At 42.0% G+C, this 144,179-nt stretch overlaps 1 protein-coding gene across 1 annotated transcript; it reads right to left on the bottom strand.

Moving 5' to 3' along the window:
- Window positions 1-34,450: 34,450 nt before the first annotated feature.
- Window positions 34,451-102,478, bottom strand: CDYL2 (chromodomain Y like 2). Its single transcript, XM_053399583.1, has 7 exons — window positions 102,271-102,478; window positions 58,824-59,418; window positions 48,821-49,038; window positions 44,606-44,778; window positions 40,691-40,901; window positions 40,057-40,200; window positions 34,451-35,965 (listed from the first exon to the last, which is right to left on the bottom strand). Exons 1-7 carry the CDS (start codon window positions 102,292-102,294, stop codon window positions 35,807-35,809), a joined length of 1,524 nt encoding a protein of 507 aa, XP_053255558.1. The 5' UTR covers window positions 102,295-102,478; the 3' UTR covers window positions 34,451-35,806.
- Window positions 102,479-144,179: the final 41,701 nt, after the last annotated feature.

Raw genomic sequence — 144,179 nt, forward strand, 5'->3', positions numbered from 1 at the left:
GACAACTCTTTTGGAATAAATCTGGGTAGCTGATAGGATGCCTTCCAGGTGTTGATGGACTACAACTCCCATCACCCCCATCCAGCATGGCCAAGGTCAGGGATGTTAGGATTTGTAGTCCAACATCATCTGGAGGGCACCATCAATTGTCTGCAAAGCCATGTTTCCCTGTCAGTGAAGCCTTACACATCTTGGAACCTTTTTTTTAAATGAATATTTTGTACTGTTTTAAGTGTGTTTTATTCTATATATAATGTTGTTGTGAACTGCCCTGATCATTTTTGATATTGTGGTATATAAATACTTTTATAAATAGATGAATGTAAGGAGTATTATGTGGAGATAAAAAATAAACCCCAAACAGGCAAAGTTGTTCTTAGACGATGCTTTAAATGTGCAAGAATTTAATGTGGTATAGTAACTGCACCTGACAGTTTCAACTTGCAAAGTTACTTGCCTGAACTGTGCCCATAGCCTTTATAAAGCTTGTGTGTTGGGCAGGAGAGACCAACTTGCTCGCTGATGTGTATGTGTGACACATAAGGATAGGTTTTCAGATGGGCAGGCTTTCAGACAAGCAAACTGACTAACGTCTTTGGTTCTGACAGCAAGAGCTGTTCAACACTGGAAAAGACTCCTATGAGAGGTGGTGGACTCTCCTTTCTCATAAGATTTTAAGTAGAGGTTAGATGGTCATCTGTCCTGTATGATCTACTCCTTGCCTTGCAAAGTTGGACTAAATGACCCTCAAATCCTTCCAACTCTATAGTTCTATGATTCTAAGTCTCTCTCTCTCTCTCTCTCTCTCTCTCTCTCTCTCTCTCTCTCTCTCTCTCTGTGTGTGTGTGTGTACACACACATACACATACATAGATGCATGCAAGGCTGGTTTCCATATTGTATTTATTTACAAAGAAGCAGTGGTTGGCACACTTCACATTGTTGCGAGGGAGCCTGGTATTGAGTTTGTCATTCCTGGGCCAGCAGCCAGTAGCTGGCAGAGTTATGAATTAAAAATAAAATGGATATTTATAGATATGCTACATAATACTCCTTTTATGTGAGCTACTTATGTAGGATTCAGCTTGTGCGTAGCCTTGTCCAGTCCAGTAAAGTAATGAGGTGAAGTGCACCTATTGATATAAACAGCTGGTCGCTTTCCCTTGATTCACTGCATTCCTTGTGAAGAAAAACATAAAATATTGGACCGAGGATCATTGGCTCAGTGGTAGAGCAAACACTTTGCCTGCAAAAGGTCCCAAGTACCATCTCTGAGTAGAGCTGTGGAAGATTCCCATCTGAAACTCTGGAGACTCACTGCCAGTAAGTGTATGTAGAAAATACTGAGTGAAAGAGACCCCTTCAGAATTTAAGATTCACCTGCTTAGGAGCCAGACAAAACAGAGACATTCTGTTAAATGAAAGTATAGAGTTTGGATCAAAGGAAGTAATAGTAATAATACGATTCTATTCTGCCTTGGTCAGACCACTCCTGGACTACTGTGTCTGGTTTGGGGCATCTCATTTTGAGAAGGATATTGATAAGATGATAAAGGGTCTGGAAACAAAACTTTATGTGGAACAGTTGAAGGAATTGGGAAAAGAGGAGGCTGAGAGGATATATGATAGCCATCTTCAAATATCTAAAGGGCTGTCACATGAAAGATGGAGCAAGCTTGTTTTCTCCTCCAGAGGGTAGGACCCAAACCAGTGGATTCAAATTACAAGAAAGGAGATTCCAGCTAAACCTTAGGAAGAACTTTGTGACAATTGTTACAATGCATAGTACGTACTTTGCCAAACCTTTATTAGGCATTACAAAGGCCATCATGTCAGGTGGTTATTTATCGTTTTGACATCTGATGGGAGGGCGTTCCACAGGGCGGGTGCCACTGCCGAGAAGGCCCTCTGCCTGGTTCCCTGTAGCTTTGCTTCTCGCAATGAGGGAACCGCCAGAAGGCCCTCGGCGCTGGACCTCAGCGTCCGGGCAGAACAATGGGGGTGGAGACGCTCCTTCAGGTATACTGGGCCGAGGCCGTTTAGGGCTTTAAAGGTCAACACCAGCACTTTGAATTGTGCTCGGAAACGTACTGGGAGCCAATGTAGGTCTTTCAAGACCGGTGTAATGTGGTCTCGGCGGCCGCCCCCAGTCACCAGTCTAGCTGCCGCATTCTGGATTAGTTGTAGTTTCCGAGTCACTTTCAAAGGTAGCCCCACGTAGAGAGCATTGCAGGAGTCCAAGCGGGAGATAACTAGAGCATTCACCACTCTGGCGAGACAGTCTGCGGGCAGGTAGGGTCTCAGCCTGCGTACCAGGTGGAGTTGGTAGACAGCTGCCGTGGATACAGAATTGACCTGCGCCTCCATGGACAGCTGTGAGTCCAAAATGACTCCCAGGCTGCGCACCTGGTCCTTCAGGGGCACAGTTACCCTATTCAGGACCACACCAGCCCACCCCCTGTCCCCCAAAAACAGTACTTCTGTCTTGTCAGGATTCAGCCTCAATCCATTAGCCACCATCCATCCTCCAACCGCCTCCAGGCACTCACACAGGACCTTCACTGCCTTCACTGGTTCTGATTTGAAAGAAAGGTAGAGCTGGGTATCATCTGCATATTGATGGACTCCAAGTCCAAACCCCCTGATGATCTCTCCCAGCGGCTTCATATAGATGTTAAAAAGCATGGGGGAGAGGACGGAACCCTGAGGCACCCCAGAAGTGAGGGCCCAGGGGTCTGAACACTCATCCCCCCCACCACTTTCTGAACACGGCCCAGGAGGAAGGAGCGAAACAACTGTATAACAGTGCCCCCAGCTCCCAACCCCTCTAGACGGTCCAGAAGGATGTTATGGTCGATTGTATCAAAGGCTGCTCAGAGATCCAGCAGAACTAGGAAACAACTCTCACCTTTGTCCTTAGCTCGCCGGAGATCATCAACCAGCGCGACCAAGGCAGTTTCAGTCCCATGATGAGGCCTGAATCCCGATTGGAAGGGATCCAAATGGTCCGCATCCTCCAGACGTGCCTGGAGTTGTTCAGCAACCACGCGCTCAATCACCTTGCCCAAGAATGGAAGATTTGAGACTGGGCGATAGTTGGCCACACTGGCCGGGTCTAAAGATGGTTTTTTAAGAAGCGGTTTAATGACTGCCTCTTTCAGCGGATCTGGGAATGTCCCCTCACAGAGGGAAGCATTCACCACCCCGCAGAGCCCATCGCCCAGCCCTTCCCGGCTTGCTTTTATTAGCCAGGATGGGCAAGGATCAAGGAGACAGGTGATTGGTTTCACGCGTCCAAGCAGCCTGTCCACATCCTCGGGGGTAACGGATTGAAATTGATTCCATGCAACTTGACCAGACAGAGCTCTAGCACTCTCCCGCCCCAGCCCTGCTCCCACGGTGGTGTCTAGCTCCTTCCGAATACGAGTGATTTTATCTGCAAAAAACTTTGCAAAATCGTTGCAGGAGATCTTGGGGTCTTTACAAGGCCCCGGTGGTAAAGGTGGTTCCGTTAAATTGCGAACCACCTGAAAGAGTCTCCTGCTGCTATTTTCTGCAGATGCAATAGAGGCGGTGAAGAAAGTCTTCTTCGCCGTCGCTATCGCCATTTGGTAGGCTCGACGTTGAGCTCTAACCTGTGTCCGGTCAGATTCGGAGTGAGTTTTCTGCCACCGACGCTCTAGCCATCTCAGCGATTGTTTCATTGCCCTCAGCTCCGAAGAAAACCACGGCGCTGTCTGGGCTCCATGCAATCGGAGAGGGCGCTTCGGAGCCAGACAGTCAATAGCCCTGGTTAACTCCGCATTCCAGCGGGCCACCAGGGAATCAGCTGAAAGGCCATCAACATAGGATAAAGCATCCCCTACCACTCTCTGGAAACCATTTGGATCCATTAAGTGGCGGGGGCGGACCGTCCGAATTGGTCCCACCTCCCTGCAGAGGGGAGGGGTCGCGGAGAAGTCCAGTTGCACCAGGAAGTGATCTGACCATAGCACTTCTTTTGTTTCACTTTTACTTAGTGTCAGATCACCCACGTCACTAGAGGTGAACACCAGGTCTAAGGCATGTCCATGACTATGAGTTGGGCCAGACTTATTCAGGGACAGCCCCATGGAGGCCATGCTTTCCACGAAGTCCCGAGCGGCCCCTTGTAAGGTCGTGTCGGCATGGATGTTAAAATCCCCTAGGACAACCAAACTAGGTGTCTCCAGGAGAAAATCCGCCACGACCTGAAGCAGCTCGGACAGGGAATCCTTGGTGCACCGGGGAGGTCGGTACACCAAAAGGAATCCTGCAGTGCCCCTATTGCCCAACTTCCAGAACATGCACTCAGAAAACTGGATCTTCCCAGTAGGACGCCTGGTGCAAGCTAGTGACTTCCTAAAAATCACTGCAACCCCCCCTCCCTGCCCACATGACCTGGGTTGCTGTGCGTAAGAGAAACCTGGTGGGCAAGCAGCGGCAAGGACAGGCCCATCTGCTTCCTCCAACCAGGTCTCTGTCACACATGCCAGGTCAAATCCTCCATCCACAATCAGGTCATGGATGGCAGTGGTTTTATTCATCATTGACCTGGCATTACACAGCAACACCTTCAGGTCATGTGGGTTTCCCTAGTTCTGTTTTTAAGTGACCTGACTTTTGGTGGAGTGTTAAGCTCTTCAAATGCTTTGAAGATTTCACTATACAGTGGTACCTTTGGATGCGAACAGGATCTGTTCCGGAGCCCCGTTCGCATCATGAGCAGAACGCAACCCGCGTGATGTCATTCTGAGCGTCTGTGGATGTGCGAGCGGTGAAACCTGGAAGTAACCCGTTCCGTTACTTCCGGGTCACCGCGGGACGCAACCTGAAAACGTTCAACCTGAAGCGACTTTAACCCGAGGTATGACTGTATACTTCCAGAATGTCACTACAATAATTAATGTTCTTTAGATTAAAGATTACCTGGTTTGTAAAATCAACTTTAAGTTTTTGCCCCACTGCTACACTCATTTCCTGGGACCAGTTTAATTGGGTCATTTGCTCATGTTGACAATAATTTGTGTTGTTACGATTAGTTATTTCTAAATCAAAGTTTAAATTTACAGACATCACCAATGGTTGGTTATCACTTTCAGTGTGCGTCTCAATTCTAAAGTCCACTATCAGATTTACAATGTCGCAGTGGACCAGCATATAGTCAATGACAATGCATCTTCAGGGGGACAATGCATTGTAACACATTATTGACAATGTAACACAATGTGTTGTCCACATTTTCCAGCAAAGATTCTCCATCGGCTAACAACAATTGATTAAATTATCATAAATATATATTTCTGTCTCCAGTTTCTGGTCTTGCTTTTAAATTTGTAATCCAAGGTTTAAAACAAAATCCTGGATTCCCTGTGCAGGTCCAAAGACACTTTAGAATAGAAATTGGAAAATCAGCAATAAGAATAGCTGACTTGAGCCTTAACCTTCCAAATTTGCTCTTGCATTTGCTGCTGGGTTAACAGTGTAGAAATCACCTCATTATTCCTGGGTCAAACAGATGGTGTAACAAGCTCTGAAAATGTTATTGTTGTGGTTGGGGTTCAAATAAGAAAAAGTTTCACCAGTAAAATGTATATTTGTCATGCAACTGTTATAAGCACAGAAGCCCTGTTAGGAGAAGGTTCAAAAACATGTATGCACTCTATGTTTGTTCCTCGTTCAAAATCCAAAACCTATATTGTTGTGGACAACCCAATGATCTGATTTCAACAGATGAATTTGGCAGGAGTGTAGAGTTTCTGTTGCCAATTAGCTTTGTCACGTAACAGGGGTTAATTCCCCCCCTGAAAAGATCGCTTCCCCTGATGCTGTTGGTAGGTTAGTATATGCAAAGTGGGAAGTGGTCTTAAGGAGGATGACTGAAATTCTACCTGCACCTACAAATGTCTCAGCTTCTGCACAGTCTGACAACAAAAGACAGAGGGCTCAATTCTAAAATGGGAAAACTCGTAAAAGCACAGAATCATGAAAACTGATGAGGATGGTAGAGCCATCTAAACTAGTCTGCTGTCATAAAGGAGGAACATCCACATACATGGTGTTGAGAGAGTGGATAGAGATAATTTGTTCCTTTTCTCCCATAATACTAGGTGTATTATTGAAATGAAAATTATTAACAGCATCTTTTGCACATATCAAAGAAATCACTTCTTCACACAATGTCCAATTAATTCATAGCCATAAAATGTGTTGGCCACACGCTTAGATGACCTTAAAAGTGACATAGACAAAATTCAAGTTAGGGATAGTTGATAGTGATTGACGTGGCAGAGGGCTGTTGATTCCCTGTCATGCTTGTGGGTTTCCTAAAAGCACATGGCTGCCCACAAGATAATAGAGCATTAGTCTATCTTCGTGTTCACCAGCTCTAGATTATAAGATCCACTTTCACCATCGGTAGGGATGGGGAAATCTGTCAATTGTAGTTTCTCTTGGTTTCTCATTTTTCCAATCTTACATTCAGTTCTCATTTCCTCATCAGTTTTTTTAAAAAGTAAGTCCTCATGGAAATCCATCAGCATTCTGATGTTAATTTCTCCTAATATACACATTTGCATGCAATTTTGCCTAATGTACTCCCCCCAAACCAATGACCCCTAATATATGTATTTTGTTCATTTCACTAATATTTGCACTTCTATGTACATTTTACCCTAACAACATGCCTTGAACTGCATTGCAAATTTCAGAGACCTGAATTTAAAGGATGGCTGTGTTTCGGTTCCTGTACTGTTTCAGAAAGTGTTAATTAGTTAGATTGGCTTTTATATGCGAACTCCACTGAATCTGTCCCTCATCCCTAACCACCAGTAATAGTTCGTCTGGAGAAGCAGTGGCTGCTGCAGAGCTACTATTTTTTTTCTGGATCCTTGGAGGATTGAGTCCCAGTGTATAATTTCAGAAAATAATAGTCTCAGTGAAATGCTCTAATTGGGGACAGGTTGGGTTTTCTCCAGAGTGTGGTCTCTTGCGAGCACCTCGCTGATTATCTACAGTCCGTTAAAGAGAAAGAGACACTACGCTCCTCTCCAATTTGATTTCTGCCGGGCTTGGGAGCCTAGAAGACGTCGAGCGTATTCCCCACACGACGAGGCTTCCCGTTCTTGCCTTCAAGACTCCTGATTATAAAGGGGTGAGGGAAAAAGAAAGTGCATCGTCACAATTTATAAATGCAAATGCAAGTTCCATCTATTTAAGCAGTTACTACATTCATGCCACATCTTTCTTCCAAGGAACTCAAGGTAGTTTACATGTGTTCTTCTTCAGGGCCATTTTATTCTCACAGTAACCCTGTGAGGTAGGTTAAGCTGAGAAAAAGCCACTGGAGCAAGGTCACCAAGTGAGTTTCATGACTGGGTAGGGATTTGAACCCGGGTCTCGCCAGTTCTAGTCCCACAACTGCACCGCAACGGCTCTCCAGAACTATGGTTCCTAGTTAAGTGTCAGAAACATTTCCCATCGTGATGATGTAAACTGGGTAAAATTAAACAATACTGAATAGAATAATAGTGTTGTGGAGCTGGAAGGGACCATGAGGGTCATCTAGTCCAACCCCTGCACTTCAGGAATCTTTTGCCCAACGTGGGGCTCAAACCCACGACCCTGAGTCTCATGTTCTACCAACAGAGCTATCCCTAAGTTTTGTTCTACCCATTAGCAGGAATTTCCAGAGCTTCTGTTTAATGAAGCTTTCAGGGGCCACATGCCGGTGGATAGTGGGACCAAGACATAAGTAAGCACAGCAATGGATGTGGTTCTTGCCTTTATGCACTGCCACCCCTTTTAACCCTGAATGGACATCTTGGTGATGCTGCTGTTTAAACTGCATTCCTGAGGGTACATTCCTGCTCCTCATCCCATGGAAATTGTGTAATTTCCATGGACACAACCCAGGCTAAATTAACTGCAAAGAACCATTCATTGTCAATGGAAGTTTAAAAAGAGCCATCTTTATATTTCTCTTACCGAATAGCCGTGACACTAGGTGAGCCTATGCAACCCCTGAGAATCAGATCAACCTTGCGGCTTGTAAAGTTCTGCACAGTGGGCTGTGCAGAAGAACAATACAGCTGTCAGGTGGTGGTGTGGTTGCTCGAGAGCAAACAGGCAAGACTCCGACCTGTCTTTTCCAGGCTTTATTATTAGTGCAAATTATTTACAGTGAAGAGCGTCGCAAGTTCATGTCTGGCTCACTCGCTAGCAGAATCTGGGAGTGGGCGGTCCTTATACCTCCTCCAGCATAACAGTCGTGTGACCCCCAACCTTCTCCTCCCTTCCCTGCGCCTAAACCTACTGCGCAGCATGGGCGCTGGCAAAGGGGTACTTCCCTCTCCTCCGGTTTGCTCAGGCTCGGTGTTGAGGCTCTCCCTAGCATCCCCTGCTCCCACCACTTCCTCTCCACTGGAGGTGGGGCTTCCCTCCTCGCCAGAGGAGAAACTGCTTCGCAAGATTTTCGGACGTTCCATATAACACAACTCCCCTTCCACCTCTCGCCTCTGAGCTGATGGCAGTTCCCTGACAACAGTAGCATTTTTTCTGTTAAAGTGACAGGCAAAAACAGCATTAAAACCCAATCTTTTTCGGATTAAAAGTCCTTAACAGACATGGGGAGTTTGGTGCCCAAAGGATGATGACGTAGGTTCCAGGCAAGCCTTCCTGAAGTTTTTGTTTGTTTATAAAGTATTTTTATCCCTCTTTTCAGCTGAAAAGGCTCCCAGAGTGGCTTAGATAAGATCAAGAAGAAACCAGGCAGCATAGTCGTCCTACTTTACAAAGGAACATAAGACGAGCCCTGCAGCTGGATCTGGCCAAAGGCCCAGTCCAGTATCCTGTTCTCAGAGCAGCCAACCAGTTGCCTATGGGATGCCCACAAGCATGACCTGCATCCTGTAGCTGAAGGACTGTCTACCCCAAATCTGTCTTAAAGATAAAGAACCAAAAGAAGGGAAATCAGGAAGGGTCCTGAAGTTGCCCACCAGCAGCTAGCTAACAGACACACCAGGTCACAGTCTTCCTTCTTTGGTGGGATGGGGTATATTTCTCTTTAAATTATAGTAGTAGTAATAATAATACTATTATTTATTATTTGTACCCCACCCATCTGGCTGGGTCTCCCCAACCACTCTGGGCGGCTTCCAACAAAGATCAAAAATACATTAAAATGTTACACATTAAAAACTTCCCTAAACAGGGCTGCCTTCAGATGTCTTCTAAATGTCAGGTAGTTGTTTCTCTCTTTGACATCTGATGGGAGGGTGTTCCACAGGGTGGGCGCCACTACCAAGAAGGCCCTCTGCCTGGTTCCCTGTAACTTGGCTTCTCGCAGTGAGGGAACTTCCAGAAGGTCCTCGGCGCTGGACCTCAGTGTCTGGGCAGAACGATGGTGGAGACGCTCCTTCAGGTAACTATTCCCATGTTTGCATCTATACAAATATACACCAGCATATGCAAATAGCTATCTTCTTTTTTGGTGGAGCATTTCCTCTTTTGCAGAGGTGCATATGTAAGCAGCCTCCCAACAAGATGGTCCCTGCCTGTAGACTTGCAATCTAAACGTTACGGCCAAAAAATAAAAAAGGGAGGAAGAGACTGCAAGGAGATTCTTACATTGCAGGGGTTGGACTAGATGACCGTTGGGGTACCTTCCAGTTCTATGACCATAACTCCTGTGGTAGAACATTTGCTTTGCATGCAAAGTGTTCCAGATTCAATACCTGGTACCTCCATGTAGGTATGGGAATGCCCCCTGACCCAGACAGCCACTGTCAGTCATTGTAGACAATTCTGAGCTAGATGGACCCAAGGGTTTGACTCAGTATCAGGCAGTTAGTTCACTATGTTCCTCCGAGGAAAACAAGCAAACTCAGGCATTAATTCTTAAAGTTCTTTTACTGTCCACTTGAATGAAAGCAGTTCAGGATGTGAAGCAGCTAAATGGAGCTTTGCAATCAAATGTGTTGACAGAAAGAATTCCGATTCCCTTCTCTCCTTTGACTGTAGCCTCATAGAATGTCTGCTTCTAGATTCATAGTTGAGGGAGAGAAAGAATCGAAGAGCACCCTGATCCCAGCAGGATTCTAGCTTCCTTGAAAAGGCTATGCATGTGCATTCTTGTTTGCTGGATCAGCCAGAATATTATGAGTGCAGTGCCAGCTTGCTCAGGCAATTCTCCATTAAAGGTGATGGAGAAATTCTGTTCAGTGTGCATTTAAACATGAATTTACCTGACTGGCCCTTTCTGAAATAATATGTGAAGTAAAACACAGCCATCCTTCAAACGTTGCTCTTCTCTGATTTTTACAACGCAGAGGGTGACTAGTCTAGCCTTATTTCAATACTGCATCCAAGGACAATTGCTGCTGCCTTCCAGCATTTGCCGCCCAAGGCAGTGTCTCACTCTCCCTAATGGTAGGGCCGGCTCTGAAGGTGCCCATATGCAATACTTCTTATAAACCACCAATCCACTTTTGAGAAAAGAGAAAGTAGCATTTGAGCTAGGAAATGAGAATGAAAGAGCCTGCCTTGGAGGTTCGGAGATTAATAACACTATAATGACTCATCCTGGCATTTCCCCCCTCCACAACAAAGCCAAATTAACAGTCTCCCTAGGTAATGACTTTAGAAGAACAGTGCAACATTTGAGAGATTTAAACCCCTCTTTAATGACCACCCTTCTGCCCTTGGCCAAAAATAGTGATACCAACAGCAGAGGCGTAAACTAATCTGGAAAGGGGTCCAGAGTTGATAGAATGTCCCTTATTTTTCAGCCCACATGATGGTTAGGCTTAAGAAATCAGATTGCAAAGCAGAACAGGCAGAGAAAAGGCTTGAGGTTCAACTATGAGTTGTTAGGATATTCCTGATTCCCCTCACAGAGCTACAATTCCCAGAGTGATTTAACAATCAATCCTTCATCGCTGGGCATTCTGAAAATTTTAGCTCTGTGAATGGTGAACTGTGGTCTCCTAACAACTCTCAGCACCCTTAACAAACTACAGTTCCCAGGATTCTTTGGGAGAAGCCATGACTGTTTAAAGTGGTACCATACTGCTTTAAATGTGTAGTGCAGATGGAGCCTAAGTGAGAATGTCCATGTGTGGAACTTATCACAATGTTACAGGCATTGTGTGATGATCCTTCATATGTGGACCAGCCACACACATTTAAATCGAGACAGTCCTGCAGATGTTTCTTTTACTGAAAGAATAATGACGAACTGAAACCAGCTAGGCAGGTCCAACTGAAACACTAGCAGGATGAGATAAAAAATTGTTTTGTTTTGCTAGTCACACAGAATGTTTTAATTCAAGCAGCGTATGACAGCAGTAATTGCCCTAGTTCTGATCATCGTACGACTCAGTCACTAGGAAAGCCAAGGAAGAACATTTTGTGACCTTTTTAAAAAAGCTAAAAAACCCAGTAAGGGACACTGAGGTGTTATCAGTTTCCTGCTGTGTTCAGTTGAAATTGCAAATATGTGTTGACTCAAAATTATATATTAATATTATATTATATTATATTATATTATATTATATTATATTATATTATTATATTATATTATTAATCACCTTGCCAGCAAAGGTCCTTATAGTTAAAGCTATGGTTTTACCAGTAGTGATGTACGGAAGTGAGAGCTGGACCATAAAGAAGGCTGATCGCCGAAGAATTGATGCTTTTGAATTATGGTGCTGGAGGAGACTCTTGAGAGTCCCGTGGACTGCAAGAAGATCCAACCTATCCATTCTGAAGGAAATCAGCCCTGAGTGCTCACTGGAAGGACAGATCGTGAAGCTGAGGCTCCAATACTTTGGCCACCTCATGAGAAGAGAAGACTACCTGGAAAAGAACCTGATGTTGGGAAAGATGGAGGGCACAAGGAGAAGGGGGCGACAGAGGACGAGATGGTTGGACAGTGTTCTTGAAGCTACGAACATGAGTTTGACCAAACTGTGGGAGGCAGTGGAAGACAGGAGTGCCTGGCGTGCTCTGGTCCATAGGGCCACGAAGAGTCGGACACGACTAAACGACTAAACAACAATATTATGTTATTATATTATATTATATTATATTATATTATATTATATTAATTATATTATATTATGATGTGGCATCTGATCCATTACACAGAATGGGCCACTGCCCCACCAATATTAGTCTGCCCTCCTTTCCATGCCTCCACCTTCCTGCCTGCCTGCCAGGGGGCGTGGATCTGCCTGCCAGCTTTCTCCTTGTCTCAGTGTTGCCCTTGTCGAACTCAGCAGGGAGGAGGAGGGGGACAAAACTAGAATCAGTTGACACCTCCACCTGAGCAAAGGCTCCATCTACTGTCGGCCTTCCGCCCTAAAAGTTTCAATAGGCACCAACCACCGCTGTGCCTATCAGTAATCAAACTTGCAATGAGACCTGCACTATAAAAGTTGGAAAGATGGTTAAAAGCCAAGAGTGCTCTTAACCATCCCTTTTCCAGCCACAGACCTCAAAGCACACATGATTAGTTAAGAGCCAAAATCCTTTTGGTCAAAGTTAAACTTTTTATTCAGCATACATCTGGGTATAATACACTTGCGTTTTGCCTGTATTTGTAAGAGGGATGGGTGAGGAGAGTTGCAAAACTTCAATTAATACTATTAACAATGAACATTTCATTACTATGTTTCTCCCACTAATCTGATGTTGCTGTTTTTCTCTCCCTCTCTCTTCAATTTCCTGGCGATTGCCTTTTATCTCTTCCACAGGATATTATGCCACCTTGCAAGATGGAGAATGCGTTTTTGATATTAAACTGAAGCAGGGTTGGGAATGGAACAAATACTCACCCACAAGCCAAGAGACAACAATCTTCTTTTTTGAGATGAATTAAAGGAAGTGAAATTCACCAGTAATCCATTGACACCATCTGGCCTGAAGCCTGGCAGGGACCCTTCCTTATTTTCCAGCTTCAATGAATTAAGTACATTTGCTAAATGTTTTTATATCAGAAATAAGATCCTGAGCCCACTGGTTTGGGAAAGAACACAGGCAAATGAATTGGTTTGGGAGGCAATTAGATTGGAGGTGGAACCTGAGTCGGTCCAGACACTATCTGAGCTGACTGAGGAATAGAGCAGTGTCAAAAGACTAGGCCAAGCATGGGGAACCTCAGGCCTGGGGGGGCGGGGATGTGGCCATCCAAGCCTTTCTGTCTCTCCCAGGCTTCATCCATAGGGATGGAGGATAAATTGGATTTGGTTTGCATCTAATTCACACTTTCCCAAAATCATATGTAAACTGATTCGCAGCAGTCCTTCAAAATCTGCACTTGCCTGAATTTTAAGCCTCCAATCAAATAACATGTACAATAATGTTGTATTATTTTATTGTTGTTAGCCGCTCTGAGCCTGGCTTCGGCTGGGGAGGGCGGGATATAAATAAAAATTTATTATTATTGTTGTTGTTGTTATTATTATTTGTATACAAGCAGAAAGTGTCCATTAAAATGCATATATTTTTAAAAATAACATTAAAATTTCTTATACTATGGAAACTCACATGTAAAAATGTGCTTATTACAAGAAATGCGCACTAAAATGCTGGTGATTGCGGAAATAATAATAATAATAATAATAATAATAATACAAACTGATGAGGAAATGTGGAGAATTTAAGATTGGGAAAAATGAGTAGCTGAGAGAAGACAAAACTGACAGAAGCGAAAGCTGACAAATCCTTCTACCCCTCTGGTCCCTCCTACCTTAAGCTATGGCCCTGCCCATTTTTGCTGTTGGCCCTGCCCACTTTTCACTCTGGTCCTGCCAGCAGCTGCTAAAGGGGTGGTCAAGCTTTCTCAGCCTAAGGGCCATATTTCCTTATAGGCAACCTCTCAGGGGCCACGTGCCAGTGGCGGGTGGGGCCAGAAGCAAAAGTGGGCGGTGTAACAAATATCAATTGACTCACGCACCATTTTCTGACTTCCACCCAGGCAAGGCAGAAGCACTGTCAGAGTTCAGGACAGATTCCAGCCAGGTAAAGGAGGCTGCAAGGCAGAGTCAGTGAAGGGCTGGGGAGGAGCTGTGGTCTGGGGGACAGTTCCGAGTGACAGAAAGGTCGACATTTGGCCCTGGCTCCTGGTTCTGAGATTCCTTGTCCAGTCAAACCTTGGTTGCGAACGTAATCTGTTCTGGAAGCCCATTCGACTTCTGAAATGTTCGACATCCGAGGCACGGCTTCCAATTGGTTGCAGGAGCTTCCTGCACTCAAGTGGAAGCCACGTCAGATGTCTGGCTTCCAAAAAGCGTTAAAAAACTGGAGCATTTACTTCCGGGTTTTCAGTGTTCAGGAGCCGAAACGTTCCAAAATGGAGGCATTCAGAATCCGAATCTGTTTCCAGTGAGACAAAGCATTACTCTCTCTACCACACATTTTCTCTTTTTTGTTATTTATTTTCCTGTCAGAAGGTGGTTTCTGCTGCTTCCTGTTTTAGAGTACATCGCCTATGGCTAAACACAATTTCCTTCTTGAAAGCTGCCCAAACTCAGCTGACCAGCATAGGCATATGCAAGCATTTTTTAAAAAAGAAAAACACATGCGAAATCCACCCCCCCAAAAAACCTTGTCTGCTTCCCTAACAAACTCAGCATCACTACCCCTTCTGCTATTCTGTACACTAGGCCACTGGCGGAGAAAGAGGTGTGCAGGGGGAGCACACTGCCCCTGGCAGCACAATCCCAGCGGGGTGCCATCATGGCTGCCTCCCCGCCCGCGCTGGGTGCTACGGGTGGCACACCATGGCCCCAGGACGCACACCAGCCCCGCCCCCGCCTGCTCTCCACCCCCCGGTGCTGGAGCATGAAGCTCCACCACTGCACTAGGCATACAATGTGGAGAGAGGAATCTAGTGTAGGAACTGGGATTTCTGTGGCTTCCCTAAAGTAGCCTAAGACTGCAATCCTGTGCGTGTTTGCATCAGGGGGAGTCCCACTGAAATCAATGGGTTTGCAGGCATAGCTAGGACTGTGCAATAAGGCAGCTGGTGGTTTGCTGGTATGCTTCTGTGTTCTGCTGTCTTTTTAGTTATTTATTCATATCAGCAATCCCATGTATGTATGTACATTTTATATGCTGCCCTCCTGGTGCAAAAGCACCACAACATTTAAAATAACAGTTGTATAGAAACAGCAATGTAAAACAATATGCCTCTTTTAATGTAAAAACTCTGCTGCTTCCACAAAAGAATACAAAAGAATAATAATAATAATAAATGATAAAATGTTATATCCATATTTTTTCCATTTTATCTGGAGTAGACTCATTAAAATTAACAGACCTATATTAGCCATGTTCATTAAATTCAGTGGGTTTTCTCTGAGTATGTCTAGCAGTAGATGACACGCAGTGTATGTATGTATGCATTTTTTTAAAAAACAATCTCCTGCCTTCTTAATCAGGGCACTATTATTTTAAAACATTAGTTACTTTAAAAAAATTTTTTTAAAGCATTTCTGCCTCACTCTTCAGCCAAAAATGCTCCTGTAATGGCTTGCTGATCAATAAAAATAAAAATGACAGTCCCTGCCCTTGGCCTTATAAACCATAAGATACACATACATACAAAGGGAAAAGGGGATGCTTTATGTGTGGAGTGGGGTGGGAGGAGGAAACACAGGCAACCAGCTGTTAAAATTACAGAATATGTAAACATTTAATTCGCAGCCAGTCTCAGAAAAATGTTTTGGAAAACATGGGGGTACCATTTAGTTGATTAAAACGTTTTTAATCAATTGAACTGTACCAATTAATTGACTAAACACTGCAGCCTTATATCAGTCAAAGATATTAGAAGAGGTACACTGTCTTATCTTTCCAGCCTTCTGGTTACAGATTACATAGCCTTCCAAACAAGCTCCAGGGTATCCGTTTTCTATAAGAGGTCATTAAATGGATAATGGCATCACTGGAAAACTCACTCCCCATGCCTAATTAGTCAAGAGCGGCATTATGCGAAGCCTTCATCTCCTGGTCTCCTGTGCAGCTGGAGTGAGCTGTTTGACAGAGATTGAAAGTCAGACGTAACCTCCTCCTCGATAATTGTTTGCACACCAGACTCATAATGGGCAAGAACTCAAGAAGAACACGCCACATCCCCCACCAAGAGGCTCTTCCATTGCTTCAAAGACACGTGACTGCTGACCGCCACTCGGAAGGTGCTTCCAGACTGTAAACACAGCGCATACTATAGAACTCGCCCCACAGAAAGCAATGATGGCCACCAGTTTGGATGGCTTTAAAAGAGGATTAGACCAATTCATGCTATTGATGGCCACTAGCCATGATAGCTATCCTCTGCCTCCACATTCAGAGGCAGTAGGCTTCTGAATACCAGTTGCTGGTAACCAGAGGAGGCGAGATACTCTTTGCTCTAATCCTGCTTACTGCTTTCCCACAGGCCTCTGGTTGGCCACTGTGAGAACAGGATGCTGGACTAGAATGGGCCATTGGCCTGATCCAGCAAGATCTTTTTATGTTCTTAACTATTTGGGGTTTTGGGGATTCAACCACATACCAGCAAATTCAGGTTGTACAATTAAGGGTTTCTGTGTAATTGCAGGCTTCCGGTAATTGTCCTTGTTTTGCCAGCCTGCACCCCAAATCCTTTTAATTGTGAAAGTGTCTTTCTGTTTTCAGTCTTTCCCTCCTCTTTGCGAAGGTTAAGTCATAAGAACTGAGAATGATGCCTCCATTCTTGGATTTATCACTGATTGGCTTATTAAGCACCTATGATCACCTTGCTCATAGGATGATATAAGTGAATATTTGAATATTCTTATAAATACTGTCATGTTCCCACACAGTTTGAATTTCAATGCAGATTAGACTAACAGGTCTAAAGAAGATGAGACAATGAAGGATCCATACACTAATCTCCTATCTGTTTAAGTTTTTCTTTTAAAAATAGCTGTGGGCAGTAGGTAGTGTATTGTTTCTGGGTCCAATAACAGGCACCAAGAATGAAGATGAGTTTCATTAAAAGAGCTTTATTCAAACAAATACACCACAGAGCATCTTGTTCTGCCATGTGCTCCTGCACAAAAACCTTAAAAAGATTGGATTTCTCTCATATGATAGACAATCCCTGTGTTTCCTAAACCCACACAATCTCTGGACACAAACAGCAGGATAAAAAGCCTATGGACAGCATGAATCCTGACTGTCAGGATTTTCAAATTTTCTAAAACGCTTTAAAAACTTTATATTAACGTATCTATCCATCTGTCTACCTGTCATACAGTTACTATAACTGAAGTAGGTGAAAGTAAATCGAAACAGACAGGAAAGTATCTTGATGGGAAGTAAAGACTCAGAGATATCATTCACTACTTGACGTGTCAAGGAGTTATAGAGAAGTTCATAGAATTCAAATGGAATCCAATAAACCATTTCCAGAAAATCTTAAACGAACACATCTTCTTTTGAAATTTTAGAAGTTTCAATGCACCAGTTTGAAAATATGCATAATTACTCACTATGGATTTTGAGCATATTAGGAACTTAATATATACATTCAGTTGAGGAGGAGATGGAATAAGGAGACTGTAACGTTGTTTAGTAGGCTAAGAATAAGGAGGTCTTATTAGCATACAATACAGCTTTCTGATTAACAAGACAGTGCATGTCCACCATTCAGTTATTCAATAATTATTATTCACACAGGGTGTGTGTGTGTGTGTGTGTGTGTCTGCCTCATCTTTGTCTCTTTGGTACCACTGGTAACTGAATCTCCTTTGGGGACGCCAGTTGGAACTAAAGGGAAATTAATATCAGGGAAGGGTCATAGCTCAATGGAAGAGCATCTGCTTGGCATGCAAAAAGTCCCACGTTTGACCCCCAGCATCTCCAGGTAGGGCAGGGACTAACTCACCCCAGAACCCCTGGAGAACCATCGCCAGTCAGTTGGCAATACTCAGCAAAATGGACTAATGATCTGATTTGGTATGGCAGCCTCCTGTTTTCTTAAGACCCAAACAACTGACATGATCAGAAAGGAGCATTTGGTATCATAGTAACAGGAATAGAAAGGAATTATAGAAACATATGTGTGCAAGTATGTACGCTGATAGATTTGATACAGAACACACTGGTGGATAGATTGAACAAGAATGCCAGGGTTTGAACAACTTCTACTGCGATTGCTATCCTAGTCTGGGTTGGCAGCTGTTGAGGGCTATCTCGTGCACCCTCTCCTTCCTCTCCTGATGCTGATGGTCTTGACTTAGTCTGTTTGCAGGCACCAGCAGCTGCAAGTGACTTTGGCAGGAAGCATTGGGAAGCTACAGGCCCCCCCAAATTTGGCTTGCACTATTGGAAGGTGAGGAGGTATCTAAATCCTGAATGTCAGGAGGATGGAGTGTTGAACATGGAACAGGAGATGGTGGGAGACTTGAGGATGTAGAGAGGGAGTTAAGGAGGCAGCAATGGATGAGGAGGAAGGAGAGAACAAGGCTGAGGGGATTGGAGTAATTAGGAAAATGATGGGTTGTATCTTGGTGGCAGAACTCATACTTTGAATTCCTGGCACCTCAAGTTAAAAGGATTGGGTAGTTAAAGGATTGGCATCTCCAGTTAAAAGGTGATGGCAAAGACCACAGCCCCAAACCCCAGAAAGCTGCTGTCAGTCAGTGTTGACAATCCTAAACTAGATTAACCAATCAGTTGACCAAATTGGGTTCATTTCCATCACTTACACATATCTTTTCCTTAAATTTCCATTATTTTTTCTGTCTTAAAAACAAAACATTTTAGACCATTTCATAAACCTGGTGTGGTGTCATCTTATTTTAACCCTCTCACACTTAGGAGCTATAATACCACACTACTTTAAAAAGCTTCAGGAGGGCGACTTCCGGGTCAGCGCCATCGATTAATGGCGGATTCCCTCTGAGTCTCGGAGGGAACAGCTCCGTGGGATCGGGTCTTGCCGCTGCGGCAAAGCGGGGACCCTTTAAAAATCACAGGCGGGGGAAGCCTGTGAACGTGGGGACTCGGCGGGCACCATTTGTGCACCCACAATCTGCAAAGGAACCCCTTTAAGGGCTCTGGAGCGGGACGGGGGGCAGCGCGGTGCTGAGAGTCGACTGCTTCTTCCGCGGAGCAAAGCCGCACAGCCGTGATCGGAGAGCGCTGACTTTTTCCTGTGACAATTGGATTTCAAAGTAACTACTCGTGAGTAGGACTAAAAATTGGATTTAAAAGGACTAAAATAAGCTAATTTGATACCGAAGCGGGAAGGTATAAACAGGAAGTCTGCCTTCCTTTCTTGTAAATAGATCAAAGCAAAGAGACTGTAAAGCGGAAGCTTGGAAAGACGTTTTAAAAAAGGCTCAAATCCTAACATCAAGAAAGTGGTCTCCCCTCCAAATTGCAGGAGTGGAGGGGGGAAAGTTTGTGGCTTAATTACCTGCAAAATAAGAGGAAAAGGAAGCTAAAATCCGCTGCCTGAAACCTGGGAACGGACTGCCCCCAGATAAGGAAAGCCGCTCAGTGGAAAGCCTATCGGTAAGCAGAGGACTTTTGACAGCTAGCTCTGCAAAAGAGATACAGTGTTTCTGGACTTCTCCTGGTTTTAAAGTAACTTTAAGTGGACTGAAACTGTTATCTTCTTTTTAAGTGAATTGGGGGACTTATTAGGACTATATTTGTATTTTAAAAGTTGCAAGTTCTGGCTATTGTGTCCCCCTAGAGGAGGTTGACATTGTTACAATAACAACTGGGTTGGAAAATTCCTTTTCAAAACAACCTTCCAAACTGTGGGACCGACCTTGGATTCTCATGAGAGTGTTATGGCAGATGGAAAAGCAAAATTAGAGCCGGTGCAAGAAAAGACTACTAGGTTTGGCAGGCAATACCGAACAGACACTGCACAACAGCGAAGGGCCTCAATATCTGGTGCATCTGGAACACCAGGAGTTGCTCCCCCACAGGTTAAACCAAAAGTTATGTCATCTGAAGATGTTTTAGCACATGCACTTGGAAAAATTAATGAATCTTTGGAAAATTTAGCCAAGCAAGTAGCTGAGACAAATAAACAAGTATCTGAAGCATCAGTTAAAATTGATCTGAATACTACAAGCATTAATAATTTGGGACAGAAGGTCACTACCAATACACAATCTATTGAAAAATTATTGCAGGAATCTGCTTCGACCAGAAAGATTGCTGAAGAAGCAAAAGACATAGCAACTGCTACTCAAGAGAAGATACCACCAGTATATAAGCAATTGGAGGACCACGGTTTGACATTGTCTATGATTGAATTGAAAGATAAACAAAAGAATTTAAGAATTAGGGCGGTACCAGAACGTGAGAAAGACAATTTGGCTGACTTTCTTATACAGGAATTTACAGATTTTTGGCAACAGGACTTGGGCAAGGAAGAATTTAAGATAGTGAGTGCATTTAGACTTGGAAGAGGACAAAGGAGGAACAAGGTGAGAGACTGTTTGATTACTTTCCGATCAAAGGAGGAGAGAGACAAAATTTTGAATTTGCACTATCAAAGGACTTTGGAGATTGATGACTCAAGAGTGGAGATATTCAAGGATATCCCAAAACATCTTTTGGATTTAAGGCTTAACTACAGTGACCTAGTTGCCCTGCTGAGAAGTAACAGAGTTCTTTTTAGGTGGGAATTTCCTCAAGGACTATCCTTTAAATATAAAGGAAGAAAGATAAAAATAAGATCAGTCAACGACAAAGACAGGTTTTTGAAAGACCACAAAGAAGATTTACAGAAAGAAGCGGAAGCCGGAGAAGAGCCAAGAGCATTGGAAAAAGGAATATTAGACATAGCAAACTTATCCTTTGGATTACATGGCCCAGAGAAAGTGACACCACCGACAGAACAAGAACAGACACTCGGAGCAGTTGGAGGTAAAGTAAAGTAACCCCACCATAGCTCTGCAACTTTTAAGTTGGAATTGTAATGGTCTTAACTCCCCTCGGAAGAGAAAAAGTGTTTTCCATCTATTAAAAAAGGAACAATTGGACTTGATTTGCCTACAAGAAACCCATGTAACAAGGTTACACAGGAAAATACTCATTAACAAGAGATTGGGACAGGAGTTTATATCATCGGATAAAGTTAAAAAAAGAGGAGTTGTGATATATGTAAAGGAGAGACTATTACCGAAATTAATTTTTAAAGATGAACAAGGAAGATTTTTGGCAATTGAAATTCAAGTTCAAGGAGAGAAATTTTTGATTGTAGGAATTTATGCACCGAATGAGGGGAAATCTGAATTTTTTAAAAAGTTGCATGAGATTTTATTGGACTATTTGGATTATAACACGATTTTGATGGGGGACATGAATGGAGTAGTATCTACAAACATGGACAAGGCACAAAGGCAGGTAGTCACCAAGGATGGGAGACTACCTAAAACCTTTTTTGAGATGACAGACAATATGGATTTAGTGGACATTTGGAGAATGAAGAATCCCTTGGGAAGAGAGGGAACCTTCTTTTCTGAAGCCAAGATGACATGGACTAGAATTGACCAAATATGGGTAACTAGAGGAATGGCACCAAAGATAAAGTGGAAATCTGCCCAAAAACCTGCTCCGACCATAACGCTCTAAGGATGGAGATGAAGCAAATATCATCCGGCTCCTTCAGATGGAGGATGAATGACACCTTACTTGGAGATGAAGAAGTCTATAAAAAGGCCCAAAAAACTTTGAGAGACTATTTTGAAATAAACATGAACACTAATGTAGAAAAAAGAGTAATCTGGGACGCAAGCAAAGCTGTTATGAGAGGGTTTCTGATACAACAGAATGCAATAAAGAAGAGAAGTCAAAATGAGAAGAAAGACAAAATTTTGGAGAAAATAAAAGAAAGTGAGAATAAATTGAGGGCAAAACCAAAGTCGCAGGAGATTTTGAGAGAAATAAAATTATACCAAGTACAATATATGGAAATGATGAATCAGGAAATAGAATGGAAAATTAAACAAATGAGACAAAAGACATTTGAATCAGCCAACAAATGTGGGAAACTGCTGGCTTGGCAAATGAAAAAAAGACAAAAATTAAATACTATTACAAATTTAGAAGTGGAAGGAAAGAACATACATAACCCAATTGAGATTACAAATTGTTTCCAGAAGTACTTTAAACAATTATATTCACAAGGGCCTCAGAAAGAAATGGATATAGACCGATTTTTGAAAATAAACGGATTACAGAAAATTTCTCAAGAAAGTAAATTAATGTTGAACTATAAAATATCTGAACAGGAAGTAGAAGGTGCCATTCAAAATATGCAATTGGGCAAATCTCCAGGACCGGATGGGCTGACTTCTAGATATTATAGATCTCTGAAAGAGTGGCTATTACAACCTTTGAAGGAAGTCTGCAATGAAATTTTGGAAGGGAAAAGGGCACCAGAGTCGTGGAAAGAGGCGTATATTACACTTATACCGAAAACAGAGACTGAAAAGACTCAGCTTAAGAACTACCACCCTATATCGTTACTTAATGTGGATTACAAAATTTTTGCTGACATCCTGGCCAAGAGATTGAAAAAAGTATTGATGGAAGCGATTCATAAAGACCAAGCGGGTTTTCTCCCGGGAAGACATTTGTCTGATAATTTGAGGAATATAATTGATATATTGGAAAAGTTAGAAGTGAATATAAATACTAAAGCAGTTTTGATATTCGTGGACGCGGAGAAAGCTTTTGACAACATCTCTTGGAGCTTTATGAAGAAGAACCTACAGGGGATGGGGGTAGGCCAAGGTTTTGAAAATGGTATAGGTGCAATATATTCTGAACAAAAGGCAAAATTAATTGTAAACAATGTGGTGACGGAAGAATTTAAGATAGAAAAAGGGACACGACAGGGGTGCCCAATCTCTCCATTGCTTTTTATATCGGTCCTGGAGGTTTTGCTGAACATGATTAGAAGGGACCGGTTGGTTAAAGGTATACAGGTCGGAGCTAAACAGTATAAACTGAGAGCATTTGCAGATGATTTAGTACTGACGTTACAGGAGCCAGAATCTAGTACTAAAAGGGTTTTAGAACTAATTCAAGAATTTGGTCAAGAATTTGGTCAGGATTTAGACTGAACAAGTCAAAAACGAAGGTTTTAGAGAAAAATTTAACACCGATTGAAAGAGAGAGGTTTCAGAATGAGACAGGTTTAACCGTGGTCAAGAAAGTGAAATATTTGGGGATTAATATGACAGCAAAAAATGGGAACTTATTTAAAGATAATTATGAAAAATGTTGGACGGAAGTGAAAAAAGATTTAGAAATTTGGTCAAATTTGAAGCTTTCCTTGTTGGGTCGAATTGCAGCTATAAAGATGAATGTTTTGCCTAGAATGTTGTTTTTGTTTCAAACATTGCAGATTGTGGACAAAATGGATTGTTTCAAGAAGTGGCAGAAAGATATTTCTAGATTTGTCTGGCAGGGCAAGAAGCCCAGAATAAAATTTAAGATATTAACTGATGCAAAGGAAAGAGGCGGATTTGCCCTGCCAGACTTTAAACTTTACTATGAATCAGCAGCATTCTGCTGGCTAAAAGATTGGCTGCTTCTTGAGAACACAGACATTCTGGATTTAGAAGGTTTTAACAACGTTTTTGGTTGGCATGCATATTTGTGGTACGACAAGGTTAAAGCACATAAAGCATTTAAAAACCATATTGTCAGGAAAGTATTGTTTAATGTTTGGATAAGATACAAAGATTTATTGGAAAATAAAACCCCAAGGTGGTTGTCACCAATGGAAGCGAAGGCTCAGAAAAAGCTCAATATGGAGGCCAAATGGCCGAAATATTGGGAAATTTTGGAACAGGAGGGAGATAGACTAAAACTGCAGAGCTTTGAGAAACTAAAAAACAAAGTGCGAGATTGGCTACACTATTATCAGATAATGGAGGCATATAATTTGGACAAGAAAATCGGCTTCCAGGTGGAAAAATCAAAATTAGAAACAGAACTGTTAGAACCCAAAACTAAGATTTTGTCAAAGATGTATAACTTGCTGTTGAAATGGAATACTCAGGATGAAACGGTGAAATCTGCTATGATTAAATGGGCACAAGATGTTGGACATAACATTATGTTTGCTGACTGGGAACAGTTGTGGACCACAGGTATGAAATTCATGGCATGCAATGCCTTAAGAGAGAATATTATGAAAATGATATACAGGTGGTACATGACCCCAGTCAAGCTTGCAAAAATATATCATTTGCCTGACAATAAATGTTGGAAATGTAAAGAAACTGAAGGTACATTCTTTCACCTTTGGTGGACGTGCCCAAGAATTAAGGTTTTCTGGGAAATGATCTACAATGAAATGAAAAAGGTATTTAAATATACTTTTCTGAAGAAACCAGAGGCCTTCCTTCTGGGCATTGTCGGCCAATTGGTGCCAAAGAAGGATAGAACGTTTTTTATGTATGCTACAACAGCAGCAAGAATACTTATTGCAAAGTATTGGAAGACACAAGAACTACCCACTTTGGAAGAATGGCAGATGAAGGTGATGGACTATATGGGATTGGCAGAAATGACTGGCAGAATCCGAGACCAGGGAGAAGAGTCGGTGGAAGAAGATTGGAAGAAATTTAAAGATTATCTACAGAAATATTGTAAAATTAATGAGTGTTAGAATGATGATGGATTGAAATTAAGTGGTTTCCAGCTGTAATGCTTTAAGAGAATATGAAAAAAAAGGATTATAAATAGGTAAAAATATAATGGTAAGGATTTGCTGAACTAACAATTTGGGATGGAATACAAAAAAGGGAGGTATGAGGAGGTCCAGGAAACAAGTTAAAAGAAAACAAGTAATTGAAAATGTATGTGTGTGTTTTTTCCTTTTTTTAAAAAAGTTTCTTTATTCTGTATTTTTGTTATTCTGTTTTTTCTTTTTTTATTTTATTGTAGTATTATAAAAAATCTTAATAAATATCTTATAAAAAAAAAAAAGCTTCAGGAGGGCCTTGGGGGGAATTTGGAGGCTGATTGATAAGGGGCAGCCTTGTGGAAATAACAAACCCGTCTCATGACAGCAGTTTTTTTCAAAGCGGAAGAGTGGGCTGAGCAGAGGGAGATACTCTGTGTTAGCTATGGACACTCTCCTGCACATGGTACAGGCCCCAGGGAGGCTGGAGGTGGGGGTGGATAGCTGCTACAAGGAAGCATTGCCTGGACTGACCCACCATGAATGGCACTGGATGGAGCTGGTTGTTTCATTTTGATAATCCTTCCCCTGGCTCCTTCACTCGTATGAAATGGTTTTCACGTTATGAACTCCTTTTTTTTTAATGGCCTGCATGATTGTAAAGCAAAGCATTTCCTTATGATAGCACATAAATGTTTTACAACGCTTTCATTTAAATTTAGCGTCTGCTTTAGAATGACAAATGAAACAAAAGGAAGCACCAACGTAAAATATTGTTTTGACACCTTTGGAGCTGAGCAAGGAAATTACACCGAATACGTTTATCCTGCTCCAGCACATTTCAGCACCTTTCAGCAATCTTTTCTTTAGAACAAAATCACGCTGCAGTTGGCGTGTAAATAATGCATACAGGTAAAATATTATTATACCTGTACATTGATGTAAAATGCACTGTAACTGCAGGAAATATGGAACATCTGCCAAAACAAAAGAAATTCCTCATTTCCTCACTTCCCTCCAGTAAAAACAATGGTTGGTGTGTGTGTGTGTGTTTGTACGCTACCTGCAAAAGGCTATGAAATACAAAATACCATTGCATATCAAATGTTAAAGAAGATTTGTTTTAGTTACTCAATACTGCTAAATATTGACTGTTTAAATTTAGATTTGGAAGTGAAGTATCACAATGTATCAAACGGGAATATCAAATGGAACTCAAGCAAATATACACCAGAGAAGATGGAATCTTTGGTCTTCCAGATGCTGTCAATTTCCCATTTGCTTTGACTGTCCCTGTTATGGGAAGAGTCCTGCTGGATCAGATTTGAGGTCCACTTAGCTCAAATACAATAGCTGACACCCATTTAAATTCAAACTGCATTTTCTGAGCCAGGTTTGTTCCAGACCTGATAGTCATAGTTTCACAACGTGGATGGCATGAGAAACTGATCAATTAGTCCAGGAATTAATTGCAGCAAGGCTTTACACAATGGAAAAAAGACGTATCAATTTTTCTATGGCAAAAGAAAAAAACTGAGGATTAAATATAAAATATTAATAGATGAAAGGCAAAGAGGGGGGATTTGCTCTTCCGGATCTGAAACTCTACTATGAAGCAACTTGTTTAAGTTGGATGAAAGAATGGACTGAACTGAAGAATGTGAACATATTGGATTTAGAAGGGGCCAATTTGATTTATAGGTGGCATGCGTACCTATGGTACGAAAAAACCAAGGTTCACAAGGGATTTTTTAATCATGTGATTAGAAGTTTATATAAGGTCTGGATGAGACATAGAGATATCTTAGAAAGAAAAACTCCTGGCTGGATATCACCGGTAGAAGCAGTTGCAGCAAGGGTAAATATGGATAGGACTTGGGGAAAGTATAAAGATCTGCTTGAATATCAAGAAGGTAATATAAAATTAAGAGATAGACAGGAGATTTCTAACTGGATACCTGACTGGTTTCACTATTTTCAAACAAAGGAAGTGTTTAAAAAAAGATAAAGAAAAAAGATAAAGAAGGTTCAGAATTAGAAAAAGGGATTTTGGGACCTAATAAAAATTAATTTCTAATTATATAAATTATTGTTAGAATGGGAGACTAAAGATGAACTTATAAAGGAGGCAATGATAAAAAGGGTCATTGCCATTGGGCATAATATTGAAATCGAAATCGTTGAATGGGGAAAATTATGGAATTTTACACTGGACATTTCTGAATGCTATCAAATAAGAGAAAATAAGCAAAAAATGCAATATAGATGGTATTTGACACCGGTTAAATTGGCTAAAATGTATAAAAGAGGCTCAAAACTTTGTTGGAAATGGCTAGAAGTTGAGGGCACATTTATTCATTTATGGTGGAAATGCAACCGGGCAAAGGAATTATGGGACATAGTGTACGAGTTTTTAAAAAAATTGAAATTCACAAATCCCAAGGAACTGGAAGCATTCCTTCTAGGCATGCTTGGGAATGAGTTACCCAAAAAAACCCACAACTATTTCTATACGCAACAACAGCTGTGAGTATGGTATATGCAATATACTGGAAACAAAGAGACCCCAGGGGAAGAACAACGGTTAAATAAATGAATTGAATATGGTGAGCTTGCAAGGATGATATCTAAAGTAAGAAACCAAGATGACAAATGGATGAGGAGTGGGAGTATTTAGGGGAATATTTACAAAACAAAAATTGATCTCAAATATAAATTCCAGGCAGGGGGTATCTTATGACCAGCAGTTGACAATGTAAAGGTTATGAGAATGTGGAAAATAAGGTGAAGGAATTAATGTGTATTCAGCTAAGTAAGATTTGTAAAGAACTGTTATGGAACGCTGGGTGGGAAGTCCAAAATGACTGCTGTAAAAGAATGGAAAATGTTGCAACTATAAAACTGAAAACTCAATTAATAATAATAATAATAGCAAGGCAAGGAGAAATGATGGCACATGCAGGTAGAAAGTTCATGCACATTCTCTGATGAAGTGTTAGTTACAGAAAGGTAGCCGTGTTGGTCTGCCATAGTCAAAACAAAAAATTTTTTTCCTTCCAGTAGCACCTTAAAGACCAACTAAGTTAGTTCTTGGTATGAGCTTTCGTGTGCATGCACACTTCTTCAGATACACGTGAAACAGAAGTTGCCAGATCCCTCTATATAGTGAGAAGGTGGGGAGGGGTATTACTCAGAAGGGTGGTGGGAATGGGTGATTGGCAGATAGCTGTGATGAGCCTGTTGACGACTCTTAACGACTGCAATAGGTCTTACAGGAAAAAGCAAGGGGTGAGAAGGTGAAAAATGGCTTTGTCATGTATAATGAGATAAGAATCCAATACCATTACTGGCCCCAACAACATCACACATACCATCTCGGGACTATTTAATTGCTCATCATCTAACATTGTATATGCCATCAAATGCCAACAGTGTCCTTCAGCTCTCTATATTGGACAAACAGGCCAAACCTTACGCCAAAGAATAAACGGACATAAATCGGACATCAAGAATCACAAGACAGAGAAACCAGTAGGAGAACACTTCAATCTCCCAGGACATTCTATACAAGATCTCAAAGTAGCTGTTTTACTACAAAGGAATTTCAGAAATAGACTGGAAAGAGAAGCTGCTGAATTGCAACTCATTACCAAACTTAAAACCATGGAGAGACCTGGTCTGAACAAAGACATTGGATTCTTATCTCATTATACATGACAAAGCCATTTTTCACCTTCTCACCCCTTGCTTTTTCCTGTAAGACCTATTGCAGTCGTTAAGAGTCGTCAACAGGCTCATCACAGCTATCTGCCAATCACCCATTCCCACCACCCTTCTGAGTAATACCCCTCCCCACCTTCTCACTATATAGAGGGATCTGGCAACTTCTGTTTCAAGTGTATCTGAAGAAGTGTGCATGCACACGAAAGCTCATACCAAGAACTAACTTAGTTGGTCTTTAACAGGGGTGTCAGACACAAGGCCCGCGGGCCAAATCCGGCCCGCCAGACCTCGTCATGTGGCCCGTGTAGCCGCTGCCGGCCACCAGCCTTCACCTTTTATTCTCGCTTGTGGTTTTTTTTTTACACAATAAAGTTTACATGGTGCGGCTCCCTACTCGCCTCCCCCCCCCCGTCGCTCTTAAGGACGTGGCTGCTGCTTCAAATGTCCCCGTGTCTCTCAACTTGTGCCTTCGTCGTCGGGGGCTGAAGCGAGGCGGGCAGCTGGCTTCTCTCTCCCGCTCACTGCTCAAAAAGAGCAAGCGGAAGGTCAGGTCTCTCCGCGCCGCGGAGGGGGAGTCTTTCTCCTCGGAGAAACTTTTTTATTCCAGCCTTAGATCTTCTCCGGGAATGCTGGATCCCAGCATGCAAACTCGCCCTGCGGGAGGCGTCCTCTTCTCCTCCGCGCTGGATTTCACCAGCCTCTTCCTCTTCATTTCGCCTTCCTCTTCATTTCCCTTCCCTTCCTCTTCATTTCGCCTCCCTCTTCATCTTTGCACGGCCAGCCTTTCCAGGACCTACAATGCCCATGTTCTTTGGGAATATGGGGTGGCTGGTGTGTGTGGGGGTGAGTGGGAGAGAGAGAGAGGTGCGCGCGCACACACATTCCAAACACTCTTAAAATAAATGTAAAGTGGGGGCGGCGATGATGATGGCTGTGATGGGAGGGGGCTGTGTTCCCTGGCACCCCCTCCACTCCCTGCACCCCACCGCCGCCTTCCTCCTTCTCCTCCTCCTCTTGCAATTTCGCGGCAAGCCAAGCGAGGAAGGCGATCTGGCGCCCGGCTCTCTATCTCAGCTCCACAAGTTGGACTCCGCGCTCGCGCAGCGGCGCTGGGCGGTTCTCCCCGTCCGGCACATGTCAGTCCCGCTGGCACATTCCTGGGAGGAGATCGGACTGCGGCTCCTTGCAGCCCTTCCATCACTCGGTCACACAATTGGGCGGGCGGCTTGCTCTCCGCCCTGCCAGCAGCTCCGTCTTGATCTCTCCCTCCCGTCTCGGGGAAGGAAAGGAAAAAGCCGGAGATCCAGTTGCAGGCAGCGCGCTCGCGCTCTTTCGCCTTTTGCACTATGCAATGGCACCCCGAGATGGGGGGGGGCAGGGGAATTAGCCAAGGAAAATGAGTGCGCACAAGGCATGTTGATGCTTTCCTGTCAGAGCTCTCTCTCTCTCTCTCTCTCTCTCCCCCCCACACACATTTTATTTACAGCCCCATGCCGTGTATGCTTACTCAGAAGCCAGCCTCACTTTCTTTGACAGGAGTTTCAAGTAAATGCACATAGGATTGCAGCAATCGTCTCATTAGGGCTCATTATTTGTAACAACTTTGTTTCCTAGTTCTGCTGGATCTCTCAGTGGCCTTTGATACAATCGACCATAACATCCTTCTGGACCGTCTACATTATTACAAAAAACAGTAATAATTGAATGCAGTGACAATAATTTATGATAATAAAGAGTGGACACATAGTCCTACAGATACAACCGGCCCTTTGAGGGTGACCAAACTGCTGATGCGGCCCCCGATGAATTTGAGTTTGACACCCCTGGTCTTTAAGGTGCTACTGGAAGGAAAAATTTTTGTTGTTTTGTCTGATGAAGTGTCTTATTACAATGCGGTGTGGCTGTAACAGGCATGTTTTGTAAGGTGGTTGACCATGATATATGGACTCATCTATCCTTTGACTTGCTTTGGACGTGTGCAGGGACAGTTTCAGGTGTGAAGGAATACTAGGAAAAGTTACTTTGGCGGGCACCTCTTAAGTTGAGCTTGATGGGCTTACCTGTCCATCTTACCTGCAAGGGTGGGTGAGAGCCGCCATATTACATTTACGCATGAATTAAATTTACATCTCGCCCTCCTCCTAAAGGGGCACATGGCAGCAAACCCTCAAATGATAAAACAGCTTAGAACAATTCCAACACAGAGACAGCCTGGGAAAGATAAGGATTGAAAAGGCTTGCTGGAAGAGAAAGGTCCTCAGTAGGACTAATGGGAGGGCAGAAATGATCTCCTGATAAGATCACCACCGAAGGCCCTCTTCTGCCGAGTGCAGTGATCAATATCTTGATTAATCACAATACCCCAAAGCGTCTTACCTAGCGTCATGCCAGGACAATGGGGATATGTAAAGGAAGGCTCACAGACCCAACTGTCCAATGTGGAGGGGCAGAGGTTGGTGCTGGTAGGCCCTGCTGGAGAAATTCCCCTAGGTCGCCAGGTGATGATGTCAGGCCTTTATCATGGCTGAAGTACCCCCTGTGACTGCTTGGAAAATCTGGCATGCACCTTCCCCTTAAGTTTGATGTTGGCAGTAATGGATATACACGTTGACACTCCTTGGCAAAACTCACCATGGCCATTTTTATAACCCCAAAGTCAGAAAATGGAAGTTTCAATGTTTTTATTCAAAGCAGCTTCTCACAATGTATAAATACTGCATATTAACACACATGAAAAATACAACTTCTAAGGCACCCAGAAAAATGTGTTCATACACTAGTTTACAGGACCATTGACAAATATATTGTGTACAATTTGATCTAGACAGTCAATATTTGATAAATCAGAAGAAACTAGTACTGAACTAGCTTCCAAAATATTATTTACAACACTGTGGTTAAGGGGTGGCCTATACCCTCATATTTGTTATATACTGTGCACTCTCCTTCATCACAAATATTGGAAACTGTTCCCATCTTATTCTATGCTATTTGGACAACAAAATAACTTATGGGCCTAATCAGAAAATGTTTTAATTCCTTTGTGCAAGACACTCATTAGAAATCAAACAATCTTCACAGATTAAATTTGCAATTCTGCTTTTTTTTTTTTTTTGGTTATTTGCTTTATCTCCAAAGTTTGGTAATAAGCCTTACCAATAGGCACTCCATCATTTACTGGCTATCTTTCATGTTCCAACATGTTAAAAGCAGATAGACCCACAATGGCTATCCTGCCCTTTTCTCTATCCCTGAAATGAATGATACAAAATGCATGTTGAAAGGGAATCAACAGACGACCCTTTGCTGTACAGATAAACTGCTTCGTTTTTTAAACTTCATTCATTAGGATAATTGATAACTCTTTGGTCCTTATTTTTTTAATGGAAGATACATATATATTTATATATATTATTCCCTAGAAGTTAAAATCCTGTTGACAATGTCAGTGAATTAGCAATTAAATTCCTGTGTGGTATTTAAAGTAGTGGCAAAGAGATTTAAGTATGGCTTAAAAACATACAGTTAATTGGGTAGACAGAGATAACACATCCAGGAAACGGAGTACTTAGATGCACTACGATTAAGATTGTCTGTAAGTCCCTTATGTAAACTTCTTTAGTGCCTCCTAAAGAGAGTTGGCTTCAGTCAGATTTGACTTTTATAGACCCAGCCACCGAAAAAAGAGAGAGCCTGAGATTGAGTAATGTGGCTGGGCAGACAGTATGCAGAGTTTATATCAAACAATACCCACACCGACAAGCCTAACTATGTTGTTTGAAAGAAACAACCCGTATTAATCCATATCACAAGGAAAAAAATTAAGGCCTTGCATTCTAAATTTGCCAAATGTCTGAATGCTTCAACGGGGGGGGGGGGTGTGTGTGTGTGTTAAGAGGAAATTTCTTCAGATCTAATTAGACATGATGATGACATAACACATTCATTAGAAGGTAGGTTGTACTGAACACTTTCTCTGTCTGTGTGTTTCCTATCCTGAGAACCACCTCTCCCTAGCAACTTGCCCCTCTAGAGAGCTTATACCTGGTTTTAGAGTCTGGATAGGAGGAGGCAACTTGAGCGGAGGGGGGAGTTTCAGTGGGGAAAAAGATGTGTGAAGAAAGGTGGCCGGCATGAAGTTTTCCCCATCCTCTATTTTTATATCTGCATGATGGCAACTATAACAAGAAGAATAAATGTTCTACAACATGGGTCTGTTGCCATCACATCTAACTGGACCCTCCATCTTACTTATGCAGTTAACAACGTTTGATTCAACCTAGTGGTAAGGCTTATTCACAAATGCACTAAATTTACAAATTGTACCTTAAACTCTGTTATTTCAAGGTTGGGGAAAAAACAAAAGAAATAATAAAACAACACCCTGCCTGCATATATAAGTGTAAAAGTGTGTATTAGAATTCTAAGAGGAAAACAATTGGCACCAACTCCAGGATGCTTGAGATTAAAATAATGGTTAACCATTGTGGAAAAAGATTGCCTAAAACGCTTACCCTAATCTACCACGGAAATATAAAAGTTTATATTTTTGAAAATATATACTTATTAAAGTTGGACAGCTTATTCATTGAAACAGAAGGTTACCCAACTAAAGCCACACTTTATGTACAGCGAAAATGTACATGCAAGAGAAACACACAGAAATAAATTGTTTCATTTTACCGTATCTACAAATGCAAAAACTGCCAATCCTTAAAGATTTGTACAAAACAATTTACATGAAATAATATAACATACTTAACAACAAATTTGCATGTATTTTTTAATTAAATACTGTGAATATTCATAAAAGTATTCGGTCTAATATATACAGTATACCTATACAGCTGAATACCCAGTGACAATAGAAAGAGAAAACAAAATAAGGAAGTGTATTAAAAAATAACCACTGCCCATTTTTCTTAAAAAAATTAAATGGAAATTAAATTAACCACCTAAACATGATTCTTTTTTTTTTAAAGCTTTAGAGTTTTCAGAGTTAATTTTTATGAAGAAATGGTACTCAGTTTTGTTCAGCTATTAATTTGCCAAGGCAAATGAGACGGTTTTGAAAATGCTGTTGAAGAAACAATGTTGAAAAATCAGATACATTAAGAAAAACTGCTGTTCAAAACCCAAAACGTTGCACTCCCAAGAGTCTACACAGAGCAATAATTTTCCCATGCTGCAAGGACTTTCCACTGGTTCGTTAAAATGTCTAACACATCATTTGGGGTTGCATCACTTGTTTAGAGACATGAAAGCATGTTTTTGAAAGATGTTTCCCCATATATTTCAATACAATTATTTGCCCTGCAAGTGTACATTCAAGGGTATGACTCCAGTTCACACATTGACTCTATGGAAGTCAACTGGACGAAAATGATTTGTGGGTTTGTTAAGACGGTTCACGGCTGAGAATAAGGGAGGCATCAGCCCTTGACTGAGGAATGGGGCCTTGGCTTCTAACACTTGTGGGTAACAAGAATTCCACAAGCCACCTTGAATATTGCTTTCCAAAAATATTTAGACAAATCTGAACAAGAAGCCAGACTCTGCATTGATTTGTAAGCAGATTCCCGTGGATGTGCTCCAACTAGAAGGTGGAGCTTTGCCAAATATGAAGCAAAAAACGGAAAAAATAAAAAAAAATCCAAGCCCAGTAGTCTAATTTGGAACCTCTGAAAAGTAAAAAGAAATGGAAAGTGTGTTCTACTTAACCTTGAAAGGGCAGCAAACTAGACAGACAGACAGACAGACAGATAGGGAAATCGTGGAAGTCAATCTCTGTATTCCATGAAATCTGAGAGATAATGTGAACCCTCAGTCTGTTCCCAGGATTCCTTTTTTTTCCTTTTTGCAATCTTAAGAGAACAATAATTTTTTAGAGTAGTTGGAAGATGCAGAGCCGCCATACAAAGCACTAGACTAGAACAGCCCACACCTTTTATCTTGATTGGACTTGCCAGCTTCTTTGCTTAATCTGAAGAACGCATTCCTTCTGGTATTTTTCCAGAGACTTCAAACACATAATAAACTGATGCAAAATGGAAGAATCTATTCATTAGGGTCACATTCTAATAGTAAATGACCATAGACTGTCCTGAGGGAAACCTGTGGAGAGTCTGGCCACCGAGGGCTGGAGAATGAAAGAAGTATGAAAGCCTTTCCCCATCTAATTCATGATCCTCTAGCAGCTTCTTGCTGGCCTCTCTCAACGTTTTCCAAAATATACTACATCACATCTGAGGAAGGAGGCTCATGAAGGTAAGGTTCTAAGTTTCATAGCACAAAGGAATGCTTAATCCTTTGTTGGCGCCACAAGTTAGGCACCATTCACCCTGTTATTAATGTTGAGCTAATAAGAAAATAGTAAACATATTAGCTTTTCTTTTAAATGTAGCACCTGCTACCTATGCCTCAAGTTGTCAGGAGGAGACTTGTGTAAAACTCACAGCTTCGGCATTTGATTGGTTTTCTTAAGGTATCTAAAATGATGTCTACTCTCTGCTGCTTTTTAATGCCCTACAGCATTCCTGCTTTATCTTGTTTTTATTGTACGCACAGCTCAATTCGTTTACTGTAAACCACAGAGCTTGTGTACTCGTGCAAAACAGTTGTCCAATCCGGGGAAATCTGAAAATGATAATTATATATTAACTAGACGAACAATCAAATGTGTCTGTATGTGCACACACACAAACACAGAGCAAGACACAAATAAATAAATTAAATAAATTCACAAACAGAGCGGGGAAAACACAAGTCCAAGTAGGTTCTTTTTCTTTTCTCCAAAATATTTTTTTTTACATCATACATATAAATTATACTCTCCCCTTTTAAATTTTTTCCATGGTTATTCTTTCAACGAACAAAACAAAATTATTAAAATATTTCTAAAGTGGGCCCTGAAAGCGTGGCTTCGGCCCAAATTCTAAACTGAGCCACTTGGGTCAACGCAAAGATAAGTTGCTTACAGTAGCAAGAATAAATTAAATTTTAAAAAAGAGACAACAATTGATTTTTGCAGTATGCCTTGATGGGATACACTCGTGCTTTCTAGCACATGCAATGTACACTTCTCTCTAGGCAAGTGTACATTGAGATGCAGTTCTTAACACATCTGTCTCTTCCTTTGTCGAACAATAATCAAACCTGCTAGGAACAGCCACTGAACTTCTCTATTTAACTCACAAGGAAACTGACACAACCATAGGTATGTTAGATACACTATCACAAATTCCTCTGAAGGATTTGCTGGGTCTGGGTTTGATTTTTATATTATTTTCTCAAACCCTGGTGACGCCTGAAATCGCTTTACTCTTGGAACATTCTTCCTCCCTGCTCTTTCAGAGTTGCGCAAGGATGTCAGACTTCGTATATTTTGTCTTGCAGATAACTGAACAAAGAATCTAGTCCTTTGGAAGAACTCCAGAGCTGTTTTAACATCTGACATTCTTTCTCATTCACATCTTCGAGGCCAGATTTAAGGAAGCTCCGGACCAGGCATTTAGATTCTTCCAGTACCTAAGAAAAGAAATTGTTAAGCCCATTTCATCATTTCAATTTATTCACTCTTTGGAAACATCAGCTGGCCCAGAACGCAGCTGCAAAAGTGTTAGTAGGTGCTCCTGAGGTAGAAACTCTGTAAAACCCATTATGAGTGAGGCCAGTGTCACTACACAAGAGGACGGCCAGATTAGGAGTTTAGGAGGAACCAAACATCTGAATGTTAGTGAAACAAACAACTCCAGAGAAGAGGCAAGGAGGGTTCTAAATCTAACACATTCATCTTCTAAGTACTGTAGTTGGATGGTGGGATAATGGGGTGACAAGAGATGGTTGGAAAAGGATGAAACAGCTAAGATGATGCCTTTTTTCCTATGCAGCTTGGAAGGTCTCTGGACTCTGACCAGAAGGTGAGACCCTTATCTGTGTCTCACCTGTGGGGGAAGAATGTCTGGATGGGACAAGAGAAAAGGTCTTCTCAGTGGCTAAAGCCAGATTATGGAGCACCTGGCTCCATGATGTGCAGTTGGCCTCTTTATGCAACGTTTCCCACCAGTTACTGAATTACTTTTTGTTCTGGCAGACTTTTATTTTATGTGCTAGACCAGCGGTAGGGAGTCTCAGGCCTCAGGGTAGAATGTGGCCCTCAATGCCTATCTATCTGGCCCTCAGACCTCTCTCCATGCCACAACCCTCACTAGGTACTCTGTACCTTCTCCATGTGCTGTTTATTGGATGCAGTGTGTCCTTGAAACGCAATAATGCCTGGATGGAGAGATGTATGTGTAGAAGCCTCTGCCTTTTCTTGGGGGTGGAATGTAGCCTAAGATATCAAAGTAAGAGGCACACCTGTTGCTCTGCCCAATTTCTGCCTCTGGTCCTAGCCAGTTTTGGCATGTGGCCCCTGGAAGGTTGCTCATTGCTCATTGAGCACTGTAACCTTCGCTCGTGACTCTCCGCCTGACCACTCTTTCTTCTTCTGTTACAGTGGGAATGGGAGCTTTTTTATTCTGAAGTCCATGCTCCCCTCATGGGCAGCCTTCTGGGGCTGCAGGCCAGCCATGGGTGGAGCCCGAGAAAAAAAGTGAGTAGAGCTGTGAGGATGATATACAGTGGTACCTCGGGTTAAGAACTTAATTCGTTCTTGAGGTCCGTTCTTAACCTGAAACTGTTCTTAACCTGAGGTACCACTTTAGCTAATGGGGCCTCTCACTGCCGCCGTGTGATTTCTGTTCTCATCCTGAAGCAAAGTTCTTAACCCGAGGTACTATTTCTGGGTTAGTGGAGTCTGTAACCTGAAGCGTATGTAACCTGAAGCGTATGTAACCCGAGGTACCACTGTACCTTTGTACAACAGGTTGCCTTCCTGCCATGCAAAGCCAGACATTTCTACACATGTACACACATTCTTCTACCCAGGCAAGTGAGGGGTAGCCTCAGTTGCCTCAGGTTGCAGGCTCGGGGCAGCTGGGAGGGGTGGCAAATCTGGGGCCCTGAGGACCATGCTACCGGACTTTTCCTGTGCTTTTTGCCCACAGCCACTGCCTGGGAAGAGTGAGGCTGCAACTGCCTGCTCCTTTCTGACCTCCTTTTTTGCTTCTCTTGTTGCCTTCAGTGCGCTGGGGCTTCCCCAGGCTGCCCCCAGTTGCCTCAGGAGGCGGCAGCAGCAGAGACAGTGGTGGCAGAGCACCATTTTCTGTTTTGCCTCAAGTGGCAAAATGTCTTGGGCCGGCCCTGGTCCTGAGGGTCAGAAATACAGGCCTGACACTCCCCACCCTTGTTTTACAGGCTTCCTTATGTGCATAGCTACATTTCATCTTCTTATGAAATCAGAAACAAGGATAACAATGGGAACAACAATGGGGAATGCAGGATCCGGCTGGGGGCATTGTCAGATCAATTTATGTGCTTATCGGCACAATCCGCAAGAGCTTCAGTGCCTTTTCAGTCTGTGCTTCTTTGTGGTTCTCATGCCACGTGAGATGTTATCTGCAATTCATTTAATTAAAAGTGCCTCGCTGTGTCTCCAAACCCTTCCTCTGAAACAAGTACCTGCTCTGTCTTTGCTGGAGAAGTGTGTGGCAGAGCTACAATCTTTTATTATAAACGGTGAGAAAAATATTCTATTTTTCTTTGGGTTGAAAATCAGATCCCACACATGACACATTATTTGAAAATCAGGACTACTCTTGAAGAACTTTTGCTGTGCATATGTAGTCTGTGCAAATGAACAATTTCCTCTCTGAAGTGGATCTCTGAGAAACTGAGTCTGCAGCAGAAGCTCATAGCCTTGATTGGCTAGTACCTGTGACACCATGAGCCCCACAATGTTTCCATAAGCAGCACTGGGCTACATAGAATAATGGTCTGGCTCATTATAAGGCAGATTTAGGTATCCAAATTATAAAAAGCAAGCTTAGCAAAGATGATTCTCAGAAGGATCTGGTTGGCGCCTGTTGGAAACAGGATGGAGGAACAAATGGTTTTTTTGTTCTGATGAAGTTGGGTTTGTCATATGTTTGTCAGACAACATGGAAAAATATTCCCTGCTCCAGGGGTGGGGAAGAAATTTGCAGGGGAAAACTGGTGGGCAGAAGGGAGAGTGCTTAACACTACTCCTATCCACCAGTTCACCCATCTATTTACCAACGCAAGCTTATTCCGGGCTTAAGAGTCCACCCACAGGCTCCCTGAATTTCTCTGTTTGGCCCTTGAGGATCTCCCCATGCCACCCACCCACTCAAGCAACACTTGTCACCCACCCTGGTTCACACCCTCTCCTTTTGTCTGGCTGAAATGTGTCCTTGAACTCTGATAATGCCTCTTTGCTTGCCTGGATTGAGAAGAGAGAGAGGAATGTCTGTAGAAACTAGCCTACTGTACAAAGCTCAAATTTACACTTCTTGCTCTGCCCACTTTTGCCCTTGCCTTCGCCCACCAATGACATGCCCCCCCGATCACATAGAAGATAATGCAGTCCTTAGACAAACATGGCTCCCCATCCCTGAATAAAATGTCCCAGGTAAAGGATTATGCATCCTTGCCAGCTTTCCCTAAAAAGCCCCCCAAGATTGCAGCAACAAGAATAACAAAATATTTTTATGTAGTTTTTTAGAGTCCTCAAAGCACTGCATATTAATTATGTTGTTGTTGTTGTTGTTGTTGTTGTTGTTGTTGTTGTTGTTGTTGTTATTATTATTATTATTAATTAAATGTATATACTGCCCTTCACCTGAAGATAACAGGGTGGTTTACAGTATATTAAATTATTATTAAATTTAACTAGAAGTTATTAGTTATTAGTTATTAGTTAGTTATTAACTAGAAGTTTCTGGAAGAGATGAGATTAGCTTTTAAAGTAAATACATAAAAGAAGTCTTAACTATTCCCTTCAGGCTGAGAAATAGAGCAAGCCAGGTAGCACCTAAGGATATTGTAATGATACGAAATTACTTTTAAAAAATGTATAATCTCCTGTTATATGGGGAAACGCTGGATAAAATGGTAAAGTCAGCACAAATAAAGTGGGCTCAGGATTTAGTTGATAATATACAATTGGAAGACTGGGAAAAGATGTGGAAGGTGAATTTAAAAATTATAGATTGTATCTTACTGAAAGAGAATTATATGAAAATGATGTATAGATGGTACATTGCACCAGAGAAAGTAGCAAAAATGTATAAAAAGGGATCTAAAACCTGTTGGAAATGTAAAGAAAAAGATGGTACATTTTATCTTATGTGGTGGGAATGCAAAAGGGTTTAAAATTATTGGGAAATGATATATAATGAATTGAAAAAAATGTTTAAAAAGACTTTTGTTAAGAAACCAGAAGCATTCCAAATATATGTGTGTGTGTGTATTGTGTGTGTGTGTGTGTGTGTGTGTGTGTGTGTGTATATATATATATATATATATATATATATATATATATATAGAGTTATTGTAGCTGATGCTTTTATACAAACGGGCAAACCTATCAGTTTTGGTTTCTTATATTTCCAAGCTTAAATCCATGTCTCCACACTCCTATATCAGTTTGTGAGTTTCGTTTCCAAAAATGAACATTGTCATGCCTCAGCCAATCCCAGTGACTGCCCGTTTCTTACCACTGCACTGCAGGATGCCATTTCCTTCACCCTCAACATCACTTCTTGCCCGAACGTTGTGGGCCAGAAAACCTGGGAGACGAGTCCTCTGCTGCAGGCTTCTTGTGCTGTTAGCTTCCTTCCACAGAACAACATTTCATTTGCCTGCAATCAAACATATTTGAGTCAAGACTCTGAAATGTGTGTGTAGAGCCTCCTCAGACTTCTGCATGGCTGGAATGTAGCCTCTGGTACAAAGGTAAGAGTCACGGGTCTTGCTCTGCCCAATTTTGCCTCAGCCCCTCAGCCAACACTGGCATGTGGCCCCCAGAAGTTTGGCTATGAGGGGATGCTGCCCTCAGGCTGAAAAAGCGTAAGGACTCGGTTTGCATTAAGTGAGTTAAAACCATAAAGGTATGGGATTCAGGGGAAGAAATAGCAAACAACATTGAACGTATGGTTGAATGAGGATTTGTCCCAACAGAAGAGAAACTCTGGACTCAGCTCACTTTCCTTGTGCAATCCTCTTCCGTTAAGTCAGAAATGGTTTCTCTATGAGCTGATAATGAGGCTTTGTGGCTGCAGAAGGGCACTTTTAGATCCAAGCCATTTGCCTGGATTTGGACCACCGAAATCATCCAGGAAGCAGACTTACCAGAGCGACACCCAGTATCTGTGGGAACGTGTACGAAGAGCAGCCGGCTGGAGTGAGGCGAATAGTTGCATAAGGTGTCTGAAACCAGGCCTTTTCGCTCGCCCAGACAATGTCGCAGAGCGGCAAAATGGAAGCCCCCAAGCCGAGTGCAGGTCCATTGATCGCAACCACGATTGGCTTCTTAAACTGAATAAAAGCTTTGACAAAATCCCTGCAGTTTTAGAGAAGGAGGAGAACTGTTATTAATCACATTCCAAAAAATGTCAATCAACCCATTGGGAAATTACCGGAAATTGCTGGCAATTCTGAGAACACTTTTTAGTGCAGAACCTCTGTTATTTTGCATTTTTGTTCCCTTTTCTGCATGCTGTGCCCTGCTTGGAAACCTTCTGTGTTAATGTGCGTGTAATATATATATGATTACAATATATAGTGATGCAATAAAAGGAAACAAACTTGAGAATGACCTTGCTGGATTCGAGTGAAACCTTTGGCAAGGGAGCCAGATAACTTAAGGTAAAGGTAAAGGTAAAGGTAAAGGTAAAGGGACCCCTGACCATTTAGGTCCAGTCGTGAGCGAATCTGGGGTTGCGGCGCTCATCTCGCTTTATTGGCCAAGGGAGCCGGCGTACAGCTTCCGGGTCATGTGGCCAGCATGACTAAGCCGCTTCTGGTGAACCAGAGCAGCACACGGAAACGCCGTTTACCTTCTCGACGGAGTGGTACCTATTTATCTACTTGCACTTAGACGTGCTTTCGAACTGCTAGGTTGGCAGGAGCAGGAACCAAGCAACGGAAGCTGACTCCGTCGCGGGGATTTGAACCGCCCACCTTCTAATTGGCAAGTCCTAGGCTCTGTGGTTTAACCCACAGCGCCACCCGCGCCCCATATAACTTATGAGAACCTCACAAATAAAGCCCATTGGAGACAGCCACTCCCTAGCACTGATGCCTATTCCCTCTGAAAATGGATTCACCTTTGCAACCTATAGGAGCACAGGAAGCTACCTTATAATGGGTCTGGCCATTGATCCATGTGGCTCAGAACTGTCTATGCCGACAGATAGTGGCTCCCCAAGGTTTCAGGCAGAAACCTTTTCCCTAGCCCTACCTGGAGATGCCACAGACTGAACCTGGAACCTTCTGTGTGCAAAGCAGATGTGCTACCTGCTGATCTATAGCTCCCCGGAGCAGCAAGTACACCTAAGAAGTTGGCTTATACTGGGACACACCCTTGATCCATCTAACTCAGCATTGTTTTTACTGATTCACCTTCAACATGCCAAGCAGATGCCCTGCCTGCTGGACTGCAGCCCTTCCCCACCCATCTTGGCTTGGGGTGGTTTCCTGATGTCTACGGAGGGTGAAGAAAGGCATCCTTCAGCTGCAATGCGAGCCCTACACATCTGGCTGGCTTCGCCCCTTGAACAAGTGGTGCACACATGCCAGTGAATTCAGTGCTGGCTCAGCTGTCACTCTCCTTCAAACAGGCTGACTGCCTGTCTTTAATTTGTAAAATGTTGCATGGGCATTTAACTCACTGCTAGGGATTCCTTAGTTGTGATTCCTGCATAGATGAACCTTGGGGTCCCTCTCAACTCTACAGTGCTTTGATTCTATGATTCTATGCCTTAAAAGGTAAAGGGACCCCTGACCATTAGGTCCAGTCGTGGCCGACTCTGGGGTTGCGCGCTCATCTTGTTCTATAGGCCGAGGGAGCCGTCGTTTGTCCGCAGACAGCTTCCGGGTCATGTGGCCAGCATGACTAAGCTGCTTCTGGTGAACCAGAGCAGAACACGGAAACACCGTTTATCTTCCCACTGGAGCGGTCCCTATTTATCTACTTGCACTTTGACGTGCTTTCGAACTGCTAGGTTGGCAGGAGCTGGGACCGAGCAACGGGAGCTCACCCTGTCGTGGGGATTTGAACCGCCGACCTTCTGATCGGCAAGTCCTAGGCTCTGTGGTTTAACCCACAGCACCACCTGCGTCCCAATGCCTTAAAAGAGAAACACGCAAATATTCTTTAAAACAGATGATCCTGAGATACGTGGATGTGATGGCTTTGTGATGGGGAACCTCAGGTTCAGGGGGTCCAAATGCAACCCCCATGACTCTCCTCAGGCTGTACTCTCCTCTGAGCCACATCCCTCAGCAGCCATGCTGCGCACTCTCCTGGCAAGGTTCCTTCCTGGCTGGAATGTATTCCTGAACTCTTATCATGCTTCTTGCTTGTCTAGACAGAAGGACAGAGAGGGATGGGCTTGCATGTGAAGAAACTAATTTGCTGTACCGAAGGCCAAATTCTGCTCACTTTTGCCTCTAACCCATGGCATGTGGCCCCTGAAAAGTTTCTCAGAAAGGAATGTGACCCTTGAGATGAGCAAAGTTCCCTACCCCTGCTTTATGACACTGTAGCCTCCTGAAACTTTAAAATGCCTGTGCAACTTCTGAAATCACCCCTGATTTGAGTGGCAATTTCCTCTGCAATTTTTTGGGTACACTACAAACTAAGTTTTTTCAAGTACATTGGAAGATACCTTATACTGAGTCCATGTAGCTCAGGATTGTCTATTTTGACAAGCAGCAACTCTCTGGGATTTCAGGTAGGAGCCCTAGCCAGTCCTACCCGGAGCAGTCAGAGGTTGGAACTGGGATCTTTTGCATGCAAAGTATGTCCTCTGCCCCTGAGCTACAGACCTTCCCAAACGCAACACCGAGCCAGAAACATAATTGGCACAAATGGGTCATGATTGCATGGACACTAATTGGCAACAGTTTGGGATTGGGCTCCAAACAGGAAGGAGCATGTTTGGCAACGGATTTAAGGAACGTGCTTCACATTAGGCAGATTTCTATTAAAAATAATATGACACTTATTAAAGGAAGGCCACATTTTAGCACTGGTAGTCCATTTACATGTAAATGAGGTCATTTTACTTCTAAGGAAAAGAGCAGAACACCTCCTTTGTTAGGCTCAGCCATATTGCACAATCCTGTTTTAATCAAGCAAGGCTGCCATGGTAAGAATCATCATGAGTGCTGAAATTTATGAATATGCTGAAGTCCCCGAGGCAATATCTGACATGCCAGAAGGAAGGAAAGCTACAATCAAAACCTCTACAGAGCTTATACTTCATCTTGGTGATCTCCAGGTGAGCTCAACCCTTTCAAATTTCCCAGATGAAAATGGGGACGCACTTGTAACATCTCCCGCCAAGGATCACTGCCCAAGCCAGTGATGGGGAACTGGTGGCTGTCCAGACATTGCTGGACTCCAGATCTCATCAGCCCCTGTGAGCATGGCCAACAGACAGGAATGATGGGAGTTGTAGTCCAACAAACTTCTGGAGGCCGACAGCTTCCCTATCCCTGACTGAAGTCAACTCTCCAGGCTTGATTATGTGTGCCATCTGCTGTATATATTGTGTTTCAATGTTGTAACCCACATTTGGGCCTTAGAGTGAAAGTTGGGTAAAATAGTGACAACAACAATAATTTTTTAGTTTGTCCTACACTGATTTCTAAGCTGTGAGGGTATCTGTTCTTCATGATAATTTTGCTTGTTTATTTTAACAAAATGTATATACCTCTTGATTGTAATAAAACTTCAGAGTGGCTGCTAGTATAAGTGAATTATTATTATTATTATTATTATTATTATTATTATTATTATTATTAGTATACTGCCCTATACCCACAGTTTTCAGGGCAGTTCACAAGATAAAATCACAAAATAAAATCACAAAATACATAATCAAAATAAAAAACAATAACAACTCAATTACAACAACCCCATTAAGCAAAGAAACACATAAACATGTACAGTGACCACAAAAACTAAAATAAAAAAAATCTTAAGACCTCCTCCCCAAGCACAGCAACTCCTGAGCAACAGAGGCAAGACAAAGTCACCTTATAGCTTCTGCGATCCTCGTGCTTTCTTTTCTTCTATCGTTAGATAACCTGCCGATTAAATAGGAGTAGTCTAGGCCACTGCAGAAGACACTACCCACTGCGCTGAGAAGCAGGAGTTTACTGTCGTCGGCTGACGCATTGCACAGTGCTCTCCGGACCTCCTTCATGATCTGTGAAGACCAAAAAAAAAAAAAAAAAAGAACAGTTCTTTGACACACACACACAAACACAGCTAAAGTGATCACTAGCTTCACACTGTTTCAGCTACAACTGCACGTTTCAAATATATATATTCAATACTACTTTGGCCCTTGGATGGCTTTGCTGTTGGGAGTTGAAGCCTAACAACATCCAGAAGCCTCCACTTTTGCTATCTCTGCTCTACACTCATTATTTATAAGTTGCTTTGCAACTTTCAAAAGCAAAAAGTATTGCTAGTGAAATAAGGAGGAAGGAAATTTAAGGTTTGCTTCAGACTTCCCAAGGCTTCATGTTGCCACCCTTTAAATTGTACCCTCTGCTTTTCTTCCAGAAAAGCTTGTCTAAATTACCACACAAGGGTATTGTGAAGTGGTGTGGGCCCCAGAAGAGCTATTTTTCCTTTTCATGCCTTCAGAAACTGTACAGACTCTTCAAAAGACTGTGTAGACTCAATGTGTGGAACAGGGCTTGGTCAACCTTTTTGGGGGCCATGGGCAGGTGTGCAAATGGCTGCAAATTGGAGAAACTTTTGAGAGTATAGCACCCACACCCACAACCCAATGCACACTGCATTTTTCTGTCCCTCCTGAGTACCGCACTTTGTGTAAGTGTGGGCTTTCCTCTGTATTTGAAGATTCTGTACTTTCTAGCAGTTGAGTATGTGCATGCCTGCTTGCAAGAACAAATCTAGCAACATGCCAGCTGTCTTTATTTAAAACAGGTGGTAAAATCACTTTACCTGGCATAGAACCCCCTTGACACATTCATCATATGAATGGGATCAAGGATACATCTCTAACCCTGTCTCAGCTTCCAAGTGCACAAAACCCCTGGCATCAATGTACTGGGCACAGATGTCTGAACTGACAAAGCCTCTGTGTGTACAGAAGTTTCCATGCACCTAGGTCCCATTCCCCAGTAACTGCATAGTGTACCCCCCATGCAAGTAATATGCCAAGGGGAAAATGCTGTGCTATGCTTCTAGATAATTGATTTTCAATAATATGCGTTCAATGTACATGTCATGAGCTGCATAGCACTGTTGGAATCGCCAACAGTGTATGGCTATTCTCTTTGGAGACACTGGCAAAGGAAACTAAAAAAATAAAAATAAAATAGTGATGGAAGTCAAGTGACAATAAAACGAATACATCTTTGGCAAGAAATGAGCTTTCCAGCTTGGTTAGTGGGGCTCTTTCTTTGGGAGAATCAAAGAGGGTTGGGAAAGCTTTCTGAGAATCAGGTGTATTGTAAATTTTATTATGTACACCAACATGGCTGCTGACACTTTAATTCTGTAAGGAAGAGAACATTAAAAGCCTTGGGAAGATGGAATAATTCATATCCTTGATTTCTTACAAATTTAAGATAATTCATATAGCACTCAGAAACTGTTTTCTAATTTCAGCAGGCTTTTAGTTTATGAGGATTTAGGAATGATTTGGCTTCAGCTACACACTGTGACTTCCACTGCTTGTCTTGTGCTTTGCACCATAAGGGCAGGGTATAAATTGTCTTGATAAAATAAACAAGTTACTGGGTGTGTTTTAAAAACACGTTCTCACACCCAGTATCATTACTACTGCTGAAAGTTCTTTCCCGCCTGCTTCACACGGCATTTCGTTTACCCAGAAATTAGCCTGTCCTGCGTTATCTTCTGAAAGTGGTGTCAGATCAGACCAAAGAGGCCCTTGACCAAACAATATTTAATAGAATGCTTACTACAGTGGAACCTGTCTTACTATCATCAGCAGCTCAGGCGTATTCACAGGGCAAAATTAGGCATACTCAAAACCCACCATGTTCAAGGGAACTTGCTCTCTGTTAGGGATGTGGGGAAAATCTGGTTTGGCTTGAATTTTATCATGAACCTTCATAATTCACATTACGAAACAGTACATGAACTGAAACACAGCAATCCTTTAAAATTCACACTTCCCATGATTTTACGGTGCAGCCCTTGAACGAAAAAAAGTGCATATTAGGGGAAAGTGTGCATTGTATATATTAGTTAAAATAACATGCAAAATGGTGTATATTAGGCAAATTGCATGCAAATAGGATTACATTGCATAAAGGTGTGTATGAGAAATGGTAGAACGGCACACAAAAAAGGCTGATGGGGAGTCTATCTATCTATGTATGTAAACTTATGTGGAAAAGCCAAGCTTAAGATTGGGAATTTGTGAACCTAGGTCCTAGGAGAAATTAAAATCAACAAATCCATCCACCCTTACTCTCAGATAGCAATGGGGGAGAAATTCAATTCAGTTTGCATCTAAAGGCAAATCTGCCTGTTTTTTGTAAGCTGTCTGGAAAAAGGCAGCATATAAATAGTAATAATGATGATTGATTGTACTTTTGTAAAAAAACATAAACTGAAACAGCCATTCTTTGAAATTTCCACTTCTCTTAATTTTGCAATGCAGTTCTCCAGCCATATATTTGCACAAAAACGCATGAACTAGGGCAAACTCCATATGAACATGCATATATTAGTGAAGATAACATACAAAAATCCATTATATTAGGGGAAATTGCATTTCAAAAATGTGTATATTAGTCAGATGCATACAAAATGTGTTCATTAGGAGAAATTAGGAACAGTTGAAGCACCTGAAAAATCTATTTTCAAAGCCATTTCTGAAGGTATTGTTAAGAAAGCTGATGTTTACAAGTGGTCATGGACTGGGGCAACAAAGAGAAGACCTAAGAAACTGGGATGAGGAACTTGTGTTGGAATCCAGTCCCATCAGCCCCAGAGAGCATGGACAATGACCAAGGATGATGGGAGTTGTAGTCCAACAACCTCTGAAGCACCAGAGAAGAAGAAGAAACAGAGACAAATGCCTTCATAAAAGTGTGCCCCTCAAATTGCCTTGAATGTCTGGAAGAAACAATTCTGATAGCACATTACATTGCTTGTGTCTTCTGCTAGACAAAACATTTGCTCTGGTTTTGTTTTTGCTTTAAACCCGTGCAAAGAATGGAAATGCAATTACCAGGTTCTGAGGCACCTTTAATTAATTGAGGATAAAGCAGCAGAAGCCACTGCCTTCAGAAAACAAAGCCCCAAAGGATATTGTGCTATTTCAGAATGTGAAGTGGAGATTCAAAGAGCTTGGGGGAAGTGATCCTTGATTAGGGGCTCATCTGATCAGTAATCAGGGCTGCAGGCAAACCATGGGAATAGGAGTCATTCCAGTGGAATTTTTAAAGCATTATAATATTCTCCAGATTTTTATGAATTTTACCACCTGTACGCAGCTTTGTATTTTTGTGACATGATACACTTAACTCTGAGGTGACCTTTTTACCCGTAGGTTTTTTTGGTATAAAAATTAATAATAATAATAAATGAAGCAGGAAGCTCTTGATACTTATTTCACCCTGGAGAATGGCCAAAAGTTCAAATATCTTGAGAGATGATAGGAAGGAACATAGGAAGGTGCTTTGTACCATCAAATCATTGGTCCACCAAGCTCAGCATTGTCTACATGGATTTGCAGCAGTTCTACAGGGTTTCAGAAAGGGGACATTCCCAGACCTACTTGGGGATGTCAAGGATTGATCCTGGGACCTTTGACATCCAAAGTCTGTGCTCTGCTACTGAGCTATGGTCCTTCCCCATCAGTAAGCCTCAATATCCTGCCACTTGGGAATGCAATCAGGAACCACCACCCCACACAACTGGCCGCCATGTGAACATGATGGGGTTGGGGAGTCATCAACTCATAATGCAAGCATCACTTAAGTTCCCGTGGCCTCCATTCAAACCCCGAGGAAAATAAAAATGTTGTGTACAGACTACAAATCTGCAGCCTCCGATTCTATTCTTTCATTTAAAAAATATTGCAAGCATCAACAGCGGAAGTCTGAAATGGGAGCTTCTTTATGGGTGATGAGGAGACAATGGTAAACTCAGGTTAAGATTGACTTTAGCTTTCTAGCTACTATCGCCCTCCCACTTTACAGGGCCTCTCCCCTTTGCTTTGATGTTCACCTGCATACCTCTGGAGTCAGTGCATTGTTATCTGAGGTTTGACTGGAGAGGAGGATGTGCGTGAATCCATCTTCTTTGCGTACTACAATGTCTCTGAACCGACAGTTGCTCTCGTTTTGACGCACGCTGTACCTGAGTCTCTTATCAAAGACGTAATCTTTCTCCCCTTCCAGCTTCCTTTTCACAGTGCTATGAAGATTCAGGCCTCCATTTGCCAGAGAAGAACCTTTCAAAAGGCAAAGAGTCAGAAGAGACACATGTCATTATCTCTAGGAATCCCCCAAGAGACAAGCACAGGAACATAGGAAGTTGCCAGTCTACTGGTCCACCTAGGACAATATTTTATGCAATGACTGACCACGGGCTTCCCAGGGTTTCAGACAGGGAATCTTTCTCAGCCCACCTGGAGATGCCAGGGATTGAACCTGTGACCTTCTGCAAGCAAAGCAAATGCTGAACCACTAAGCCATGGCCCCTTTCTCCCCAAGAAGTACATCTTTGATGTACTTCAGCTTCATATGATGCCTTCTTCATTTGGTTGAATTGCTCTTATTCTGCTTTAAAGGATGGAGCAATTAAGGGAGTTGAACAGTGGCAACTGCTAGAGTTTCTCCATCAAAAGCCAATGGATACTATTGCCTTCCTTGAAAGTAAACTCAGCCCCTTAAAAAAAATAAGTACATACTTCGTGAAACATATTTTGTCTCAATATGCTCTAGTTCAGGCACGGGGAACCATTTCCAGGCCACAGGCTGCCTTCTTTTGCAGGAAACTTTCTGGCAGGTGAGGCCAGAGACAAAGTGATCAGGGGGCAAAAGTAGGCAGATCAATGGATGTGAGTTCTACCTTTGTGCAGTAAGGCTACACAGAAACCAGAGCTTTCAATGCTCACTCCCAGTATCTTTTCCATCCACCATCCAGACAAGAAAGAATTGAGATATGCATGCCAGCCAGTAAAAAGTGAACTCAGAAGGCATAGAGCAGTGCCTGTGAACAGTGTGGCCTGATGAGAACCTCAAGGGTCAGATCATCAGACCTGGCAGGCCTGAGGTTACCTACCACTGCGCTAGCTAAAGGGAAGAGCAAGGTGTGTGCTTAAATGACTTCAACTGAAATCACTGGGACTTCAGGCTGCAACCCCATGCCCTTTCCCGAAGGAGCAAACCCCAGTGAACTCAATGACACTGATTTCTCAGTAGACATATATAGGATCATGCTGTTCATACATTTGATTTGGACTGGATTTTTTTTGTCTAGCTTTTCAAAAAATATATATTTTATATATGCTGGCTTTTCAAAAAAAGCTTGAGATGGCTAATAAGTAACGAGGGGTGGAGGAGAAATTCAATTTCATTTGTATTTTAATGTGACAATTCCTCGAACCAATACACAAAGTGAAACACGACTATTCTTCAAAATTTGTATATTTCTCTTCCATCCCTAGACAGGAAATACTGAGCATTTCTAAGCATATGAACCTGCCCAGGCCCAAGGACCATGAGACTGGAGGGGAACAAAAACAGGGCCTTATCTGCTGTGGACTTCCCTTATTTGGGAAGTGTGAATGGGCCCCTCACTGTTGTCTTTTAAGTGAATTTTAGAATCATAGAATTATATAACTGTAGAATAGGAAGAGTTCATAAGGGTTATCTAGTCCAACTTCCTGCATTGCTTCAACCCCCCCCTTTAAATCCACTCTGCTTTTTATTGATGGCTTTATTTGGCTTCATGTTTGTTGCTGCTGTTTTAATAGTTCATCCCCAGTTGAGTTTTTAATGTTTGCATTGTTCAATGTATTGGGTTGCATTTAACCATTTTTTAAAAAACTCAGAGTAGACCCATTAAAGTTAATGGACATAAGTTAGCTATATCTATTAATTTCAGTGGATCTACTCTGAGCAGAACTCACATTGGATATAATCCACTGTATCTATTCATTGCTGCAAACTGCTTTGTAAGGGGTTTAAATCAACCAAATAAATGTTTTTTTAATCCAAACTTCCCTCTTGTTTCCCTTATATATCAATTGCAATGAACAAAGTTGTTTCTTGGCTCCAGACAGCCTGGTGTAATTTCAATCAGAATCAAAAGATGTACAACTGGGACCTGGATCTGAGTTTTGTAGATTGGATTCATCTTTGCTTAGTGAAAGTGCTGGTGGACTGCCATGGGAGTTTAAGGTAAATTAGTCTCTCAGGGAGTAACCAAAGGCAAGAGAAGTCTTTCAATTAATGTCACTAGGGTCTGGATTATGTACTTTTGAGGGTGTTGGAGGGAAAAAAAGTTAATAGAGTCTGTGATTGGACAGCTAATCCTACCACACAGTGAGGCCTCTATAAACATATCCCAGACATAATTCCAGACATATTCACCTTACATATTTCACCTATTGCCTTCTTCATAATTAGGGATATTAATATACTGATGCCATTTTTACACATTAAGACACAATCTAATTGTCTCAAAACAGACAAATGCCAAATATTTGTATTGTTTATTTAAGCCCCCCCCCCCAAACAAACTATTTTTCCTAGCTGGAAATGCTGGGATTTGAACCTATGATCTTCTGCATGCAAGGCAGATGCTTTACCACTGAGCTATGGCCCCATTGGAATAGACAGGCCTGAGTCAGATGGACCAACTGATCTCTATATATACTGAAACCTCCCATGTCAGTGAATGCATTGAAGAGGAGAGCTGCAGGAGGAAGTAAACGTAGCAATCCAAAAGCCCAAAACAAGGAGAAGCAAAACCCTAGACTGCTGCTTGAAAACAACCTTTTATTATTGTTTGAAGATTGCTCACCATGTTTTGAGAACTGTCTCCCTCGAGGGCAAAGGGTCTTCCCAGATCTTATTCCAGCACACCAGTTAAAGCCCACTCAGGGAGTATACTTTTTCTTTCTCCAAATACACCAGGCAAATCTTCAAATAATAATCACTCCCTCTAATAGTGGAGCCACCTGGCAAGAGCTGTGACCAGATTGTAACCAAAATGGAGCCAGTAAGAAATAACAGAGAGGGATCATCAGAATGCTTGAGGCAACCCCGGGTTTGCAGAAGTACAAATTACCTTTAGTGGGGGGAAATCTAAAGGGGCAACCTCTTCCCTTTGCTGAAAAAGCAACCTCCCAACAAGGGTTGATCATGTTCAGGGTCAAAAGAATGCCATGTGTCTGTTAGGAATTAGATCTAAGCAGGTTCAAGTAGGTCTGCACAGGGAACTCTGAAAAATCGCATGCAAGTGCCTGGGCAATGGATGAAGGCAGACTTGGGCTGGGAAATTTATATGCTATTGAGGAATAAGCAACAGCTGCTGAAGGTGCAGATGGTAAGGGAAGAGGGCAGGGGATTAATCCTTCGGGGAAATCTAACACAACATAAACCCTCTCATCCATCAGGTTATCATCATTATTTGTTGTTTCTTCATTTGTTCAAAGAGAGCACCTAGCAAGCGAGTTGAAGAGGTGACAAAAGAGGCTGTTAACCTCACAGCAGGACCCCCAAGCAAAGCAAAGCCTCTCTGCGGAGAGAGGGAAAGGCAACCAATGGCTGGTCCACAGGAGAGCTCTTGCCACATTTGCGAGAAAACAAAAAAGGAGCAGAGAAGAGATGGCGGGGTGTAATGGGATCCGATGCAGGCATGTACTTTGCTATTTTATGTGCACACACACACACAAATTAATCTGCCTACTCTAGCAGCAGCCCTAAACCTCACACAGGCTTCCTGGACCTCTCACAAAATGACCCGACAGCGGCAATATGATGAGATGTATCAGGTTGCAGCATGGAAAGAATGGGATGGTTTTATGTCTCTGGTGTAGGGGAAGTAATAAGGCTCATCATCACCTTCCCCTTTCCCTTCTAACCTTTGACTGCTGTGCAAACTTTTCCTAATGCAGAGTTTAAAGGAAGGCTAAAGCTAATAGCATAAATCTGCTGTGGTGGAGGAGGATGGCCAATGCTGGGAGGACGTAGGGGGATTTTCAGCAAGAGGGCCACCTGGGCAACCTGCTGGCGGCCCAATGCTAAAGTGGACAACAGATGTACATTTTTACCTTTGTACAGTAGACCATAGACACACTCACACATGCCTTTCTTCCTCCATCCAGGCAGGGAAGAGTTCAAGGGCACAGTTCAGCCAGGCAAAAACACTCAAGGAGAGTGTGAAGCAGGGGCAGTGAGGGGTATGACCCCAGGAGAGATCCAGGGGCCAGTTTCATGGGCCACATTTGGCCCCCAGGCCTGAGGTTCCACCCCTCTGTTGTGGAGCATCATGGATGCTACAGCTTCAGAGAGGCCACAAGGCACAGTGCAGGGGTCCATATCAGGAGAAGGTGGTGACTGGGACCCCTGAAAATACCTGCAATCTTTTAGAAATGGTTTGGGAGGTGGGAGGCACCAGTTGAGGCTGAATCCACCCAACACAAGCAAATCTCAAAATTGAACTTTGGAAGGGAGGTCTCTCGTATAATGTTTGCCACTGGAGCATTTTCCCACTCCAGGAGGCAGAGCGCATGAAACTTTGCTTTCAGATTTGCATTTAAAAACTGTCCACACTCATCGTCTTCTCCTTCTGTTTGCAGCCTTCTTCAGGGTACTTAAAAGCCACAAAAATAGTTAACCTACAAGGCACACCCTTTCAAACTTAAGACGCGCTGTAGAATTTTATTAGCTGTGATATTAGCTGGACAAACATTGACTTCCTTAGGAGTAAAACTAGCATTGCAATTAAAGATTATCCCTGGAGTCTGTTGGTAAAAATAAAAAAAACAGAAGACTCAGTGTAAAGCTAAATGAAAAGGGCAATCTTTAGCAAACGGTGCAGAGAATTAGATCAATAGAGACGGAGAGAGAAAGGAAAATATAAGGGATTGCTTTTTGATTTTAATAATGCTGTCAAGAAACCTGACAAAAGAAGACAGCAAGCACCAATGGAGGATGATGGAATGCTCATGTGGGTTTGGTAAAACCGCAACAGATGTTCTCTGTGTTATCAAGGGCTTGGTTGATGTGGGCTGGGTGACTCTCCCACCCAGGGTAAGTGTTGACATCTGCTGGCTGATAGCAAGACACTGGGAGAGCTAGCTTGCCACTTGAACTAAGAGTTTCCAGTTGTAGCTTGACGGGAAACTATTTAATTTATCTACTCATTGTTTTTATTGCTACGTATTTTCCTCCTCAGAACAGAAGGTGGTATGCCTGATTCTCTCCCTTCCCCATTTCATCCACACAGAAACCTGGGTCATACAACCTGTGTTGCATTCCTCTTCACTGCCTTAAGAACATGTGAATGTAAGAAGAGACTGCTGGATGAGGCCACCGCCTAGTGACCACAAGTGAATAGAAAAATATATGGGTGGGAATGGAATATCATGGGGCTAGGGCAAGAGTATGCCACACTGCAGGTCCCATTTGTCCTACGTAAAGCACTTGAGGGTTTCTGTGTTGCTTTCTCTGTGGTGGGAACACCAGATTCTTGAGATGGGTTTCTCCTAATGCAAATAATCACTGTACTCCTGCTGAGCCAGCATGGTATAGAGGTTAGGTGTTGGACTACAACCTGGGAGACCAAGGTTCAAAGCCCCACTGGACCATGAAGCTCACTTGGACCAGTCACTCTCTCAGCCTATTCTACCTCACAGGATTGCTGGCGGGAGGAGAATCATGGACATTGCCTAGAGCTCCTCAGAGAAAAAGACATGATATAAATGCAATAAATGCAAAAATCATAAGCTAGAATTGCAACTGGCTTTCCACACCATCAGGGATATTGTACTTTCGCCCTGTGTTCACCCCAGGATGCTGTCTATGCCTGTGAGTGTGATGTGGCCCAATTCAGCTGAGGGACCACTTGAAGCTCAGTGAAGATTTAGTGTAAACTTTGCGGTGGGGGCTATTTTATCACCCTGTTGATTTTTTAATCAATATTTTAATTAGCACTGAAACACATCTACGGCTAAAATTGTGGTGATATATATATATATCAAAAAACGAAGATCATGGCCACTGGTCCCATCACCTCCTGGCAAATAGAAGGGGAAGAAATGGAGGCAGTGAGAGATTTTACTTTCTTGGGCTCCATGATCACTGCAGATGGTGACAGCAGCCACGAAATTAAAAGACGCCTGCTTCTTGGGAGAAGGGCAATGACAGGCCTAGACAGCATCTTGAGAAGTAGAGACGTCACCTTGCCAACAAAGGTCCGTATAGTTAAAGCCATGGTTTTCCCAGTAGTGATGTATGGAAGTGAGAGCTGGACCATAAAGAAGGCTGATTGCCGAAGAATTGATGCTTTTGAATTATGGTGCTGGAGAAGACTCTTGAGAGTCCCATGGACTGCAAGAAGATCAAACGCATCCATTCTTAAGGAAATCAGCCCTGAGTGCTCACTGGAAGGACAGATCGTGAAGCTGAGGCTCCAGTACTTTGGCCACCTCATGAGAAGAGAAGACTCCCTGGAGAAGACACTGATGCTGGGAAAGATGGAGGGCACAAAGAGAAGGGGACGACAGAGGATGAGATGGTTGGATAGTGTTCTCGAAGCCACAAACATGAGTCTGACCAAACTGCGGGAGGTAGTGGAGGACAGAGGTGCCTGGCGTGCTCTGGTCCATGGGGTCACGAAGAGTCGGACACGACTAAACGACTAAACAACAAAATATATATATATATAGTAAATGGAACACAGCTTAAATGGAAGAGTGTTATAGTGCTACAATGTGGGGCCCCCCCAGCTCTCTTGGATTCCAACTCCCATCAGCCTCAGCCAGCAAGGCCAAAGGTCAGGAATGATGGGAGTTGTAGTCCAGTAACATGGGGTACCCATGCTTTAATGATAATTTAATAAATGTTTTAAAAAGAACAACTCTTCCTAGTCACTGTCATTTTGGCAACAGCGTTGACAGAAAGGATTCCAATTTTTTTGAAAGGCCTTATACTGTAATGATTCTAATTTGATTACCATGATGGTTATAGTATCAACCACCCCACTCCCATTATTTTAACCTGTGGTCCACAGTCAGTTCTTCCTTTCCGCTGTTGCTTCTCTCCATCCCCCACTGCATTCTGACTGCCTCATCTCTGCTCTCTCAGCTTTGCTGCAGTGTGTGTATGTGTGTGTGTGCATGGTTGCCCAGCGCGAAACAACACTGGCTGGCATCTGAACCTCATAAGCAAAGACTTTGCAGAAGAGGCGAGCCCAAGGCTCAGAGATGTAGTGATAAAGGAATCCAGCTTCCTTTTGCTGCTGCTGCAGGTGACAGCGAGGGGAGTGTACGGGCTTAAATGAAGGCAGTGGTACAATATAGCAAGGCAGCGGGGCAGGGAGTGGCGTGGAAGTGGGGTACCTTCCATCCAAATACACTTTGTAAGGGTTTTGTCAGTCAGTGTGCCCAAAAGCCACACAGATATACATCTAGCTATCTCAGGGAAGGGCTTTGCACGCAGAAGGTCCCAGGTTTAATATGCTGGTGAGCTACTGCCAGTCGCTGTAAACAATACTGACTTAGATGGACAAGTGGCTTGACTTGGTATAAGGCAGCATCCTATGTTCTTATGTACTATATGTGAAAAATAATTTGAAAAAACAATAAAAACAACACACACCAACAAACGGGGAGGGGGAATGTCATCAACACAAGACACTCAAAACATCCCTTGGCAAAGCATTTTGCCTGGCTATTGAGCTTTGTGTAGGGATGGGTGAACCTGTCCATTTCTGTTTCTTTCTGTTCCTCATTTTCCAAGTCTTAAATTCAGTTCTCCACATTCCCACACCACACTTTTTTTTTTAAAAAAAGGCTTTGTGAAAATTCACCAGTATTTTAGTGTAAATTTTCCCCAATATGCACTTTTCTTTTTTTTTGCAAAGCGATCCCCCCTAATATAATGCATTCTGGCATCTTATTTTCAGCAACATATGCACACTTTACCTCAGTGTGCGGATTTTCTTACACATCATCTGGCCTGCCATTGCAAAATTTGGAGCAATGAAAATTTCGAAGGATGACTGTGTTTCTGTTTGTGTGTGGTTTGGGAAAGTGTGAATTAGGTTAAGTTTGCCTTGAAATGATAACTGAGTCAAACTCCTCCCCCATCCGTAGCCTTGAGTAGAGAAGCCTTGTTTGTCCTGACCCTATTTTCAAAATATGATGTGTCCGTTTTAATGTAGCCTGCTTTCAGAGAATTTTGCCATGAAGTATGGCATACATACATTTTTGGAAGGAAGGAAGGAAGGAAGGAAGACAGATGCAATGGGAAGAAACAGGAGGACCATATGAATATTCAGCCTCTAGGTCACTCTGTGCCCTAAAAAGGGCCTTGGCAAGGCAGTCTGAGGCATGAAGCAAGAAACTGCTTAGTCTGAAATGAAACTCCAGCAGAAGATTGCCCTGACCATTTCAAAACTTCTGCTGAGTGAGCACTACAAGCGTTAAAGACACAGAGAGATGGTGGATGATGAAAGACTCTACACACTGAATCTCACATATTGCATTGACATCCTTCGTTGGAACAGTGTGCTCAGCCCTGATCTCATAATCTCTGGAAGGATATAATAGAAAGACAAAAGGCTCAAGAAATGATTAGCAAAAATAGTTGGAGGTCAGAGAAGACTCCCATATAAGGAGGCTGTGAAGATAGCGAGATTGTGTGGCCTAGAGAAGAAAATTGAAGGGATTTAGGAATACTGCTTCTCACCTGTACATACAATGCAAAGGGACATAAATAGAACTAATTGGAAAATATAACAGTAATAAAAAGAGCATCATCATATATGAATGACATAGATTTCAAGAGCACCAGGCATTAGGACTGATGCTCATTAAGCTTCCCATTTTGCACATTTATGGACATGTCAAGGTGATCCCCAATGATAGTGGAAAATATTAAAATATTGTTTCAAGGCTCCTGGGTGTTCCAGGCTAGCTGAAAAATAGAAGCCTGAATTTATCGTTTTCATTGACTTTTATTTTTGTTGTGTTGGGTTACTTGTGCACCACTTAGAGATAATTATGTTTGAGTGCTATCTAAAGTATCAAAATATAAATAAATAGTTAAAATGCTGCTGCTTTAAATAGGGAAGACAGGATAAGGGGAAGTCTGACATATCTTCCAAAGGAAAGGGATAGAAAACATTGTCCATAGGACTGGATTAAGGTGATATCATACTGAAATATTTAGGTGGCAATGCTATACACCAGGGACTGCCAATGTGGCGCTTGCCAATTGCTGGACTACAGCTCCCAGCACCTTTGACCATTGGCCATTGTAATGGTTCTAGGGGTTGCTCGTGCGTAAGCCGGTGCTTATCTCCCTGGCTGGGTGCAAACACCTGGCTGGGTTGCCTAAGTGAACCTTTTCTGTCCAGACAGCCACTCACCTGTGGCTGACTCAATCGCTGGCAGAATCCGTCAGTGGGCGTTTCTTAAACTTCTTCCAGCAAAGAAGCTCTTTGACGCCTAGTCTCCTCCTACTCTCTCTGCGCAAAAGCCTTCTGCGCAAGGAGGGCGTGGGCAGCGGAGGACCCCTACTCTCCCTGCTGGTCCCCGGCAAGGAGTCATGGGACCGCCTCACCGCTTCCCCCATCTGCCCCCCTTCTCCACTCTTCCCCAAAAGATGGGCTGCTCCTCCCGATCCCTGGACACTCTCTGGAATCCCTCTGGCTTTTGCTCTCTCCCTCCGGCACTGATGGCAGTTCCCTGACAGCCATGCTCGGTGGGGCTGATGGGAGTTGTAGTCCAACAACCTGTGGCTTACTCTGCTATACAAACTAACCTGGGAGAAAGGCCTGCAAAATTCAGTGGGACATATTTTTGCATAGGAAAGCATAGGATTACACCGTGAAGCAATGTATTAATAACATGTAGATTTTTCTGCCTGCATTTATGCTAGCATGTCAATATTGTAATATGCTACATATGCAGACATATAACATATCTAATACACATGGCATGATTTTGTGCAAATAAAATAATAATGATAATTAATGCTTAAAACAAACATCACCTACCAATTCCATTCATGACGGGTGGCTCATTATTCACATCCAACACTCCAGGCAAATCAGGTTCTGCTTCATGTTCATTTAAATCCAAGTCTGGCTTTGGGGGGCCGTTCCCAAAATGTCTAGAATCCTTTTCATAACTGGCATCTCCATTCTGTAAGCCGTTGTGTGGCTTTTTCAATGGCATAATCTGCAAGCCGCTGGGAGTAGTCCGGTAAGAGACTGTTTTAGCAGCCCTGTCTCCTGAAGGTGCTGGCTTGGCCGCGTAACCCTTTTTTTGCTTTTGAAATGAGGGGGCCATGCGCTTCCGTTTATGGGGCAGCCCTTTGCTCTTCCCAGAGTCAGATGGCCTATGTGGTATTTTGTCGAGGGACGACGCTCTGCTCTCACGTAAAAATTTTGGCGTGCTGGCTTGTTTCCCGTGCTTTGTTCGCTTTTCTCGCGTGACATGCAGTCCGTTGAATTCATCGATAAATTCCTCACAGTGCAACAAGTGATGTTCTGGCTCCCAGGTGTCTTCATTGCTCCCGTAACCTTTCCACCGTATAAGATATTCCCATTTACCCTTTTTGTTTTTCCTTTTGTCTACGATCCTCTCAACCTAAGTGGAGAAAAAAAAAAAAGGTAAGCTGGAACAAGGGAACATGGGATCAGTGCCTGCCTGCTGAGCTGCTGGGTCATAAAGTGCCTCTTGAGTGCAGCCTAGAGGATGAGTGACCCAATGCCCCATTAGCCACACTGCCCTGGGCCAGCAGGAGAGGTGCGAATCCATCTCCAAACAAGGTGGGACTGGGGTGCGGAGGAGAAAATGAGTGGTGGGGGAAGAGTCTGAGCGTATAAATCTAATAAATAAAATAATAATAAAAAATAATTTAGCTGATCTGATCGGGGAAGTCAAGGGCAATGAGAGCAGCTGGGTCAAATGGGAAGGGGAGGAGGAAATCAAACTTCAGTTCAGAAGTCACTCAGGGACACTGCCCAGGAGGGATTGGAAGGAAGGCTCGGGGTGAGGAAAGGTGTGTTGGGCAGCAGCCCTGAGAGAGGGAAAGTAGCTGCTTTGGCGGTGCACATGAATATCTCACTCTCCTTGCCATGCAGCCTATGTAGTAAAGTGATGTGCTCCTCACTTTGCACAATTTCACCTATCCATGCAGCAACACAGCTCCCACGTAAGTGGGAGGGTCCCTGTAAATTATTCTAGCCACAGATAATAACATGATAATGTTTCTTTTTGTAAAATACAAGTAACTAATTTAGATGAATGAAAAAGAAAACTGCATTTTGAAAAGCTGTTCTATTATGAAAGTATTCAATAGCTATCAATAAATTTATTCCAACTCTGTATTTCTTTCCTGTGACATATGAAAATATGAGAAAAGTAGTCCTAGCCAAGTAAGTCCTACTGAATTCAATGGGCCTCAGTCCCATGCAAGTGAAGTTAGGATTGCGCCCTTAGAATTGTATCCAACCAAGTCCTTCCGACAGTAGACTCATTACAATTAATGTACCTAAGCAGGTCATGTCCATTAACTCAGTGGGTCAACTCTGAGTAGGACTAGCACTGGATTCTACCTTCAACCTTCTATCACCTAATAAAATGAAATGGCTGCTATCTAAAACACCCAACCAAGTTATACATTTTATATACTGACTGCAATCCCTTTAACAGATGCCCTATTTTTGCCCATGAAACCGACTTTAGTAGAACATATGATTCCGCTGTCACAGTGTGACAGGATCTAATCTTAGAAACTCTACAGTGGGCTCTCTCTGGGCAATAAAGGGCAAAAAAGCAACACAGAAATTCTACAGTATTCAAAGAGAATTTCTGAAATGAGAGCACGTTGTCATTCAACCCAACGGCCATCTCTCTTATGAAAAGCTAAACAGTGTATTCTGAGAGAGTGCACTTAATGGATCGCATTCTTTCCCTGCCTTAGAAAGAGGAATCCTGTACTGACTGTGCCTGTGTTTTTAGCCCGTCTGTCATCCAGCTTAAATGTATGTTAAGCAGTGTTCTAATGATCACTGACTTTAATTTTATGCATTTCATTGCCATTCAATACTCACCTTACAATTTTCTCCTTCACAGAACTGCCAAAGCTTTCCTTTATGCAGCTGACAAAATGATGCCACATTAAATGTGCAATGCCCCATCTGCACTATACAGTGGTACCTCGGGTTACATACGCTTCAGGTTACATACACTTCAGGTTACAGACTCCGCTAACCCAGAAATAGTGCTTCAGGTTAAGAACTTTGCTTCAGGATGAGAATAGAAATCGTGCTCTGGCAGCGTGGCAGCAGCAGGAGGCCCCATTAGCTAAAGTGGTGCTTCAGGTTAAGAACAGTTTCAGGTTAAGGGGACTTCCGGGTTGGCGCCATTGTTTAATGGCGGATTCCCTCCGAGCTCCGGAGGGAATCGGCTCCGTAGCGTCTGGGTCTGGCCGCTGCGGCGAAGCGGAGACCCTTAAAATCACAGGCGCGGATGCCTGTGAACACAGAGACTCGGCGGGCACCATTTGCGCCCCCCCAATCCGCGACGGAGCCTTTTCAAAGGCTTCGGAACGGAGGCAGGGTGAGGCGTGGTGCTGAGAGTACTCCCTCGCCTACGGAGTGAAGCCGCAAGCCATTGACAGAGAGCGCCAACTTCTTCTAAGATCGATTGGATTCTAAAACATCAACCCGTGAGTAATACGGAGATCGGAACTTTAAAAAATTTCTTATCTTGGATTTGGAACGAGCGGGAAGGGGCTAAAAAGGAAGTCCACCCCCCCCCTCTTTGTAAACAATTTAAAGCAAAGGACTGGGCAGCTAAGGTCGAGAGAATCTGTTTCTTGTTTTTTTTTTTTTTAACAAAAGATTCTAACCTCACGGTCTTGACATTATAAGAAGATATTCTGGAGGATAAAAAGAATTTTGGGAGCTGAAATTACACCCCCCCCTAGACCCGGGAACGTCCTACGAGAAAGCCTGTTGTATGGAAGATTTTGACAGCTGTCAAGTGAGCTGCTAGTCAGCTAGTTGTCAGCTGGAAAAAGAGAACATTGTTTCTGCTGTTTTTGCTGGTCTATTCGGTACAACTTGTTGAAAATAAGGAGGGTTGATACAAAATAACTGGACTTTTGGTTTTGAGCTGAAAGGAATATCAAGGAATTAAAACCCCCCCTAGAGGGGTAACAAGGATACTACATTACAAAAATGGCTGGAGTGTGTAAATTCCAAGCAGAATTGGACAGAGCACTTGTTCTCTTGGGAAACTTGCAAGATGAATACGATGCTTTGTCTACAGAGGTATCGCTACTACACTGGACAGTAAACAACAGTTTGGAGTCTGATAAGGACTTGAAACAGGAAGCCTATTTAACTGAACAAATAAATGAAACTGAAAGCGTAGACACGATGGAGCAATATGTTGTTTTTGAAGAAAATGAAGGAGGAGCTGGAGGTTTGCAGGAGTCAAAGGAGAGCTACAATATGAGGCCTGACATGATGATAAAAAAGGACAATAAAAATTGGATGCGGAAAGCCTGGTCTGATTGGGAGTCTGGAAAATGGAGAGATCCCCTTTGGAGGAGATCTGAAGACCTGAGGATTACAAATTTATTGAAGGTGGAAGCTGGAGCTGTGGGGACATTTGGATCTGAAAGAAATTTGAAACAAGAGTTGGATTACCCCATAGGCTTTGCTTTTAAGTACGGAGGACTGGCTAGAAGCAACATGGATTCTGTTGGGCCGGAGCCCCTCCGAGACCTGGGGCTTAACATTAAGGTCTATCAAAGAGACCGGCAGAAAGGAACTGAGAGAGATACAAGGGCCTCGGACGTGAGATCTCCAGGCTAAATAAATAATATAAAGACTGATGGATTTGGTTGGGGACTGGAACCGGGAGAAGGGTGGGTGGAGGTTGGGAATCCAAAGGGTACATAAGGATAATTTGCTTTGTTTTGTTTGTTTTATATTTTGTTAGTGGTAAGGAAATTGGGTAAACCGTGGAAGGGAAACTTTGGTCGACTTTAGGAAAAAGGTCTAAGAATAATGAATGAGGTATAAGTATTGATGTGTAATTTTAATAAGGTGAAATTGGTTTTTTCTTTCTTAAATTAATTGAAAATAAGGCTGTTAAAAATAAATTGAGGAAATGGAAAAAAGAAGTAAAGTAAAATAATAGTATGTCAGAATAAATGTTTAAGTTAAGGTGAAGAAATAAGTTAAGGACTTGCTGAATTGACAATTTAAATTGGAATACAAGAAGGGGTGGTGTGAGGAGGTCTGAGAAATAAGGTTGAGGAAAATAAGTATCAGAAACTTTATGTGTTTTTTCTATTTTTCTGTTTAGTTTTGAATATGTATTTTTGTGTTGTTTTTATTTTGTTTATTCTTTGTTTTAGTTTGTTGTGTGTTTCTTGAAAATACCAATAAATATTTTTTAAAAAAAAAGAACAGTTTCAGGTTAAGTACGGACCTCCGGAACGAATTAAGTACTTAACCCGAGGTAACACTGTACATTTATTGCTGTACTATGCCGCTTTACATAGTCATGGTTTTCCAAAGCATCCTGGGAACCGTAGATTGTTAAGGGTGCTGAGAGTTGTCAGGAGACCCCTATTCTCCCCACAGAATGGTTTAAAAACCTCTTTGCAAGGAATTGTAGCTCTGTGAGGGGAATAGGGGTCTCCTAATAACACTCAGCACCTTGAACAACCTACAGTTCCCAGGATGCTTTGCAGGAAGCCACGCCTGTTTAAAGTGCTATGAATCAGTTTTAAGTGTGTAGTGCAGATGGGGACTAACACACCACAAAACTCCATTGTTTTTGCTGCAACAGCAGAGACAAGGCTACCCTTCTTGGAAATATTGTGACAGTCACAATAGGCAAGGCTCTTCCTATGTTTGTATGCTTAATACTCTACTGTATTTCAATATTCCACTTTTTGTGCTGGTTTTTATTGTAATGGGGTGTTTCGTATTTTTATCTTTTGTTGGCAGGTAGGAGTTGGAGTTTTTTTGACTGGACTGTAAACTGCTTTGTGGAGGAATTTCTTCAAAAAGTGGAGCATAAATTTTCAAAGAAATAAGTAAATGAAAATAGACATGATGCCTGTTCCTGACAGCAAAGGTAAAGAGGTAAAGGTAAAGGACCCCTGGACGGTTAAGTCCAGTCAAAGGTGACTATGGGGTTGCGGCGCTCATCTCGCTTTCAGGCCAAGGGAGCCGACGTTTGTCCACAGACAGCTTTCCAGTTCATGTGGCCAGCATGACTTAACCACTTCTGGCACAGTGGAACACTGTGACGGAAACCAGAGCGCACGGAAACGCCGTTTACTTTCCTGCCACAACAGTACCTATTTATCTACTTGATTGGCGTGCTTTCGAACTGCTAGGGAGGCAGGAGCTGGGACAGAGCAACAGGAGCTCACCCTGTTGTGTGGATTCAAACCGCCAACCTTCTGAGCAGCAAGCCCAAGAGGCTCAGTGGTTTAGACTACAACGCCACCCGCATCCCTCTCCTGACAGCAAAAGCATGCTTTCGCCATGATGTCTGGACGAATCCAGTTTGCATGGTTGTGTGAATGTGGCCAGAGGAAGTTGTCTTCAGTCCTGTGCCTTAAATGATGCAGGCAGCTGCAAAATGTCTAACAGCCTCACTGAGGTGGGTATAAAAGTGATTCCACCCTGTCCTTTATGGCTATGAGAGAAAGTGCCTGAATACCTAGAAGTTAAGAACACACTGCTGCTTGTGCAATTCAATGATTAACCAAGTATAACAACCACAACACAGTTCCTGAATGCATCCTCCTTGAAAGTCTTTCTTATAAAAAGTGAAAAATAAAACAACATATGCCCAGATGTGTACAAGGTGGCTGGAAATTTTAACTCAGCTAGTCATCGACAGATGACTAGGCCAGAGTTTAAAGTCTGCCCACTTCTGTAGCTTAACACCATTTTTGTAGTTTGATGTTAGTGCATTTTAATTTTGTCCATTTCTCTGTGGAATTTAATTTTTTTAAGAGAGCCAGACTGTAATGCTTGCATATTCTGCAAAAAATAAGAAAAATACAAAACATATTTAAAATATTGGAAGGATGTGGGAAGCAAGCAAGCCTTTCATGCTTCTAGAGAAATCCACTCCCCGCCCCACCATTTAACCCAGTCATGTGTGGTCATCACCAAAACTTGGCAAATATGAAACTGCCCATGCTCGTAAATTCCCTTTGAGGACTCCACTTCAGAGTTTTGTGTTGAGGAAGTATGTGTTAGTTACAGACGGCAGTGGTGACTAATAGAGATTTATCTCTGCTGTCAAAAACTGAGGCTGGCATATCAAAGGACTGTCAAGAGCCAAGCCCAGGATCCTGAATCCACTGGATTTTGTTTCTTTTCTCTTTAAGTTTTACTTATTTTTAGTCATGGTTGGATATGATTTAGGCTTCTTCCAATATATGTAAGGCATATCTGTTTTATTTTTAAGATAAGGTAAGGTAAGGTAACCCCTGACCATTAGGTCCAGTCGTGACCGACTCTGGGGTTGCGGCGCTCATCTCGCTTTATTGGCCGAGGGAGCTGGCGTACAGCTTCCGGGTCATGTGGCCAGCATGACTAAGCCGCTTCTGGCGAACCAGAGCAGTGCACGGAAATGACGTTTACCTTCCCGCCAGAGCGGTACCTATTTATCTACTTGCACTTTGACGTGCTTTTGAACTGCTAGGTTGGCAGGAGCAGGGACCGAGCAACAGGAGCTCACCCCATCGCAGGGATTCAAACCGCTGACCTTCTGATCGACAAGTCCTAGGCTCTGTGGTTTAACCCACCTACATAAAATAGAGTCATTTTCTTGGCCTGTTTTAATGTTCTACTGTCAAAAGATTTTAGATGGCAGATTTTCTGCTTGTGTAACCTAGAGGTGGCCAACATGGAGCTCTTCAAATACTGCTGGACTACAACTCCCATCATCCTTGACAATTGACCACACTGACTGAGACTAAGGGGAGTTGTGGTCCAGCAACTGAAGGGTACCACACTGGCTACCCCGGTCATGCGGTTGCCCTGGGCACAAAATTTCCTTGAGGCTAGGAAAAACAATTACACATATAATAATTACATGTTTTAATAGAACTTCATTAAGATCTGCGTATATAGTTATAATGCATGGTATAATCCTGGTATGCATTTTAATTAATGCATTTTAATTAAATGACTTGCTGTAACACCATACCTTTTTCTGTACTCACAGACCCTAACTGCACATGCCTATTTTCACCACAGGGTCATAATGTCCAACCAGTATGGGATTGTGCCTCCTTGCCTGAGCCCAGGGACCATTTGCCCAGCTTAGGGAAGGAGGCACAGTGCTCTGAGAGGGCCTGAAAGCCCTCCTGTCTCCTTCTCCGCCAAAAATTGCTGGTACTGCATACCGTTGTGTACTGCCAGAAAAAAAGCACTGCTCACATGGAGTATCTTCCATGATGTGAACAATAAATTTATTATCAAACAGTTCACATACTATCTGAATGTTCTAATAGCCCTGCTATGATTGCTAGTTCTCAGCTTGTCATTTAAATAATAATGATTGGTTATAATGGAAGCTGTGATTTCATATTTTCTATTCCATCTTATTGATGGGTTGACAGTAATAAAAACCTGGCTGACTCTTCCTTCTAGGATTGCTATGAGTGAGCATTAAAACCTTATCTGTGTGGGTCAAGAGTGGGAAACCTCAGGCTCAAGGGCCAAGAGCTGTCCTCTGGCCCTCAGGACTCTCTGTAGCCCATTCCTAGAGACAACTTCTTCATTGGTCCTTGTCCATCCCTTCCCTGAATGCTTCATTGAATCAATGCCTCTTTCCTACTTGGAGAGAGAGTTGTACACATGTACAGAAATCTCTGATGTTTGCATGGGTGCAATGCAGCCTAGTGTAGAAAGATAAGAGTCATTTTGGATTCACAGCTGTCCATGGAGATGCAGGTCAATTCTGTGTCCAGGGCAGCTGTCTGCCAGCTCCATCTGGTATGCAGGCTGAGACCCTACCTGCCCGCGGACTGTCTCGCCAGTGGTGCATGCTTTAGTTATCTCCCACTTGGACTACTGCAATGCGCTCTATGTGGGGCTACCGTTGAAGGTGACCCGGAAACTACAACTAATCCAGAATGTGGCAGCTAGACTGGTGACTGAGAGTGGCTGCCAAGACCATATAACACTGGTCCTGGAAGACCTACATTGGCTCCCAGTACGTTTCCGAGAACAATTCACAGTGTTGGTGTTGACCTTTAAAGCCCTAAACGGCCTCGGCCCAGTGTACCTGAAGTGTACCTCCACCACCATTGTTCAGCTCTGACACGGAGGCCCAGCTCCTAAGGCCTTCTGGCGGTTCCCTCACCTCACTGCGAGAAGTTCTTACTGTCAGGAAGTTCTTCCTAATGTTTAGGTGGAATCTTCTTTCTTGTAGTTTGGATCCATTGCTCCGTGTCCGCTTCTCTGGAGCAGCAGAAAACAACCTTTCTCCCTCCTCTATGTGACATCCTTTTATATATTTGAACATGGCTATCATATCACCCCTTAACCTCCTCTTCTCCAGGCTAAACATGCCCAGCTCCCTTAGCCGTTCCTCATAAGGAATCGTTTCCAGGCCTTTGACCATTTTAGTTGCCCTCCTCTGGACACGTTCCAGTTTGTCAGTGTCCTTCTTGAACTGTGGTGCCCAGAACTGGACACAGTACTCCAGGTGAGGTCTGACCAGAGCAGAATACAGTGGCACTATTACTTCCCTTGATCTAGATGCTATACTCCTATTGATGCAGCCCAGAATTGCATTGGCTTTTTTAGCTGCCACGTCACACTGTTGGCTCATGTCAAGTTTGTGGTCAACCAAGACTCCTAGATCCTTTTCACATGTACTGCTCTCAAGCCAGATGTCACCCATCTTGTATTTGTGCCTCTCAATTTTTTTGCCCAAGTGCAATACTTTACATTTCTCCCTGTTAAAATTCATCTTGTTTGTTTTGGCCCAGTTCTCTAATCTGTCAAGGTTGTTTTGAAGTGTGATCCTGTCCTCTGGGGTGTTAGCCACCCCTCCCAGTTTGGTGTCATCTGCAAATTTGATCAGGATGCCCTTGAGTCCATCATCCAAGTCGTTGATAAAGATGCTGAATAAGACCGGGCCCAAGACAGAACCCCGTGGCACCCCACTAGTCACTCTTCTCCAGGATGAAGAGGAACCATTGATGAGCACCCTTTGGGTTCGGTCAGTCAGCCAGTTACAAATCCACTGAGTGGTAGCATAGTCAAGACCGCATTTTACCAGCTTCTTTACAAGAATATCATGAGGCACCTTGTCAAATGCCTTGCTGAAATCAAGGTAGGCTACATCCACTGCGTTCCCTTCATCTACCATGGTTGTAATTCTGTCAAAAAACGAGATCAGGTTAGTCTGACATGACGTATTTTTCAGAAATCCATGCTGACTATTGGTGATCTGGGATATAAATAATAAAATTATTATTATTATTATTAGTCCCACAGTTGCTACACTGACTTTTGCATCTGGTCGCATCCACGCTTATTATGCGGCCCCTAGATGACTGACCCCTGCAAGAGTATGTGGCCCTCAGGCTTAAAAAGATGCTCTATCCTTGATGCAGGCTTATGCAACATCATGGCGGGCAGGTGAGTGTTTTCAGCTACCCCACCCCTTGCCTTTGGAAGCCTTGCAAAGGATGCTGGGCAAAATGGAAGGGGTGTTTCCAGGACTAAGGTGAAACTGAGAAACTCCCTAGTTATTTTTGCTATTGGATGCTGCTTGTTGTTTAAGTACAGTATTCTTGTTATATTTATAATAATGAAATGTGGGGTTTTTTGTATGTTATTATGTTTGCTTTTGTTTTGCTATTTAATTATGAAACTGTTATTATGCTATTGTTTTGCAATGTTAGGAATTGTTTTTGTAGTGTTTTGGTTGAAACGTATTCCTATTTCCTTTGTTGTAAGCTGCTTTGAGTATGTTTTTTTTGTCTGGAAAAGTGCAAACAAATAAAATGAATGAATGAATGCACATGGATATACAACCACTGCTGCACAGAGCAGTGCCACTGAAACTCAGTATTACTGACTAAAAGCAGTAGCTCCCACAATGCAGGATTGCTGAATGAACAAGTGCCAAGCCCGCCATGTATGGGGTTCAATGAAAATATCATAATACAGCCTGAGAACATGATTATCATCAAGAGATGAACCTAACCCTTTTCTTCATAGTGCACTCCAATGATCAACCCATAATTATCTTCGAAGAAGAAGTTTCATTTCCACTATTCCAGCTTTGAAAATCTGCGAGTATTTTGCTACTTTCATAGTCTGGCAATAACCTCCTTTTACGTTCTACAGCATCTCAAAGTACATTTGAGGGAGTTTCTGCTAATAAGAAAAAATGTATTATCTGGCTACTAGAGATTAATCAAAATATATTTTCAATTCTGAAAAGGAAGAAACTAGTCATTTAGTTTTCCATTCCCCCATCCATTCTCCTTTCAGTTGGAACTGACACATACAAACCAAATCATTATTATATTCCCCATTTTTGTTAATTGAAATTGGAGAATGCATACAATTTCCTTTTCCTTTCATCTCTGCTGCACCTAAAGCAGTCTCACAGTGATGTGAAAACACTTCTTTTGTTCTTAGCATGCTATGTCTTAACTTGTAAATATGGCTGACTCAGCATGTAACACAGGAAACAGCCACTTATAATTCCACTGGCGCATAAGACAAAATCATGGTGCAGCATGACATGGTACCATTTAGATATTTTGGTACCACCATGTGATAAAGGAAACCAAGCCTTACGAGGAACCATTGAAGGAGCTGGTTTTAGCCTAAAGAAGAGAAGAGTGAGATTTGATATGAAAGCCATCTTCAAATATCTGGAGGGCTGTCCCATGGAATATTGAGCAAGCTTGTTTTCTGCTGCTCCAGAGGGTATAGGATCGGAACAAACTGATTCAAATTACAAGAAAGAAGATTCTGACTAACCATTAGGAGTAAGTTTCTGATGGTAAGAGCTATTCAACACTGGAATGGACTACCTTGGAAAGGGGTGGATTTTCTTTCATTGGGTTTTTTTTTAAACAGAGGTTGGATGGCCATTTGTCAGGCATTCTTTGGCTGTGATTCCTGCATTGCAGGGGGTTTGATTAGATGACCCTTGGTGTCCCTTCTACAGGAAGAGTCATTTAAAAGAGGCCCCGTGGAACATGTGTACTCTGTATCCACAAGGCCTCTTTTAAAGGACTCACCCTGTAACTCTACACTTCTATGGTTCTATTATTGATGTCTGCCTATTGGTCATAATGGTTGGAGTTGGTAGGAGCTGTAGTTCAAAACATCTGCAGGGTACTATGTTGGCTATCCCTGCACTCCGTAAATGAACAAAAGTCTGCTGTTGGCTCCCATATTTCCCTTATTCCTCTTCTCCTCTGTAAAGAGACTGAAAGCATCCAGTCTAGTTAATCCATATGTTGCTAGGCTCCAACTTTCATTATCCCCAGCCAGGCTGAGGTGATCAGAGTTTAACAGTTAGGTATCAGGCCAGTATACAAAATAAGACCAAAATAAATGGAACCATGAACTAAAATCCATAATGTATAGTCAAAGCAATTTTAAGAAGCAGTGAAACACAACAGGGCAGACAAAACATCTATAATGTCTACACAAACAGAAATGTTTTGACTTGGTGCTGAGAAGACAGCAAAGTTGGCACTACGCTGTCCTTGTACAAAACTGTATAACTATTTGAGCCTGACCTTCCTTTTTGGATAATCTTCTGGGGGCCACATGCCAGTGGTGGGGAGGGCCAAAGTGGACAGGGCATCAAATGCCAATTTTATCTTTCCACAGTAGGCTAGTTTCTACACACTCATTCTCCCTTCCATCCAGGGAAGCAAGAGAATGCCAGAGAGCAAGGAAACATTCTAGTCAGGCAAGAACATCCAAGGAAGGCACAGAGAAGAGTTGGTGAGGGCTGAGGGGAAAGTCCCTGGGTCACATCTGGCCTGAGATTCCCCACCCCAGTTCTACAGGGAGGATGTTCTACAACTGTGATGCCCTATGAGGAAACTGTGTGATTTGATGCAGAAAATCATTCTGTGGTGACTCTTCCCACCATCATCAGTAGCTCAATTTCTCCCTAATGCTCGGCTTTGATGTGTTGGCATTCCAATTCTGTCCACTGGGGTATTTTCCCTCCTTTATACTGGTGCAGCCGATTTCTCATTTAAAGGAGGAAAAAACTTTAACAAATTTTTTTTAAAAAAAATATGCAGCTCTAAGTTCAAGTGCAAAGCACGCATAACCCAAGACTCCCAAAATAAGCCTCATAGTCATGCTTAATTTAATAGAGAGTTTGTTACCCTGAAAACGCACACACTTGTCTCCCAGTACAAACAGTTATTTAAAGGAAGGAAGTTCACCAGGCTTATGCTGAACCGTTTCGGAAGACTTAATATTCTGGAAATGCTCCTTATTTACACTTTGCTCACCTTGTGGAAATGAGGAGACTTAATTTATTAATGAGGTTTAAATTTGCAAAGCTCTTCCTGAGTCCTTGTTGAAAGGAACTTAACAAGGCTTGGAAGGTTAGGATTTTATTTAACATGGCATCATATGTAATGCTACACATACATTATTTCTCCCTGCCTCTTCCAGAGGACTAATTTGGATCATGGGGAATGTAAGTAAACATTTCTCAGCTCGTGGAGCTTTACTCATTTGCATCTCTTGAGTCATTTAAAAGTATCCAAATATATTTGCTCTGTTGGTTTTGGACACGTCAGTGAGGTCCTGCAGGGAACCGGCTGGTGTGTCCAAACTTGCAGAAAGCAGGATTGAACTTTCCACACATCAAGCAATGCACGGGGAGTTCAATTCTGCTTGGGCAATACCTTTTCATCCCTATGGGCCAACTTTGATAGGGGTTGGGACAATCTACCTGATATTATGTCATCATATGATTGACAGGTGGGTTGGTTCACACGAGGAGAGAAAGATATGGCCCATTGGACCAAAAAGGTCCCTACTCCTGGTATATAGAATGCCAATCTAACATGCTTGTTCAACTAAGTTTGTTGCTGTCAAGTCTATCAGATAGCATCAGGCCTCACAAAATGGTTTGAACCATTCTTGATTTTTCGTCTGTTACTATTTATTTGCAGGTTTATAAGCTTCTCCACAACCAAAAGTTACTGAAGTGCTGTACAATAAAATAAAACAAGATAAAATATAAAATGCAGGGAAACTAAAGGGAACAAAACCATTTCAACAATTTTACAGTTATTGTTACATTAAATGCATGGGCCACATTTCAGGGAAAGCCTTCTGAATTTTAAAATGCTAGGCGCTTCTCTGATTTCAGTTACTATACAGATATATAAAATCAATATTCACCTTCCCGTAAAAATAGATAAACTGGTACGATGCTTAAAAAATTGCGAGCATTATTCATGAGTTCTCTGAATGAGTGTAGGCATAAAGTATGTAGGAATAGCAGGCACAGACATGCTGACCCAACCCTCAGTGTCCTCATCCATGGCTGCTCCACCCTGACCTTCCTGCATTGAGAGGAATGGTCTGAATGCGGCTTCTCAGTCTCTTCAGCTGAAGTCTTCCCACTATTAGGAATCCTGCTGATGGTCAGTGTAGACAATACTGAACCAGATGGACCAATAGTCTGACAGTATATGATAAAGGTGTTCACTGATCTCAATATTCTAATCTGGAGCCAAATTTAGTCTGAAGCACTGTGTAGGCTGTCTGCTTTGCTTTAGGTCCAAATTTTGACTGGGAAAAAATGAAGTGTTGTTTCTTCCCCAATTCTCTACTATGGGTAAAACTAATGATACCTATAACTTTTCTTCTTTTTGACAGAATTGGATGACATTTGCATGCATAGTAGCTCCTCAGGGTGAATAAAGCCTGCCAAATTATAGAAAACAGGTCTAGGGATTTTGTGCTGGGCACCTTTAAAGATTTTTTTTTTAAATGAACCATTTATAACTTTTTTGGCAGAATCAGCTGGAATTTATAGACATTCCCCTTTTGAGGGGAATCCAGCCAAATTTCAGAAAGATAGCTGCTGTGGTTTTCCTGCACATTTTGGGGTAGTTAAAAAAGGAGTTACTTAATATCTCCTATTGTTTTCTGTATGGAAATGACATACAGTGGTACCTCGGGTTAAGTACTTAATTCGTTCTGGAGGTTGTTCTTAACCTGAAACTGTTCTTAACCTGAAGCACCACTTTAGCTAATGGGGCCTCCTCCTGCTGCTGCTGCCATGCCACCGGAGCACGATTTCTGTTCTCATCCTGAAGCAAAGTTCTTAACCCGAGGTACTATTTCTGGGTTAGCGGAGTCTGTAACCTGAAGCGTATGTAACCCGAGGTACCACTGTATATGAGATAAATGCCTCAAGAAAGAAACTTGACAAATTACAGATGAATAGGTTAAGGGTTTTTTCATGCTAGGTGCTTTAAAAGTTGAGGAGGAGAAGTAAAAGGGCCTCACTGGGTTTTTGTGGGCAATGATTTTAGTATGAAAATGGCATATATTGTAGAGGTTCCCTACAACAGTTGCAATAGCAAGATTAGATGGCTTCAAAGGTCGATTAGACAAACTAACGGAAGATAATACTATCAATGGCTACTAATCATGATTGCTAAATTGAACCTCCATGTTTAGAGAGAGTATGTCTCATAGAAACAGAGGTGGCTAACCTGTAGACCAGATATTAGATTCCAACTCCCTAACTATTGGCCATGCTGCTAGGGCTCATGGGAGTTGGTGTCCAACAAATCTGGAGGGCCACCATTTCCAGCCTTGTTGGGGGACAACAACAGGAGAAGGCAGTTGTCTTCATGCCCTGCTTGTGGGCTTTCCTGATGTACCATGTTAGCCACTATGGGACACAGGAGTCTGGACTACATGGATTGTTGGTCTGATCCTGAAAGTCTCTTCTTATGTAGGAAGCATCACCATAGACCTGCTTCAGAAAGTTTTCTGAATTCTGTGCCTTTGGACCACAGAGCTAGCTGGGATCCAACAACTGGAGGAACGTGTAGCTACGCTCCAAAGAATTAGAGAGCTGGAGCTCTTCTTGGAAGCAACAGAGCACACCGTCTCCACCAAGGAAGAGACAGGGGACTCCCCTGAGAAGGAGGCTAGTTCACCAACACAGGAGCCAGATATATGGAGAAACGTGACTCAAAGAAGTAGGAGGCCCAGGGTTCGCTCTGATTGTTTAGAAATACACAATCGCTTTGAGGTCCTCTCCCCTAGCATGGAAGACGAAGAGCAGACTCCATTTGAGGATCTCTCCCTCATTACAGTCGATCAGGTATATGATGACGAGCAGCAAAGTCAGTCCCCAGGGAATGTGCAGGCGACCTTGGAACAGACAGCTCACGGAAGAACCCCGACCAGACCTAAGAGGAGGCGTGTAGTGGTGATAGGGGATTCCCTACTGAGGGGAACAGAAGCAGTGATCTGTGGGCCTGACAAGATGTCTCGGGAAGTGTGCTGTCTCCCCGGGGCTAAGATCCAAGATGTAACTGAACGACTGCAAGGAATCATAAAACCCACTGACAAATACCCCTTCCTCTTGGTTCATGTGGGAACCAATGACACTGCAAGCAATAGCCTCCAGAAGATCAGAAGAGACTACGAGGCTCTGGGCAGGAAATTGAAGCAATTAAATGCACAAATTGTCATCTCATCTGTCCTCCCAGTTGAACGACGTGGCCCAGGGAGAGAGGGAAAAATAGTGGAAGTGAACAACTGGCTTCGCAAATGGTGTAAACAGGAACGGTTTGGATTCTTAGATCACGGACTGCAGTTTCTTAAAGATGGACTTCTGGCAAGCGATGGGCTGCACCTCACAACGGTTGGGAGGAATGTTTTTGCCAAAAATCTCAGAAACCTCATCAGGAGGGCTTTAAACTGACTAATGTGGGGGAGGGAGACAGTGCTCCTGAAGGTAGGAGTCTATCAATTGATGAAGATGATCATCCAAATGTCATAGACCAAATGGAGCAAACAGCACGCAGACCTAGTGGTGGGAGGAAAAAATCCTTAAATAAGAGACACGGGGGAATGATTAATGGACTTCAATGTCTGTACACTAATGCACAAAGCATGGGAAATAAACAAGATGAGCTTGAGCTCTTGGTACAGCAAACTAAATATGACATAATAGGCATCACTGAAACCTGGTGGGATAAGTCCCATGATTGGAATGTAATAATGGAGGGATACAATCTATTTCAGAGAAACAGACCAGACAAGAAAGGAGGAGGAGTGGCGTTATATGTCAGGGATGTGTATACTTGTGAAGAGATCCAAGATTTAGAACCTCAAAGCCAAAGTGAGAGCATTTGGGTCAAAATTAAGGGAGAGAAGAATAACAGTGACCTCATTGTGGGAGTTTACTATAGATCCCCAAGCCAAACGGAGGTCATAGATGATGCCTTCCTGGAACAGATGGCCAAGCATGCAAAAGGAAGGGAGATAGTAGTAATGGGGGACTTCAATTACCCGGATATTTGTTGGATGTCAAACTCAGCCAAGAGCATAAGGTCAAACAGATTCCTCACTGGCCTTGCAGACAACTTCATTGTCCAGAAAGTGGGAGAAGGAACAAGAGGAACAGCCATTTTAGATCTGGTCCTAACCAATGTTGATGACCTGGTTAGTGGGGTAGAAGTGGAAGGATCATTAGGCGCAAGTGATCATGCTCTTCTGAAGTTTACTATACAGTGGAAAGGAGCAGCCAAGCATACTAGGACTCAATTTCTTGACTTTAAGAAAGCCAACTTCATAAAACTTAGGGAAGTGCTGGGTGAGATCCCATGGACAGTAATACTAAAAGGAAAGGGAGTTCATGATGGCTGGGAGTTTGTTAAGAGGCAGATAGTAAAAGCACAACTTCAGGCAATACCAATGAGACGGAAACATGGAAAGTACCTAAAGAAGCCAGGGTGGCTATCTAAAGAACTTTTAACTGAGTTAAGATTAAAAAAGGATGTGTACAAAAAATGGAAAAGGGGGGAAACCACCAAAGACGAATTCAAACAAATAGCCGGCACGTGTAGACACAAAGTCAGAAAAGCTAAAGCACAGAATGAACTCAGGCTTGCTAGAGAGGTTAAAAGCAACAAAAAATGCTTTTATGGGTATGTTCGTAGCAAAAGGAAGAACAAAGAAACAGTGGGGTCACTCAGAGGAGAAGATGGTGAAATGCAAACAGGGGACACAGAAAGGGCTGAACTCCTCAATGCCTTCTTTGCCTCAGTCTTCTCCGATAAAGAAAACAATGCCCGACCTGAAGAATTTGGAGCAAATGATTCAGCAGAGGAAACACAGCCCAGAATAACTAAGGAGATAGTACAAGAATACTTGGCTAGTTTAGATGTATTCAAGTTTCTAGGGCCAGATGAACTGCATCCAAGAGTATTAAAAGAACTGGCAGATGTGATCTCAGAACCACTGGCAGTCATCTTTGAGAATTCCTGGAGAACAGGCGAAGTCCCGGCAGACTGGAGGAGGGCAAATGTTGTCCCTATTTTCAAAAAGGGGAAAAGAGAGGACCCAAATAATTACCGCCCAGTCAGTCTGACATCAATACCAGGGAAGATTCTGGAGCAGATCATTAAGCAAACAGTCTGTGAGCACCTAGAAAGGAATGCTGTGATCACCAATAGTCAGCATGGATTTCTGAAAAATAAGTCATGTCAGACTAACCTGATCTCATTTTTTGACAGAATTACAAGCCTGGTAGATGAAGGGAACGCAGTGGATGTAGCCTACCTTGATTTCAGCAAGGCATTTGACAAGGTGCCCCATGATATTCTTGTAAAGAAGCTGGTAAAATGCGGTCTTGACTATGCTACCACTCAGTGGATTTGTAACTGGCTGACTGACCGAACCCAAAGGGTGCTCATCAATGGTTCCTCTTCATCCTGGAGAAGAGTGACTAGTGGGGTGCCACAGGGTTCTGTCTTGGGCCTGGTCTTATTCAGCATCTTTATCAACGACTTGGATGATGGACTCAAGGGCATCCTGATCAAATTTGCAGATGACACCAAACTGGGAGGGGTGGCTAACACCCCAGAGGACAGGATCACACTTCAAAACGACCTTGACAGATTAGAGAACTGGGCCAAAACAAACATGATGAATTTTAACAGGGAGAAATGTAAAGTATTGCACTTGGGCAAAAAAAATGAGAGGCACAAATACAAGATGGGTGACACCTGGCTTGAGAGCAGTACATGTGAAAAGGATCTAGGAGCCTTGGTTGACCACAAACATGACATGAGCCAACAGTGTGACGCGGCAGCTAAAAAAGCCAATGCAATTCTGGGCTGCATCAATAGGAGTATAGCATCTAGATCAAGGGAAGTAATAGTGCCACTGTATTCTGCTCTGGTCAGACCTCACCTGGAGTACTGTGTCCAGTTCTGGGCACCACAGTTCAAGAAGGACACTGACAAACTGGAACGTGTCCAGAGGAGGGCAACCAAAATGGTCAAAGGCCTGGAAACGATGCCTTATGAGGAACGGCTAAGGGAGCTGGGCATGTTTAGCCTGGAGAAGAGGAGGTTAAGGGGTGATATGATAACCATGTTCAAATATATAAAAGGATGTCACATAGAGGAGGGAGAAAGGTTGTTTTCTGCTGCTCCAGAGAAGCGGACACGGAGCAATGGATCCAAACTACAAGAAAGAAGATTCCACCTAAACATTAGGAAGAACTTCCTGACAGTAAGAGCTGTTCGACAGTGGAATTTGCTGCCAAGGAGTGTGGTGGAGTCTCCTTCTTTGGAGGTCTTTAAGCAGAGGCTTGACAACCATATGTCAGGAGTGCTCTGATGGTGTTTCCTGCTTGGCAGGGGGTTGGACTCGATGGCCCTTGTGGTCTCTTCCAACTCTATGATTCTATGATAAGAACATTCTTAAGAGCCCGTTGGATCAGGCTAGTGGCCCATTTAGTCCAGAACCCTGTTCTCAAAGATGCCTATGCGCAAAAGCACTCTCCACTTCTGTGATTCCCAGCAAATGGTATTCAGAAGCATACTGCCTCTGAGCGTGGAAGAAGAGCATGGCCAGCAGGCTTAATAGCCATTGATAGCCTCATCATCCATGAATTTGTCCAATCCTATTTTAAAGCCATCCAAGTCGGTGGCCACCACTGCCTTTTGCAGGATCAAATTCCATTAAGTATGTGCTGTATGAAGTAACACCTTTTTTTTGGTCTGCCCTGCATCTATAGCCTAACAGTGAACAGGATCCAGAAGGTGTGGCACCTGCTGTAAGGTCATAAGTGAAATGAAAGTTTTCTTTTGCTGAGGCAAAGAATGCTCCAGGATTAGGTGACTCTGCAATTATGCATGGAATTTATGATCCCATACCAGCACGTCATTTTCCAGCAAAAAGTAAGTGGCACCAGTCCCTCCCTCCCTCTGTGTGTGTGTGTGTGTGTGTGATTGTAAACACAGCACAGAAAGAAGCAGTGACAGTAATGCATAGACCGAAGGCACAGCATTGCATCAAAGACAAAAAGAACAATTTAAGCTTATATAGGAAGGGGGCCAAGCATTTGTTACAACTTTGACATGGCCCAGTAAATGTGCCTAAACACACCTAATTCTTCTAATCACAATTACTTTACATTTAAAACATCAGAAGTGGTCTCACACAAGGCTCAACAAATTGTGTATTTCAGTTGTCATCAGCCCTCCAGCTTCACAGGTAGAGGTTTTCCACATGGCCTGGCATGTGACCATTTATCTGGAAATTGAACCTGAGCCCCACTCTACATGCAAAACATGTACTCCACCATGAAGCTGTGGTCCCTTCCCTGAACATGTGTGGTCATCACATGGACTGGGTCGTGTGCATCTAAGATTCCTGCTGGATAAGATGAAAGGTCCATCTAACATTTTCCTTCCCATGGTCAACCAAATGCTTCTGAGATGAGGGCAACAGGACTTCTATGCTGCCACTCAGCAACTGGTATTCAGAAGAATAAATCTATATAGTATGTATGTATACAGGTATCCATCCATTGGTCCCATCCTCCTTTCCATCTGGGAATTAAAGGCTGAATTGATACATGTCTAGACAAGTCACATTTGATTTTATACCGGAGATTTCCATAATATTTTGTCCATAGATGCTTCCTTACCAGAAGTGAAGCAGAACTCAACATTATGCTATGATTTGATGCATCATTTAAAAAGCTATGTGGAGCAAAATCCATTAAGACACCCTTGAAGTTGCAAGGCCATTTCTTAGCTAATGGTGGTTGAGAAGAGGACAAGAGACAAGGAAGGAGACTGTTAAGAGGGAATGGGTTGTGTAACTTCCAAAAGGTCTTTCTCCATTCTTGTTGAGTTATGGCATTCATAGGATGAGTGTTTCATGAAGCCTGATGAAACCTCATTAGGAAAATGGAGGGTTCTGACTATTCCCAGAGCACACGAGTTTATACTTTATAGGCACAGTTTTATTTAGAAAAACTGCTTGGTGAAATGTTTTCCAATATCAGTTATCAAGGCGACTTCACTTCTGCCTGGAGGCCATTTGTGATTCATATGACTAAACAATCTCATAGCTGGCACCTCGCGCCCCCCACTAAATATGAGTTTCTTTAGCAACATTCATGATTATTTTATATTTTATATGACCTTTGTATTCTACTATGGAATATATTTTCCACCAAGGCAGATTAGTCCTGAAGCCAGTTCCATAGAAGTGGATCCAGCAGATGCCATTTTTCTCTCTACTCTGATGCTCAGTTTCGAGAGATCTTTCCAAAGATGTTCCAGTCTGAATTGGATGTTGCCCTTCAAGTTACTTTGGTGTCTTCAGCACACTTAGGATGTAAAAGAGCACTTTTCCTAGAAGAAATTCTCTTGTGAGTCCCATTACTCACCTCTCACAAGTGTGATCATAACCCGAAGAATCTTTTTTTTATGAAGTGCCTTCCTTGCTTCGCTGTGCATATAGCACTTATGCCAGTTTCACACCATCTTGCAATGATGCTTAAAGGTTTCTAGAAGGGGCATTGCAGTTTTCCAGGTAAGGATTTTTCAATCAAATATATATTTGGACTATTTTATGAGAATTTGAAGGTTGTAAATTATAACAAACCATTAATAATATGGCAAACGAACATCTTAACTAGAAGGAATATGAACATTCACACAGCAGATACTTCGCAAGATATCTATCCACATAAGTGGATTAATATTTTCTTGCATGTTACTGCACACCAATACATTATGATTATGTTTCATTCCTCAACAAAATGGTCATAAGGCTCTCTTTCCTCTTTGACTGACCATATTAGTACATTTTATGTTATTTACTACATCCCATACTTCGGTTACGCAGTCTTCAAGTGTCAGAGTTCTTATCTTTTTCCAGTTATGACAAATAGTCAAGCAAGAAGCCATGAACAAGTTCGAGACCATTTCTCTATCATCTGTTAAGGCCAGATCTTTAACACACCAAGTAAAATAACTAATGGATCTGTTGAGAGTATATATCCTGTTATTGCTTCCATTTCTCTTATCACATTATCCTAGAATTTATCTTAGGACAAGTCAAGAAAACATGTCTGCATTTATTGTATTGCATCTAACATAGTTTACTTGCTAGGCTATAAATGTGATTAAGTCACAATGATGTCAAATATAATAAAAAAAATGTGTTTATAGAAGCTTTCTTAGAGATTTACATTAAATGTTTGTTTGAGGAGGGATTTTGACAGAGCTTTTCCCCAGTGTTAGGTGGTATGTACTCCTTACTTCTATTTGAGTTGGGCCAGCGTGAAATATTCAAAATTATTCACATTTTCTCTCTTGTAACAGTCAAGCAGCTAATAAGTAGTGTGGTGCATTTTAAAAATGCTTCTGTTGGTAGCAATATGTCATAATGAAAAGTCACTTCCTGGGGAATTATATAGAGAAAAAAATATGGGAGGCTACAAGGACCACTGTACAGGAAAAAAGATGGCTGGCCAATGGGTACAAGAAGGCATCCATCTTTCTTTCTCTGTACAATTCTCCAGAAGGGTCTGTGCATTAAGTTTTATGGCTCCTTTCTGGAGTATTTAAAAGGCATTTTACTTACTGGGTGCCATACTGTACTAATAATAGCTTCTCCAAGCAGCTTAAAAAAGAAAAAAACAGCCCTCTGAACACCTAATAGGTACTTCAATTTTTTTTTAAAAAAATGCTAAAAGTGTGACATTTTTAGGATCTGTGCATAATGGAGATAGTGGGGATGCTGGTCAACAGATATAAAAGAGACATTAATCAAATCAAGACAGCTTCATCCAATCCCATTAAGAACACTTAAGATGGAAAAATTCTAAAGGAGTCTGGCATAAGCTAAACATTTTTCTAAAAAGCGAAAATCAAAGACTGTGTATATAGTTCCAGATTACGTTCATGACCTGTTAAGAGTCTTGAGTCTATATTCCAAAACTTCTCTTTTCTTTCTAATATTCCCAGATTTACTGCTTCCAACTAGGGCTCCCAAACTGTGGTCTGTGGACCACCAGTGGTCCGTGGGCTTCATTTATGTAACCCACAGCATGTCTGTGGATCTGTTGTTGAAGATGGGAGATGGCACATCAAATGTTCACATTGATTTTTAATTGCATTTAATTGCTTCTCTAATTTCTTATATTGTATTTTATTGTATTACAATTTTAATTCTGTGGAAAGGAGTTCAAATTGTACTAAAATAAAATACAATATAAGAAATAAAAGAAGCAATGAACATACAATTAAAAATCATTTAGCACCTAGCACAACACATTTTATTTGCTACAAGGGGCAGAAAAATCATCAAGTGGTCCACCAAGACCATTCGCAATAGGATATATTTCCAAGTCAGAGAGATTGTGGCTTTCAGAGTTCCAATGTTTTGAAACAAATAGTTGGAGGTGCTTTCTTCAAGATTGCTGATTTGCTGTTTCGAATCATGTATGAAAGTCTATGGCTATTTCCCCAACATTATGGATGGGGCACCCCATGCTGAAATGTTTAAATAAGCAGGGTCAATTCTATCTATCTTTAGCCATTCACTTTTTTCATATATTACCGCATTTCCCCATGTATAAGATGATGCTTTTTGCTAAAAAAAAAAAAAAAAAAGACAAAAACTGGGTGTCGTCTTATACACTGATAGTGAATGCAGAGTGGGGGGACGTGTGATTAATGGCAGAAGCAAGCAGGCGATTGGCAGCATCGATTGGGCGGGTGATTGGTGGCTGCGGCAAGGCCTGCTGGCAATTGTGGCAATTGGGCAGGCGATTGGCGGCTGTGGCCAGGCAGGCAGGTGATTGGCAGCTGCGGCAAGTGGGTGGGTGGGCTGTTGGTGGCGGTGAGCAGGCAGGCAATTGGCGGATGCAACCAGGTGTGCGATCGGCCATGGCTGTGACAAGCGATTGGCAGTGGCGGGCAGGTAGGCAGGTGAGCAATTGGCGGAAGTGATCCCCACCCCCCAAAAAAGCTGAACAACTTAATTTCTTAATTTTGAGTTTTTAAAAAAAGGGGGTCGTCTTATACATGGGATCATCTTATACACGGAAAAATACGGTACTTACAAGTCTGAGAGTATACTTCTAGGGCTCTTTCTTTTCTGATTTTCAGGATTAATATGACATTCTGTTGATGCAAAGCAAGCAGGGATGGGGGTGGGGGCAGAGACAGCTGTGCACAGAACTGAAAGCTCTGGTTCTCGAGCCCTAGAAAGCTCCTGACAATGCACAAATTAAAACCTGTGAACATTAGGCTTAGTAGTTGCCAATGTCTATTCAAACCCTGCACTTTGTATCTATAAAACATCCATGCTTGCATTTCATACTAGTTTCCAATGTGCTCCAGCACTCTCTGTGTTATATGTGGGTTGGGGGTTGGACACCTGCTCCTGCTGCTCCAGTTTAACAATGCAACTCTTCTGGAATGAATCCCGTATGTGGTCCTGTATGAGAGATTTCTCGATCTGCCTCTTCCCACTTCCGCCTTTGTGAATTCTGGCATGCTTGCTTACTTGGCCATGATTCATACACCTGCAAAGAGGCAACAATCTCCACATGCTGGATGCAGGAGCAGCGGGGAGTCCCTGCCACCCACTGGGCACCTAATATTACACCGGTGTTCCATGCAAAGTATAAAGGTTTCAAAAGTATGATTTTTGCAATCGTACTCGCTTTTCTGTCATGGATACTTTATGTAGGGATGGGGACCCTCAGGCCCGGGGGACAAATGCAGGCTTCCGAGCCTCTTGATCTGGTCCATGGGACTCTCCCTAGTCATATCCCTTCTCCTTAGGCCACATCCCTCAGCAGGGCTTGTTCTTCCACCCAGCTTGCCAGCACCTTGGTAAAACATGCCTGAACACAGAACACCTGTAGAATACCACCATCTCTCTCTTCCATGAAAAACACATTTCTGTGAAGCCTTTGGAAGTGTACTGAGTAAGTGTTGCAAAAGGGGAGGTACAAAGGTGATTTTTTAAAAGGAAAAACAAGGGAGCCCCCACCCCAAAGAAACCCAGCCGAATGAAGACTGAGCGTGTTCAGAAGTCGTGGAATTCAGGCTGATTCTAAGGGGTGGACAAACAGAAAACCGGGAGGCAGAGAGGATGAAACTACCTGAAGAACCTGCAACATTTTGCTGTTCCTACATGCTACAACTGGTAAGGGATAGCAGAAAAGATGCATGTATGAAACCAACCTACTGGGTAAGGCTTGTGTAATGAACAAAAAATTGTTACAATAATACTGTTCTGAAATAACAGCTTCCTTTGGGGAGACTGAAGTAAGGGGCTATTTTAATTTATGTAAAACCAACACAGATGTGAATGTTGTTGTTTAGTCGTTTAGTCATGTCTGACTCTTCGTGACCCCATGGACCAGAGCACGCCAGGCAGTCCTGTCTTCCACTGCCTCCCGCAGTTTGGTCAGACTCATGTTTGTAGCTTCGAGAACACTGTCCAACCATCTCGTCCTCTGTCGTCCCCTTCTCCTTGTGCCCTCCATCTTTCCCAACATCAGGGTCTTTTCCAGGGAGTCTTCTCTTCTCATGAGGTGGCCAAAGTATTGGAGCCTCAACTTCACGATCTGTCCTTCCAGTGAGCACTCAGGGCTGATTTCCTGAAGAATGGATACATTTGATCTTCTTGCAGTCCATGGGACTCTCAAGAGTCTCCTCCAGCACCATAATTCAAAAGCATCAATTCTTCGGCGATCAGCCTTCTTTATGGTCCAGCTCTCACTTCCATACATCACTACTGGGAAAACCATGGCTTTAACTATACGGACCTTTGTTGGCAAGGTGATGTCTCTGCTTTTTAAGGTGCTGTCTAGGTTTACCATCGCCTTTCTCCCAAGAAGCAGGCGTCTTTTAATTTTGTGACTGCTGTCACCATCTGCAGTGATCATGGAGCCCAAGAAAGTAAAATCTCTCACTGCCTCCATTTCTTCCCCTTCTATTTGCCATGAGGTGATGGGCCCAGTGGCCATGATCTTCGTTTTTTTGATGCTGAGCTTCAGACCATATTTTGCGCTCTCCTCTTTCACCCTCATTTAAAGGTTATTTAATTCCTCCTCACTTGCCATCAAGGTTGTGTCATCTGCATATCTGAGGTTGTTGATGTTTCTTCTGGCGATCTTAACTCCGGCTTGGGATTCATCCAGCCCAGCCTTTCGCATGATGAATTCTGCATATAAGTTAAATAAGCAGGGAGACAATATACAGCCTTGCCGTACTCCTTTCCCAATTTTGAACCAATCAGTTGTTCCATATCCATCTAACTGTAGCTTCTTGTCCCACATAGAGATTTCTCAGGAATCTCTATTCAGATGTGAATAGTTCCTTGCATTTCCATTGCTCCACCAGTGTTTTCATGCATTGAGATGGCTGGATATTAACCTTTGATGCTTCTTGTGCTCTTCACAATTAAGAACAATTCATTCTTTATTCAAAAAGGCTGACACCACCAAGATGCTTATGTCATACAATAGATTATGAAGTGTTTTCTCCCCCCATACATGGGATAATGAGAGACAGAGAGACAAAGCAAGAGAGAGAGAGAACTATAGAAAACCAAAAAACGCTAGGCTGCTAAAAGGCTAATGAATGGACAATGGAACATGTTTTTCCACACACAGCAGTTAGACGTCACAATCAATTCTTTGATGACAAAAAGGAGTTGATCCTTACTACATTTGAATTTTACGATTGTTTGGGGCAGGACATGTCTGAGCATGTCTGAGGTAATTATATGCTTATGGCACAGCTCACGTCCCCACTGAAGTCATCAACTTGTACTTATGATATCATAAGTACAAATTGTTTGGGGCTCTCAAAACCGGCATTCACAGCCCACATTCTACCAAGTTATCAATAAGGGTATCTTGGGTTCCATTGTCAACTGCTTTTCTGAAATCAAGCTATACAATGTCCATGGGGTCATAACTAATGCTAGTCATAACCAAAGTACACCCATGTATTTTAATGGACATCATTAGCAATGGGTCAGCATTGAATAAAACTTAGTTGTGTACAACCCATGGTGCTCCCTGTCTACCAGTAGATCTATCAGAGTCTATCAAATAAGATTGTTCTGACATGATGCACTACTGATAAACTCATGCTGGCGTCTAGTAATCTTTATCCCAGTTGGTATCTTTCTTGGATTTGAATTTATTTTATGTATGTGCTGCTGTTGTTTAAATCTCACTCATGTTTTTAAATATGAATTTTTAAAGCAACTTTCAGGGTTTGTTTGTTTTTACAATCAAGTGGTGTATAATTTTATGAAATGTGTGCGTGCGTGCAACTGTTTTATATATGATATTATATTGTAAATCGCTTCAGGGTAGTTCATAGGAAGAAATTAATAAATAAATAAAATAATCGTAAGCAGTGCAGTCTTTCCTAGATGCTGACAGTCTTAATAAACTGTGCTAGAATTCTGCCTAGTATTAACAGCAGGCTGACTGCTCTGTAGTTTCTTCACTTTCTATAAACAGGGGCCACATTTGCCCACCTCCAGTCATCTGGCACTTCACCTGTTCTCCAAGAATTACTGAAGATTAAAATTAGCAGCTCTGAAATAGTTTCTGCCTCTCCCTTCAGCACTCCAGGGTGCAATTCATTTGGCCCTGGAGATTTGAACTCATTTAAGGTATGTCTAACCATCACCATACCTATTCTGGGATGCAAGCCCCTCCTGATATCATATGTTCTACATTTCCCAGGTTGAATCCAATTCCCCTTGTGGGAGAAGACCAAGACAAAATAGGACTTGGGTAGTTTCCACCTTCTCTGCATCACCTGTTAAGGCTTCACCATCTTCTCCAAGCAACAGACCTAACCCTTCCTTCTTGTTCTTGCTCCAAACATAACTAGAGAAGTCCTCCTTGTTTTTAGCATCTAATCTAAGTCTCAGCTCATTCTGGGACTTATAGCTTTTCTGACACTGCCATTACAAGTAAGAAGTATTCTAGTCTACTCATTGTTGACTATATAACCCATCTCCTATGCATGTCCTTTTAAAGGAAGGATGGGGGACCATTTTAAGCCTGAGGACTGTATCCCCTCCTGGGCAACCATCCAGGCAACATGTCAATGGTGGGAGGGGCCAATGGCAAAAGCAGGCAGAGCAACAAATGTAAATGTTACAGTAGGCTACTTTCTACCCACATCCACATATCCTCCATGCAGGTGAAAAAGAGCCATTATCAGGGTTCAATGATATATATACATATATAGAATCATAGAGTTGGAAGAAACCACAAGGGTCATCTGTCCAACCCCATGCAATGCAGGAATCTTTTTGCCCAACATGGGGCTCGAACCCATTGCCCTGAGATTAAGAGTCTCATGCTCTACATGCTGAGCTATCTCCAGCCAGGCAAAAACACTGAAGGGTGTGTGAAGCAAAGCCGGTGAGGGGCGTGGCCTGGGAGGAGGGTGAGTGGCTTGGAAGTGGCGTGGGGAAGAGTCCCAAAAGCCAGATGGAGAGGCTTAGCAGCCTTTCTCAACCTGTGGGTCCCCAGATGTTGTTGAACTACAACTCCCATCACCCCTATCTAGCAAGGCCAGAGCTCAGGGATGATGGGAGTTGTAGTCCAACAACATCTGGGGACCCACAGGTTGAGAACCGCTGGCTTAGAGCAGTGTTTTTCAACCACTGTTCTGCGGCACACTAGTGTGCCGCGACATGTTGCCTGGTGTGCCGTGGGAAAAATTGAAAAATTCGAAAGATTTAAAAATAAAGTATTTTATAATTTTTCATATTTCTGTTTACTTACTATTTCATAATAAAGTAATTATAAAATACTTTCTTTGTGCTTATTTGATTCCTATTCAAGAGAATTACTTTATATATAGTCAATATAGGCACAGAGTTAAATTTTTTAACATTTTCTAATGGTGGTGTGCCTCGTGATTTTTTTCATGAAACAAGTGTGCCTTTGCCCAAAAAAAGGTTGAAAAACACTGGCTTAGAGGATCACAACTGCTCCCCATGCCTGTTTTCAAGTCTCAGCTCATCAGAGAGCTCCTTGTGCATGGAAACGGTTTGTAATTGCGCCTTCAGTATCTCTGTTGGTGGTGCTGCCACTGGCAGTTGCTTGGTTGGCTGTGACCTGTGATAGGTCCTTCTCTGTGGTGGTTCCCTGTTTGTGGAATGCCCTCCTTAGCAAAATGTGCCACTCTCCCTCCCTATTATCGATATCTTTCTGCAGTAGTTAGTTGAACTCTGCTTTAGTTTGTTCTTAATAGTTTTTATTGTATATGTGTATGGTTGTTTTTATGTATTACAGTATATAAATATTTTTTTTCAAATAAATAATTAAATATTAGCTTTTAGGAGAAATTTAAGACATTCTAGTTTGCCCAGCCATTTGATGGCTAAAAGTTCTATCCGTGGCAACCTTGAAATTATTGGATTGTGTTTAGTGATTGCTTTTAGGAGTTTTTAACTGTTTTTAGACATTTTAACTGCATCGTTTTAGTATTGACATGTTTACTGCCCTGGGCTCTTTTGGAGGGAAGTTCAGGTTATAAATTTAATAAATAAATAATTTTCACTTTTTAAACTCTCCCATCATCAACCTTCATTCTCCTTCAGAATTTCGAGCTATGAATTCGTACTGAACATTTCCTTGAACTCCTTTCAATCTGCTTCCCTAAAGTCTTATTATGCTTAGGTTCTCACATCTCTTCCTATCACAAATTCCAAGATGATACTGTCACTTTCCCCCAAGGTTCCTGCCACTTTCACTTCCTCAGCCTTATCGGTCAGGATAGCAGGACTCCTGAACCTTCCCCTCCACCTTCTGAGCTGTGAGGTTGTTAGCAGGACAAGTCAAATATTTATTGGATGTTCCACTTGGAACAGAGTTAGACCTCCAGCGTATGTCAGAATAGGTGAAAGTCCTCATTACTACTATGACTTGCCTCTGCGAAAATTGTATAATCTATTTCAGGGAAACATCATATATGTGTTCCAGCTGGCTAGGCAAGTCTAGAGCATAACAATATCACTTTTGTGTCTCTCTTCTATCCTTATCAAATTCTCTCAACAACTGGGTATGGACAAGAGAGAAAACACCATGGCTCGCTGTGATGTTTGAATGCAATCAGTAATATAGCACATTCATATGGCTGCTACTTTAGGGGTCAGATGAAGTGAATGAATCCGATTCCTGCAGTAAATATGGACAGGGTGGTTCAGCAGGTGCCAGTTCCTTAGCAGTTCATATACCTTAGACTCTAAGCTCTAGAGGCATTATTACAGACACCGACTCTACAAAGCTAAGAATCACATTTGTTGCTCCACCCACTTCTGTCTACGGACCCATCCACCACTGGCTTACAGACTCTGGAAGGTTGCTCATGAAGGAATGTGAGCCTCAAACCAAAAAAGGTTCCCCATCCCTGCACAGAACACCAAGGTGTGCTCTCACAGGTAACTCTGACACGTCATAAAGGATAGTTCCTGAGTCACACCCTAGACACACCTTTATGTTGCATATTTTGTATCCCCCCCAAACACATTTGACAGTAATGGGCTAGCAAGTCACACAACGGAGGTTAGATTACTGCAGTTATTCCTTTACTTCCCCTCCAAAACTCCAGCACAATAAACAGCAGTTAACACTTTCTTTACTTCTGACACCGATAAAATTGGCTGTGCCTTTGTAAAAAAACCAACCTGTACTGCCTGGTAATTACATTATTGCAGTTCAGTTATGTCAGTCTTCTTGAAAGACACATATTGTTGTTAATCTAATTCAATCTGGGAGGCTAAGGCATATGAAGGCAAGTGGAATTTTCATCTGCTTCTCCAGGTTGTCAGCAGTCACTATCCAGAAACACACTGCATTATTCTGCTTTTTATAATGTAAGTAGGAAGTTGCCCTGCATTATGACAGGCAGTGCGTGTTTCTGCAGAGCAAGGGTGGGGAACCTCAGATCTGGGAGCAAGCTGCACCCTCTCTGAGCCTCTTCTCTGGCCTTCTGAACTCTCCCCAGGCCTCCCCCCTCACTAGCCCTCCTTGAATAGGTTTGCATGGCTGGTATGTGTCATTGAACTCTGATAACACCTCTTGCTTGTCTGGATGAAGGATAAAGAGGGGTGTCCGAGTGAGTGTAGAAACCAGCTTATTCTATTAAGGGGAACGTTTGTGCCCATTGCTCTGCCTACTTGTGCCTCTGGTCCCAGCCAACACAAGCACATGGCCTTTGGAAGGCGGCCCAAAATGGAATGTGGTCCTCGGGCAGAAACCGTTTCCGCACCTTTCCTGTGCTGGGAGAAAGGTCTTCTCTGTACACATCCCACACAGCACCTGAAGGGATTAATCAGTAGCAGCACTGAGTGAGTCATTCGGCGCTATCCCCAAGGTCAGTACAGTACTGCATTTTGCACCACAGGGGAATATAGCAGCCATTCATTTGTATGGGATAAAGCAAAGAGATGCAACCCGAGGACATACTGGGTTGGTTATGGTAACGCTGACTTCATGCCCTTGCTGATTCTGCACTTGCTCCCTATTCAGGATGCCCCAGACTCTGACTGAAATTCATTTACTTTTAATTAATTCACTGCTGTATCTACAGCAGTGACCAGAGGAGGAATGACTGCTGGGAGGAGAGCGGAGAGAAAAAATGCCATGGTGCACCTGTAGCAGCAAAACCAGACACCTTCATCTGCTATATCTGCAATAAAACATGTCTCTCTGATTTCATTCTCTCCTTGTCACAGCAGGCGCTGTAATTCTCCAACAGTTTGACTTCACCCCTGAAGGCGAACTCTTCCATTGTCACCCAAGAGAGACAGATGCCACCACCACCACCATCATCATCATCATCAACTACAACCTGCAACAGTGCTAATAAGAGTAGCTTCGCAGACAGGGATTTGGGGAGGGTGGGGTTCAATTCAGTTCACATTTAAAGAAAAACTTACCTAAGACACATTTAAAGACAGACCTACACCGAAAACAAGACATAAATCAAAATGCAGCCAACATTAAAAATGTGTACTTCTCCAAATTTTGCAATGCTATACAATCCAGAAACATAGTATGTACAAAAGTGTACATACTAATGTTTAATGTTCAAAACTCCATGAGTTGTACCTGCTTCTGAAGCGCACAAATTATCTGAAAGAGAAGATGCTCCCCTTCCCCCATTTATTTCATAGACAGAAGCTCCTCCACCAAGTGGATAACTCATCACATGTTTATCAGAGTCCAACAAAGGCATGGGCCCTATATCGTGGTTAAAATAATTTTCCTGTGTTTTCACCTAAACATTTTAACAAGTATCTTCAACCCTATCATCTGTCTGTCTGTCTGTCTGTCTGTCTGTCTGTCTATCTATCTATCTGAGATAGATAGATTTTGGGGGGTAGGGAGGGAGAACATTCTTCTCAAGCATGAGAAGTGTAAAATAGCAAAACCCACCACTCCTTCTTTAAAGAAAGCTAGCCCAATTTTGGTCCTGTAGAGCAGATTTATTAGGCAATTTGGGGCTGTGGCAGAGAGGGAATCCACAGAATTGCTTCCCTCTCTGTTCTGCTGATGTTTGCCTCTTTCAATGGAATGTCCAGGATTCTGCTGGCGGAGAGGCTCTAGTACTGTGGAGGTCCCCGCTCCATCTGCCAGTTATGTAGCTTCTTCACAGTAATATCAGCAACTTAAATATATTTTCTTATCAACGGGACCATGGAAATGGATTTTCTGTGCCCTAATGGTAGCCAAGAGGAATTGGAAAAATAAAGGTATGATACCCTTCAATCAATGGACTGACAATATGACACTACTCATACTTTATGAATGGACTGCTTACAGGCACAGACTTTGTACGGATAAATACGATAACATATGGAATGAGTGTACACAAATAGTAGTAGGCTACTAACATTTACATAAGCACTAGGACAATAACACTATAACAATGTATACAAGAATGTACGGGAATATTGTATATTGCTTTTGTGTGTGTGTGTGTGTGTGTATTTTCACTTTTATATGTATATTTGTTGTTGTTTGCTCTGTATCACTTTGTTTCTTTTAATTGCAATCACCTTAATAAAACATAAATATTTTAAAAACTTAAATATCTTTTCATGGGGTAGTGATGTGTCTGGTACACATAGACGTCTGCCTGCCCCTTTGCAAGTAGCAGCATTTTCTGAAACACAGGATAACTGTGCAAGATTCTGTTCCACACTATAAGCAATTGACCACTTTACATTAAAAATCAATCTATGATTAAAACAGATTGTCTGGGAAAGAAGGGGAGGCGGAGAAAATAAAGGACCTTTCAGAATGGATTGGGTCTTGCCACTACTGAATTCCGCTCCAGAAATTCTAGCGGCTGTTCCAAAATTTGCCGTGCTTTTGCCAATGGTAAGTTATTATGGAACAAGCAAACTGTGCATATGTGAAAATGACTGTTTATATAGCTTTAAGCTACAAAAGCCATGGTGGAGCGAGGCAGCAAGCAAAGCACATGTGCCCAAAAGGACTCAGGATATCATTTATTTAACAAACTGATGCGTGGCTACAACCTGCTAAAACGTGAGCAGATATAATTCTGCCCACCCAGAACTGCAAGATTTGAAACTGGGACTGCAAAAGGCAGCTCCTCCCACTGTTTTCACTTCCACAATCCATCGCAGCCCTAGCTTTGATCTTGGTGAGATGCATTTCTCTGAGAACTTCATTTCTGTTTTAAGCCTGGTTCTGAGACCGTCAAGCACCTCTATTCACAGAGGCCGTATTTAACTTTAATAGGGCTTTTGTTGATGAAGAGCTTTTAAGGTTGAACTGTTCATTATCCTTTACATGCTAGAGCAGAGCACAATGTGGAGAATGCATAAGGATATCCCAAGTCAACAAGGGTTTTTAATGAGTGTCAATAAACAATGCTGGAATTTACTACTTATGAGCGTATATACTAATTCTGTTTGTCATCAGAATCACTAAGGTCTCTGTATCAACATGCTTAACAGCTGCCTGAATTGTAAAAATTAAACTGTGGAAGGTTATGCCCTCCTCCTATCACTTATTTATCTATTATACGTATAACAACCTTTCCTACATACACTCCTAGGAACCAGTCGCTCATCCAGGCACTGACTTGGGACACAATTTGCTTAGCTTCAACTATCTTATGACATCACATTCTCCAGGATCGCTTGCTTAATTAAAGGCTTGCTTAATTAATGGCTTAAGTGTGCAATGCTGGTGCTGGTTGCTGCCAAGAGGGGCTTAAGGGAGTTAGGGGGTCATTGTTGGGGCCGCTAGCCAAGGTAGAAGTGGGGACAGAAAAACTGTTGTACAGGCTTCCTGGGCTCCCAGATGGAGCCTGATGCTGTTGCATGACAGCAGTAGGTACCCTGTGATGATTCAGCCCCTCCCTGCCCATTCTGAGGCCTTTTTACTGACTGCAGTCAGTAGTAACCACCAGCAGTATTTAAAGGATTACAGTATTTCCATGGGATGAAAACAGAGTGTTCAAACGCTCTGACGGATATCATTGACAAGTACAGTATTTCATTTGGGTTTCATGGGGATACTTAATGTCATCAGTAGTTTCATTTGATTTGTTCAATGACTGCGCATGATCCACCCCAAAGAAAGCACCTTCAATTTCCTCTCTTTTCAGTAAGGGTGTTGAGTAGGGGCTTCCACTGAAATCAGTGTGATTCAAAAGCTCTTAGCTTTACCGTCATCTATGTTCTAGATTCAAGTCTTCCCACTCTTGTGATGATTATACATTCAAAACCACACCACAAATGCACATAAGAGAAGTAAAAGCACTCTTAAGGTAATCCTGAGATACAAACAAGTAAAAAAACACATTAAAAAATTTCAGGAAAACTTAAGAGGGGAAAGACCCCCAAAACAGCCCAAAAATATATCAATGATAAAACTTGAGAAGGAAAACAACTGTCAGGTGGGATAGAAGAACAGAACAGAGTGGCTGGAGCAGGATCACACACACACACACAATGGAAAGAACCATCCCATTGTCTGGACAGGTGACTTCCTGGTTCATACTGAGAAGCTATTTTTAATTTTCCCCTAGGACAGAAGAGAGAGATTGCACAGAGAAACTAAAGAATGGAGAAACTAAAAAAATGATACCGTAGCTGGGACTGGGCACAATTCCTTCTACTCTGCCCCTCGCCAAGAAACTGAAAATGGAGGGGGAAACCCAAAGACATAGCAATTATTTTCTAAATGGAAATTAGTGAAAATTTCCAATAGTTCCCCCTTCCAATAGCTATCGAACGCAAGAGATCTGTTACACTTACGAATGATTTCCAGCTTAGCTGAACAGCAGTTTCCTGACCAAAGCACCCCCAAATCAAAGAGGTGTACTTCCGTTGGTGCAAATTCTTGTGTTAAAGCATTGTGCAGATCCAACCCTGAGACTTCCACATGGTTGGTATATAAACACTTAAGTCTGCATTTTCCTGATTCGCTGTTTCTTACACTGAAACAGTGCAAACTCTGACACATTAGGGCACTGCCATGTGAGAAGTCAACATCGCTTCTGCAAGAGCTCACAGAACAACACTAATGTGTTTTCTCCTTCCACTCACAATTCTTTGGAACTAAGCCAAAGTTATTTTAAATGCCTACAGGTTAGTTCACACAATGGCTTTTCTGACCATGTGAACAATCCACATTCCCGTCAACCATGCATTTCTGCAAATAAATGTAATGTATGGTCCTGGATAGGGAACCATATGATCACTGCTATGATTCTGTCCTCTCTGGCAGCTGCAGTCACAGAAATTTCGACGAGCCATATTTATCATTAGACATTTACTTTTTCCCACACAAGTGCATAACAGGAGAAGACATTTGACTGCTTGTGTTGACAAAAATATATATGTATTTTTGAATCAGCCCATTGTTCCTTTAACAGCCATTTGGAGCAACTGTAGAAACGCTTTCTCATATTCCTAGGAAAAACTTAGGGATCAGCTCTTTTATTGAAACAAAACGCTGAAAATAAAACTGGGCTTTTGCTCAAACTGTACATGTAGGGGAAAAAACACAGACTGCTGTGTTAAAAACACAGTGTAAGGAACTTTCCGAAGGTGAAATTTATACTGCTCGTTTTTTCTTTTGCTCTGTCTGCCCAGGGTTCTGTGTGGGAATTTCATAAATTGGTGCCTTTCATAGAATCATAGAGCTGGAATGGACCATTGCAGCAGCCAGCATCCCTTACCATAGACTGCCCAACCTCTGCTGAAATACTCCCAGAGAATGAGAGCCCAGCGCCTCCTGTGGCAGAGCTTGTTCCAGCGTCAAACCACTCTTACTATTAAGGAGGCCACAATTCTGCTTTGCATGCAGAAGGTCCCAGATTCAAGCCTCTGGATCTCCAGGGAGGGCTCAGAGAAAACCCTGCTTGTGTCTTTGCTGCTTGGCATCTCGTTGGCCATTATGGGGAAAAGGATGCTGGAATAAATGGACCTTTGGACTGAACAGCAAGGCTGGTTGCAGGTTAGAACCAGTTTTCTAGCGTTAGAACACCTCAAAGTCTGATAGGCAAGAATTTGTGGTCTGTGTGGGGCTCCTGAATTTGGGCTGAAATGAATAATTTCTTTTTTCAGTTTTTTTGGTCCCAGAATAAATGAGTTTTAGAAATAGTTTCCTCACACCAAGCCCTACCCATCAAAACTCTTTGACTGTAAGTCAGAATATGCACATTTATCCAATCTGGTTTTATCCTAGTGCTTTCCCCACCTGTTACTTCAATGCCATTTTATCCCACCTTCTGTTTACTTCTTTGTTTCCTTCTGGTTTAGTTACATAGGCAGCTCTAGCCAACCATATTGGTGAATAAGATGACATCATTACTTGGTATGACCAATCAGATATGAAATTGACAATTTAAGTGAGGGCAAATGGAAGTCAGCTGAGAATGAGGGTACTGATTCAGTGATTTGGCTACATGAGGAAATGAATCCAAATGAGAGACAGATTGACAGACAGTAATATAAATCAGGTGGCAGACAGTCACAAAGGAATTGCCAAGAAATAGTAGAAGGGGGAGCAGTGCTGAAAATGTCTGCAAAATACAGTGAAGAGTTTGGGGCTAACCAAACTCAGAACAAGCCTGCTATACTTCGTCCTGAAAATAACACTTGAATTAATAATATTGACTTAATTCCTTAATTGAACATTAGGTACCTTAATTAGACACCTAAGTTATGTTTTCTGCTTTCTGCAGGATTTAAACTTGCTTTTTTAAAAAGGCCAATGGCTGGATTTCTAAGATGTGAAAACTGTATTTCAAGTTACCTAAGTAAACTCATTCTAAATGACAAATAGCTCACAATTTTTAAATTGTAGTACAGTAAACCACATTTCACATCATCAGTGTGTGTGTGTGTGTGTGTGTGTGTGTGTGTGTATATATATATATATATATATATATATATATATATATATGAGAAATATAGATCAGGAAAACAAAATGCTGTGACTAATTTGTCATTTTATATGTTTAAACTTACCATGCATTTTCATTAATTCTATACACAACTCTCAAAAGATGTAAACATGATATCATAAAGTCGGAAAGATTAAAAGCACGGGGCACAATCCATTCAACATCAAGCGCTATTGTGTTCCACTGATTTCAGCTGTGAAGTTAAGCGTGTGCTTAATTTCCCCCCCTTTTCAAATGAATGAGAACAATTTTAGTTGGAGAGTATGCAACAGCAGCACTTACTGGCACAGGCTCAAAAACTGGATTTGTCCAACATGTGCCATTTCTATTGAATGGAAGGGTAGACGGCACAACTTCACAAGTTCCACACCTATTAATGGAAGGGTAGCAGCTATTATCTACTACAAGTGTCATCTTCACATGCATTTAGGAACATGGGAAGCGGCTTTATAGGTAGTCAGACCATTGGTTCAGCTAGGTCAGTACCATCTACCCTGAATAGCAGTAGCTCCCCAGAGTTCCAGGCAGGGTTTTCTCTCACTCCTAGCTGGAAAAGCTGAGAACAGAAGCAGGGACTTTCTTTAACCACTGAACTACAGCCCTTCCCCACATTTGCTACATGGCCATTGGATAGTGCATAGTAGGCAATACTTTGTTCTTTCAACAAAACCTCTAAGAGGAGATTTTTATCCCAGTTTGATCGATACTGGATTTGAATATATATATGCAGTTGTTTTAACTGTTTTAAGACATTATTCCGAAGAATTTGTAAAAATTGTATTGTGAAATCATTTCCAGGAAGCGATTCATAAATGAAATAAATAACCACTAGGTTCAAAATTGGGAAAGGAGTATGACAAGGCTGTATATTGTCTCCCTGCTTATTTAACTTATATGCAGAATTCATCATGCGAAAGGCTGGACTGGATGAAGCCCAAGCCAGATTTAAGATTGCCGGAAGAAATATCAACAACCTCAGATATGCAGATGACACAACCTTGATGGCAGAAAGTGAGGAGGAATTAAATAACCTTTAAATGAGGGTGAAAGAGGAGAGCGCAAAATATGGTCTGAAGCTCAACATCAAAAAAACGAAGATCATGGCCACTGGGCCCATCACCTCATGGCAAATAGAAGGGAAGAAATGGAGGCAGTGAGAGATTTTACTTTCTTGGGCTCCATGATCACTGCAGATGGTGACAGCAGTTACGAAATTAAAAGACGCCTGCTTCTTGGGAGAAAAGAAATGACAAACCTAGACAGCATCTTAAAAAGCAGAGACATCACTTTGTCGACAAAGGTCCATATAGTTGTTAAAGCTATGGTTTTCCCAGTAGTGATGTATGGAAGTGAGAGCTGGACCATAAAGAAGGCTGATCGCCGAAGAATTGATGCTTTTGAATTATGGTGCTGGAGGAGACTCTTGAGAGTCCCATGGACTGCAAGAAGATCAAACGTATCCATTCTTCAGGAAATCAGCCCTGAGTGCTCACTGGAAGGACAGATCGTGAAGCTGAGGCTCCAATACTTTGGCCACCTCATGAGAAGGGAAGACTCCCTGGAAAAGACCCTAATATTGGGAAAGATTGAGGGCACAAAGAGAAGGGGACGGCAGAGGACGAGATGGTTGGACGGTGTTCTCAAAGCTACCAGCATGAGTCTGACCAAACTGCGGGAGGCAGTGGAAGACAGGAGTGCCTGGCGTGCTCTGGTCCATGGAGTCATGAAGAGTTGGACACGACTAAACGACTAAGCAACAACAAAACCCTATCTTGCGCCACCCTAATTCAATCTTGGCATATCTCCTCTTACTGATTTTCCTGAGAACTCATACATAGGCCACAAAAAAGTCAACATGAATTATGAACTGCAGATGCTGAAAGTGCTCCATTTAGTCATGACTCTTTGATCACTGAGACCGTAATCGTAGGTAGCAAAGTAATTTTACAAACATTACAGATTACGGCTATGACAAAACTAATCATCATCATCATCATCATCATGACTATCATCTATACCACACTTCAGCAAAAGCCTGTGAGCACAATCTCCAATATTAAACAGGGCATCATAAGGACATTACTAACCAAAAGGACATGTGAAGACATTTCTCCAGTATAACATGTTAAAATAAAGATACCCAGCTACTTAAAACACAGAGTTTGATGTCGTCAGAGTGTCCCATCTTCCCTGGCCATGTTAGTTGGGACTAATGGGAGCTGTAGTTCAGCAGCATCTGGACAACCAAAGGTTTCCGACACTTGCTATAAGCAAAGAATTTGCCCAACATACAGGTGATGGTCTGATGTCATCCATCTGAAGATATGTTTTAGTTATGCTTGCGAACAATGGATGCAGGTGTTCTCCATTCTGCATATTACTTAATGTAAAAGCAACCATTGAGGGAAAAGGCAACCTAAAAACCAATAATCAGTAATATGCAAAGCTGCCTATCCACAATTCTGGTAGATCGTCAGACAGTGTAAAGGTACTTGTGATGTTAAGAAGATTTTGGCTGAGTATCCTGTAACAGCAACATAGGAAGCTGCCTTACAGAGTCAGGCCATTGATCCATCCAGCTCAGTTTATACCAGAACTTGTCAACCTGGTCCCTTCCATGTCTTAGACTACAACTCCCATCAGCCCAGAGCTGATGAGAGCTACTGCTGAAAACATCTCTAGATCATCTCTAGAGCATCAGGCTGGTAAAAGCTGGTCTACAGTGACTGGCAACAGCTGCCCAAGGTTTCAGATGGGGATTACTCCTGGCCCTCTCTCGAGATGTTAAGGGTTGAACCTGGAACTTCTGTTGGCAGAGCAGATGCTCTATCACTGAGCTACAACCATTCCCCAGAGTGTTGTTCACTACAATAGTATAATAGTGTTACTTGTAGAAATTCCGCTTGATATATTTATTGGTATGTTCCATGAAGAATGTAAGATAATCAACAATCTATCTTCTCAGGCACAATCCTGAAGTGCACATATTTTCAGAAGATTTCTGAAGAAAAGTAGGAATAGCAATAATGTCTATATGAATGCAATGCCAGCTTCATGGAGAAGGATGAATGCTTTCTTTTAGCACCCATGTGCGTATTCATGCTGAAATGTTTCCAGAGTATGAAATAAATATAAACATTTGCAATAAAGTTCACACAGCACAAAACAAATATTTATATCAATAAACCAAGCAAGCACATTAAACCAAGCAAGTAATCAATAGGCAGAATTTCACCAACAATGGTGGAGTTGGAGAAGAGAGAAAACCGATGCAATAAGCTCCCTGGCAGGCTACAAACTCAAACCTATGCAAGCTTCAAGCAAAACTAAAGGCATCAATATAAATCGGAGCAGACTTCTGAGTAGCTGATGTCACCTTGAGAGATTCTCTTTGCTCCAGAAGAAATCAAGTTGTACCACAAAGGGTCAAAACTTTAATTGCTCCTCAAGGGCACTCAGATGCTAAAGATGCATCCAGACTCTTCCATCCATATCTGAACACCTGTGCCTTTAAATCATCCATAAAACACCAACAAAAGATAAAGCAACTTGTAGCTATGCTTACTCCATAGAGAAAACAAATAAAGAGAGCAGGAGGTACAAAAATCCATTTGTTCCATTTTCCAACATTTGTTGTCTGCCCTTCTTCTCAGAGTGCTCATCCTAATAATCCTCAAAGGTTGAGCATAAAGCTGTAATTCAAGCATCTAAACTTGATCCAGCAAAAGTTTGGCCTTCAAAGTTAAAAACCACCACATTAAAAATAGCCATCAATACCACTAACTTAGCTTCATTGGTGCAAATAACTCTGGTTCAGCAGTCACTGCTTAAAAATCTGGTGTTACAAATGGCCTTTAAGCAGCACTAACGCGTATGAAGTCAGCATTGTTGGAGGTAATTAATATACATTTCTTTATTCAGGCAATAGATATGATCTGGTGATTTGACTTCTGGAACTGCAGTTACAGATTTCCCAAAGCCAACTAGGGAATGGTTCACAGACCTTCTTGGCGGAGCCTGACACCAAGATCTACTGTGGGATACATGGTTTCCTGGATTGCAACCATTGTGTTTAATATTAGTTGTCACCTCTGCCACATATTATTTTTCCAAAGAAAGTATAATTTGTATGTTTTACAGACCAGCGAGACTAGTAACATCATCAACTACCTTCAAAATATCACAGGCATTAACATACCACTCATACATTTTATTATAAACACATTATCAATATAGGAGTTCTAGGAATAGAGGCTCCAAACTTCCAGTTGGGATTAATCACCATTAAGACTTTAACATTAATTTGAATTAGCTAATTAATCCATTGAATTGGTTAATTAATCAATTAATTGGCTGCAAACAAATCTGCTAATTGTCTGAATAATCTTTATGTGGAGGGTGAGCATTATTTTTAAAAAGAGGGAATCTTCTAGGAGCTTCTATATTGCTCAAGTCAAGACTGTATTATGGAACATCTGCTGCCACTTCTTTGTGGTGTCTAAAACAGCTATCAGAACATAAGATGCCCCACAGGTAAACCCAATATCGGAACTGATTTAAATCTCAGGCATGTTATGTGTCAAACTCTAACAAATGGGTTTTATTATTTCCAGACTTGTTCCGTTGGTAGCCTTGATAGTTGCTAGCTGTTGCTAGCTACACAATATCAAGTTCGGTGTACCTGTACATTATGAGATTAAATTTGCTTTATTTAGATTGGGGAAGGGCTGTAGCTTTGAGGTAGAGCACTTGTTTTCCATGTAGAAGATCCCACCTTCAATTTCCAACACCTCCAGGTAGGTCTGGGAGCATTCCCTTTCTGAAGCCCCAGAGAACCACAGCCAGCCGGTGTTTTTCAACCTTGGATCTTCTAGTATTGAGGGACTGCAATTCCCATCACCCCCAGCCCACCTTAGCCAATGGTCAAGGGAGATGGTAGTTCAACCACATCTGGGAACACTGTAGACAATAGTGAGCTAGATGGGGTCAACAACTGGTATGAATCAAAATAAAGCAACTCCCTATGGGTTGTATCCCATAGAGTACACCCACCAAAATGAATGGACTGACTAACAGACCCTTCAATTTCAATGGGTCAACTGAGTAGAACTTGGTTAGATACAACCCTGTGTCATCTGAGGTAGAGGTTTGGTGGCACTTTGGATGGAGAGGCTTTGGTACAAAGTGTAGACCAGCCATTAAAATTCTGACATGGAGCGAGATCCAAAGATGGTCATCTAGAGTTTTCATTGGGTTGAAGATGCCCCAATTCAGGACCTCAGACCTCTGACCAACCAGATAGTTGGCGTGCTACTTCCTGCACTTACTTCCTCTAGTCCAAAATCATGGGACAAACACAGGCAGCATTCTCTAATCCACATGGAACAATCTAATAGGATCTACTCAAGTTAACATGGTGGGGAGAGGGCAAATCCCTCTCTCCTTTTGCACTTCAATGCTGTATGATAAACTAGTAAACCGGCACAGAATCAGTGACACTTTCTTCAGAAGACTTGATCAAAGCAATTCACTTGAAGACCTCCAGGCTAACCCAATCCAGGAACACCTGCCTCCCCAAAGACCTCCTCTCTCAAGACCCCACCAAACTTTGACAGCCCACCTCCCAACCCCAGCATCCTTGAGTGCACCTCCCCCCCCCCAATATCCCCCAGCATGCACTGGTGTCCACCAGAGGTTCCAGCTCCTCCTCCCCAAGCCCCTCCCCCGTGGCTTACATCCGCCCCCTGGGGGCAAGTCTGGGAAGCCCCCGAGAGAAAGAAAAACAGGCAGCGCCTCCCTCTTCGCCAAGACTTTGCGCCACCGCATGCCGGGGCGCAACCCTCTCTCTCCTCTCTCTCTCTCCTTCCTGTTACCGGGTTGGGTTCCGAGGGCGGTGGAGGAGGAGGAGCAGTCCAGAGGACTTTACCTGGACTTTCCGCCCCGGGGGCTGTCCGGCTGGGGTGCCCCCTCCCCCTGGCCCGCTAACTCTCCTCTAAGGCCTACTCAGCTCATACCCCGTGGAAAGTGGCGGGGGGGGGTCTCGAAAGAGAAAGCAGGGAGGGAGCGCTTCATCCATCCCTCCCGCCAGCAGCAGCAGCAGCCGATCTGCCACCCCCCTCCGCCTCCTCTCCACCTTGGCCATTTCCTCTCAGTTCCTCCAGGAACTCCAGAGGGGGAGAAGGAGACCCCCCGGCGCCCCCCGAGAGAAAGACCCCGCGCGGAAAAGACGCCTTGGCCAAACAAGCCCCCGCAGCCTCCTTGGCCGGGGCGTCCCTCCTTCTCTCCCTCCCTCCTTCCTTCCTCCTTTCCTTCCTTCTCTTCCTCCCTGCCTGCTTGCCTGCCCGCCTCCTTTCGCCGGCTGCCCTCCGGCCAAGCCCCGGACAACCGCTCCGGCGCCGTACCTCGTAAAGGTCCCCCGAAGCCATGCTGGGCTGCGGGACTCGGGCGCCTCGCTCTCTCGCCGGGCTCCTGAGCTGCTCTCCCTCCGTGTGTGTGTGTGTTTTCTCTCTCCACCACTCGCTCTCCGAGCGGAGCGAAAAAACTGTGCTGTGCAGAATGACAGGCTGTGTGCGCAGAATCGGAGGCGAGGGGAGACGGCGAGAGGCAGGCGGGCGGGCGGGCTGGCGTAACCAGCAAGAGCGGCGGCGGCAGCAGCAGTGGCAGCCGTGGAGCGGCAAGAGAGCGGCGCTCTGCATGCGTGTGAAGGAGTCGTGTGTGTGTGCTTGCGCGCGGGTGTCTCTGCGCCTTCAGGAACTCCCCCCCCCACTACCCACCCTAGTGAAGCGGCACAAGGGCGGGGAGGACAAAAAAGGGAAGGCTGGTGATCCCTCCGCATGGCAAACCCCCCAACGAGCAAAAGTCCCTGCACCTTTTGCCGCCGCAGCTGCACACACGTTTGTCTGTTCCTCCAAGGAGACCCGCCAGAGGTCCTGGCTGACCAAGGGGAAAGGGCTCACACGTTAGAGCATCTGCTTTGCACGCAGGTTCCATCCCCAGCCTAGTCCGAAACCCTGGAGAGCCACCCTGCCCCTCACTGTTAGGCCATCTGAGCCAGAGGCCTGACTGTGTCATGTTGACTTCCTACCTTCCAAAAGGAAGACATCGGCATCATCTTAAGGACCAACTCAGATCAGATTTGTCTGGGGGGGGGGGTTAGGGTTTTGACAGGTTCTTTGGTTTCATCTCCTTCCAATTGCCTCCCAGTCTCAAATTCAACCTGTCCCAAAGACATCCCATCCACCTGCTTATAGATGCAAGGGGTAGGGTGGGAGTAGAAACATTTTTTGGCAGCTTGGATGGGCCTCGGTAGACCAGCCATATACACAACACAACCTGCGACCCCAAGTGCATGTTGATTACTATAATGTGTCACAATAAACCGCGGTTGACGGATTGCTGTGAATGTGCTGATCACTTCTCCTGCTGCTTGCCGCTAGTGAGCACAACCAACTACAGTCTTTAGTGTTACATCCAAACTGGAGATTGCAGTTGGTTTCACTAAAACAAGCCACAAACAGAAAGCCAAGATCAGGGTTGGTTCGGAGCGAAACAAGTCACACTTTCCAGTTCAGAGGTAATGCCATGCCAAGCATCATATTGTTTCCCACTTACTCCCTAGTAGGAAGCAGTGAAACTAATCCGCATTTTCACAGTAAAGCATTAGCCCTCTGATCTTGCCTGTTGATTAAGCACCTATGCCATAATACATTTAAGATGCCACAAGACCTTTTTCTTTTTACTGCAACAGGCTAACATGGCTACCACTCTAGACAGTTTTCCAATAGAATACATCACCAAAATTTTATATAGCAGCTTTGTTGAGTCTTCCCAACTACTTTCCTATCATTTCATGACTGCAACATTAGGTGATGGCAAGTTGCACGTGTGACTGAGTCATTGCCAATCGAATACCACAGGGGACAGAAATTTCATGCCACCTCATATCAGCACTGATGCTTTCCAGTGAAAGCAGTTCATGTATTTGGACATGCATTCATCAAGTAATGAGACATGGGGTGAAGACGTATCAACTTACCAAGTGGTAAATGTATGGGGAAGTTTGTTTCTTAAACATGTACTAGAGATAAATGCAGCCGTGCAGACTGTGGTTGTCTCTGTAGTTTTCTGTTGTTGCTCTTGCTCCCCTCCTAGTTATTGGCTTATTCTGTTGCTAGGGGATGAAAACTCATTCCTCCACCATAGCTTAGTGGAACAACCACCTTCCCTGGAGGCAGAAAGTCCCAAGCATCTCCTGTTAGGGTTGGGAGAGACCCCCTGCCTGAAAACTTTGAAAACTTCTGCCACTCAACAAAATATTTAGTTATGGGACCAATGATCTGATTCAGCATCTTCATACCTGGATCTTTATTTAGGAACATAGATTGTTGGTATGTCTTTTCACAGTCTCAAAAGTTTACCCATTTTGATAATGGTGTTGTGTGAAAATCTATAAAATATTTCCTCCTCTTCCCTTTCTCCTTGTGGAAAAAATAAATAAAAATAAGGTTGTGTTGCTTTTAAGCCTGTGAAGTCCATCTACTGTGTCACTTTCAAGTGTTGGAAAGCATCTTGCATGCAATTTCATCTCTTAAAAACATGATCGATCATATATACACTCCACTGGTGACTGGAGCCCATTGTGACCGATAGGGCAGAAGGGAGGGAGGCCAACAGTAGGTAGAGCCTGAGCCAATGACAGACAAGTTAAGGATAATGATTTAAGTTCCTGAAATGGGAATATTTATTTATATTAAATTATTGTGTACTTTAAACATTGGGTTTTCTCCGCCTCAGGCAGTGGCTCTCATATGATTGGCTGACGGTTGAGTCACATGAGAGAGGCATTCCATTCTATTGTGACTGTTATTCCAGTAACTGTTGTTTTTAACTGCTTTCTCTTCTCTCTATGTGTGTGAGGGAGAATGGCTGCTAAGAGAGGCTGCTCAGGATACTGCTGAGAATGGTATGGTCTCAATGTGATCTGTCTGATGTGAAACAGATAGCAGAAGATCCCTAAATGTTGATTGGGAGAAACCTGTGCAGGAGCTCTCGTTAAGCCGTGAGTTAGGTAAAACTTTGGTGCAAGTCTCAATACAATTTTGTTTGTAAGACTAAGTACTTAGACTTCAGTCTACAATTCAACTGAGAACGTACCCATGTTTGAATAAGCATGAGATTGTAAATATATTCTTCTTAGTTATATGTTTATGAAAGTAAAGTTCTTTTGAATATAAAGAGTCTGGACATTGTATAGTCTTTACAAAGAAACTATCAATCATCGAGAAGAGTTATTTAGCTTCCTACCTGTAAGCTACTCTGCTACTTTGCATATCATCAAAATTTATTTTATATAGATAACACTATTTGCCCTGGTCGACCAGCCTTTCACTGATACACATGCATCACCCAACTCACTCACCACACATGGAACCATAATGTTAGAGATATGACTATGGTTTACTGTTTTAAAAAATCCAGCTCTCAGAACATAGTGTAGTACTCTGATCATTAAGGAACAAGTTTAGAACATTGCCTTCTTAGATACTGGAGCAAGATTCTCTTTGTACTTTTCAGTTCCTTTCAGTTTCTCAACCAGTATGTTCCCATAATAAGCACTCCCTTCCCTTCATACACAAATAAAGTGAGTAGGCCTTTTATTTTCAAGGGGCAGAGTCCTTTTGGTGGTAGCACCCGGACTTTGGAATTCCCTCCTTGGGCTGACCTGTGAGGCTTCATGTCTTCCCATGTTCAAATGAATTTTGAAAACTCACATATTCAAATAGAATATTAATGTTTGTCCTCTGCTGTTTTAGTATAAATATTTTATTAAGTTTTATAGTGTAATTACAGGACTGCTGACTGCATTTTCATTATGTTTCAGATAGTTTAAATTGCTTACTGAACTGTAGCTGCTTGCTTTGTTTTGTAAGGCAGATGTAGTTGAGTTGTAGCCAGTGTTAGTCACAGTCAAGGGTGGACCCATAGATATTAATACATTTAAGGTAGTCATGTCCATTAAATCCAGTGGGTGTACTCTGGGTATGACTAACATTGGATGCCATCCTTTAAATATAAATGTTGAACGAAAAGTGTTTTATAAATTGGAGTAATAACGATGTGTTGTTGTTGTTGTTGTTGTTAAACTTTATATCACACTCTTCATCTCAAAGATGTCCAGGAGAGCAAACAAGCAAGCAATGAAATGATTTAAATACCTAAAAACAGTTCCAATACTCAAGGTTTGTTGGAAAAGAAAGGCCTTCAGTAGGCAGTGAGAGACAACAAAGACTGTAAAGTAAATGTAAAGGGACCCCTGACCATTAGGTCCAGTCGTGACCGACTCTGGGGTTGTGGCGCTCATCTCGCTTATTGGCCGATGACAGCTTCCGAGTCATGTGGCCAGCATGACTAAGCCGCTTCTGGCAAACCAGAGCAGTGCATGGAAACGCCGTTTACCTTCCCGCCGGAGCGGTACCTATTTATCTACTTGCACTTAGACGTGCTTTCAAACTGCTAGGTTGGCAGGAGCAGGGACCGAGCAACGGGAGCTCACCCCGTTGTGGGGATTCGAACCGCCGACCTCCTGATCGGCAAGTCCTAGGCTCTGTGGTTTAACCCACAGCGCCACCCGCGTCCCAACAAAGACTGTACATGCCTATTATTCAAGGAGGGGGGGGGATTCCAAAGGGTAGTTGTGAAGGCACAAAACTCATTAACCAACAGAACAATCCTATGCATGTCTAGTCAGATGTAAACCCTATTGGCTCCAGTGGAAGGGAGCAAGGTAAAATAAAGAGAGGTCTTTCCTACAAGATATTTCCAGTATTTTCTATCTCCTTTCCTGAGATGAGGATGATTTGGGTGCTGTGGATTGGGGTCTGTGGCTTTCTAGCCATAGGACTGCTTACCCAACATTGCCACCTTAATTAAGTTGAATGAAGGGAACTGGTTTTGCCTAATCCTGCTCATTTTCATCTCTTCTCAAATCCTCAAAATTTGCATTAGTGCAATATGACATACTGAAAGTAGAAGCCTTGACAGGTGCCAAGGCTGTGTTAGGCTAAGGCTAACCCTGTGCTTTGTGTCGTTAAGAATATAACCTGAAATTCTTTATATTTTGTCTCTGAACAGACCAAGTCTTTAGTTAAAACAAGAAACTTGAGAAACTCACACGTGAAACTCACAAGTATCTATACTCATGTGGATAGGAAATGTTTTGTTCTGCATTAACTGCACAGTTTTGTAAATCTTTTGCTGTACAGTACTTGATAATACTATCAATAATGCAAATAGCACTCTGGAAATGGTACCATGCATTTTATTTTATTTTTAAGCTTACCATCTCTCAAAATTGTGGTCTCTATTAGAAGAGCAGAATTTACCAAGCATTCTGTATAGGCAACTGAACACTGAAAAGTTATTAGAGTTGTTTTATTGCTAAGAGCTGAGTAAACACCTTTAATTCTTATTGCTCTGTTTTCCACTCCAGTATGCCTTTTATTTATTTAATCATAAAACTATGGTTCAATAGCTATTTTGTCTTGGCTGTTGCTGGAGCCACGATCCAATAAATTAATCCAGGACACATCTGGGGACAGATATTTAGAAATGTGTTGGGATGTGTTTGACGTTATGGATCATCCAGCAGCCAGAAAATTGGGACTCCATGACCCCCGCTCAATACATACTTTCTTTTCCTCCCTCCCTTATTTTTCAAATTTAAATTACACAGAAGAAAGAAAGAAAACCAAGCAAAAACAAGAAGATAAATTATGCAATCTTATATTGCCAGTTTGCAGTAACACAGTCCTCATTCTGAGCATTGCAGTGCAAAACAAATGGATTGCATTTCTCATAAAACCTATCCATAGATCATCCTGCTACTCTAACTTGAACATAAAGAGATCAGCTCGTTCATTACAGCTCTGTGAAATAGTTTGGCTAAACATTCCTCCCAACTCTATTTCCCCCAGTGTTTTGTTGGTGACATCCTTGAAGACATATTAGAGTGGTGCATCTTAGGGTCCCTCCACACACCCTTTTTATTCATTATGATTTGGGCTTATGATGGTGTCAGGTGACTAGACACGATCCTGCTTGCAACACTATTTGGCTCTGCAAAGGTTCCAGGGCAGGCAAACTGCTTTGCTTCCGGTCATTGCATGTCCTGTAACCTCCTGCTCAAATCCCATATCCTTTTCTATCACAAATGTTCCGGTTTATTTTTTGTCTCGTGTTTGTTGTGCTATGGTATAAGAGTGCCCCCCCCATGGCAATAATGCAGTAACACTGGGGAAGCATCACAGAACAGCTAATAAAATAGAATGATGTGTGTATGGTCCAATATAAATTCATCACTAGTGGACTATTATTGTGTCAATGACATGTTGCAGAATACACCTAAAAACTAATAAGCAGCACTCTGGAGGGGCCCTTAAATTGTGGCGCCTAGGGCACATTCAGGTGATCCCTTTCCCCCCATTGACCTTAGTGACCTTGGGCCAGTCACTGCCTCTCAGCATAACCTGCCTCACAGGGTGGTTGTGGGGATTAAATGAAGAGAAGAAGAACAATGTATGGTGCCTTGAGCTCCTTGGAGGAAAAGTTGGGATATAAATGCCATAAGTAAGTAAGTAAGTAAGTAAGTAAGTAAGTAAGTAAGGTAAGTAAATACATCCCATCATTTCTTCAGCCATCTTTACAAGTTAATCTTGATGAGTAGACAATGGGCACATCCAATCTATTAGTATTTTACAGGAAGGATTCAAAATTTAGGTTTGCTCCATAAAGTGGATTTAAAGTGCCCGGTCTCTGTAGTGCAACAAATGCACTTCAAAAAGAATTAGAGTTTGTGCAGCAAGGACAATGATGGGGAAATGCACTCTGAAAAGTAGGATGAACAAATTAATAATGGGAAGATGCTTGAGCACCCTAGGCAGGATGAATGCCCATTGCCGTATAACTTCCTGACAAATTGGAACAAATGCTCAGTGTTTTTGACTGTACGAGTTGTTGACCCACTGTTTATGTCTTGGAATACTGCCGTATTGCCTCTTTTGTTCAAATTTCTTCCGATATTTTTATGGATATCTTTCATCTCCTTACCTTTTACCTGACCGTGCTCAGTTGGTTCCCCCACCTTTTGTTGAATTTGTTGGAATACCCTGCTAGTCTTGTTTGTTATCGATTTAATAGAATAATAATAAATCAATTATTAAAAGACCACTGGTGACTCAGAGACATATTAATTATCAAGCAAATCAGGATAAAGGCTCAATAAACAGGTCACATAATAGAGCCTTGCATACATGGAGGGAGAGGGGGACTATGCCTGTTAGCCCTGCCCCTGATTTCGCACACCCCACTGGATTCATCTCACAGTCACTACAAGGTTTAGATGTGCGATGTGATGAAAACCTGGATCTTGACACCCCATAGATTTCTCCCAGATATTAACTGCTGTGGCAATCAGACAGTAGGTTAAATGCAAAGTTGCCCTGCAGATGGTAGGATTTTTCCAGTAGGACTCCATCTCCCTTCAGTCACAGCCAACATGTTCTTTGGACAGCACTAGGGGTGGGGATTCAGTCAACATCTGGAGGGTCACAAGTTCTCCATCTCTGCTCTAGAGAGCCTTAATGGAATTGACAAGTTATCCAGTTTACCACATCCTCAAAAATTTGACCCAGTCCAACTTAGTACGCTAAGCACTATACCACTTCTGCTCTTATGACTGATATTAGGAACCATAATTTCCAGATAAGAAATTATGACTCAGGCAGGAGATGGCTCTTTTTTGAAACCAATCAATGTGAGTTTTTTAGCAGAGTGCCACAGCAGAGGATCATACGCTTTGACAATGCATATTTAATCATTCTTGAGAAGGGAACAGGTTATAGCAACATAGCTCTGGAATTTCCTCTCAGCGTCCCTGCAATGGGCATTCCACATAGCACTGCTCTTAGTCTGCAAAGAGAAAATATGTTAAAGGGAAATGCTTTGCCAGCGTCATCTTACACTCCGTTCCTGATCAGAGTTAACTGGAAAGAAGAATGCTGACTCACTGTTGTCACCTGATTGTGGCCAGGAGACGAGTGCAGGCAACTACGAAAGCGCATCTCTGGTTGAGAGTTACTCATTGCAGAAGTTTAAGGGTGGCAAAGCAATATGGTTTCCCATTACTCAAATCAGTATTTTGCACATCATATACATCAAATTTCCTATTTTGTCATTTTGATTTGGAAGCTGTGCAGGATGACCAATAGCTCTTTCATGCAAAAATCCAAGTTGTGAGATTAATATGAGAAAGAACCATAGCTCAATGGCAAAGCACATGTTTGCATGTGTAAGATTTAATTCCCTAGCTTTTAAAAGGAATCTGGTAGTATGGATGGTAGTTGCTACTAAAGTTAACAGCATTTGGCTAGATGGTTCTGTGGCTTGATTCAATACAACACAGTTTCACATGTCCATACTGCTGCTTCATTGTGAATTCTTGAGTGATACGGTGTCTTGAGGATTCTAGAACTTCCCTGGATGTGTGGAATTGCTTCATAAAAAATCCTTATAATGCTTTGCTTATTATGTATTATGTTTCACTAATTTGCAAACTGCTCTGTGACCATTTTTTGGTGTGCAAGTGGTTTTAAACTGTTTTTAATATTGTGTTTAAATGTAACCTGCTCTGGGTGGGTAAAATAATAATAATAATAATAATAATAATAATAATAATAATAATAATAAAAAAAATAATAAAAATAATAAAAATAATAAAAATAATAAAAATAATAAAAATAAAAAATGGAGATGGAGGGAGGAGGAAAGGTTATTAATGCATCTTCTGCTTCCCCCTTACTTCCGTCTTGTGCTCAGCCAGGTGAAAAAGCTTGGATTCCCCTTTTCGATATTTCTTGGAGCTGCAGAGACTGGTGCAGGCCTGCATAAAAAGTGCCTTGATCGTTCCTATTTTGACCTTGCTTGTTGCTACTCAGATCTCCTAGGAGACAAAAGAGCAACCTAGAACCTTGGAACTAGGGATGGATGAGACTGTCAATGTTTCTAAATTTTCCAGTCTGAAGTTCAGTTCTCCACATTTTCACATCAATTTGTGATTATTATTTTTTTAAAATAAGTCCTTACGAAAATTAATCAGTATTTTTTGTGAAAATGTCTCCTACATTACAGTTTTGTATAATATTCAAAAATTTCACCTACTAAAATGCATTTTTGCACACATTGTTTGGCTGGAGAGCTGATGGCTGTTTTTCAGTTCACATAATGCTTTAGGAAGTGTGCGTTAGGAAGGTCCGCCTTTAATTGCAAATTTCTCATCCCTCCCCACGTGGAACAAGGTGAGACCCCAAAACTAGTACCAGATTATATTCATTCAATGTGGACTATAGCAAACTGAAAAAGTAAGGTCCAGACTCAATAATGATAGTTTGCAGTCTATGCCAAGTAAACTGCTGCTTCTTACTGTGTTCAACATCACATATGTCTTTCAGATTTCATTCTAGGATAGAAAGCAACTCTTTAACCAACAGTATATACCATATTTACTCAAATGTAATGCACACATTTTTTGGCCAAATTATATCACGAAAATTAAGGTGCACATTAGATTTGATGGCTCATTAGATTCGATTGCAAGCTTGAAAAACGCCTCTGACATAGCAAATACTTTTTTGGTTTCAAGGTTTTGAAAACGGAGGTGCGCATTAGATTCTATGGCACATTAGAATCACGTAAATACTGTAGTTCAATGATCTAACAATCCTTTGCCTATATTTTAAGGTAATTTTCAATGACTAATTTTGTGCCTTGCAGCCAAGTTTCACTTCGAGAATGTGCCAATGGTGCAGCTTTCACTTCAGTTGGTTTTGAGGCAGGGAAAAATATGTACTCTGCATTCTCAGAATGCATGTGATAAAAAAGCCTGACAATTATTGTAATAGGGACCACAAATACTCATTGTTTATGGACTAAGAATGGATAAGTGTACTCTTCATCTAGAAGCCAGGAGCAACAATCTGTTGAACGTACCGCATTTTTCGCCCTATAGGACGCACTTTTCCCCCTCCAAAAATGAAGGGGAAATCTGTGTGCGTCCTATGGGGCGAATGCAGGCTTTCGCTGAAGCTTGGAGAGTGAGAGGGGTCAGTGCACACCGACCCCTCTCGCTCTCCAGGCTTCAGGAAGCTATCAGCAAGCCTGGGGAGCCCGCACGAGTTCCCGCAGGGCTCCCTAGGCTGCGGATAGCAGCCTGCTGCACGGAGCGCAGGGAGCGCTGAAGCAGAGCGCCCCGCGCTTTGGGCAGACATCGGGCAGCCCCACAAGCTCGGGGGACAGCGGGGAGGCGCAGCACCACAATCCCGCTGTTCCTCGACCTGGTTTGGAGGCTGGCGCTGGGGAGAAGCGCGCTTCTCCCCAGCACCAGCCCCACAAGCTCGGGGGACAGCAGGGAGGCGCAGCGCCGCCATCCCGCTGTTCCCCGACCTGGTTTGGATTCCCCGAACTGGTTTTTTGGGGGGAAATAAAGGGAAATTCCCCCCTTTATTTCCCCCCCCAAAACTAGGTGCATCCTATGGGACGAAAAATACGGTACTTTGAGCCAGATTCATGGTATAGCAGGAGGACCAAAACAGCTACAGTTCAAGTGTCCCATATTTTATCCATTTCTTGTCATCCTTAATAATCCTGCCATTTCCTCCATTGGTGTCAGATAGGGATGAAAGGGTTTCTTTTTTAAAAAAAAAAGATATTTATTAAAGTTTCCAATTTTTTATACAAACAAAAAACAAACAAAGAGATTAAAAAAAACAACATATAGTTCATAAAACATACTTTTCAATAACAAATTTCTCTGACCTCCTCATACCTCCCCTTCTTGTATTCCATTTCAGATTATTTGTTCAGCAAATCCTTAACTTAAAGCATTACAGCTTATAATATCACCTTGTTTTCTATCCAAACCCTTTTTTTCATCCATGTTCCTTTATATCATTACAGCTAGAAACCACTCAATTTCAATCCAACATCATTCAGCATTCCTTAATTTTACAATATTTCTGTAAATAGTTCTTAAATTTTTTCCAATCTTCTTCTGCCGACTCTTCTCCCTGGTCACGGATTCTGCTCGTCATTTCTGCCAATCCCATACAGTCAATCAGTTTCATCTGCCATTCTTCCAGAGTGGGTAGATCTTGCGTCTTCCAATACTTTGCGATGAGTATTCTTGCTGTTGTTGTAGCATACATGAAAAAAGTTCTGTCCTTCTTTGGCACCACTTGGCCGGCCATACCCAAGAGAAAGGCCTCTGGTTTCTTCAAAAAGGTATATTTAAATACCTTTTTCAATTCATTATATATCATTTCCCAGAAAGCCTTAATCCTGGGGCACGTCCACCAAAGGTGAAAGAATGTACCTTCGTTTTCCTTACATTTCCAACATTTATTGTCGGGCAAATGGTATATTTTTGCAAGCTTGACTGGGGTCATGTACCACCTGTATATCATTTTCATAATATTCTCTCTTAAGGCATTACATGCCGTAAATTTAATCCCGGTGGTCCACAACTGTTTCCAGTCAGCAAACATAATATTGTGTCCAACGTCTTGTGCCCATTTAATCATTACAGATTTCACCGTCTCATCCTGGGTATTCCATTTCAGCAGCAAGTTATACATTTTTGACAAAGTCTTAGTTTTGGATTCTAACAATTCTGTTTCCAATTTAGATTTTTCCACCTGGAAACCAACTTTCTTATCCGAATTGTAAACCTCCATTATCTGGTAATAATGAAGCCAATCTCGCACTTTATCTTTCAATTTCTCAAAACTCTGCAATTTCAGTCTGTCCCCTTCTTGTTCCAAAATTTCCCAGTATTTTGGCCATTTGGCCTCCATGTTAAGTTTTTTCTGAGCCTTAGCCTCCATTGGTGACAACCACCTTGGAGTTTTATTTTCCAATAAATCCTTATATCTAATCCAAACATTAAACAGTGCTCTCCTGACAATATGGTTTTTGAAAGCTTTGTGTGCTTTAACCTTGTCGTACCACAAATATGCATGCCACCCAAATACATTGTTAAAACCTTCTAGATCCAGAATGTCTGTATTCTCAAGAAGCAACCAGTCTTTCAACCAGCAGAATGCTGCTGATTCATAATAAAGTTTGAAGTCTGGCAGGGCAAATCCACCTCTTTCCTTTACATCAGTTAATATCTTAAATTTTATTCTAGGCTTCTTGCCCTGCCAGACAAATCTAGAAATGTCTTTCTGCCACTTCTTGAAACAGTCCATTTTGTCCAAAATTTGCAATGTTTGAAACAGAAACAACATTCTAGGCAATACATTCATCTCTATAGCTGCAATTCGACCCAACAAGGAAAGCTTCAAATTTGACCAAATTTCTAAATCTTTTTTCACTTCAGCCCAACATTTTTCATAATTATCTTTAAACAAATTCCCATTTTTAGCTGTCATGTTAATCCCCAGGTATTTCACTTTCTTAACCACAGTCAGTCCTGTTTCATTCTGAAACTTCTCTCTTTCAATCGGTGTTAAATTTTTCTCAAGAACCTTAGTTTTTAACTTGTTCAATTTGAACCCTGCAACCTGACCAAATTCTTGAATTAATTCTAAAACTCTTTTAGTACTAGATTCTGGCTCCTGTAGTGTCAAAACTAGATCATCTGCAAATGCTCTCAATTTGAACTGTTTAGCTCCGACCTGTATACCTTTAACCATCCGGTCCCTTCTAATCATATACAGCAAAACCTCCAGGACCGATATAAAGAGCAAAGGGGAAGGGATGAAAGGGTTTCATCCATTCTTTTCATTTTTTGTACTATGAGCTTACTCTACTTGCATTCTTCTCCTTCTGAATTCTGGTTTAACTCTGAGAATTTTTGAAATTAATTCTAGAATTGGAGCATGCAGTGTGCTGCAGTGTTAATATCAATTGCACCTTCCCTCCACCTGCCACATTACTAACGTACACATGCCATTAAATAAATAAATAAAATCCCAATTTTTCCTCCTGCTTTGATAGGATCTTATTCGATAACATAATCCCATTCAATAGGAAAACCCTTAAATCTCATGAATAAGGATAATGCTTCTTGAAAGCATGTCTTTAAAATGTCCCATACTTAGTAAGTTTTGGGAGAAAGTAGTGGATTATATAATCATGACTGTATGATGCGGAAAAACGTAAAATCTACAGAGGATAATATGCTTTTGAACTATATACCTACTATATGGAATTTGACAACTGGACAACATAAATAGATTCTCCATGCCCTTACAGTGGCCAAGAGACTGATATTGCTGCATTGGAAAGATCAATATACAGCTCCATTTATTCCATGGATTGAAGACCTGTCTACACTTGCCATTTATGAGCGGATTGCTTATAGATGTAGACTTTGCATGGAGAAGGATAATGCAATTTGGAACTCATTTATACAATATACAATAGGTCAAAAAAATGTAATTGTTAACTGGTAGCAGTTGTTATAGTGATATACAATGGTACCTCGGGTTAAGAACTTAATTCGTTCTGGAGGTCCGTTCTTAACCTGAAACTGTTCTTAACCTGAGGTACCACTTTAGCAATGGGGCCTCCCCCTGCCACCATACCGCCGCTGCTCGATTTCTGTTCTCATCCTGAAGCAAAGTTCTTAACCCGAGGTACTATTTCTAGGTTAGCGGAGTCTGTAATCTGAAGCGTCTGTAACCTGAAGCATCTTTAACCCAAGGTACCACTGTACTGTCGTCTTTCTTCTTTTCTTCACTTTTAAAAAAATTATACCTTTTATGCAAAGAAAAATAAATAAATTTTAAAACCCAATACAGTCATACCTCGGGTTGAATGTGCTTCAGGTTGAGCGCTTTCGGGTTGCGCTCCGCGGCTACCCGAAAGTAACGGAGCGCATTACTTCCGGGTTTCGCCGCTCGCGCATGCGCATGCACTCAAAATGATGTCACACACATGTGCGGAAGTGGCAAAATGTGACCCGCACACGTGCAGACGTGCCGTCACATCTCACGTTCTATTCAGGATGCGAATGGGGCTCTGGAACGGATCCCGTTTGCATCCCGAGGTACCACTGTACACAATTTCTTTGTACTTTTACTCATTCCATTTGCTAATCTAGCAGCTAATGGGAAATAAGGGTTTGGGCCAATTCCATTCAACTCAGAGTCGTAGACCCATTAAAATTCATGGGCCTCAGTTCATCCTAGCCATTAATTTAAATGGGTCTACTCTGAGTAGAACTAACATTTGACACTGCCCCAACTCACAGAAATAATCTTGATGCAATCAGGTGTACAAATCATATAAATATTTTTTTAAGGGGGGTGTTTTGCCCTTGTATGTATGTGCCTAGGTAATGTAATGGGGGGAGGAAGGAATCAGAGGGGAACGGAAGGCATTTAAATCTATAACAAGCTGAACACACATTTTGTAACAAAATTCAGAAACAAAAACTGGCTCCAGAAACAAGACTGAATAATTGAGAACCTCAAAAGCCAGGAAGAAATTGGCCGCTAATTTCAGATGCACCACTAGTATCAGATGCCTCATATGAAGAAATCCTGTGCCAAAAGCAGATATACATTTTAGATGCCGGACACTGGGATAAGCAACCCATTGGCCTTTACTGGCCCGGTAAAACTGGTTGAGATGTTTTTCATAAATTCTTCCCCATGGACACCTACTGAAAGTTTTGCACCAGTAATGACACGTCTGCACATGAAATGCAAGGGGTCAAATTACTCCTTGTGGGTGGAGATTGTCTGTGCAGACACAAACAGCAAATAGTAATTAAAAGGAGTGGTGGTGTGACGAGTTATGTGCAAGGGCACTTGAGATGTGAATCATTCCGATCTCTCTAACTCTCTCAGCCATACTTTGTACAAATCTCAGAATGGCAGCTAGAAAAGCGAGAGGGAAAGAAGTCAATAAGAGCAAGGGTTCATAAAGAGGAAACCATAGCTTTCAGCTACTTCTGGTCATTTTTGATCATAATTAGACAATGACACACACAACTGAAAACATCAAGTATACCTAGGATTCAGTTATACAGCTGCAAATAAAACATTTTAAGTGTGTTGTAAAGTGCATTATACAAATGTGACAATAGGTGGCGATGGTGAGCTATGGCAAATTCAATATATTTTTCCAAACCTTTTTTTTAAAAAATGCATTTTCACAGCCTTTTTAAATATGTGTCTAGATTCCACCCCAGTCTGGTGAGCTCTCATTACATTTTTACATAGGAATGTCACCTTAACCTCACAGGTTATGGACAGCTCAGAGTTCCCTGGGTGGATACACTTCACCCCCATTTCCATACTTTCTCCTTTCTCCTATTGTGCAGCCCGCTTTGCACTCCCCCTGCCCCCTCCTTCCTTTTTAAACACCCAGTTGCACAGGGACCACTCCCCACTTACACGACTCCTCTTCTCTTATTCCGCAGTCCCCTTTGTGAACACACCCCACATGTACATGCACTACTGTATCTTTAAAGTGAATAGAATCTTCAGAGCAAGGCTCTCAGCATGTTCAGTTATAGAAGGTTGTTGCCTCAGTTCTGCCATGTTTTTCTAACAGCCACCATAGTGTTTTGTTTTTTGTTTAAAAAATAAGAATTTACAGTGCCCTAGAAAGATGGAACTTCTTTGAATTTTGGTGAAACTATGATGGCTGTAAGAATGACCCAGGGCCCATTGGATGGAAGGGCTCTTTCGAACTCACTTGGAAATTGAAAGATCCCAGTCCAGTAAGAGAATTACCTGCTTTCATGCTGCTACTCTAGTAAGCACCATGCACCAGCACTGGCCTTCTCATATGCATTCGACATCCTCCTCTTTTCAGCTCGGAGCTGAGCCCTGAACCCACAATAAATTTTCTATCTATAAATTTTCCATTTACTGGGGACAGATTCTGAAATACAAACACACCACAGGAATTGTGAAGAGGGGGCAGTCGCACTTTCAGATAGTCCAATTCTTTGCTTCACCTTCACTCACACATACTGCACCTTTTGTCTCTTCTGTGATAGCCTGTGCTGGCCCTCAGAGAAGAATTTATAGAGGCAACAACAATGGAATGTCTCCATCAATTGCCACTCCTTTTCCAGAAATGCTTCCTGGTGGGGGAAAAAAAAGCTAAATGAAGTGAGGGACTTTACTGGCAAGAAACTGCTTTCCAATCTTGTGCTCAAGAATATAAACTGTGGATTACTTCTTCATTGCAGTCAAGTTGTGGTTGATTGACCTATGCACACAAATGGATGTGTCTTTTCCTAGCAAAAAATCTAGAAACAGGTGACTGGTGGGAACCGAGTTTGTTTGAAAGTTCTCTACATGTGTATACATTGTGAGTGATGCAATTCAGGGCAAAAGTGGCGCCTACCCTGGGAGCAACTGGGACAGGCCACAATATTTTCTTTGAGCAGACACTGGGAGGAAATTTTATTTAAATTGCATTTAAAGTTGAATAGGCCTAATCTGCACTTCCTGAAACCACATGTGAACTGAGACACAGACATACTTCAAAATTTGCATTTCTCCAAATTTGTGAACAAATTTGTTAAAGTGTGCTTTAAAATGTATATATTAATGAAAATAACATGCAAAATTAAGGAAAATGTGCAGAAATGTGTATTAGGTAAAACTGCATTCAAATTGTGTATATTAGGAGAATGCTGATGAATTTTCATGACCACATGCAGAAATGTGGAGAACTGAACCAAAGATTGGAATAATAAGGAAGTAAGAAGAATTGAAACGGACAGATTCATTCACCCCTAGTCTATGATATTAGTGTTTCAAATTTATAACCTACCCTTCCGTCCCTAAGGAACTCAGAGCAGCTCCCAATGATAAAATCAGACAAAAACAATGTATGACAACATTATAACATGTTGCAGGCAGCTATTAAAAACCAGCAGTGTAAAACCTTCATAAACTATAGACCAGGGCCCTGGAAAAAAATATATTTTAAAGGACTGGACAGTATTATGGATGTTTCTCCACCCACCCCAGTTTTCTCTCTGCTTTGATATTTCCTACCTACTTTCTGTGATTATTTTGTTCTATGCTTGATTTTGCATTCTAATAAAATAAGAAGAAAAGTTGAATGTTTCCTGAATGCAGGTTAAGAGGAGGACTGTCTGATTTCCCTTGGAGGAGTTCTGTAGCCAGGGTACCACCACGGAGAATGCCTCATCTCAGGGAGGAGTAGACAAATCCATGGAGGATAAGACTATCAAAGGTTACTGTCCGCAATGGCTGTAAGCCTCTGAATACCTAGTTGCTGGGAGGTGGTGGTGAGGAGTGCTGCTTCACTTACTTCCTGCTTGCAGACATCCCAGAGGCAGCTGGCTAGCCACTGAGAACAGTTTGCTGAACTGGATGGGCTTTGGGCCTGATTCAATAGGGCTCTTATGAGTCACTAAAGCACACCAAAACCACAGACCAAGTACAGGCACATAAAGCGACCAACTGTGTCTTTTGTATCTTTCTTTTGACCTTTATACCACAACTTTCCATGATAAACTCAAAGATGTGAAAAGGATCTAGGAGTCTTAGTAGACCACAAACTTATCACGAGTCAACAGTGTGATGCAGCAGCAAAAAAGCTAATGCTATTCTAGGCTGCTTCAACAGAAGTATAGTGTCTCTATCAAGCGAAGTCATGGTACTATACTATTCTGCCTTGGTCAGACCACACCTGGAGTACTGTGTCCAGTTCTGGGCACCAAAATTTAAGAAGGATATTGACAAGTTGGAACATGTGACGACTGAGATGATCAAGGGCCTGTAAACCATGCCTTATGAGGAATGGTTGAGGGAACTGGATTAGTTTAGCCTGGAGAAGAGGAGACAGAGAAGCTATGATAGCCACCTAAAAATATCTAACAGGTTGTCATATGGAGGATGGAGCAAGCTGGTTTTCTCCTGCTCCAGAGGGTAGGACTCAAAACAATTGATTCAAGTTATAAGAAAGCAGATTCCCACTAAACATCAGGAAGAACTTCCTGATAGTAAGAGCTGTTCAAGAGTGGAAAGGACTCCTTTGGAAGGTGGTGGACTCTCCTTCCTTGGAGGTTTCTAAGCAAAGGTTGGATGGCCATCTGTTATGGATGCTTTAGCTGAGATGCCTGCATTGCAGGAGGTTGGACTTGATGACCCCCAAGGTTCCTTCCAACTCTACAATTCTATGATTCTCAGGTCCTAGTCTCTCAGGTCCTAGTCCAACACTCTAACCACTGCACCACACTAAATAATATATCATTCATTCTTTTACAGTGGGAACTATAATACTCTTATTAAAATAAAACCTCTCATCTCAGACTACTTCTGTTTAAATCTATGCCTTCACAATATATTGCGAAACATCCTTTATTCATGATGACATTAGTGGCTAATAGACACTTAACTTGTCATATTTTTGCACCGAATACCCAGTTGTAACCCCCTCACAGCATTACAGCTATCTCCTTTTATTTTGATGCAATTTATAGCTTTGCATGTTAGTCATATTCCCAGTCCTCCATCACAAATTAATCACAAACTCCCGAAAGGATTTCACAGACTGGAGAGAGAATAATACAGCAAATTATTAGCTGTTCATGGTTTGTGTCCTATGTGTTTTGATCATAGCAAATAAGGTGCAGTTTAGGTGCCTGTGAAACAAATATTTTATATGATTACTAATGGAGCATTTTCAGTGCAATATACAAACCTATTAGTTAGGAAAGACACTGTGTTATTTTGTTTATTTATAAGTAGGCTTATAACCTGCATTTCCAACATAGAGATGCCCAAAGATACTAACAAAATAAAGTATAAGCATCATCAGATAAAAATAAATCATTACATTTCCTGCTGAGACCAAGAGCAGTAAGTGCCCTCTTGTGTTTTAATGATTTTGTTATTTTATAAATATACAGGGTGGTATCCAATGCTATTTCTGTGCAGAGCTGGCCTACTGAAGTAAATGGACATTACCCACTTAGGTTCATTAGTTCCAGTGGGTCTGTTCTGAGTGGGACTAAGCTGATTATGTTTCTGTTTTATCTTATATTGTATACTACATTGGGCTCCTTCTGGCAATTCATAAATGCAATGACATGAATGGATTGAGGGATTCACTTCATCAAATGTATAATCTAGCTCATTCCTCGACATGACCTTTTTACCCAATGGCCACAGATTGTTCTGGGCCGCAGGTGGCCAATATCTGCAAACAGGAGAAACTGTTGTGAGCACCACACACACACTGCAATCAATCCTACACCCCAACTGATTCCATTGGCTACAATGCAGTGCTTCTTTCAAGCCTGATTTAGGGGTGATGGAGGAGAAGATCCTGAAGGTTCCAGGACAAGGCTCACCTGGCACCACTGCTGGCTTTTCAGCTCCATGCTAAGACAGTTTTGTTTCTCCAGGCTTTTGGTTCTTGAATTCATGTCATTTTTAGCCTGCTTTGGTGTTCCTTGGATCTTCCTCTTTCTCCCAGGGATGCTGTGCCTAGTGAGCCAAATCTGTGCTTTCTTCAAAGGGTATACAGTGGTGCCCCGCAAGATGAATGCCTTGCAAAACGAAAAACGCGCAAGACGAAAGGGTTTTTCGGTTTTTGCGTCGCTTCGCTAGACGATTTTCCCTATGGGCTTGCTTCGCAAGACGAAAACGTCTTGCGAGTTTGTTCGCTTTTTTCTTAAAGCCGCTTGAAGAGGCGCAGTTGCGACGGACCGTGCTTCGCAAGATGAAAAACATCGCAAGACGAAAAGACTCGCGGAATGAATTAATTTCGTCTTGCGAGGCACCACTGTACAGGAAATTATGCCCCAGGTCTCAAACATACTTTTAGAACTTATTGAGTGTTTAATTTAAGCTTGACATTTCACTTCACTAGCTTATTTGGATGTATGTGTGTGTCTGTATATATAATTTGTGCATATTATCTGTGGTATAATGCAGTTCTTTTACTGAATGTCACCTCAATAAGTTTACTTTCACTTTTCTGGGAGGCTTAGCTGGCTTCTGTTCTCCCTCAAGAATACAGATTTTGTGAAACGCAAGTTGCAAATGAACAATCTTTATCGTTAGTGATGTTTCTCAAGCAAAAGGAAAAACACAGCTGATTTTTCAATTCCAGATGGAGTTTGCCATTATGGCGGGAAAAAGGGAGGGTGAATCCTTTTTTTCTTTGCTTGTAATGTAATTACATCTTGATGCCACAAATGAGAGAAAATAAACAATTGGTCTTATTGTGCCAACTTACTCTGAGTTAAAATATGCTAAAAGGGGCAGTGTCTAAGGCTTCAATCCTGCACACAGGCTGGATTGCAGAGATGGCGGCATTTATTGGATATTTTAAATGAAGGAAGGCCTCAAGTGTGGGAATGTGTACATGCAAATATATGAGTGTAACAATATTGTCTACATTGACTGGTAGGAGCGCCAGAGTTTCAGACATGGTTCTCTCTCCCAGCCCTACCTAAAGATGCCAGAGATTGAGATTGGGACCTTGTGCATTCAAATCACATGCTCTACTGCTGAGCTACAGAACTTCTCTAAATAAATACAAATATATGTATAATGTATGCAAGGCATTTGGAAGTACCATAGAAATGGCATAATATATTCAGAATTCAACATTTATTGGTACAGAGTTTAGGGTTTGATAAGTAAAAACTTTATTTCTTATTTTTAAAGAACAGATGTTTTTTTTTTAAACATGTTGACTATTCTCCATGTAGGATCTACAAACCCCTCAATCCTTTTCCTTTTAGCATGCTTTCAAATAAGATAAAGAGTGGTTAGCCAAGGCAGTTATCCTGTTCTCTGTAATGAAAGTGTTTTAAGCCATATTGACCAAACTTTAATAAAGCTGCCACTGCCATAGCTTCTTGTGGGAACTGGTCTACCAAGTAAGTAGCTTCCAAAGTCAATCTGGTCTAAATATAACTTTTGCTGTTAAGGGGACCCAGTATTCTATTGTGCTTGAAACTGCTTTTATTGGACTCTCATAAGATTTGTTTGCATATATGGCATCTCTGAATGCCATTGCATCTTTAGCTCTTCCTAAATAGAATTATCTGAATATATCTGATAAAAAAATACTAGCAAGATTTTACAGAGAATTGAAATAGGGAAGGGGGAGAAATTTGATTCAGTTTGCATTTAAAGACAAACCTACCTAACTTGCATATTCAGAAACAATATGTAAAATGAAACATAGCCTTTCACACTAAAATTCACATTTCTCTGAATTTTGCAATACAGTTCTACAGTAGTGTGACATGTACAAAAATATGCATGAGTTAAAATGAAATCTGCATAATAAAATTTGTGAAAATAACAGAAAATATGCCCTATTGGGGAAAACTGCATTGCAAAGGTGTACATATTAGGGGAACTTGCATACAACATACACAGATTAGGGGAAATGTTCACCAAAATGCTGATAAATTTTCATGAGGACTTTTTAAAAAAAAAATCACAAACTGATTTGGAAATGTGAAGAACTCAACTGAAAACTTAAAAAATGAGCAATCGAGAGAAATGCAAATTGACAGATTTTCCCATTCCTGGTCTTTCCTCAAACAGCTGAATTTATATGATAAAAAATACTAGCATGGTTATAAATTTTTTTGGATGTGTTCTTCCCTCCCACACCTGATATATGTAATACAGCTAATAAAAAGCTTCTAGTTGAAAAAAGTCACTAGCGCATAGTGTGTTTATTTTATAAAACTGTTGGAATGAATAGGTTGGCCTCTATCAGAGTAGAAAATCCAAATTTCATTTTCACATGAACCTCAATTTCATTAGATTTGCTGAAGCTACCAGAAGTTGTTGCCTCATTTTGTTATTGCTGATGTTGGAAAAGATAGTGTAAATATTCATCAGGTGTAATAAAAGCTTTCTTTGAAGAGATTGGGTATTATTATTTTAAAAAGCATGAAAAGAAAAAAAGAAAAGACAAACTTTACTGTACATTAGGATCTTAACCAAATAAAGTTTTCAGAGTTTGGAAAAGGAAGGGGGAGGGGAAATCTGGATGGAAGCAAGATGTATAATGAGAAAATATTTAAATAGGGCAAGACTGTTTCCTGCAGAGCTGGGCTCTTTGCAATTTTTTTTTTTTGAGCAGTTGAAGTCACTACAGGAAGTAATTTTGCAGTTGAAAATAAGATCACATGAAACTTGGCTGCCTATCGTGATAAAAAGGAAATACATCACTCTGTAAAACTGCTGTGTGCTGCTCACTTACCGTAAAAAGCATCAGTAGGGTGTTTTTTTAAAGGCACTGTTTCATTTTTGTCTGGAGTGTGGCCAGTGTTATCATCAGAAATGCAAAGCCTTGAGGGATACACACACACACACACACACACACACACACACACACACACCCCAGCATGGACTACAATGCTCTGCACATTTACTTGGGAGGGAAGCACCAGTGGACACAGGGGGACTTTGTTTTGAATAAACTGAAGAAAGGTAAGATCCCTGTGATTAAAATATCAATTTTCAGTAGTGGCTGGTAGCTGTAGAGATAGGTCTTTATAGACAGCATGAGATGTATTTCCCCAGCTTCACCATCCTGTATCCTCAGGGGCTGCAAAGTTCATGGATGATGGTGACACCTGCTGGCTCCCACTACTGCCTGAACCTCTGTTCTAGACTTCCAGTGACTATGGATCAATATTAGTTTTCCCTACGTACTATTGCCCTATCGACCCAGTGCACTGTGGGCAAGAAGAAATGGTGGTCACCACAGAAACATAGTGGCTGTGAGCTGCCATGCTTTTTTCCCACAATACACCAGCAGGGTCTGGAAAAGACCCTGATGTTGGGAAAGATGGAGGGCACAAGGAGAAGGGGACGACAGAGGACAAGATGGTTGGACAGTGTTCTCGAAGCTACCAGCATGAGTTTGACCAAACTGCAGGAGGCAGTGGAAGACAGGAGTGCCTGGCGTGCTCTGGTCCATGGGGTCATGAAGAGACGGACACGACTAAATGACTAAGCAACAACACACCAGCACAACAGAATTTGCAGGGCTTTTTTTTGGGGGGGGGGAACTAAGATGGTGGCTGCACAGCTGTCCCTTGGGTCTCACTGGCTGGCACATGGACAAGAAAACCCTCAACTCTAAAACCAGCCTTGAGCGCATCTTTAAACTCGGGGTGGGGAACTCAGGGGCAGGGGTGAACGAAGGTGTTGTGACACATGGGGCAGGGTGTTGCTATGTAGGGCACATGTGTGGTGTCGCTACATGCGCTGTACATAGCGGTTTGCCGCCGCTGCTCCAGTGCCATACAGACGGTGCCGGGATCCCTCTGGCGCCACTACAGCTGCGAACGGAGGATCCTCTACATGCGGCTGTAGCAGTGACGGAGGGATCCCACTGCCGTCCGTACGGCACCCGAGCGGCACCGGTGGCAAACCGCTATGTACAGTGCATGTGTGGCATTGTTACGTACAGTGCATGCCTGCAATGCCACACATGCGCTGTACATAGTGGTTTGCCGGCGCCACCGGGATCCTCTGCTTGCGGCTGCAGCTGCGAACGGAGGATCCTCTACATGCGGCTATGGCGGCGCAATGGCTGCTTGTGGCGGTGCGAGCCCCCGCGGGGTGCCTTCTTGTCACCCCCTCAGACATGGCACCCTGGACGAACCACTCCCCCACAACCCCCATTGCAAGGCCACTGCTCAGGGGGTCATAGTGATCCTTCAATCCTGTCTAGCTGGTCCTCACAACACTCCCAGGGCAGACTTCTTGCCCAGCCACAGCCCCTAGTGGCTCTGCTTCTTACCCTCTGCTTACCTTTGGCCTACCTGAAATGAGTAATTGAACTCTGATGATGCCTCTTGCTTATCTGCATTGATATGAGTGGAAACTAGTGTAATGTACAAAGGCAAAAATAACATTTGTTAATCCACCCACTTTTTGCCCCTGCCTCTGCCCATGACTGACAAGTAGTCTCTGGAACTTTGCTCAAAAGGCCAAAAAATATTCCCCACCTTGCTTTTAAAAAATAACAGGAATGAAACCCTTGGACTGCATCCAGTGTCAGTCATACTCAGAGTTGGCCCATTGAAACTAAGAAACATAATTAACTTAGGTCCATTAATTTCAGTGGGTCCACTCTAAGTAAAAGTTAGCTGGGAACAACTGTCTACTGCAGTTTGAAGGTGTATTCCTAGGTGTTATGGTTGTCTAACTTGTATGCTAAGTTTCTCTATATTTAGATCCTGATATTCTCTTAGTCCAGAGTGTGTATTTTTTTTACAAGCAGGCTATCTTCATTTCCTCATTCATATCTTCTTAGGCTGTGTTCTGAAACGGATAAGAGAATATTGTCTCTACATTACTCCCCTGCAGCTTTGGCGACAAGCGGAAGCTTCAGACTGTCGAATTATAAATGCAACGAGCTTTTAAAGTTAAGTTTGCACTGCAAAAAAGGGAAAAAAAGAATCATGATTTATTGATCTCTTTAATTAAATTTCCACTGCTACCAAGTTGATACAAATTAGCTGGACTGAAACATGCAGAATCTTGATGAGAAATTTAAAAAAATAATCTTATTTACACATCACCTCTGAGACTACTTAATGGGACTATTTGTACATCTTGTGTTATTTAGTTTGCTACAATATTTTACTGCTGATAATTCAACAGGAAAGCATTTGCAGTTTAGAGATTGGTATTTGCTTTTATATTTTAATCAGGAGAGAACATTGTTGATGAGTAGCGTGCGCTTCTATCGGTTTCATCAAGCATGAGGAAATGCCTCCTCTGAAGCCAAGCACAAGAATGGACTTCCTTTCCATATGTTTGGTATTACTTATGTTTGGACATTTGTGGGAATACAGGAGCACTTAGCCTGGAAAGAAGGTGAAGCATCTATGCAAGCCCACCCTGGCATGTCCCGGCATGCCCTGGTTACACATCAGAGGTTGCCACCGTGTTCAGTGGGATTTACTTCCAGGTAAATGAGTATGTAAAGGATTGGAGCTTAAGTGGCAGGGAAGTAACAGTTCATTCTAATTGCTTTCAAAATTTGTCTTTACTGTCATCATTTATACAGCACTTTTATTGCCGAAAGCCTTTTGCAAACCTTATTCCTTCAGTGCTCAAAATAATAGTGTGAGGCAGACTGTTAATCATGGGTCATTAGGACAGGCTGTAACCTTTAACAGGCTAATAATTTATCTATTGAAATGCCATTCTTGTCATAATACATTGTCAGTTGCTTTCAGGGCAAGTTGCTCACATTCTAAGCTCCCTTAATGAATTTCACCACTTGTTCAGAAGAAATCTCAGTACCTGTTAAAGCCACTAGCATATTATGGAAAATACAAAAGGTGCTTTTTATCCAATGATTCTCAATACTTTGTCATGCCTAGTTCTGACTTTTTGACAAACATGGAGCCATCAGAGATCTGACGACAGATTGTGGACCTTCAGGAGCAGCCAAGACCCCCTGAATCTGATGGGGAATATCTTCTTGAGGGGGCTCTCTGGGTTATTACCTGATAAAGAACTCATGGAACTGTCATCCCAGTCATGAGTCTCATCCCGCCAGGTTTCAGTTATGCCTATTAGACCATATTTGCCATTCTGTACTAAGATCTTAAATTCATCTTGCTTGTTTCCCATACTCTGTGTATTAGTATAGAGACAAGCAAAATTATGAGTCATTCCCTCTTGCTGTTTCCTTCTTGTAGTTTCCAGCCCTTTAGCAGGTTTCTGTAGCACCACCTCAGTTTCCTGTGCATCAATTAAGTTATTATTCCTAATACAAGGTGTTCCTTTGTGATTCATAATATAGTCTCCCTCCCCCTCAGGATTTAGTTTAAAGCTCTCATGATCAGGTTCGTGAGACTCTTAGCAAACACATCCTTGTCAACCGCTGTGAGGTACAGCCCATCTCTTGCCAGAAGTCCTTCCTCAAGGAAATGGAGACTACGGTCCAGGAAGCCAAACCTTTCCTAACAATGGCATCTATGCAGCCAGAAGAAACTTCTTTCTTCTACCCCAACTACACCCAAGGGATATGTGCAAATCCCAACTAAAGGAATGTAAAATCCCTTGGTTGATATGGTGCCAAAGTGAAAATGTTGTATGCCAAACCCAGACCAGAGAACAGGCACTGAGAGACTTTGCCCGTTTTGAATTTTTGTTGGACTCCCAAAATATAGAACAGGGTCGAGTGTCTAGACTGCGTAGCATGCCAATCTTAACAGATTGGATAATGGTCTAAAGCAGATGTGAGAAGCTGATTGGCAGATTGCTATCAATGAAGAGGTCTGGACTTGAGTGTAGGAGAAATTTCCTTCTAAATCTGTCACAACCTCAATGAATGGTCACACTTAAAATATTGCACAGATGGTATCTCACACCTATATGCTTGGCCTGTTTTGCCACCTCCTATTTGCTGAACTGCTAGAGAGAATATGGAATGCTAAGCTTTATTCAACTTATGTGATGGACACATGTGAAAATGGCCCAGTTCTAGGAGGAACTGTTTGTTGAAATAAAAGCAATTACCAGACAAAAAGCCTCTACCTGTCCAGAGCTGGCACTGCTAAGTCTTTTTCATGGAAGATAACTTATTAGGAGTTTGAACTGTAAGTTAATGCTATCTTTTACAAGCGGCCAGGCTCATAATCACAAGATACTGGAAGAATATGGAGGATGCTTCTTTGACAATATGATACAATAAAGTATTGAAAATAGCACTTATATAAAATTGACTAATAAAATAAAATTGGCACAAGGTTTGGAGCAAAGAGATTCTTTTGCAGCCGACTGATACAGTTTTATTATGTACATGACTAAAAATGAAAAGAGAGGACTCCTCTCACATTAGAATTTTTTTTGTTAAGCATAAACTGTATATAAACTTCTATATAAATGCTTATCTGGGATAGAAACTTGTTGTTTGGACATTATTTTTGATGTGTTGCCTAAACTCCATCTTCAGGGCAATGGCTGAATATAATGTTGTGTCTGATGCTGTAATATGTTGTAAGAATCTAATGGAATCCGTTATAAAATCCTTAAAAAACACAGAAATGTACGTACATTTATTACTGCTCAAGGATGAAAAAGTTTAATTTCCGATATGGGAACTCAATTGGGCATCAGAAACCCTCTGGCTGATCATTCAGTGATCTCCCAGTTGATCCTGATTTACCTTTTGCCTACTCTTGTCCTAAGCATAGCAATGCATAAAATCCTCTTAACAGCCATACTTTGAATCAGAGCTCTTGAAATTTACTGCTATTACAAACAGAAACAAATTTCCAATGTTTGGATGGATTGAGCTATTCTCTAGCTTAAGCTAGGATGGTGTTAGAAGTGGATTGCAGTTAACTGGCAAACCCTCTATATAAATAGAAACTGTCAATCGATACTTGTGATCAGCAAATAAACAGAAAGCAAAGTAAGGTTTGCCTTCCTTCTTCAAAGAACATTAACAGAATCGTGGCTTCTTGCAGTTCAGGGTGAACAGCTCTGATGCTTTGCCACCGCGGAAGAGAATAGTAGTACATGAAGGAAGGCATCAAACTCATAACTCTCTCTCTCTTTTTTTTAAAGAAGTATTTATTAAAGTTTTACAAAGGCAAGAATACAAAAATACATGAAAAAATAAAAAATAAAAAATACAGCATACAAAAGACAAAAAAGAAGAAAAATTTAAAAACAAATCCGTTTTTCATAACTTTAAACTCCTTTGCTTGTTTCTTTGACCTCCTCACACCTCCCCTTTTTGTATTCCCATTTACATAATCAAGTCAGCAATTCCTTACCCTCTTTCATTTATCTTAACTCAATATCTTAACATTTTTTAACTCTATATTTTCATCCATTATCAATTCATTTTTGCATATTCTTATTAACTTTGATGCTAATGCCACGTATTTTCAATCCAACATCATTTTAACATTCATTGATTTTACAGTGTTTCTGCAGATAGTCTTTAAATTTCTTCCAATCTTCTTCCACCAACTCTTCTCCCAGGTCTCGGATTCTGCCAGTCATTTCCGCCAATTCCATATAGTCCATCACCTTCATCTGCCACTCTTCCAGGGTGGGTAAATCTTGTGTCTTCCAATACTTTGCAATAAGTATTCTTGCTGCAGTTGTTGCATACATGAAGAAAGTTCTATCCTTCTTTGGCACCAATTGGCCGACTATGCCCAGGAGAAAGGCCTCTGGTTTCTTCAGAAATGTATATTTAAATACCTTTTTCATTTCATTATAGATCATCTCCCAGAAAGCCTTAATCTTTGGGCACGTCCACCAAAGGTGAAAGAATGTACCTTCATTTTCTTTACATTTCCAACATTTGTTATCGGGCAAATGATATATTTTTGCAAGCTTGACTGGTGTCATGTACCACCTGTATATCATTTTCATAATATTCTCTCTTAAGGCATTACATGCCGTAAATTTCATACCGGTGATCCACAACTGTTCCCAGTCAGCAAACATAATGTTATATCCAACATCTTGTGCCCATTTAATCATAGCAGATTTAACCGTTCCATCCTGCGTATTCCATTTTAACAGCAAGTTATACATTTTTGAAAGTATCTTAGTTTTGGGATCTAACAATTCTGTTTCCAATTTTGATTTTTCCACCTGGAAGCCAATTTTTTTATCCAAATTGTAGGCCTCTTATTTGATAATAATGTATCCAGTCTTGCACTTTATCTTTTAATTTCTCGAAACTCTGCAATTTCAATTTGTCTCCATCTTGTTCCAATATTTCCCAATATTTCGGCCAATTGGCCTCCATATTGAGCTTTTTCTGAGCCTTTGCTTCCATTGGTGACAACCACCTTGGGGTTTTAATTTCCAGTAAGTCTTTGTATCTTATCCAGACATTAAACAATGCTTTCCTGACAATATGGTTTTTAAATGCTTTATGTGCTTTAACCTTGTCATACCACAAATATGCATGCCACCCAAAAACATTATTGAAACCTTCTAAGTCCAAAATGTCTGTGTTCTCAAGAAGCAGCCAATCTTTCAACCAGCAGAATGCTGCTGATTCATAATAAAGTTTAAGGTCTGGCAGGGCAAATCCACCTCTTTCCTTTGCGTCAGTTAGTATTTTAAATTTTATTCTGGGCTTCTTGCCCTGCCAGACAAATCTAGAAATATCTTTCTGCCACTTCTTGAAACAGTCCATCTTGTCCAAAATTTGCAATTTAAACAAAAATAACATTTTTGGCAATACATTCATCTTTATAGCTGCAATTCGACCCAACAAGGAAAGCTTCAAATTTGACCATATTTCCAAATCTTTTTTCACTTCTATCCAACATTTCTCATAGTTATCTTTAAATAAATTTAAATTCTTAGCAGTCATATTAACCCCCAAATATTTTACTTTCTTAACTAATGTTAAACCTGTCTCCTTCTGAAACCTCTCTTTCTCAATTGGTGTAAAATTTTTCTCAAGCACTTTAGTTTTTGACTTGTTCAGCTTAAATCCTGCCACATGACCAAATTCTTGAATCAATTCTAATACTCTTTTCGTACTAGATTCTGGCTCCTGTAACGTCAAAACTAGGTCATCTGCAAAAGCTTTCAATTTGTATTGTTTGGCTCCGACCTGAATACCTTTAATCAGACGGTCCCTTCTAATCATATTCAGCAAAACCTCCAGAACCGAAATAAAAAGCAATGGGGAAATTGGGCAGCCTTGTTGTGTCCCTTTCTCTATCTTGAATTCCTCTGTCATCACATTATTGACTATTAACTTAGCCTTTTGTTCTGAGTAAATTGCACTTATACCATTTTCAAACCCTTGGCCCACCCCCATTCCCTGAAGATTTTTCTTCATATAATTCCAATAAATATTATCAAAGGCTTTTTCCGCATCTATAAAAATTAAAACTGCTTTGGTATTGATGTTCACTTGCAACTTCTCCAAAATGTTAATTATATTCCTCGTATTGTCAGACAGATGTCTACCTGGGAGAAAGCCAGCTTGGTCTTTATGTATCTCTTCGACTAATACCTTTTTTAATCTGTTAGCCAAGATATCAGCAAAATTTTTGTAATCCACATTAAGCAGGGATATGGGGCGGTAGTTCTTGAGTTGTGTCTTTTCAGACTCAGTTTTCGGTATAAGTGTAATGTAGGCTTCCTTCCACGACTCTGGCGCCTTTCCCCCCTCCAAAATTTCATTACAGACCTCCTTTAGTGGCTGAATTAACCAGTCTTTCAAAGATCTATAGTATTTGGAGGTTAGACCATCCGGCCCTGGAGATTTACACAACTGCATGTTCTGAATGGCACCTTCTACCTCCTGTTCTGTAATTTTGTGGTTCAACATTATCTTATTTTCTTGAGAGATTTTTTGTAATCCATTTGTTCTTAAAAATTGGTCTAAATCAGTCTCTTTCTGTGGCCCTTGTGTATATAGTTGTTTAAAATATCTCTGGAAGCACTTTCTGATCTCCAATGGATTCTGTATGTTCTTTTCTTCCACATCCAGATTTGTGATAGTATTTAATTTTTGTCTTTTTTTCATCTGCCAGGCTAGCAGTTTCCCGCATTTATTAGCCGATTCAAATGTCTTTTGTCTCATCTGCTTAATTTTCCATTCTACTTCCTGATTTATCATAGCTTTATTTCTCTCAGAATCTCTTGCGACTTTGGTTTCGCTCTTAATTTCTTCTCTCCTTCTTTTATTTTTTCCAAGATTTTATCTTTTTTCTCATTTTGAATTCTCTTCTTTATTGCGTTCTGTTGAATCAGAAACCCTCTCATGACCGCTTTGCTTGCGTCCCAGATTACTCTTTTTTCAACCGTGGTATTCAAATTTATCTCAAAATAGTCTCTCAAGATTTTTTGGGCCTTCTTGGTAACCTCTTGATCTCTAAATAAGGTGTCATTCATCCTCCATCTGAAGGAACCAATTGGTGTTAGTTTCATCTCCATCTTCACCGCATTATGGTCGGAGCAAGTTTTTGGGCAAATTTCCACTTTTCGAGTCTTAGGTGCCAGTCCTCTAGTTATCCATATTTGGTCAATTCTTGTCCATGTCATTTTGGCTTCAGAGAAGAATGTTCCCTCTCTTCCAAGGGGGTTCTTAGTTCTTCAGATGTCAATCAAGTCCATATTGTCAGTCAATTCAAAAAAAGTTTTTGGTAGTCTGCCATCTTTAGTTACAACCTGTCTCTGCGACTTGTCCATATTTGTAGATACCACTCCATTCATATCTCCCATCATAATAATGTTGTAGTCCATATAGTCTAGCAATGTCTCATGCAATTTCTTGAAGAATTCAGATTTCCCCTCATTTGGTGCATAAACTCCTACAATCAGAAATTTTTCTCCTTGTGATTGAATCTCAATTGCCACAAATCTTCCTTGTTCATCTTTAAAAACAAATTTCGGTGATAGGCTCTCTTTGGCATAAATAACAACTCCTCTCTTTTTAACCTTGTCCGATGAGATAAACTCTTGGCCCAATCTTTTATTAATCAGTACTTTCCTGTGTAGCCTTATCACATGTGTTTCCTGTAAACAAATTAAGTCCAATTGTTCCTTTTTCAATAAATGAAAGACTTTCTTCCTCTTCTCCAGGGAGTTAAATCCATGAATGTTCCAACTTAATAATTGCAGAGACATGGTGTAGTTATTCTATTCTCCTCCAACTGCTCCCAGAAGTTCTTCTTGTTCTGACGGTGGTATCACTTTTTTTAGTTTGTCCAGTCCCAAAGGTGGTGGTACTATGTATAGTACTCCTGATCTTAAAGCTCTTAGCTCTTCTAGAACTTCTTTTTGCCGGTCTTCTTCGTGGTCTCTCAAAAATTTTCCCTTGTCTTCCACTGATCTTATTTTGAACTTTTTCCCTTTAAAGGTAAAAGATAGTCCCTGGGGGAATTTCCACCTAAAAAAAATTCTGTTTCTTCTCAGTAGGGCCACCAGATCTCCGTAGTTGGTTCTAAGATCCAATAGATGTTTCGGAATATCCTTAAAAATCTCCACTCTCGAATCGTTGATTTCCAAAGACTTCTGGAAGTGCGCACTCAGTATTTTCTCTCTCTCTTCTTTCGTTCGGAGGGTAACCAAACAGTCTCTCACCCTGTTTTTTCTCCCTCCTCTTCCAAGTCTGAACGCACTTACTATCTTAAAGTCTTGCTCCACCTCCAAATTCCAAAATTTTCCAAATTCCTGCGTAAGGTAGTCACTTAGGTTTTCTTTTTCACGTTCCGGTACTGCCCTGATCCTCAGATTGGTCTGTTTCTCCCTCAGTTCAATCATAGACAGAAGTGACTGATGGTCCCCAATCTGCTTGCGCATCAGTTTTATTTCTTCCTCTACAGCCACTGCTTTTTCTTTTGCTTCCTCAGCTATTTTTTGATTAGACGCAGATTCTTCCAGCAATTTTTCAATAGATTCTGGATTGGAATTCACCTTCTGTCCCAAATTATTAATGCTGGCAGTATTCTGGTCTATTTTAGTTGATTGTTCAGTAACTTGTTTGCTTAGGCCTTCCAATTTTTCATAAATTTTATTTAACACAGAAGTAAAATCCCCTTCTGAAGCCATTCCTTTTGACCCAGCTTGTGCAAAATCTTCTCCCTATGTCACAGGAGGGCCGGGAACAGATGATCTACGTTGCTGGGAAACTGCGCTGGGCTGCTGCACTCTAGCCTTGCCCGATCTTGTTGTCCTATCAGTCATCACACTTTTGTCTATGAATCAAGGTCAATCCCATGGTCAAGTCTTACCGTGGAAAATCCCCAGAGTGAAGAATGGAAAAATCCCCCAGCTGGGTGTGCAATTTCAATGTTCCTCTAGGGGGACACTGTAACAGTCATTAAAGTTACAATAAAGAATCTTTTCCAGCTTTCCTAAGTCCCCCTCAAGAAAGCAAGCAACAGTTTCAAATCCAGAGAAGACCTTCAACAAGTATCTCCTTTGCAGAGTTAACCATTAAAAAGTTACATTGTCTATAAATAGTGTGACTCTCAGTGCAACAATTCTAGTGGACCTGGCAGTCCGTTCCCAGGAGTTAGATAATTGTCTCTATTTTTTTCCCCACAAGTAAAAAAATCACTTTTCCCTCTCCCCCCCCCCTCCAGTAGCCTGGGAGGGGGAATTCTTTTACTTTGATGTTCGGGTTTGGAGCTTTTAAAACACCGCTCTCTAGGTCTTTAGCTTAAAGAGTCTTTGCTTTGAACTGTGTACAGAAAACGGAAGGCGGACTTCCTGTTTACACCTTCCCGCTTCAGTGCCGAATTAATCCTTTTTTTCTCCTTTAAGTCCCAATTCTTAAACTTCACCTACTCACGGGTAGTTGTTTAGCAGCCGAATTGTCACAGGAAAAAGGTCAGCGCTCTCCGGCAACAGCTGTGTGGCTTCACCCCACGGAAGAAGCGATCGACTCTCAGCACCGCGCCAAACTCCCGTTGCGCTCCGGAGCCCCTTATGGGGTCCCTTCACTGATCCGGGGGGCGCTGCAGGTGCCCGCCGAGTCCCACGGTCACAGGCTTCTCCTGCCTGTGATTTTCACAAGGGTCTCCGCTTCGCCGTAGCGGACAGACCCGATTTCCGCGGAGCTTCTCCCTCCGAGCTAGAAGGAGACTGCCATTGCCGTTGGCGCTGCCTCCGGAAGTCCAAACTCGTAACTGTCTCTTGTAGCCCTGAATTAATAATGTCATTGCCAATAGTAAAGGCTGTTGTAGCTTCTTAGAAGATCAGGTAAAATGATTGAAATAAGGAAATATAGAACATGATCCAGTCAAAGTGTTAAACTAGGACTAGGGAACCTGTGGCCTGCCAAATGTTGCTGGACTCCAACTCCCATCAGCCCCAGTTATAGCAGCCAATGGTGAGGGGAGATGGGAGTTATAGTTTAAAGAATGGTGGGAGCTGTAGTCCAATAACATCTGACTTAGAATTATGTCCTTCCTATCATGTCAGCATCCTGCGTTAGGTTTTTAAGAAAGAGGTGCTGACACGGTAGCTTAGTCGGTAGAGCCTGAGACTCTTAATCTCAGGCTTGTGGGTTCGAGCCCATTGGGTGAAAGATTCCTCCATTGCGAGGGCTTCCGGCGGCGCGCGTCTCCGGTGCGGGAAGGGATTCGGCCAGGAGCGCGAACCCAGTCCGATAAACAGGGGGAAAAGGGGGTGCTAGAGGGCGAGAGCACCCCAGAAACACATCCGGAGGGTGTCCGGAGGTACAGGGAGCCAGCAGAGACCGAGCGCGGCTCACCCCGCTGTCAGGTAACCTTTGTAAGGCGAGGAGAACAGCGAGGAGAGCAGCAGGTCCTCGGCAGCCATTTCCTCCCCCCGAGCAACGGACAGCCCAGACCCCGCTGGTGATTAGCGCACCGTTTCAGTGAACAAGAAACCCGGGGGTGGTTAAAACGTGAAGGTTAAACTATTTCGGAAAAAAAAAAAAACCTGGAGTGAGAAAGAAGGGAATTCTAGAGGTTCTGCCGTTACCAGGGATCGGTGGCTACGCAGAGAGAAACTGCAGAGCAAGGCAAGTGTATTGAGCTACCACCGGTGATTACTTCGTTTCCCTGAAGGACTTTACGCTAAAAATTATTCGACCCCCTTTAGAAAAAGGGGTGACTCAACAGGGAACAGAGGACGAAGTTATTAAATTAGAACCATCTATTAAAACGAAGGGCGCCGGAAACGCCATCCCCACCGCGGAAGAGAAAAGTGGAAGAGAAGCGCTGGCGGCGCCATTAAGGAGAATAAAACGTATCAGGGACTAATCTACAACTCTACAACAGGTCTAACCTGATCTAAAACTTGGTGGCTGTGCTCTTGTCTTTCTCTTGGTACTATAGTGAAGAGCTGGGCACATCTCTGTTCTGAACTTTTTGCTACTTGCTCAGCATTTGGGAAACAACTATTACCGGGTGTTGACGGACTCTTTGGTTAATTTACTTCGAAAGCCTGCCTTCAGCGACAGAGAGCGCCATCTAGCGGATAAAGTGTTTATAACGCTTGGGAACTTCTATTTCTATCCTGACCTTACTTTTTACTTTTTGGTTACCTCTTCCCCAGTATCTCTGTACCCCCCCTTCCCCCCCCGCCTCCCTTTCTTTCTTTTCTCTCCTTTCTTTCCTTTCTTCCCTTTTCCCCAACTCCAGGAAAAATGGAATGGAGACTCTGAGTGAATTTTCTGGGAGACTCTGATGGTGTGGACCTTCCATCCACTATCTGGAGAACAAACTTTCCCAATATAACCTCTACAAGACTATACGGTGCTGTTTGAAAGCACACATCACTCTGAGGATATAAGAGCTCTCAATCCCCTGAACTTTGGTGCTGCTTGAAAGCACACATCACTTTGCGGACATAAGTTTTTTCAAACTCCTGAACTTTAAAACTACAGGACCTTCCCTGATACCCCAAAGCCACAATACGGTAAAAAAGGAATTAATAGACTACTGTGCAACCGAAAGACTGTTAGAAAAGACTGTTAAAACAGGGGACCAGGTTAAATAGGGAATTGAAACCCGGTCAGAAGTGTTATAATTATACTGTTGGGTGTAGTTAATATCTGATAAAACAAAGAATGTCAAACACAGGGAAAAGACCAGAAGGGGGAACACCAGTGGACAGAAAGGGATCAAAGCAGGAAGGGGAGTTTAGGGCAGAGATATTAAGAATGTTTGCGGAGATAAGGGAGAGTGAGAAAAATGTAGAATGTAAGCTAGAACAAGTAGAGCACAGAATTGGGGAGGTAGATAAGAAGTTAGATGAAACAGTTAATGAACTAAAGAGTCAACTCAAAGAGGTATTCAGGAGGACACAGTCAGTGGAGGAAGGGATGAAAAAGACCAGAGCAGAACTAAAGGAAGTAAGACGTGAGGAGGAGAAAATTAAAGCTGAGATACTGGATTTGAACAAGAGCCAAGAGGATATGAAAGATTGGATTGCTTTGAATGAACTCAGACAGAGGGAGGCTAACCTTAGGATGAGAGGTATACCTGAAGTTCAGGGAGAAAACATAAAAGAGAAATTAATAACAGAATTAGCCCTTTGGTTGGAAACATCACCAGAAGAGGTAGAAAGGGCGGTGCAATCGGCTTTCAGACTAAAAACTAAGCCTCCAGGGAACAAAAAATTTGTAGGAGACTGCCTGATAATATTCAAAGACAGGGAAATAAGAAACAGAATTCTCTCTAAAAACAGAGAGAAAAGGTTAAACATTGAAGGAAACAACATAATAATTTTTAAAGACATTCCTGTCAGGCTTTTAAAACGTAGAGATTCCTACAAAGAATTGGTACAGATACTTAAAAGAAATAACATTGTGTTCAAATGGGAGTTTCCTGAAGGCATTTCCTTTACATATAGGAGCAAGAGACAAAAATTGACAAATCCAGGAGAAACAGATAAATTCTTAAGGAAATACAAAGAACTTAAACCACAAAAGGAAAAGGGTAAAGACGGGGGAATAGGATCGGAAGGAGTTCTGGAGGGGGAGACGGGAAGTTCGGGGGGGGAGGAGGGAGAGGGGGGAGGGACGGGGGAGGAAGCGTAAGAGGAAGGTCAAAAGGAAATTATAGCTGTTCACTTTTCTTTTTTCTCCCTACAAATTAAATCACAATGGTGTTAAAGGTATACAGTTGGAATGTTAATGGGATGAATGACAGGGGAAAGAGGAATCGAATTGAACATATCTTGAAGAAGGAAAGTCTGGATGTTATCTGTCTCCAAGAGACACATATTGCGAGAAAGCACAAAAGGATTCTGATTAATCAAAGATTGGGGAACGAGTTTGTATCCTCAGACCAGAAGAAAAAAAGGGGGGTGGTGATTTATATAAAAAAACAAATTGAAGCGAAACAGTTATTTAAAGATGAGGAAGGAAGGATAATAGCAGTAAAAATAAATTGGCAGGGAGAAAAGATAATAATAGTGGGAATATATGCTCCCAATGATAACAAGTCAGAGTTCTATGGGAGATTGGAAGAAAAGTTGTATGACTATGCCGATGAGAAAATTATACTATTGGGAGACATGAACGGAGTGACGTCGTTAGAAATGGACAGATTGAGGGACACAAAGGGTAGAGAAGGGAAGTTACCTAGAGCGTTTTTTTCCCTTATCCAAAATTGCAATTTGGTAGACATTTGGAGATTCAATCATCCCATGGAAAAACAATATACCTACCACTCGGAACCCAATGATTCATCATCAAGATTGGATCAGATGTGGATTTCGAAAGAGATAACTACTAGAGCGGTACGGGTGGAGATTCAGGTTAGAACAATTTCAGACCACAATCCATTAATTATGGAACTAAGAGGGCAGGAAAGCAGATCAAATAGATGGAAACTTAAAGATTACTTATTGGACGACCAAGAGGTAGTAGAAAAAGCCCAAACCAGATTAAAAGAATATTTTGAGGACAATTTAGACAACAACACAAAATTGAAGGTGGTGTGGGACGCGGGTAAGGCGGTGATGCGGGGTTTTTTTATCCAGCAGAGCGCAATCAAGAATAAAAAGAGAGAAAAAGGGAAAAAAGAAATTATACAACAACTGGCAGAGAATGAGCAGAAATTAACTCAAAACCCAAAAAATAAGAAAATAAAAGAGAACATAAAAATTTTACAATCACAATACACAATGCTGGTAAATAGAGAGATAGAATGGAAAATCAAAAGACTGAGACAGAGGAGTTTCGAACATGCCAACAAAACGGGAAAGCTACTATCCTGGCAACTGAAAAAAAGGAAGGAACAGAATACGATAAACAGGATAGTGGTGGAAGGAGAAGAGATAAACAAACCTAAGGAAATAAGGAGAGCTTTTTTGGATTTCTATGGAGAGCTCTTTAGAAATACTGGAAAGAATAGGACCAGAAAAATAGAGAGATATTTAACGATTAAGAACATCAATAAGATCCCCCCAGCAGATAAAGAGAAATTAAATGCCCCAATTGAGATAGAGGAAATCAAAGCAATAATAACAGATTTAAAAAACGGGAAAGCCCCAGGCCCAGATGGGTTTAGTAGTAGATATTATAAAGAAATGGCACCGGTTCTACTGACTCCACTACAAGAAGTAATGAACAACATTCTTAATGAAAGAGAAATACCGGAGACGTGGAAGGAGGCGCTGATTACATTAATCCCAAAACAAGATTCAGATTTAGAACAAATTAAAAATTACAGACCTATTTCCCTATTAAATATAGATTATAAGATCTTCGCGGGAGTCCTTGCAAGAAGATACAAGGCCATCTTAGTAAAAAATATCCACAGAGACCAAGCCGGCTTTCTGCCGGGTAGGCAAATGAAAGATAATATAAGAAACATTATTAATATAATAGAATATTTAACAGAAAGATGCGACAAACAAGGCATATTGTTATTCGTGGACGCTGAGAAGGCGTTTGACAACGTAAACTGGGAATTTTTGCTGAGACAACTGGAACACATGGAAGTAGGTACTGAATTTTACAACGGGATAAAAGCAATCTACACGGAACAAAGGGCAAAATTGTTGATAAACAATGTGGAGACAGAAGAAATAACAGTAACTAAAGGAACAAGACAGGGATGCCCACTGTCCCCACTGTTATTTATAACGATATTAGAAGTACTACTAAACTCCATCAGAGATAATAAAGGAATAAAAGGAATCAGGGTCGGCCATCACGAACACAAAACTAAAGTCTTCGCAGACGATCTGGTTGTAACAATGGAAGACCCACTGGATTCAATAAAAGAGGTACTTAGAGAATTTGACCAATTTGGGGAAGTAGCGGGCTTCAAATTAAACAAAAGGAAAACAAAAATAATAGCTAAGAATATGCAATTAGACAAATTGGAGGAATTACAAAGAGAAGCAGAAATAGAAGTGACAAAAAAGCTGAAATATTTAGGGGTATGGATAACACCAAAAAATATAGACTTATTTAAAAACAACTATGAAACTGTATGGAAAGGGGTCAAGAAGGATATAGAAACGTGGGGTCGGCTCAAATTGCTATTCTGGGGAAGAATAGCTACAATTAAAATGTCGGTACTGCCAAGAATCCTATTTCTTTTTCAAAATATCCCGATCATTAAAGATATAAAGATATTTAAAACCTGGCACAAAGAAATTTCTAGATACATCTGGCAGGGGAGGAAGCCGAGAGTAAAATTTAAATTATTAACGGATATAAAAGAGAGGGGAGGCTTTGCTCTCCCAGACCTAAAATTATATTACGAGGCATCCTGCTTATGCTGGGTCAAAACATGGATAAAACTGGAAGATACGGAAGTGTTAGACCTAGAGGGCCACGACAATAGATCAGGGTGGCATGCCTATCTGTGGCATGGGAGGAAGAAAGGACATAAGGGATTCGGGAATCATATATTTAGAGGTCCCCTGATAGAGGTTTGGGAAAGATATAAGGATGTGTTAGAACCCAAAACACCCCAATGGCTGTCTCCATTAGAGGTTATGTCGGTTAAAAAGACCAACATGAGAGCCAATTGGGCAACTTACGAACAACTCCTAATGAAGGCGGAAGGAAAGTGGAAAATGAGGCCGTTTGAGCAGGTCAAATCCCAAGTATATGACTGGCTACATTATCATCAGATAAACGATATGTTTAAGAAAGACGTTAAAGGCAAAGGATATGCTGACAAAAAGTCCAGATTCCAATCTGAGATTTTGGAGAATAACATAAAAACTCTATCCAAAATGTATAAACAACTATTAGATTGGAATTTAGGTGACGAGGAGGTTAAGGCGGTAATGACACACTGGGCTAAAGATTTTGGCCGTAACATTTATTTTGAAGAGTGGGAAAAACTTTGGAAACATCACCTCAATTTCACGGCCTGTGTGTCACTAAAAGAGAACTTAATGAAAATGTTCTACCGCTGGTATCTGACCCCGGTAAAATTAGCCAGAATGTACGGATCTTGCAACAAATGTTGGAAGTGCAAAGTAAGGGAAGGGACTTTCTACCACATGTGGTGGGAATGCCAAAAGGTCAAAGAGTTCTGGGAAAGCATACACAATGAAATAAAGAAAATGTTAAGATATACTTTTGCTAAAAGACCAGAGGCGTTCTTACTAGGTTTGGTAGGAAAGGAGATAAAAAAGAAGGACTGCAAACTGTTCCAATATGCTATAACGGCAGCAAGGGTGTTGATAGCCAAAAACTGGAAACAAGAGAGTTTGCCGACTATAGAGGAATGGAGAGCCAAACTACTAGATTATGTGGAGATGGACAGGATGTCAGGAAAAGTTAGATATAAAAAAGATCAGAGGTTTGTCAAAGATTGGGAAAGTTTTACGGAATATCTGAAAAGCTTAACTGATGAACAGATAACACTAGTGGGTTTCAAAGGTGCTCTGTAGAAGCAAAGGGTAATGCCTATGGAAAAAGGAAGAATGAGAGTGACTTATGGCACTACATACAAAGGAATGCGGATTTATTTATTTTTTTGTTATTATGGACGATTCGTGGAATGGCAGAAGGAAGTCCTTTTTATTTTCTCTGTAAAAAACAAGAGTATTGATATAATTTGATCTGTATTTTGATTTTTACAAATTAATAAAAATTATGCAAGGAAGAAAGATTCCTCCATTGCAGGGGTTGGACTACATGACCCTTGTGGTCCCTTTCCAACTCTACAATTCTATGATTCTATGGTAGATAAAAATAGCAACATAGAAACAGATATTACTAAACAGTTTAGGGCAGGGGTTCAGCAAACTTTTTCAGCAGGGGGCCGGTCCACTGTCCCTCAGACCTTGTGGGGGTCAGACTATATTTTGGAAAAAATAATAATAATGAACAAATTTCTATGCCCCACAAATAACCCAGAGATGCATTTTAAATAAAAGGGCACATTCTACTCATGTAAAAACATGCTGATTCCCGGACCATCCGCGGGCTGGATTTAGAAGGCGATTGGACCGGATCTGGCCTCCGGGCCTTAGTTTGCCTACCCATGGTTTAGGGACATTATACATTTAAAGCACTCTGACAACACTTCAGCACTCCTGGCTTCCCCCAAATAACCTTAGGTGCTGGGAGTTATTGGGGAGACCCCTGTTCCCCTCACAGAACTACAAACTCCAGGACTTCCCTGGAAAGAGAGGGAAATAAGATGAGTCCATTAGGAAGGCAAAGACTATGCAAGACAAGGAGCCCCTCTTCCAGCTGTGTGTTAGTGGGAAGATACAGAAGGATTTAAAGGGTGTAGGATTTCAGTTTGCCTGATGAAAATGAGCAGTAAAAAGTGTCAATTTTGCAAGTCTGAGAGAGAGGGCCCAGAACAGAAGGCTTTATGCTGCAGGGTGACTCAGATACAATATTTGCAGTCTCTTGGTATCTAAGCTGCAGCAATGGAAGGAACAGGACCCTCTTGGGATGTGAACACTCTGCCCTCTCTCCCTCTAGACTTAGGTTGTGTATATGTGTAAATAAACCATACATCATAAAGACACCACAGTCTCTGCTGTGCCTCATTATCCAAAAAGAAACACAGACCCTGATAAGCGCACCTGGTGCCCCTGAACTCTCTCCACTGCTTGGAGATTTGGGAGGCATCTAAGTGTAACCATATCCAATTAAAAGACTTGTAGCAAAAGGAAGATCTTCAACAGGTGCTGAGAAGACAACAGAAGCAGCACTTGTCTGATATGCAGCTGGGGAAAGTATAGCATAAATATTACAGGGAACATATGCACATACATAAGTAAGCATGTATCATATAAATCTCATTATTCTCCCTTCTCAATATGTGGAATGGAGAGGTTACATGGATTGGCCAGATATATGCATGGAGGTAATCACAGATCAAGCTACATGTTACACCATTCTCACAACAGAGGGTAATATGTGTGGGTCCAATGTCCAACCATATGTTGGACACCATGGGATTTCGAATACTGGTAGGAGGTGGCCTGAGATTCCTTTGCATTTAATATGGGCTGAACGAAGCAAGAAGCCTTTATGCTGGTCTATTGACGCGGGTGGCACTGTGGGTTAAACCACAGAGCCTAGGATTTGCTGATCAGGAGGTCGGCGGTTCGAAGCCCTGCGACAGGGTGAGCTCCCGTTGCTCGGTTCCAGCACCTGCCAACCTAGCAGTTCGAAAGCACGCCAAAGTGCAAGTAGATAAATAGGTACCGCTCCGGCGGGAAGGTAAATGGCGTTTCCGTGTGCTGCTCTGGTTCGCCAGAAGCGGCTTAGTCATGCTGGCCACATGACCTGGAAGCTGTACACCGGCTCCCTCGGCCAATAAAGCGAGATGAGT

This window comes from Podarcis raffonei, chromosome 8, assembly GCF_027172205.1.
Source record: "Podarcis raffonei isolate rPodRaf1 chromosome 8, rPodRaf1.pri, whole genome shotgun sequence".
Classification (NCBI taxonomy): Eukaryota; Metazoa; Chordata; class Lepidosauria; order Squamata; family Lacertidae; genus Podarcis; species Podarcis raffonei.

Coding starts and splice junctions, on each gene's coding strand:
- CDYL2 (XM_053399583.1), bottom strand. CDS start 102,294: ATGGCTTCGGGGGACCTTTACGAG. Junction 49,039..58,823: donor ACCCGTCATGAATGGAATTG/GTAGGTGATGTT, acceptor GCCTTTTGAAAG/GTTCTTCTCTGGCAAATGGA. Junction 44,779..48,820: donor ACAATGCACTGACTCCAGAG/GTATGCAGGTGA, acceptor TGGTCTTCACAG/ATCATGAAGGAGGTCCGGAG.